Source organism: Ranitomeya variabilis, chromosome 4, assembly GCF_051348905.1.
Source record: "Ranitomeya variabilis isolate aRanVar5 chromosome 4, aRanVar5.hap1, whole genome shotgun sequence".
NCBI lineage: Eukaryota > Metazoa > Chordata > Amphibia > Anura > Dendrobatidae > Ranitomeya > Ranitomeya variabilis.
Window position 1 is genome coordinate 642674202 of NC_135235.1, and position 144179 is coordinate 642818380.

Sequence of the window (144179 nt, forward strand, 5' to 3'; positions counted from 1 at the left end):
CCCCATAGCTGTACCATAGAAAGCTGTGCCATATAGTGCTCTGCACCATTCATTATTGCTCCATAGCTGTGCCATATAGTGCTCTGCACCGTTCATTATTGTTGCCCCATAACTGGGCCATATAGTGCTCTGCACCATTCATTATTGCCCCATAGATGTACCATAGAAAGCTGTGCCATTGCTGCTGCTGCTGCTGCAATAAAAAATAAAAGACATACTCACCTCTCTTGCTTGCAGCTCCTCGGCGTCCCGTCCCGGCATCTCTCTGCACTGACTGATCACGCAGAGGGCGGAGCACACTATATGCGTCATCGCGCCCTCTGACCTGCACGGTCAGTGCGGAGAGACGCCGGGAAGATGGAGCGGCGCCCGGCGTGTGGAACGCGGACAGGTGAATATGTACTACTAACCTGCTCCCGGCGTCCTGCTCCTTCCCCTGGACAGCTGGTCTTCGGTGCCGCAGACTCTTCCTTTATCAGCGGTCACCGTTACCGCTCATTAGAGAAATGAATATGCGGCTCCACCCCTATGGGAGTGGAGTCCATATTCATTTCTCTAATGAGCGGTCCCATGTGACCGCTGAACAGGGGAAGAGCTGCGGCACCCGGAGACCGTGGGACGGGCAGGGACAGCGCCGGAAGCAGGTAAGTATGCCTCAGCGCCCTCTCCCCCTCACCCGCCGACCCTGCCGCAGACCGTGACTCGAGTATAAGCCGAGAGGGGCACTTTCAGCCCAAAAATTTGGGCTGAAAATACTATATGCTACATATACAGAAATAGCTTTTTGTAATGTCAGCAAGAAGCAATGTGATCTTTACTGAACACATAACAACAGAATAAGAATAATTTAATTAATAATTAATATTTAACAATTTTCATTTAACATGAAGTAGCCCCTTTACCCAGTACCCCACTCCCTCTCTCCTTCCCCACCTGCCCCCCAAACCCCATCCCAATATCCTTTATTGTCAAACTGGTACATCTCCTCTTGATAAATTTATACACCGCTTCACAAAAGCTCAGCCGCACAAGTACAATTTCTGCAGAGGTAATTAACCGACTCTCAACCTACTGTACAATAACTCAACAGATGCCACACCCAGACAATCCATCCATGTGCCCCACACATTTTAAAATTTTGTATGTTGACCTCTCTTAATGTAAATATTCTTTTCCATGAGGACAATAAAGTTTATTTTATTCACAAACTCTTTCCTGACTGGTGTTTTTATCATCTAACCATCGCATCGCAATAAGCTTCCTAGCAGCATATAGCAATCTTGCAATAGCCAGTTTCCCGCATTCATCCGTAGCAATATCAGCCAGTCATCCCAGGAGGCAAGTCAGCGGAGATGCTGCTAAACTAAATTAGAATGTTTGCAAAGGCACCATCCGCTGCCTAGCTTATCTTATCTAATTAAAGAAGTTGTCCACTACAAAAAATTTTTTTTTTCATAAATCTTGCTATTATGGGCCACTGAAAACATCCACTGTGTTTATTTTAGCAATATTACCTTTTATCATGCTGTAGCAGCACATCCTCAGTGCTGGATCCAGCTCTCATGGGGTTAATCGACAACTTCCTTTCTCCTGAGTTATTGTGCTCTAATACTACAAGTTCCATGATGCATTGCACTGGCCACTAAGCACGAACCTACCACACCCACTCCAAAACACAGCCAAACCCCTCCCTCCTCTAGCTTCAAAAAGATTTGTGATGTCATTTCTGTCCAACCTCCTCTTTACATTTGTCCAACCCTCACTCCATTACACACAGATAGATGGATAGATAGATATATAGATAGATAATAGATAGATGAATACATACAGATATATCTATATATCTATGTCTATTTCCATAGATATGTCCATATCCATGTTTCTAAACCCCTTCACCCCTGGAGCTTTTTTGTTTTCGTTTATCACTCCCCTTCTTTCCAGGGCCATAATTTTTCCGTCAATATGGCCATGTGGGGGCTTATCTTTTGCGGGACAAGTTCTACTTTTGCATGACACCATTGGTTTTACCATGTCGTGTAACAGAAAATGTGAAAAAATTCAAAGTGCAATGAAATTGCAAAAAAAGTGCAATCCCACACTTGTTTTTTTGCTTGGCTTTTTTGCTTTGTTCACTAAATGCTAAGGCTGTCTGCACACATTGCGGATTTGATTGCAGATCCGCAGGGTTTTTTGCTGCACAGAATTGCATCAAATCCGCAGTATACTGCAAAACCAATGTAAGTCTATGGGAGCCGCAGACTTGATGTGCACATGCTGCGGAAAAAGCCGCACTGAAACGCAGCTTTTTTTTTCCGCAGCATGTCACTTCTTTTGTGCTGAACTGCAGCGTTTCTGCACCCATAGACTTTCATTGAGTTGGGCACATCCACAGCAAAACCGCAGATGTAAAGATCTGCAGTTTTGCTGCGGATGTCGGACCGAGAAACGCTGCAGTTCGGGAGGAGGGAAGTGTGTGGGTGGTGACTGTGTGCGTGTATGTGTGTGCGGGCGGCGTCTGCGGGCTGTTCGGATGTGTGTGGGACTGTTCGGATGTGTGCAGGACTGTTCGGGTGTGTGCGGGTCTGCGGGTTGTTCGGATGTGTGCGGCGCTGTGTGGGACTGTTCGGGTGTGTGCGGGACTGTTCGGGTGTGTGTGGGGCTGTGCGGGTGTGTGCCTGGCCGTTCGAGTGTGTGCGGGGCTGTTCGGATGTGTGCGGGACTGTTCGGGTGTGTGCGGGTGGGGTCTGTGTGCTGTTCGGATGTGTGCGGCGCTGTGCAGGACTGTTCAGGTGTGTGCGGGGTCTGCGGGCTGTTCGGATGTGTGCGGGTGTGTGCGGGACTGTTCGGATGTGTGCAGCGCTATGCGGGACTGTTCGGTTGTGTGCGGGACTGTTCGGGTGTGTGTGTGGGGGGCTGTGCGGGTGTGTGCGGGACTGTTCGGGTGTGTGCGGGTGTGTGCCTGGCTGTACGGGTGTGTGCGGGACTGTTTGGATGTGTGCGGGACTGTTTGGATGTGTGCGGGGCTGTTTGGATGTGTGCGGGGCTGTTTGGATGTGTGCGGGGCTGTTTGGATGTGTGCGGGGCTGTTTGGATGTGTGCGGGGCTGTTTGGATGTGTGCGGGGCTGTTTGGATGTGTGCGGGGCTGTTTGGATGTGTGCGGGGCTGTTTGGATGTGTGCGGGACTGTTCGGGTGTGTGCGGGGGGTCTTTTGGGGTGTGTGTGCAGGCATCATCCGATGGGACTACAAGTACGCAGCATCCAATCTGCAGCTAATTCGGATGTAATCCAGACAGTGGACATGCACACTACACTATCCATACATCTATCAATAGATATATCTATCCAGATATATCTATAGATAGATATATGAATAGATAGATGTATGCATCTATAGATCTATCTATATGTAGATCTGTCTGTCCATTTCATCTATCATCTATCTGTCTATCTGTGTGTAATTCAGTGTGGGTTGGACAAATGTAAAAGAGGAGGTTGGACAATAATGACATCACAAATCTTTTTTTTTGTTCAATAATACATCTTTATTTAGCTTTCAAAAACGCATACAAAAAGGCACAAAAAACGCACCAAAAAATAAAATAAAAAATGCATCAAAGCAGCGCAAAAAATGCACCAAAAACTGCCTCAAAACTGCACCAAAAACTGCCTCAAAACTGCACCAAAAACTGCCTCAAAACTGCACCAAAAACTGCCTCAAAACTGCACCAAAAACTGCCTCAAAACCACACCAAAAACTACATCAAAACCGCACCAAAAACTGCATCAAAAAACGCACCAAACACCGCACCAAGAACTGCATCAAAACCACGCAAAAACTGTGAAAAAAACCTGAAAAAATGCATTGCGTTTTCTGCAAGGAGATGCAGATTTTGTGCAGAAAATTTTGCACCCAAATCTGCAAGTGTGCACACAGCCTAAAACTGACCTGCCATTATGATTATCCAGGTCATTACGAGTTCATAGACACCAAACATGTCTAGGTTATTTTTTATCTAAGTGGTGAAAAAAAATTCCAAACTTTGCTAAAAAGAAATAAAATAATTGCGCCATTTTCCAATACCCTTAGCGTCTATATTTTCTGAGATATCGGGTCGGGTGAGGGCTACTTTTGCATGCCGAGCTGACGTTTTTAATGATACCACTTTTGTGCAGATACGTTCTTTTGATCACCCGTTCTTGCATTTTAATGCAATGTCGCGGCGACCAAAAAAAACATAATTGTGGCTTTTGATTTTTTTTCTCGCTACGCCGATTAGCGATCATGTAAATTTTTTTGTTGTATTGAAAACAGCTGACATGTTGCGGCTTTGAAGTGGGCTCACCGCCGAAGCCCACCTCAAAGCGGGGGATACTGCCAGCTGACGTACTATTGCGTCAGCTGGCAGAAAGGGGTTAATGAACAATATGTTTGTTAAAAAAACGAAAAAAAAAATGGCGTGGGCTCCCGTGCAATTTGTCTGCGCCAGAGGGGGAAAGCCGACGGCCGGGGGCCAATATTTGTAGATTGCTATGAATATCAGCCCACAGCTGTCTGCCTTTACTGGCTATTAAAATAGGGGGACCCCCCAAAAAATGACGTGGGGTCCCCCTATATTTTATAGCCAGAAAGGCTACGCAGACAGCTGCGGGCTGATATTCATAGCCTAGAGAGGGGCCATGGATATTGCCTCCCCCCCGGCTACAAATACCAGTCCGCAGCCGCCCCAGAAATAGCGCATCTGTAAGATGCGCCAAATCCAGCACTTAGCCCCTCTCTTCCCACTCCCGTGTAGCGGTGAGATATGGGGTAATAAGGGGTTAATGTCACCTTGCTATTGTAAGGTGACATTAAGCCGGGTTAATAATGGAGAGGCATCAATAAGACGCCTATCCATTGTTAATCCAATACCAGTAAAGGGTTAATAAAACACGCACATTAGGAAAAAAGTATTTTAATATTCTTCATTTAACCATACTTGCCATACTTCAGCGCCTGCAAAAAAACGTAAAATAATAAACCGTATACTACCTGTCCGCCGTAGTCCAATTAATAACGATCTCCCCTATAGAAGAGTGACATCGGGTGATGTCACTGCTCTATAAGACCCTCAGTGACACACTGACAGGAGACAATGGCTCCTGCAGTGCATCACTGAGGTTACTATAGTTCAAAGTCTCACTTTATGGCAATTGCTGCGTGGGAAAATTTCTCACACAGCAATGCCAAAAGTGAGACTAGGGACTATTTTCTCACAGGGGTGTAGGTATACATTGTGAGGAATACATTGTGGAAGGATACCTTCCATCATTGTATTCCTGGATCCCCTGGAGAGTGGTCGCATCAGCTGATGCTGCTGTTCTCCACGGGAGATCGTCGAGGGACACTCATTTTAATTGGATTTCTGCGGATCAGGGAGTATAGTGTTTCTTTATTATTTTAATATTTTTTACAGATGACACTGGCTTCGGAGAACAAAGTGACAAGTGATGGTAAGTATGTACTCTGTTATATATACTGTATGTCTGTTGTATGTATGTACTGTATGTAGCATGTTGTCACATGTTGCTTGATGTCACATGTCGCATGCTGCATGTCGTCGCATGTTGTCACATGTCGCATGTTGTCATGTAGCATGTCGCATGTTCTCATATGTTGCATGTTTTCACATGTCACATGTTGCATGTCTCATGCTGCATGTTGCTGCATGTTGCATGCTGCATGTCATCGCATGGTGCATGTCAAATGTCGCATGTTGTCGCATGGTGCATGTTGCATGCTGCATGTTGTCGCATGGTGCATGTTGTTGCATGCTGCATGTTGTTGCATGTCGCATGCAGTCGCATGGTGCATGTCACATGGTGCATGTCGCATGTTCTCGCATGGTGCATGTCGCATGGTGCATGTCGCATGTTCTCGCATGGTGCATGTCGCATGGTGCATGTCGCCGCATGGTGCATGTTACATGCTGCATGATGTCGCATGGTGCATGTCGTATGCTGCATGTCATCACATGTTGCATGGTGCATGTCGCATGGTGCATGGTGCATGTCGCATGGTGCATGTCGCATGTTGCTGCATGGTGCATGTCGCATGTTGTCGCATGTCACATGCTGTCGCATGTTGCATGCCACATGTTGCATGTCTCATGCTGCATGTCGCATGCTGTTGCATGGTGCATGTCGCATGCTGCATGTCCTCGCATGGTGCATGTCGCATGCTGTATGTCGCATGTTCTCGCATGCTGCATGTCGCATGCTGCATGTCGCATGTTGCTGCATGTCGCATGTTGCTGCATGTCGCATGTCACATGTTGTCGCATGGTGCATTTTGCATGTCGCATGTTGTCGCATGGTGCATGTCACATGCTGCATGTCGCATGTTGTCACATGTTGCATATCACATGGTGCATGACGCATGGTGCATGTTGTATGTTCTGTATGTATGTTGTATGTATGTATGTATTATATATGTGTGTATGTGTTTATGTTTTTTTTTACATTCAACACATTAGCCGGATGATGGGACTACTACTGTCCCATCATTGGCTAATGTGTCACTCACTGTCACTAGCAGGCAGAGCCCGATGGGACTTATAGTCCCATCGGACGATGCCTGCACACAGAGACACACAGCAATGATGCCCGCCGCACAGCCCCGCAGACCCCCCGCCCGCACACTCCAGCACCTTCTGCAGATTCACCGCGCAGACCTCCACCCGCCGCCACCGCATATACCGACGCCACCGGCCGCACATCTCAGCCCCGCCTGCCCCAAGCACAGCCCCGCCCCCAGCACAGCCCTGCCCACCCCCAGCACAGCCCCGCAGGAAGCCCCGCCCACAGCCCAGTCACTCTTGAGTGACTGCTGTCTGTGGAGGCTGGGTCACGCCTGTTGCTGACGTCACGTCAATTTCTGGAAACTGACGTGACGTCGGCGGAAATAAGCGGCGGCTGCAGCCTGGCGGTCATGTGACCTGGACTCAGCCGCCGCCATAGCGCCGCTCACAGGTGAAAACAACAACAGAAGGTATTTACAAAATTCATTAGGGGCCCCCGGGGGATACATTGGGGGGTTAACTGAAAGTAGTGGAAAACCCCTTTAAAGCAGTTGTCCTGTCTTAGTTGGATCTCTGTTGCTTTATTCTCTAGATCAGGAGTCTCAAGACTCGGCTGGGTATATGATTTGCACATAGAAAAAATTTGAATTTTGGGCCCCACATTCTTTTCAGAAACAAGAGACTTTTTTAGTGATACCATCTTTTTTTCTACAGTATGCACCTTTTGAAAATTTTTGCCATGTTAATTTAATTTACATTTTTTTAAATAGCTTGGGTTGTTATGGATGTGGCGATAACAAACTTGCGCTTCTTTTTTGTTTACTTTTTATGTTTAAAACATCATTTTTAGAGGCAAAATATTTGTTCATGTTTTATTTTTACAATTTTATTTCCCACAATTAGCCACATACATTAACCCCTTTCCCACCTTACATGTATCCATACATCCCTGTGACCTGGGTCTCATTGACCTGGGACGTATGGCTACATCCCTGCAATTTTGCGCACACACGGGCTGTGCGCGAGCGATCGCTGCTGGGTGTCAGCTGATTCTGACAGCTGACACCTGGCTCGAAGTACCAGGAGCAGTTCCGCACTGATTCCGACACTTTAACCCTATGAATGCTGCCCATCTGCCCTAGGATTGGAGATCCTGCGCCGTCATGTGGGGTCCTGGTCATTGACATGGTGAGCTGATGTCATCATGACGACATCCGGGTCACGAGCTAGCAAAGCTTGCAAAGAGCATGATCAGCAACTTTGTCTGTCAGTGTAGCGCTGACAGTTTGCATAGCATAGGGATGCTGCTGCAACCCCATGCTGTACAAGCGATCAACCTGCAAAGAAAGGTAGCCCCATAGTGGGACAGAGTAAAAAAGTAAATAAAAAAAAAACAAACTGAAAAAAGCGTATAAAAAAAATTAAAAAAATCAAAATATATTGTATCTATAAATAAATATGTATGTATGAAAAAAAATATATGTAAACAATAAAAGTACGCATATTTGGTATCACCACGTCCGCAGCGACCCAACCTATGAAACTGTCCTACTAGTTAACCCGTTTTAGTGAACACCATAAAAAATAAATAAAAACAAGGCAAAATGGAATAAAATGTGATCAAAAAGACGGATATAAATAAATATGGTACCACTGAAAACGTCATCTTGTCTCGCAAAAAAACAAGCCATGACACAGCTCTCAGTGGCAAAATTAAAAAGTTATGTCTCAGAATAAAGCAATGCAAAAATAATTCGTTTCTCTATGTCACGATATGGTATGAAATATAAGTTTAGTTTCCCTGCCTGTTAGCACCAGCTGAGGGATTTTTGCACTTCTGACCATGGTGCCCAAGAACACATGGCAGACACTGGGCTCAAAACCCCCCCTTCCCATTACTTCAGGATTTAGCTTTCCCTCTCAGAGAGTGTGGGGGGTTTTATGAAAGCCAAGGTATTTACGACCGGCATTTCCTGCCGTGTAAGCTCTTGTCCAGCTATAACTGGACTAGAAACTTCTAGAATCCATGAAAGTTCTTTGTTTGGTTTTTGTAAGATATTAGGCAAACCATTTAAGTTAAGAACACGACAATATATATTCTTACTTCCCCTCAGTGGAGCTATCCATCACTCTAAAGACGAATTTCTACCTCCATCTGGTAAAGAAGTAGGGATTTCTCTGTAAATATACATCCCAAATAGGACATATTTGATCTCCCTAGAATGCTAGCGATAATACGAGATGAATGCTGGGTGGGGTATGATGATGACATGTTCGGTAGAGAAGTTACGGGCATCAGATATATTTAATGCACAGTTAGTAAAACTGAAAAGGTAGGAGGGTCTGGGATAGCCAGCCCTTTCTGGTGATGTCACCAAGCTGAGCTATAACTGTTTTGGCCGGACTCCAGCAGTCAGTCTGTTGCTGGGAGAACATGTGAGTCTGATCTGAAGAGCTGTACCTCATGCATTGGGATTTTTGGGAGCTCCGCCCACCAGCATGGTTTTTGCCTGAACTGATATGAACTAAGAACATGTGAGTGTTATCTTTTCTCCTTTAATCCTCTTTATGTTATAATTACCTTGTACATAATTGCAATTGTCTCATATTGTAACCTCTTTATAGAACTTTTTATAAACACTGCATAAACTTTATGAGTATAATATTTCATACTAGTTCATTCTCCATGCTTTAAACGTACCCTGTCTCTTGAAGGGAATTTACGCTACTGTTTTGGGTTAGCTTCGGACCCGTTTAATCGAAGCTGGTGGCGGCACTACCGTGTGCAGGCCTTTGGGTGACTTTGCAGCGACTGCGGCATTGATAATTATTGTTCCTGCCTGATTGGGAGTAGTTTATCGCGTCGCTGCAGCGTGCCCAATAGCCAGTACATAGCAGGCAGCCTTTCTGGCGACCAATTACCCTAGGTGCAGTACCTAATCTGACCTGACAGTAAGGGGGGCGCCAGAGAGCTGCAAGGTTTAAGTGGAACTGTAAGCGGGATATACACAAATCCCTGCAGTTCATGGTATATGGAAGAGCAGTGGGATACCTAAAATAAGCCCCTGCTGTAAACTAAGAGGTCACTAGCCTTGTGTGTGTTTTTTTTTATCACATTGTGGCAGTGGAGGGATAACTAAGATAAGCCCCCCCCCTGCACATGTGATAGCCGTCTGTTGGTCTAAAGTCACCCAAATCCGTGACATATTGGTGGCAGTGGTCAGGAATCCCTGGGGATCTTGTGACAAACTGCTGGCCGCGGAGAAGGGATCGTGACACTCTATAAAATAGTTTTTGTGTAAAAGTGCCAAAACATGAAAAAAACTATAACTGTGGTATCGCGGTAATCGTACTGACCCGAAGAATAAAACTGCCTTATCAATTTTACCACACGCAGAACGACATACAAAAAAAATCCTGAATTGCTGTTTCATGTTCATTCTGCCTCTCAAAAAGGAACAAAAAACGATCAAAAAATGTCATGTATCTGAAAATGGTACCAATAAAAACGCAGCACGCAAAAGACAAGCCCTTACATGGCTCTGTCGGCCAAAATATGGAAAAATAATCTTTCAAAATATGGTGATGCACAATAAAAAGCATTTTTTAGTGTGTGACAGCAGCCAAACATAAAAACCCGATATAAATCTGGTATCCCTATAATTGCACGGACCCCAAGAATAAAGCCACCTAATCACTTATACCGCACGAGAAGGGAAACAAATGGAGAGAAGGGATATAAGTATAAGATAGGAAGACATGAACAACATTTTCTTTTCTGTTCTCACGTGTCGATCAAACTTGATCAACATTGAGAACATGAATCTAATAAGAGAGAATGCCAGATTTGGTCATTTTCATTTAAGGAAACTTCAAGGGTTTTGGTTATAGTGATTCTGATTCCGCCAGAAGAAAAGCTTGTTTTTTTTTGCTGAATGTCTGATGTCTTTAAGTGTATGTATATACATATACATGTGTCGAAATGTATGTACATGTGTACTTCCCTCATCACGGTAAGAAAGTTGAATTCTTGTAGCTAGTCCCATTGCCTTTTGTCCTAGCTTATATTCCTGTAAATATGGTTCTTCCGGGAACCTACCGCCAAAACTTTGTATGTTTTCTTTTCAGAGATTTTCTCTTTTTAAAGTGAACTGTTCTCCCTGCTTCTTGATCACCTTCTGAGTTTTTTTTTGCAAAATATCACGTGGTTTCTCAGTTATTTTTGTTGAGAAAATTATCACAAGCTCTTGTCCTTTCAGTGTTTCTCTGGTAATCTCTCACTGGGACTGTCAGGGTTGAAGGGAAAAAGGGTTATTTTACAGAAACTATAACTGCACGCTTCCAATTCCGTACCTCTGGCGTGTAGTATGATTGTGATTTCTGTCTTTCCTGTTGTCTTTAGATATAGCTGAAAACATTTATCATTTCTTTTTTTTAAGCAATAATTTGTATTGATTTTTAACATACACTGTGTTCCAAATTATTATGCAAATTGGATTTAAGTGTCATAAAGATTTAATCGTTTTGTTTTTCAAATAAACTCATGGATGGTATTGTGTCTCAGGGCTCAATGGATCACTGAAATCAATCTTAAATACATGTGATAATTAGTTTTCCAGGTGATTCTAATTAAAGGAAAACTACTTAAAAATGATGTTCCACATTATTAAGCAGGCCACAGGTTTCAAGCAATATGGGAAATAAAAAGGATCTCTCTGCTGCTGAAATGTGTTAAAAAGTGCAATGCCTTGGACAAGGTTTGAAAACATTAGATATTTCACGAAAACTTAGGAGTGATCATCATACTATGAAGAGATTTATGAATGAAACAGAGTTCATGCAGATACAGGCATATTGAGGAAGGTTTCTGCCAGACAAATTCATTGAATTAAGAGAGCAGCTGCCAAAATACCATTACAAAGCAGCAAAAAGTTATTTGAAGTTGCTGGTGCCTCTGGAGTCCCTCAAACCTCAAGGTGTAGGATCCTTCAAAGGCTTGCTTTGGTGCATAAACCTACTACTCGGCCACCCCTAAAGTGATCACAAGCAGAAATGGTTGCAGTGGGCCCAGACATACATGAAGACTATTTTTCAAGCAGTATTGTTTACTGATGAGTGTCGAGCAACCCCGGATGGTCCAGATGGATGGAGTAGTGGATGGTTGGTGGATGGCCACCATGTCCCAACAAGGCTGCGACATCAGCAAGGAGGTTGAGGAGTCATGTTTTGGTCCAGAACAGCTGGTAGGGCCCTTTAAGGTTCCTGAAGGTGTGAAAATGACCTCTGCAAAGTGTATAGAGTTTGTGACTGACAACTTTCTTCCATGGTATAAAAAGCAGAAACATGCCTTCAGGAGCAGAAGCATCTTCACGCATGACAATGCACCATCTCATGCTGCAAAGAATACATCTGAGTCATTGGCTGCTATGGGCATAAAAGGAGATAAACTCATGGTGTGGCCACCATCTTCCCCTGACCTCAACCCTATAGAGAACCATTGGAGTATCATCAATCAAAAGATCTATGAGGGTGGGAGGCAGTTCACATCAAAACAGCAGCTCTGGGAGGCTATTCTTACTTCATGCAAAGAAATACAAGCAGAAACTCTCCAAAAACTTACAAGTTTAATGGATGCAAGAATTGTGAGGATGACATCAAAGAAGGGTTCCTATGTTAACATGTAACTTGGCCTGTTAGTTTGTTTTGGAGTTAAGTAGCTTTTTTGTTCAGTGAATGTGACCTCCTAATGCTGCAAATTCTTCAAATGAGCATTTAAAGTTCTTTAAAACATATCAAATGTTTAGAAACTCTACTGTGCCTAATAATTTAGAACAGTGCATTTTGAGTTTTTATTAATTTTAGAGATTATACTGTTATCATTGGGAGGTTTCTTCAATAAAATTCGATGTATACTCTATTGGGTGATGACTTTTATTAGACTGACTGTCATTTGCACCGACCATTTAGGAAAATCCGAGAAAAATGTCATTTGCATAATAATTTGGAACATAGTGTATATATGGAAATGTACATTCAAAAGCATTTTCTTAGCTTACAATTACAATTTGTAAGGTCAAAATACAGAATAAACAACACAAACTCCCCCTACCCTCTCTCTTCCCAGACATGCAGGAACTAGTTGAATTTTTCTTGTGTGCACCTCTCCTTTCTTTTCGTACATCTTCTTAATCCCAAACTGTTATAGAATATTTAGTTTGTGTCCATAATTTACATTACTTCTTAACCAGTGTCCCTGTAACACCCCAGGTAACTGGTTGTTACAGTGATGTTGCCTTCCTTTCGGGGAGGGCGATATCATGCTTGAAGGCAAGGAGGATTCTCTTTACCAAATATCGCCCCTACATACAACACATTCTGAATCCAGGCCAGAAGGGGGAGCTCAGAACCCAGACTCAGAGGAGCTTCCCCAGCTTTAAGTGTTCTGGTCTGGAGGAGGAGTTAGTCAGTTGGTCCAGGGAGACCAAACAGTACAGTCTGGAGCAGACAGTGAAGGGAAAAGAAGTGGGGAGCAGACAGCGGAGCCGTGCAGCCAGGACTGAGCTGCAGCTCCAGGAAAGGAAGTGAACCCGAGGGGTTGAATGTAGTGAAGCATCAGAGGAAAGAAGCACAGGAGAAGGAAAGGGGCTCAGAGGGGAACTGTGACCGGGCACCCTCAGAGCCGAAGGGCAGGAACCGGGAGCCCGAGGCTGTGTTGTACTCCAGGTCACAGAGCAGAACCGGAGGGCATAGGACTTTATTTGCCCAAACCCACACCTAAAGGTGCAGCAGTACACGAGGAGCCCGGGTCGTGATAGAGACCCTAGAAAAAGGCTCACACTGTCCATCATACAGGTAACTGTTCCAGGACAGGAGAGAGAGGACTTTGCCAGCAAGCTACAGGCAGCAGGGACCTCGCATACGAGCGTGAGTAGGAAGGCTTACGGACCTCACCTGGGAGAGGGATCTACCTTTGCCTCCAGGCCAGCCGGACCACATCACCACTAGTGATGAGAGAATATACTCATTACTCGAGATTTCCTGAGCACGTTTGGGTGTCCTCCAAGTATTTTTTAGTGCTCGGAGATTTAGTTTTCAGCGCCGCAGCTGAATGATTTACATCTCTTAGCCAGCTTGATTACAGGTGGGGATTCTCTAGCAACCAGGCAACCCTCACATGTACATATGCTGGCTAGCAGGTGTAAATCATTCAGCTGCGGTGCTGAAAACTAAATCTCCAAGCACTAAAAAATACTTGGAGGACACCCGAACGTGCTCGGGAAATCTCGAGTAATGAGTATATTCGCTCATCACTAATCACCACCTGTTCCTGGTACCCTGGATTGTGGACTGCTACCATCAGTAAACCAGGTAAAGACATTACAACTCTGTGTCCTCCATTTATTTGCCGGCATACACCATCTCTGCCCAGCACACCGGGAGCCCTGGGGACCCCGCTTCACCTGTGGGTAGCGTCATCATCTATACTGCAGTAACAACACCCCAGAGGAACCCTTTAAGCAGCGTTGGTCTCCTCTGACCAAGAACCACAGGTGGCGTCATGAACACAAACTTTACAAATCCCCTTAAAAGATATTTCCCCTTTTATTGGGTGCCCAATAAATGTCTCGGGATATAATAAATTATCCACTTCTTCTTACTACAAAGTTGAGTGCCGGGTTTTTGTATTATTTGTTATTACGGTTTGGGAACCTACCCGTGCACCTTCCCAGGTTGTGGACACGTTTATTTGCTATAGTCTATCCCCTTTAAGTGTGACCGGACCCGGTACCCAGTGCCCCATGCCCTGGCGGGTGACTCATCCCTACCACCTACACCATCAACATTCAGATCAGCAATTTTCAACTTCTCCAATTTTCCACCCATGTCCTCCATTATGTAACAACTGGTCTGTTCAAAGGGTTTCACAATTCCCTGAAGTTCTTTGTTGTATGATGTTTAAGTAAAAAGCTTTTCCACTTTGTCATGAGTAATACTCTTTTCCTTCTTACGTTCTGCTTCCAGACATTCTAAATGAAATAAAGTCTTCATTTGACCTATTATAGCTTTGCGATTTGGAAAGGAATCATTCAACCAATCCTTTAATAAGCTTATTTTGGCTATCAGACAGTGGAATGTTTCCTTCCCTTTTTGTTGTGTGGCTCCATCTCCTTTCCAGTAATGGGTTCAATGATATACAGCTCTGGCAAAAATTAACAGACCACCACATCAAAACAGTGTCATGGGCAGCCCAATCTCCAGACCTGAATCCCATTGAAAACCTCTGGAATGTAATCAAGAGGATGATGGATAGTCACAAGCCATCAAACAAAGAAGAACTGCTTACATTTTTGCACCAGGAGCAGTGTGAAAGACTGGCGGAAAGCATGCCAAGACACATGAAAGCTGTGATTAAAAATCATGGTTATTCCACAAAATATTAATTTCTGAACTCTTCCAGAGTTAAAACATTAGTATTGTTGTTTCTAAAGGATTATGATGAACTTGTTTTCTTTGTATTAATTGAGGGCTGAAAGCACTGTTTGTTTTTTTTAATTTTGACCATTTCTCCTTTTCAGAAAAAAAATACAAAATGTATTGCTTGCAACTTCGGAGACATGTTGTCAGAAGTTTATAGAATAAAAGAACAATTTACATTTTACTCAAAAATATACCTATAAAGAGAAAGATCAGACAAACTGAACAATTTGCAGTGGTCTCTTAATTTTTGCCAGAGCTGTATTCCCAATGCCCATAATTTCCATCATATGCTTTGACTTTCCAGAATTCTTGTACTTTAGGGCAGCCCCAGAATCTGTGTAGTAAATCAGACTCTAAGTTTACATTTTGGACAATGTACCAGGCGATCCCTCATTGTTCTAGATACTGGTATGTTGAAGGCCAGTATAGCTCTATGCATAATCCTACATTGTGCATCTCTCCAAACTTCACTCAAAATATTTTTCCGCACTGCCTGCCATCCTGCTAATATTTTTTCCCCAATTTCCTCACCCTCTATTTGTTTAGCACAGGATCTGAATGTTTGCTCTACGTCCATTTTCCCAAGGATGTCTTTTAAACCTCTGTATTTTGTGGATATATTGTGTGTGCCTGCTCGGTCAAATAATAGATTACACATTGCATTCCTTCTTGTTTCTTCCCTCTCATTTATCAAATGTCATAATCCTTTTATTTGTCCAAATTGTAGGAATTGTTGTTCACTTGGCTTGAATTTTGATATTATCTCCTCCCTACTTAGCCACCTATTTTCTTCTTCGTGCAGTAGATTAGTAATTTTATGGATCCCTTTCACCCTCCATTTCTGAAATAGTTTGTTCTCTGCTATTTGTTGCAATGCTGGATTTCCCCATATGGGTAAATCTGTCGAGATTTTCCATGATAATTTGAATTTTCTCCCAAGTTCCTTCCATGTGGCTATTGTGTCTCGGTACACTATTTAATTTTTATTTTTTCAGGCATTAGGCTTTGTGGCGTGTGTAATAAGGCGACTAAGTTCCTCGTATATGCATACGATTTTTCCAGGGCCGTATCAGAAAACCCAATAGTGTCTTTAACCAATCTAGTATGTGACTGGAAAAACATGAGAGATTATATCCTCTTATGTCTAGCAAGTCTCCCCCCCCCCCCCTTTTCCTTGTGGACTTGGGCATAGGAGCTCCAGTCCTTCATGTACGGGGCTTATCTTGCACGGTAGAGAGCAGTTGCCATTTCCTCTTCCTTTCACCTCTTTCGGTTTCTTGGACGTAGGTTTTTCTGCTTGCCTTTCGGCTCGCCTTAGCTTTCCTCCTTAAAATTTATGAGCATGTTTTCATTTTCTCACCTGGGTATTGTATTTTCCTGCTCACTTTCCTCTCTTCTTGTTGGCTCTGCTCCGTACACGTCATACACATGGGGCTCCTCTCCGTACACCTCGTACACACACGGCTCTGCTCCGTACACCTCGTACACACACGGCTCTGCTCCGTACACCTCATACACACGTGGCTCTGCTCCGTACACCTCATACACACACGGCTCTGCTCCGTACACCTCGTACACACATGGCTCTGCTCCGTACACCTCATACACACACGGCTCCGCTCCGTACACCTCGTACACACACGGCTCCGCTCCGTACACCTCGTACACACACGGCTCTGCTCCGTACACCTCGTACACACACGGCTCTGCTCCGTACACCTCGTACACATACGGCTCTGCTCCGTACACACGGCTCTGCTCCGTACACCTCGTACACACACGGCTCTGCTACATTCACACTGTAAACACCTCCTGTCCTGACCTCACACACAAACTTCCCCTCATCCAGCACCATGACAACCAGCACAGCAGAGTCCTGCATACACTGAGGCCCCTGATCATGTGACCCCTGACTCCTCCCCTCCTGTGACCTCATCCCAGGTCCTGTGTGCACAGAACAGCCATATATGTGGTGTGCGGCTCTGCAGGTGGAGGTAGGTGCTGGAGATTCCCCATTACTGATGACAGAACTTCTATATTGTGTAACTATAAACAATGTCGGACCCCGCCAGTAAATAATAAGAGGACAGACCCAGGATTCCCAGTTACTCTGAGCCCTGCTGGCAGGTAGTGAGGGGAGTCACTGGCGGGGGGCCCCTTGTCCTGGTGGGATGGCTCTTATGCTTTTTATGAATAGTCCCCCATGTCTTCCATTGTTATTACCTCCTGTCGGTTTCCGGACCTTGTTTATTCTCAGCTCTATTGTCAGTTAGTGGCCGCAGTGTGTACGTGCACCGACACATTACACGCTCACTTTCCGGTGTGCTGGCCGAGCTTTCGGTGTAAGCCTATGTGCCCACGTTGCAGAAGTGCTGTGCAAATGTCCGCAGCATTTCCGCAACTCCCTGCCACAGGTAAAACACAAGCGTTTTTAGCGCAGCAGAATGCTTGCGTTTTCCCAAGCGATTTGAAGCTTAGTTCGGAAAAGTGATTGACAGGTGTAACCAACTTTTTATTATTATTTATTTATTTATTTATTTATATAGCACCATTAATGCCATGGTGCATGAGAAGGGGTTACATCAAAATACAAATATCACTTACAGTAAACTAACAATGACAGACTGATACAGAAGGGAGAGGACCCTGCCCTTGCGGACTTACATTCTACAGGATTAGGTCGGGGGTTGCAGGAGCTCCGATGGTGTTGAAGTGGCCGTGTGATCATTACAGACTGTAAGGTTCATTGAAGAGGTGGGTTTTCAGGTTTCTTTTGAAGGATCCAAATGTGGTGGATAACCGGATGTGTTGGGGCACAGAATTCCAGATGATGATAATAATAATAAATAATCTTATTTTTATATAGCGCTAACATATTCCACAGCGCTTTACAGGTTGCACACATTATCATCACTGTCCCTGATGGGGCTCACATTCTAAATTCCCCATCAGTATGTCTTTGGAATGTGGGAGGAAACCAGAGTGCCCGGAGGAAACCCACGCAAACACGGGGAGAACATACAAACTCCTTGCAGCTGTTGTCCAAGGTGGGATTAGAACCCAGGACTCCAGCGCTGCAAGGCTGCAGTGCTATCCACTGAGCCACCGTGCTGCCCCATGATGGGGTATATTTGGGAGAAGTCTTGGAGGCGATTGGGTGAGGAGGGAATAAGCGCGGGGGAGAGAAGGAGGTCTTGGGAGGACCAGAGATTACGTGAGGGAAGATATAGCGAGATTAGTATGGAAATATATGGAGGAGAAAGGTTATGGATGGCTTTGTAGGTCAGTGTTAGTAGTGTGAACTGGATATGCTGGAAAATTGGGAGCCAGAGAAGGGATTTGCAAAGAGGGGAAGCAGGAGTGTAGCGAGGGGAGAGATTAATTAGTCGGGCAGCAGAGTTAAGGATGGACTGGAGGGGTGCGAGAGTGTTAGAAGGTAGGCCACAGAGGAGGATGTTGCAGTAGTCGAGGCGGGAAATGATTAAGGCATGCACAAGCATTTTGGTAGAGTGAGGGTTGAGGAAAGGAGCTGGAGACAACAGAAGGTGGCGAGAGCTTGGATGTGCGGTTTGAAGGACAGAGCAGAGTCAAGGGTTACTCCGAGGCAGCGGATTTTGGGGACAGGGGAAAGTGTGATTTCATTTATTTTGATAGATAGATCAGGTAGGGAAGATGTGCGAGATGGAGGAAAGATAATTAGTTCAGATTTGTCCACATTGAGCTTGAGGGAGCGAGAGGAGAAGGAGGATATGGCTGATAGATACACTGGTATTCTGAAGAGCAGAGGAGTGACATCTGGGCCAGAGAGGTAGATCTGCGTGTCATCGGCATATAGATGGTACTGGAAGCCATAGGACCTTATGAGTTGTCCCAGGCTGAGTGTATAGTTTGAGAAGAGTAAGGGCCCAAGGACAGAGTCTTGAGGGACACCAACAGAGGGGGCGAAATGAAGAGGTAGTATGGGAGTAGGAAACTCTAAATGTGCGGTTGGAAAGGTATGAGGAGATCCAAGATAGGGCAAGGTCTTTGACACCAAAGGAAGAGAGGACCTGTAGTAGGAGGCAGTAGTCAACTGTCTCGAAGGCAGAGGACAGGTCTAGAAGGAGGACTATAGAAAATTGTCTGTTATCTTTGGCTGTAAGTAAGTCGTTAGTAATTTTGGACAAGGCAGGCTCAGTGGAATGGTAGGAACAGAAACCAGATTGTAGGTTGTCGAAGAGAGAGTTAGATGCCTATGCAGCATCAGTAGTAAAAGATAGAATGTTAAAAATAATTTAAAAAAAATATATATCTATAATATAACGCTGGGAGCGTCACTCTGTCCGAAGCCTTTATAGACTGCGCAAGCACCGGCGCAGTCTGGACCCCACAGAGTGACCCTCCCAGGAGATCGCGGTATGCGTAAGCACTGAACGCACACCGCGATCTCCAACGGAGAAGCAGGGACGAGCCAGGAGGGTGAGTATGTTATAGTTACCTGTCCTCCGTTCCACTGCTGCGCGATGCTCCATTCTCCTCTGCCTGCGACGTTCAGTTCAGAGGGCGCGATGACGCGCTTAATGTGCGCCGCCCTCTGACTGAACAGTCACAGGCAGAGGACCCCGGAAGACAGAGAGGCGCGCATCAATGGAACGGGGGACAGGTAAATATAGCAAGTGCCGGGGGCCTGAGCTAGCGGCGACTCCGGCACCTGACCCCCACAGCGCGCCGGTGTCCCCGCTTGCTCAGGCCCCCAGCACTCGGCGCCCAGCACCACCACGCACAGCCGCCCGCACTCACCACAGCCACGCACAGCCGCCCGCACTCACCACAGCCACGCACAGCCGCCCGCACTCACCACAGCCACGCACAGCCGCCCGCACTCACCACAGCGGCCCGCACTCAGCACCGCCACGCACAGCCGCCCGCACTCAGCACCGCCACGCACAGCCGCCCGCACTCAGCACCGCCCGCACTCTCAGCACCGCCACGCACAGCCGCCCGCACTCTCACCACCACCACGCACAGCCGCCCGCACTCTCAGCACCGCCACGCACAGCCGCCCGCACTCTCAGCACCGCCACGCACAGCCGCCCGCACTCAGCACCGCCACGCACAGCCGCCCGCACTCAGCACCGCCACGCACAGCCGCCCGCACTCAGCACCGCCACGCACAGCCGCCCGCACTCAGCACCGCCACGCACAGCCGCCCGCACTCAGCACCGCCACGCACAGCCGCCCGCACTCAGCAACGCCACGCACAGCCGCCCGCACTCAGCACCGCCACGCACAACCGCCCGGACTCAGCACCGCCACACTAAGCACCGCCACGCACAGCCGCCCGCACTCAGCACCACCACGCACAGCCGCCCGCACTCAGCATCGCCGCCCTCACTCAGCACCGCCACCCACACTCAGCACAGCCACTCACAGCCTCCCGCACTCAGCACAGCTGCCGGCACTCAGCACAGCTGCCGGCACTCGGCACAGCCGCCCGCACTCGGCACAGCCGCCCGCACTCGGCACAGCCGCCCGCTCTCGGCACAGCCGCCCGCTCTCGGCACAGCCGCACCGCTCTCAGCACAGCCGCCCGCATTCAGCACAGCCGCACTCGGGCAGTAGAGCCGGAGAGAGAAAGATGAGAGCAACATATGGCAGAATGGAAACAGGAACAGGCAGAATGGGTGCAGCACATTACAACAGAATGGGGGCACAGAATGGGAGCAGCACATGACAGAATGGGGGCGCAGGATGGGAGCAGCACATGACAGAATGATTGCGCACGATGGCAGCAGCACATGACAGAATGGGGGAGCATACATGACAGGATGGGGGTGCAGGATGGGAGCACATGACTGGATGGGGTGCAGGATGGGAGCACATGACAGAATGGGAGCAGCACATGACAGAATGGGGGAACAGGATGGGAGCAGCACATGACAGAATGGGGGCGCAGGATGGGAGCAGCACATGACAGAATGGGGGCGCACACACATGACAGGATGGGGGTGTAGGATGGAGCAGCATATCACAGGATGGGGGCGCAGGATGGGAGCACATGACAGGATGGGGGCGCAGGATGGAACAGCACATGACAGGATGGGGATGCAGGATGGAGCAGCACATGACAGGATGGGGGCGCAGTATGGGAGCACATGACAGGATGCAGGATGGAGCAGCACATGACAGGATGGGGGCGCAGGATGGAGCAGCACATGACAGGATGGGAGAGCAAGATGGGAGCAGCACATACCAGGATGGAGACCATATACCAATATAAATGCTCGCCACCCGGGCGTAGAACGGGTTCAATAGCTAGTATATATATATGGTTATTCTCGCCCCCGATTTCCTCAGCGGTTCTTTCGGTACGTTCCGTTCCCAGGGATGCTTTGCACCAAGGACCTTTGTGACGTCACGGTCGAAGGTGATTCGCGCAATGCATCCCTAAGAACAGAAGCGGCTGCGTGCACCGCTGAGATGCGGGAGGACTCCGGGGGCCATCAGGTGGTAAATATATCCCTATTTTTTATTTTAATTCTTTTTTTTACTGGAATATGGTTCCCAATGGCCTGAAGGAGAGTCTCCTCTCCTCCAGATCCTGGGTACCATCCGCACATGAAGCGCTCACTTTACGCATGGTGGGCATAGCCACATGCTTAAAGTGAGCTTTTCAATGCAATTCTATGGCGGAGGAATCGCCTCGATTTCGCAGAAAAAATGAACATGCTGCAGATTTTACCACTATGCGATTCCGCAGCGGGAAAATCCGCAGCATGGGCACAGCAACTGCGGAATCCCATGGGATTGCAGTTTTTTAAGCGTTTTTTTAAGCGTTTCCGCTGCGGCGGAAACGCATAGAAGACGCAACATGGGCACAAAGACTAACTGATCTATTCATCCCTGTGTCTGTATAATAACCGAGTGAGTTCGGCATCCTGAAAAAATATGTTTGAGTCCCCTCTCCTGCATGTCTCGCGGCTGTTTGACGGCCACAACAAATGCAGGGATTGCCTGTTTGTTAGGTAATCCCTGCATGTGTTGCGGCTGTCGAACAGCCGCGAGACATGCAGGAGCGGGGACTCGAACAGATTATTCAAACACGCCAAAGACACTCGGTTAGCATATGAGCATGCTCGGATAATGCTTTATATGACCACATTCGCTCATCACTAGTTATTACCCCAGATTTGGTAGTGTGCCATCCATAGACCATTCTATTGAAATCTTAAATTAATGAACCCGAACACTAAATGCTGTAATTAGAAAAACATTAAAACACCAGAAGTGCTTTTTTTTTAACACACGTTCCTAAAAAAAAATAAATGCAGATCAAAATATCTCAGTGGTTAGCACTTTTGCTTTACAGTTTTTGGTTTATGGGGTTCAAATCCCACCAAGGACAACGTCTGCAAGGAGTTTTTGTTCTCCCCTTGTTTGCATGGGCCGCTGCCTCGTTAACCGTTTTTTTCCCCACACTCTAAAGACCTAATGATAGGTACTCTAGATTGTGAGCCCCAATGGGAACAGTGATGATGATAATGTCTGTAAAGTGCTGCGGAATAAGATAGCCCTATATACAGTCATGGCCAAAAGTATTGACATCCCTGCAATTCTGTCAGATAATGCTCAGTTTCTTCCTGAAAATGATTGCAAACACAAATTCTTTGGTATTATTATCTTCATTTAATTTGTCTTAAATGAAAAAACACAAAAGAGAATGAAGCAAAAAGCAAAACATTGATCATTTCACACAAAACTCCAAAAATGGGCCAAAAGTATTGGCACCCTCAGCCTAATACTTGGTTGCACAACCTTTAGCCAAAATAACTGCGACCAACCTCTTCCGGTAACCATCAATGAGTTTCTTACAATGCTCTGCTGGAATTTTAGACCATTCTTCTTTGGCAAACTGCTCCAGGACCCTGATATTTGAAGGGTGCCTTCTCCAAACTGCCATTTTTAGATCTCTCCACAGGTGTTCTATGGGATTCAGGTCTGGACTCATTGCTGGCCACCTTAGAAGTCTCCAGTGCTTTCTCTCAAACCACTTTCTAGTGCTTTTTGAAGTTTGTTTTGGGTCATTGTCCTGCTGGAAGACCCATTACCTCTGAAGGAGACGCAGCTTTCTCACACTGGGCCCTACATTATGCTGCAAAATTTGTTGGTAGTCTTCAGACTTCATAATGCCATGCACACGGTCAAGCAGTCCAGAGGCAGCAAAGCAACCCCAAAACATCAGGGAACCTCTGCCATGTTTGACTGTAGGGACCGTGTTCCTTTCTTTGAATGCCTCTTTTTTTCTCCTGTAAACTCTATTTTGATGCCTTTGCCCAAAAAGCTCTACTTTTGTCTCTTCTGATCAGAGAACATTCTTCCAAAACGTTTTAGGCTTTTTCAGGTAAGTTTTGGCAAACTCCGGCCTGGCTTTTTTATGTCTCGGGGTAAGAAGTGGGGTCTTCCTGGGTCTCCTACCATACAGTCCCTTTTCATTCAGACACCGACGGATAGTACGGGTTGACACTGTTGTACCCTCGGACTGCAGGGCAGCTTGAACTTGTTTGGATGTTAGTTGAGGTTCTTTATCCAACATCCGCACAATCTTGCGTTGAAATCTCTAGTCAATTTTTCTTTTCCATCCACATCTAGGGAGGTTAGCCACAGTGCCATGGGCTTTAAACTTCTTGATAACACTGCGCACGGTAGACACAGGAACATTCAGGTCTTTGGAGATGGACTTGTAGCCTTGAGATTGCTCATGCTTCCTCACAATTTGGTTTCTCAAGTCCTCAGACAGTTCTTTGGTCTTCTTTCTTTTCTCCATCCTCAATGTGGTACACACAAGCACACAGGACAGAGGTTGAGTCAACTTTAATCCATGTCAACTGGGTGCAAGTGTGATTTAGTTATTGCCAACACCTGTTAGGTGCCACAGGTAAGTTACAGGTGCTGTTAATTACACAAATTAGAGAAGCATCACATGATTTTTCGAACAGTGACAATACTGTTGTCCACCCCTTTTTTTATGTTTGGTGTGGAATTATATCCAATTTGGCTTTAGGACAATTCTTTTTGTGTTTTTTCATATAAGACAAATTAAATGAAGATAATAATAACAAAGAATTTGTGTTTGCAATCATTTTCAGGAAGAAACTGAGTATTGTCTGACAGAATTGCAGGGGTGTGAATACTTTTGGCCATGACTGTAAGTGTGTAAAATAACTCCACTCGGCACAGAAAATTAATCCCTGTCATAGCTTCATCCACAGTAAAAAAAAAAAAAAAAGTGTGCGTGTGTATATATATATAACATAGTAACATAGTTAGTAAGGCCGAAAAAAGACATTTGTCCATCCAGTTCAGCCTATATTCCTATATTCCATCATAATAAATCCCCAGATCTACATCCTTCTACAGAACCTAATAATTGTATGATACAATATTGTTCTGCTCCAGGAAGACATCCAGGCCTCTCTTGAACCCCTCGACTGAGTTCGCCATCACCACCTCCTCAGGCAAGCAATTCCAGATTCTCACTGCCCTAACAGTAAAGAATCCTCTTCTATGAGTAAAGAATCCTCTTCTATATATATAATTTTTTTTTTTTTTTTTTTTTTTTACAGAGTTCTAGGAAACATGTTACCACATAAAGGGGTTGTACGATCCAAACTGATAAGCCTGCAGTCATTCTGTGTGACTGCAGACTTATACATTTCCACATTGAGTTATACATACTCCCAGACTCACTCTCCAGCGTTCGCTGGGGGATTCATAAGTCTGAGGTCACACAGAGTGACTGCAGACTTATCGGTTTGGACCAGACAATGCATTTAAATAAAAATGAAAAAAAAGTTTGATATCACCATATTTGTACTGCAATAGAGAATCAAGGAACTGTTAATCATTTAGGATTTCACATTGGATCTTTATGATGTTACATCGTCATCTTCTCCCCATTCAGGTCCCTACAATATCGGATCCTCTCAGTGGAGATCTTCTATATGAGAATTCTCCTGAGTGACCCTACAAGGATGGAGAGGGACAGGGACAAGATGGCGGAGAGGATATTACACCTCACCCTAGAGATCCTCTTCCGGCTTACTGGAGAGGTGAGAGATTCTGATGACGTCACATTACATCATTCTTATCTATGGGAATAACAGATGGACAGAACTGGAGAGGTGAGGACTCTGGAAATGTCTGTAGTGAGATTTATTAATGTGTCTCTCCATAACCAGGATTACACAGTAGTGAAGAAGACCTCTAGTGAGCGCTGTCAGGCCCCTGTGTCTGAGGGATGGGGAAGACTCCTGAGCCCAATCACTGGGCCTCCACCACACCCCCTGATACATGAGGACATCAATGACCAGAAGATCCTAGAACTCACCTACAAGATGATTGAGCTGCTGACTGGAGAGGTGACACTGCTGGGAATGCTGGGACATTATACATTATATAACGCTATGGAGGGATTGGCGGGATGATGGTATCACTGTATGTGTCAGGTTCCTATAAGGTGTCAGGATGTCACCGTCCATTTCTCCATGGAGGAGTGGGAGTATTTAGAAGGACACAAAGATCTGTACAAGGACATCATGATGGAGGTTCCCCAGCCCCTCACATCACCAGGTAATAGACAGGACTAAATACACACGGCCTATAATTATCTGTATGTAAATGAGTTCAGTCCCTGTATGTGTTTCCTCCAGTTCTATCCAGTAAGAGGGCAACACCAGAGAGATGTCTCCGTCCTCTTCTTCAACAGGACTGTAAACAAGAAGATCTCGATGTTCCTCAGGATCATCAGGTAGATGGAGAGAAGGTGTCATGAGATCTGTGAAGGTCTTGTTTTTAATCTTGTTTTATCCACCAGTATTATACACTGAATTGCATATTTATTATTTATTATTTATTAACCCCGGGCATTTCCTGATTTAAACTGTTACGATTCCACCACGCTGTGAGTGACAGCTTATCCGCTATATAGGATAGGAGCGTGCTGAGCTGTCAGTATTGTGAGTGATAGCCAAATCTGAGGCAGGGGCATGCTGGGCCACTGGTATTGTGATTGACATCCCAGCTGTCCAATCTGGCCGGTCCTGTAGGATCTCCCAGGTGCCACCTGTTCTGGGAGATTACCTGGCTATTTTGCTGGCTAACTAATATCAGACCTTGCCAGTTGTAGCTTTTAGCTAAGCGGTGTGTTTGCTCTTTACTCTTGTCTTTATTGCCAGACCTTGAATTTGACTTTTTGCTTACCCGTTTGTATTATCCCTTTTGCCTTTACGCACTTTGACCTTGGTTTCCTGACCTAAGACTTTGCCTTTGACTATCCATTGGTAATATTCCTTTGTCTATGAAGTACCCTTCTTGCATATGACATCCCCACCTTACGGCTTGTTCATGAGAAGTCACGTAGCATTCTAAAATTCTATAGCAAGCAATCATGAAATATCTGAAATTTGAATTGAATTACTGTACTAGAAAATATGAAAAATTTAGAATACTTGGCTCATAAATTGGGCAATTCATGTGTATCTGGCAGCCTCTCTCGGGCTGATAGCCTACATTTATATGGGAATTAATGGAACGCCTCAAAGGCAGAGTACACATAAAATTAACGGCCATAAAAGGTTATTCTAGACAATATACCATCGCCATGGACAAGATATAGGACATATCTGCAATATGAACAGTAAGAACAGAGAAAACGCCAAAAACAAAAGTCCAAATTGTCTGAAAGTAATATATTTTTAGTTATTTTATGGACATGAACAAGTGAGGTAGGGTGGGGGGGACAATAAAACAGGAAGAAAGAGGACACACAAGGGTCAAGGCAAAGAGATTGAAAAATCTCTATATATAATTGTCTAAGGGGTACTTCCGTCTTTCTGTCGGCAACTTCCATCACGGATATTCAAACGCTGATTGGTCTCGCCAGCTGCCTGTCATGGCTGCCGCGACCAATCAGCGACGGGCACAGTCCGATTAGTCCCTCCATACTCCCCGCAGTCACGGCTCACACAGGGTTAATGCCAGCAGCAATGGACCCCGTTATGCCGCGGGTAACTCACTCCGTTACCGCTGCTATTAACCCTGTGTGACCAAGTTTTTACTATTGAGGCTGCCTATGCAGCGTCAATAGTAAAAACATCTAATGTTAAAAATAATAAAAAAACAAAAAACAAATCATTATATACAGGGCTGTGGAGTCGGGGTCGTGGAGTTGGAGTCGGAGTTAGTTTTGGTTGGAGTAGGAGTCGGTAGAAATGTACCGACTCCGACTCCAGCTTTTAAAAAAAGTATTAATATTTCATAATTGAACTTTCATATGAATTTTATAAATGTTACTCAAATATATATGTTCTATCAAACTATGATAAGCAGTTCTGCTGGAGATAGAGACATTTATTACTTCTTGTGTGTCACTGTTCTCCACTGCCCTTATCTAATCTTATACTTGGTTAACCTCATGCTGCCCCAACCCCCCTACTTACAATGTATGAAACTGAAAGTGAAAATGTGTTGCAAATTCTTAGTAGTAAAGCTCCTCCTCTAGACAAGCTGTTTACTAGGTGTGCATCTTCCAAGCATCTCACAGCTGCTACTCAGAAGAGGAAGACTGTAAGAAGTATTATCCTTTCAACAAACTTTGCATCAGTTAACTGTGAGTACATGAGGAATAACAGTATTACTGACCACTATATCAGTTGTACGACCTGGCAATAATTTTGTACAATTGTTTTTAGGAAAAACAATTGTCATTTGGATTGTGAATGCAGAATTAAAAACCTGAGAATGTCAAAGAAGCGTCACATTAAATCAGCTGTATTTGAACATTTCACCATCACTCAAGATAGAAAACATTATGTCTGTCAGTGTATGACAAATGATCCAGACGAAAACAAATGCTGTGAAGCCAAGATCAGTGCATATTCAGGCAAAGATAAAAATGCTCCTACCAGAGCTTCTAATCTAAAGAGACATTTACAGCGCTTTCATCCAGAAGTACTGAAAGCAGTGGATGAGAAAGAATGCATCCAAACCAATGAACCAGTGCCCAGCTCTTCCAGCCAAACAAAGGAGCAGAGAACTTTGCAGCCATCAGTTGCAAGATATTTTGATAGTGACAAAGTTACTGTGACAATGACAGTAGATACATTTAAAAAACAGATCATAGAGCTTGTTGTAAAGGATAGTGTGCCTATTTCTTTATTTTCACGACCAGCTTTTATGTGTCTGAATGGGGAAATGGCCCACAAGCTTGGTGTTTCTGGAGAGAGAGAGTATTAGAAAATTAGTAATCGAAGAAGCTTTTAAACAAAAGGAAGAACTTAAAAAAAACTCTCAAGGGACGGTTTCTGTTTCTTAAAATGGATGCCTGCACACGTCACAGAGTGAACTATTTTGCCATCAATGTCCGATTTGTTTGTGACAAAAATGAAATAGTTACCAAGACATTGGCAGTAAAAGACACCAAAGCTCATCACACCAGTGAGTTTCTCCAGGTCTTGGTGGAAAAGGTTCTGCAAGACTATGAACTTAAAAAAGAGCAAGTTCTTTCTGTCGTAACTGACAATGCTTCAAATATGATAAGTACTATTAAGCTAATGAATGAGAGTAATGATGGTGACCAGCAACTAGAAGAACATTCTGGGTCCACAGACACAGAACTGTTTGAAATAGAGGAACACAGTATTGTAACTGAGGAGCAAACTGAAGTTGCTTCAGATGAACAGCAACATGATAGTTTAGATGATCTTGTTGAAACTGTGTCAATACGTTCTTTCATTCATCACATGCGCTGTGTTGTGCATACGCTACAGCTGGCTATAAGAGACAGTCTGCAAGAAGGACATGCTGCTGCACTGACTGGCAAGGTGAGAAAATTGGCTACTGTTGACAGAACCCCTAAAGTTGACTCAATTTTGAAGAGACTTGCTGGAAAAGGGGCAATTATTGATCAAGCCACACGATGGGGCAGTACTTAATGATTCAGCGCTTGGTTGAACTGAAAACCTTTCTTGTAGACATGGCTAACCCTCAACTGACGCTAAATGAAAGTCAGTGGAATCAGGTGACTGAGCTGGAAAAATTGCTAGAGCACCCATTTACAGTGACTAAAAAATTACAAGCAGAGGACTTAACTCCAGGTATTTTCTTAAAGGAGTGGAAGAACCTGATGTTTCGCCTGTCCCAAAGAGGAGGGTTAATTGCAAGTGGCATTGCTACATCAATGAAACGGAGAGAGGAGCTACTATTACAAAATAACATTCTTTTGGCAGCTGTTTATGTAGACCCAATGCATTGGATTCTTCTAGATGATCAACAGCTAACTAAAGGAAAAGAAGCTCTGTTTGAAATAGCAGTAAGGATGAAAGGGTTGCAGAACAGTCAGGAGGAACAAGAAGAATTTGGTCGTCCTGCCACATGTTCACCCTCATCAACTGATGAAGAATTTAATTTCGAAAAATATTTGGATCACAAGGACCGTGCAAAGCGTTCCCGCATAGAAGAAGAGTCATCCCCATCAAAGAACACAGCCAGTACATTTCAGCAGAATTTTTCATGTGCACTAAAAGAAATTGAGAAATTTGACCGTTCATCAAAAATAACAGTGCAACAAGCGATTCCTCTTTATCCTGACATTGTCAGAGATGTTGCCCGAGTGGTTACTGCTTTGCCACCAACCCAAGTTAGTGTAGAGAGGTTGTTCTCTGCTCTCAAAATAATTAGATCAGATTTGAGGGCATCCATGAAGGAGGATCTGACAGAGGCAATACTTTTTCTGAGGACAAATTTATAGATTTCTACTTATTAACTGCATAACAGTGTTTATTGCATATTTACTTACAAGAGTTTATAAAAGTTATTTGCTATATTCTAATTGTATTCTAATAAATATAGTTTTTGCTCTAAGTGGCCTGATTACTTATATGATGGTGAGAAACTGAATAAGCACAATGTTAATATTTTACAACAGTAAATTTATTGTTACGAATTGGCCATTTATTAAGGAGTCGGAACCTGATAAAATACAGGAGTTTGAGTCGGAGTCGCAACTGTGGCTTACCGACTCCACAGCCCTGATTATATACTCACCTTCCGCCTCCTTTCTGACGCTCCGGAGACCGGTCCATGCAAGCGGCAGGTTCCGGTGCTAAGGGTGTGTGACAAGGACCTGCCATGACGTCATGGTCATGTGACCGCGACGTCATCGGAGGCCCTGCCGTTATGTCACGGTCATGTGACCGCGACTTCATCACACCCTCGGACCGGAAGCTGCCGCCTGAACCGAACACAGGCGACAGAACTACAAGGGGCCCCTCGGAAGGTGAGTATGTTTATTTTTTAACCTGTGACATACGTGGCTGGGCAATATACTACGTGGCTGGGCAATATACTACGTGGCTCTGTGCTATATACTACTTGGCTCTGTGCTGTATACTACGTCACTGGGCAATATACTACGTGGCTCTGTGCTCTATACTACGTCACTGGGCAATATACTACGTCACTGGGCAATATACTACGTCACTGGGCAATATACTACGTAACTGGGCAATATACTATGTGGCTGGGCAATATACTACGTAACTGGGCAATATACTACGTAACTGGGCAATATACTACGTAACTGGGCAATATACTACGTGGCTCTGTGCTGTATACTACGTCACTGTGCAATATATTACGTGGCTCTGTGCTGTATACTACGTAACAGGCCAATATACTACGTGGCTCTGTGCTGTATACTACGTCACTGGGCAATATACTACGTCACTGGGCAATATACTACGTAACTGGGCAATATAGTACGTCACTGGGCAATATAGTACGTGGCTGGGCAATATACTACGTCACTGGGCAATATACTACGTCACTGGGCAATATACTACGTGGACATGCATATTATAGAATACCCGATGCGTTAGAATAGGGCCACCATCTAGTTGTATAAATAAGAGCAGCAAGGTTTAAATGTAATTCATTAAAAAAAGTAAAGTGCTTATATGCAAAATTGCAGTCATAAGGCCTAATAATATCAGTTTACTTATATAGGTAATGTCTTGATGCTGCAAAATATAATGCAATGAAGTAAAGTGAGTACGTGCTGGTATGTGAGGAAGAGACAAGAGTAGAGGGTAAAGTGCCTGTGCCAAAAATACCAGGGGCTAAATAGCCACAACTGTCTGGAGTATGTCCCTTGGATGCGCCAACTTCGACGCGAGATTCGGCGTCTCCCTTTGTCAGGGGGCATATGGGAATGTAGGGTACTGCTGTAATTAAAACCGCCAGAGGTTGAGGAGTGGAGTAATCAGTCAGAGAGCCTACAGGTGCTTCTCACAAAATTAGAATATCATCAAGATGTTAATTTATTTCAGTTCTTCAATACAAAAAGTTAAACTCATATGTTATATAGAGTCATTACAAACAGAGTGATCTACTTTATTTCTCCTTCGCCTCATTGGGGGACACAGACCGTGGGTGTATACTTCTGCCACTAGGAGGCTGACACTAAGTGATACAAAGAAAGTTAGCTCCTCCCCTGCAGTATACACCCTCCTGCTGACTCTCAGCTAACCAGTTCTTGCTTAGTGTCTGTAGTAGGCACATGGGTCTGTTTCAGACCCCAACGTTTTTATTTTATTTTTTACTTTTCTGTAAATTTTTAATTAACGGAGTTAAGGGGGCGACTGATCCTTTCAAGGTTCCGATCTTCCCCGAACCATCAACAGGCGAGCACGGCGAGTATACCTCCCCGTACCCACTCCTGCGACGTGTGAAGCCATGCCTGAGCTCACTTCGGGGGCGACAGTTCCTTCACGGTCCCAATCTCCCCACACCAGCAGCAGGCGACCACATGGAGTGTCGCCTCCATGTATCCTCTCCTGGAGCCAGGCCTAATGCCGGACAACTGACCCTGTCCACCCGAGGGCTGAACTCCGTGGATGTACAGAGGACCCTCTCTATGGCGTCCGAGCAGCCCCCACTGTCCCACCACTGTGAAAGAGGAAGGCACAAGGAGGTGGACAGTTCCTCTCCACCTCCCTAACAAAGAGATGTTCGATTGAGGTTTATACCTGCACCGTCTACGTGCTCGCAGGACCCATATGCTGTACATGGTCCCTATCCTACATGGGAGCCGTCGGCTAGCAGGGGCCGCAAGTATTCTAGAAACGTACAGGCATCTAGAAACGTACAGGCATCTAGAAACATACAGGCATCTAGAAAACGGAAGTTTTTCGTTTCCTGCTCCCTCACCAATAATTTGTTGACAACAAAACTCTGAATATGGATCGGATATTGCCTGGACTTGCCATAGCTTCAGAGAAGGATGGACTCGCCTATTTATACCATCAACCAATCTCGATACATTGACGAGGACTCCAGTTCTGCTCTACACTACGCAGTGTCCCTCATAAGGAGACCAAACTCTCTCGTAGAGCATTTGCCATTCTGTCTGGATAAGCGATTCACTGGACAGAAGCCTCTACGTGGGATGCCATGCCTGGTCTGATTTTTAAGGGCGACAGGTCCTTTAAAGGGCACCGATCTCCCCACACCATCAACAGACGAGCACACGGAGTGTCGCCTCCATGTATCCTGTTCGGCATCCAGGCCTAACACCAGACAACCTGTTCTGTCCACCCGGGGACCTGAACTCTGGGGATGTACAGAGGTACCCTTTTTGGCATACGAGCACTCCCCTCTGCATCACCACTATTTAGCGGATGATGCAAGAAGGCAGACAATTCCTCTCCACTTCCCTGTTAAGAGGTTGGTGGATCAAGGGTTCCTAATTTTTATCTCTGCACCTCCAAAAGAGAGCGGCGATGGTAAGAGACTATGACCTGCTGGATGCAGCCACGCATTCTGCCACTTGGCAGTTTAACCGGGTAGAATCTCCTGTGGTATACCTACCAGTATCCCTGCCTGATGTATCATCAGTTAAAAATACCACGGACTGTCAGATAGCAAATCTGGTTCGTTCCGCCTTGCGGCTTCGGGTTCAGCGCTCTATCCTCCCTAGCCACCACATGGATTGCTAGAGCAATGGTCTCCTGGCTGGAGACCTTAACTACCTTGATTCACACTAGTAACCTTTTCCCAATACAACTGGCCAATCAAATCTTTTGAGAGGGAGACTGACAAAGGATTGTATAAGGGTTGTCCAGGACAGTCTAGATCTAAGGGATCTTGGTTCCAAAAAGGGGAACGAAAAGTAAGACCGATCCTGGACCTCAAATTTCTAACATCCTTTGACAAGGTCCTCCTTCTTCAGATGGAGTTCCTCTGCTCAGCCATTACTTCAACAGAAAAAGGTGCAGTTTCTGGCATCCATCGACTTTCGGGATGCTTACCCTCTTCAAAAATTCCTTTGCTTTTCCATTCGTGAACAGCATTTTCAAGTCACGACCTTGTCCTTCGGCCTTGCTACCGCACCCAGAGTGTTCGCAAGGGTCATGGCGGATGTCATGTTTCTCTTGCACCCTAGAGGCGTGCTCGTCCTGCCCTGTCTGGTTGACTGCCTAACCGCCCTTCCAGAACTATGCTGAGTCGTCTATATCACTTGCGATACCCGCTAACCTGGGCTGGCAGCTAAACTTAGACAAGTTCTCCTGATTTCCAGCCCAGCAGATATCCTTTTTGAGGATGATCCTGCACACTTCCAGAAGGATGGTAATTCTCCCTCGAGACAGGGTCATGGCTGTTGTGAATTCTGCTCTTGGGCTCCCTCCGGTGGTTGTAAGTGGTAGTGCTGCTGTCTCTGGATCGCAGCATTTATCAGGTGTGTTCACTTTTTGTAATTCTGACTGGGCTATTTAGCCTTGCTTCACCCTTTAGTCAGTGCCAGTTGTCCATTGTTCCTGGAGGATTCACATCCCTGCCTGGTCTCTTCTGCTTTGCTGTTCATTTCTACCAAGATAAGTTCAGGCCTTGATTTTTTGCTGTCCACATGCTGTGGGCCTTATTGTTCAGTTCTTTTCCATGTTTTTGTCTAGTCCAGCTTGGTCTGTATAAGGATTTGTTTAGCCAAGCTGGTATCTCTGGAGATGCAGATATACCCTCCATATCTTTAGTTAGATGTGGAGATTTTGTATTTTCTGTGGTGGAGATTTTCTAGTGTTTTAATACTGACCGCATAATACTCTGTCCTATCCTTTCTATTTAGCTAGAAGTGGCCTCCTTTGCTAAATTCTGATTTCAGTCTGTGTATGTCTTTTCCCTCTCCTCTCACAGTCAATATTTGTGGGGGGCTGTCTATCCTTTGGGGATTTTCTCTGAGGCAAGATAGTTTTCCCGTTTCCATCTCTAGGGGTAATTAGTCCTCCGGCTGTGTCGAGATGTCTAGGGAGCGCTAGGTACATTCCACGGCTACTTCTAGTTGCGGTGTTAAGTTCAGGGTCTGCGGTCAGTACAGGTACCACCTTCTCCAGAGTACGTCCCATGCTGCTCTTAGGCCACCAGATCATAACAGTACAACTGGCCAACAATGAGTTAACCGCATCTCAGAAGAAGGGAAGGAAAGTGCTGAGCCATTTTTTTTTCTGTAGTCTGTTGTGTTTTTTTTCTTTCCCTCTTTACCTCTGGGTGACTCAGGAGTTTGGCACTGGCATGGATGTTCAGGGATTGGCTTCTCGTGTGGATCAACTTGCTGCTAGAGTACAGGGTATTTCCGATTATATCATTCAGACTCCGGTTTTAGAACCTAGAATTCCAACTCCTGATTTGTTTTTTGGGGACAGGTCCAAATTTTTGAGCTTTAAAAATAACTGTAAACTGTTTTTTGCTCTGAAACCCCGTTCCTCTGGTGATTCCATCCAGCAGGTTAAAATTGTTATATCTCTGCTGCGTGGTGACCCCAGGATTGGGCATTTGCCCTGGAACCTGGGAATCCAGCTTTGCTTAATATAGACACCTTTTTTCAGGCGCTTGGGTTATTGTATGATGAACCTAATTCAGTGGATCATGCTGAGAAGACCTTGTTGGCCCTGTGTCAGGGTCAAGAAGCGGCAGAATCATATTGCCAGAAATTTAGAAAATGGCCTGTGCTGACTAAATGGAATGAGGATGCCTTGGCGGCAATTTTCAGAAAGGGTCTTTCTGAATCCGTTAAGGATGTTATGGTGGGGTTCCCCACGCCTGCTGGTTTGAGTGATTCTATGTCTCTGGCCATTCAGATTGATCGGCGCTTGCGCGAGCGCAGAGTTGTGCACACTATTTCATTGTCTTCCGAGCGGAGTCCTGAGCCTATGCAGTATGATAGGATTGTGTCTAGAGCTAAACGACAAGGATTCAGACGTCAGAATAGGTTGTGTTTTTACTGCGGCGATTCTGCTCATGTTATTTCTGATTGCCCTAAGCGTACCAAGAGAATCGCTCGTTCTGTTACCATCAGTACTGTACAACCTAAATTTCTGTTATCTGTGACCCTGATCTGCTCATTATCGTCATTTTCTGTCATGGCATTTGTGGATTCAGGCGCCGCTCTAAACTTAATGGACTTAGAATTTGACAGACGTTGTGGTTTCCCCTTGCAGCCTTTGCAGAGTCCTATTCCTTTGAGGGGCATTGATGCTACACCGTTGGCTAAAGATAAACCTCAGTTTTGGACACAGCTGACCATGTGCATGGCGCCAGACCATCAGGAAGATTGTCGTTTTCTGGTGTTGCATAATTTGCATGATGCTATTGTGCTGGGTTTCCCATGGTTACAGGTGCATAATCCGGTATTAGATTGGAAATCTATGTCTGTGACTAGTTGGGGTTGTCAGGGGGTTCATGGTGACGTTCCTTTGATGTCAATTGCCTCCTCCCCCTCTTCTGAAATTCCTGAGTTTCTGTCAGATTTCCAGGATGTATTCAATGAGCCCAAGTCCAGTTCCCTTCCACCGCATAGGGACTGTGATTGTGCTATTGACTTGATTCCAGGCTGTAAGTTTCCCAAGGGCCGACTTTTCAACCTGTCTGTGCCAGAACATACCGCCATGCGGAGCTATGTAAAGGAGTCTTTGGAGAAGGGGCATATTCGGCCATCTTCTTCACCATTGGGAGCAGGTTTTTTTTTTTTTTGTTGCCAAGAAGGATGGCTCCTTGAGACCCTGTATTGATTATCGCCTCTTGAATAAGATCACGGTCAAATTCCAATACCCTTTGCCTTTGCTTTCTGATCTGTTTGCTAGGATTAAGGGGGCTAGTTGGTTTACTAAGATTGACCTTCGAGGGGCATATAATCTTGTTCGTATAAAGCAGGGTGACGAATGGAAAACTGCGTTTAATACGCCCGAAGGCCATTTTGAATACCTTGTGATGCCATTCGGACTCTCTAATGCTCCATCTGTGTTTCAGTCCTTCATGCATGATATATTTTGAAATTATCTTGATAAATTCATGATTGTATATTTGGATGATATTTTGATTTTTTCAGATGATTGGGAGTCTCATGTGAAACAAGTCAGGATGGTATTTCAGATCCTTCGTGATAATGCCTTGTTTGTGAAGGGGTCTAAGTGCCTCTTTGGAGTACAGAAGATTTCTTTTTTGGGCTTCATTTTTTCTCCCTCATCTATAGAAATGGATCCGGTTAAGGTTCAGGCCATTCATGATTGGATCCAGCCCACATCCGTGAAGAGCCTTCAGAAATTTTTGGGCTTTGCTAATTTTTATCGCCGTTTCATTGCCAACTTCTCCAGTGTGGTTAAACCCCTGACCGATTTGACGAAGAAAGGCGCTGATGTGACGAATTGGTCCTCTGCGGCTGTTTCTGCCTTTCAGGAGCTTAAACGCCGATTTACTTCTGCCCCTGTGTTGCGTCAGCCGGATGTCTCCCTTCCATTTCAGGTTGAGGTTGACGCTTCTGAGATTGGGGCAGGGGCTGTTTTGTCTCAGAGGAATTCTGATGGTTCCTTGATGAAACCGTGTGCCTTCTTTTCTCGAAAATTTTCGCCTGCGGAACGCAATTATGATGTCGGCAATCGTGAGTTGTTGGCTATGAAGTGGGCATTTGAGGAGTGGCGACATTGGCTTGAGGGGGCCAAGCATCGTATTGTGGTCTTGACCGATCATAAGAATCTGATTTACCTCGAGTCCGCCAAACGGCTGAATCCTAGACAGGCCCGATGGTCCCTGTTTTTCTCCCGTTTTGATTTTGTGATCTCGTATCTTCCGGGTTCTAAGAATGTTATGGCTGATGCCCTCTCTAGGAGCTTTTTGCCTGATTCTCCTGGGGTCCTGGAGCCGGTCGGCATTCTGAAGGAAGGGGTGATTCTTTCTGCCATCTCCCCTGATTTACGACGGGTTCTTCAGGAATTTCAGGCTGATAAACCTGACCGCTGTCCAGTGGGGAAACTGTTTGTTCCTGACAGATGGACTAGTAAAGTGATTTCTGAGGTTCATTGTTCTGTGTTGGCTGGTCATCCTGGGATCTTTGGGACCAGAGAATTGGTTGGTAGGTCCTTTTGGTGGCCTTCTTTGTCACGGGATGTGCGTTCTTTTGTGCAGTCCTGTGGGACTTGTGCGCGGGCCAAGCCTTGCTGTTCCCGCGCTAGTGGGTTGCTTTTGCCTTTGCCGGTCCCTGAGAGGCCTTGGACGCATATTTCTATGGATTTTATTTCGAATCTTCCGGTTTCCCAGAGGATGTCGGTTATCTGGGTGGTTTGTGACCGGTTTTCTAAGATGGTTCATTTGGTACCTTTGCCTAAATTGCCTTCCTCTTCTGATTTGGTTCCGTTGTTTTTTCAGCATGTGGTTCGTTTGCATGGCATTCCGGAGAATATTGTGTCCGATAGAGGTTCCCAGTAGGGTTGAGCGACTTTTATTTTTATAGGATCGGGTCGGGTTTCACGAAACCCGACTTTCTCAAAAGTCGGGTCTAGCGAAATCGGCCGATCCTATAAAAAAGTCGGGGTCGGCCGAAACACGAAACCCAATGCAGTGCAATGGGATACTATGGTTCCCAGGGTCTGAAGGAGAGGAAACTCTCCTTCAGGCCCTGGGATCCATATTAATGTGTAAAATAAAGAATTAAAATAAAAAATATTGATATACTCACCCGTCCGGAGGCCCCTGGACATCACCGCTGGTAACCGGCAGCCTTCTTTGCTTAAAATGAGCGCGTTCAGGGCCTTCCATGACGTCACGGCTTCTGATTGGTCGCGTGCCGCTCATGTGACCGCCACGCGACCAATCACAAGCCGTGACTTAATTCTCAGGTCCTAAATTTCTAATTCTAGGAATTTAGGACCTGAGAATTACGTCACGGCTTGTGATTGGTCGCGTGGCGGTCACATGGGCGGCCGCGACCAATCACAAGCCGTGACGTCATCTAAGGCCCTGAACGCGCTCATTCTTAGGAAGGAAGGCTGCCGGAAAGAAGCCGAGGGTGAGTATATTCCTATTAGGTATATACTCACCCTCGGACGCGCCCTGCTTCTTTCCGGCAGCCTTCCTTCTTAAGAATGAGCGCGTGAAGGGCCTTAGATGACGTCACGGCTTGTGATTGGTCGTGGCCGCCCATGTGACCGCTCACGCGACCAATCACAAGCCGTGACGTAATTCTCAGGTCCTAAATTCCTAGAATGAGGAATTTAGGACCTGAGAATTACGTCACGGCTTGTGATTGGTCGCGTGGCGGTCACATGAGCGGCACGCGACCAATCAGAAGCCGTGATGTCATGGAAGGCCGTAAACGCTCTCATTTTAAGCAAAGAAGGCTGCCGGTTACCAGCGGCGATGTCCAGGGGCCTCCGGAGAGGTGAGTATATCAATATTTTTATTTTAATTCTTTATTTTACACTTAAATGTGGATTCCGATACCGATTTCCGATATCGCAAACATATCGGAACTCGGTATCGGAATTCCGATACCAGATTCAGAAGATCGCCGACCTCATGGCCGACCCCACACAGGGGTCGGGTCGGGTTTCATGAAACCCGACTTTGCCAAAAGTCGGCGACTTCTGAAAATGGCCGACCCGTTTCGCTCAACCCTAGTTCCCAGTTTTTCTAGGTTTTGGCGGGCCTTTTGTGCTAGGCTGGGCATTGATTTGTCTTTTTCTTCCGCATTTCATCCTCAGACAAATGGCCAAACCGAGCGAACTAATCAGACTTTGGAAACTTATTTGAGATGCTTTGTGTCTGCTGATCAGGATGATTGGGTGGCTTTCTTGCCATTAGCCGAGTTTGCCCTTAATAATCGGGCTAGTTCTGCTACCTTGGTTTCACCCTTCTTTTGTATCTCTGGTTTTCATCCTCGTTTTTCTTCAGGGCAGGTTGAGCCTTCTGATTGTCCTGGGGTGGACTCTGTGGTTGACAGGTTGCAGCAAATTTGGGCTCATGTTGTTGACAATTTGGTGTTGTCTCAGGAGGGGGCTCAGCGTTTTGCTAACCATCGTCGGTGTGTTGGTTTCCGGCTTCAGATTGGGGATTTGGTCTGGTTGTCTTCCCGTCATGTTCCTATGAAGGTTTCTTCCCCTAAGTTTAAGCCTCGGTTTATTCGCCCTTATAGGATTTCTGAGATTATCAATCCAGTGTCTTTTCGTTTGGCCCTTCCAGCCTCTTTTTCCATCCATAATGTTTTTCATAGATCTTTGTTGCGGAAATATGTGGTGCCCGTTGTTCCCTCTGTTGATCCTCCTGCCCCGGTGCTGATTGATGGGGAGTTGGAGTATGTGGTTGAGAAGATTTTGGATTCTCGTTTTTCATGGCGGAAGCTTCAGTATCTTGTCAAATGGAAGGGTTATGGCCAGGAGCATAATTCTTGGGTTGTTGCCTCCGATGTTCATGCTGATGATTTGTTCGTGCCTTTCATTTGGCTCGTCCGGATCGGCCTGGGGGCTCTGGTGAGGGTTCGGTGACCCCTCCTCAAGGGGGGGGTACTGTTGTGAATTCTGCTCTTGGGCTGCCTCCGGTGGTTGTAAGTGGTAATGCTGCTGTCTCTGGATCGCAGCATTTATCAGGTGTGTTAACTTTTTGTAATTCTGACTGGGCTATTTAGCCTTGCTTCACCCTTTAGTCAGTGCCAGTTGTCCATTGTTCCTGGAGGATTCACATCCCTGCCTGGTCTCTTCTGCTTTGCTGTTCATTTCTACCAAGATAAGTTCTGGCCTTGATTTTTTGCTGTCCACATGCTGTGGGCCTTATTGTTTAGTTCTTTTCCATGTTTTTGTCTAGTCCAGCTTGGTCTGTATAAGGATTTGTTTAGCCAAGCTGGTATCTCTGGAGATGCAGATATACCCTCCATATCTTTAGTTAGATGTGGAGATTTTGTATTTTCTGTGGTGGAGATTTTCTAGTGTTTTAATACTGACCGCATAGTACTCTGTCCTATCCTTTCTATTTAGCTAGAAGTGGCCTCCTTTGCTAAATTCTGATTTCAGTCTGTGTATGTCTTTTCCCTCTCCTCTCACAGTCAATATTTGTGGGGGGCTGTCTATCCTTTGGGGATTTTCTCTGAGGCAAGATAGTTTTCCCGTTTCCATCTCTAGGGGTAATTAGTAGGGTTGAGCGACTTTTGCTTTTTTAGGATCGAGTTGGGTTTTGTGAAACCCGACCTTCTCAAAAGTCGGATCGTGTGAAATCGGCCGATTCTACTGTAAAGTCGGGTTCCGGTCCCGGAATACGAAACCCAATGCAACGCAACTTCTCTCTCTCTCTCTCTTTCTCTCTCTCTCTCTCTCTCTCTCTCTCTCTCTCTCTCCCTCTCTCTCCCTCTCTCTCTCTCTCTCTCTCTCTCTCTCTCTCTCTCTCTCTCTCTTTCCCTCTCTCTCCCCCTCTCTCTCTCTCTCTCTCTCTCTCTCTCTCTCTCTCCCTCCCCCAAACGGTAATATGGCTCTATGACGCCGCAGAAACCGGGCCGGAACCTATGTCATCACGCTGCCCACAATTAATTGGCTGAAAAAATGGCGGGGAAGGCGTCATTCAAAACGCGACTTTGGCGCCAAGATCGCGTACCGCATGGCCGACCCCACGCTGGGATCGGGTCGGGTTTCATGAGACGCCGACTTTGCCAAAAGTCGGCGACTTATGAAAATGACCGATCCGTTTCACTCAACCCTAGTAATTAGTCCTCCGGCTGTGTCGAGATGTCTAGGGTGTGAAAGGTACATTCCACGGCTACTTCTAGTTGCGGTGTTAAGTTCAGGGTCTGCGGTCAGTACAGGTACCACCTTCTCCAGAGTACGTCCCATGCTGCTCTTAGGCCACCAGATTATAACACATGGCCCTTCAACAGGGAGCTTGCGCACTTGATTACTCGTCCCCTCATTTCATTCGATTTGCTAGGAAGGTTCTGAGGAAAAATGGTGACGACAAAGGAAGCGGTTTCCTTCGCTCCGCTCATTTTCAGCAAGTCAAACAGACGATGGTCTCTGAGCTCCTTCTTCACCCAAGGCCTTTCTCCCGGTTCAATGGTTATTGGTAACTACCAGTGCCAGTCTTCTCCCTATCATTGCTCTGGAGATCCGAACGGTTGTCCTACAACAGGTCCACTGCCTTCTGGCAGGTCACCCCATCTGAATTCAACTGGGTAATGCCACGGCGGTGCCATAAGTCAATCATCTAGCAGGTACCCACGGTCAGGCGCCATGACCGAGGTACCTCACATTCTCTGATGGGCCGAGATCTATCATTCGGTGATCTCGGCAGTATATATCCCAGGAGTACAACTCTGGACGGCAAACAAATTCAGCCGTCAGGGTTCCGCATCTAGTCAGTGGGAACTTCACCCTGAAGTCTTCCATCAGATCTGCCCTTACTGGAGCTCTCCAGTTGTAGATCGGATGGCATCCAGACTGAATGCCAATATACTCGAGTTCGTGGTTCGGCCTCGAGATCCAAGAGCCTTCGCACTGCATGCTCTGGTTTTTCCGTGGTACCAGTTTCCATAACTGCCCTTCCACTACTTCCGAAAGCCTTTCGGAAGCAGAAAGGGCCCCAGTGATCCTCCGAGATCCGCACTGACCATGTCAGTTTTTGTTGGCGGAGCTAGTATCTTTCCGCCTTATTGCATCAAAACTGCAAGTAGGGACTTTCTCTCAGGGAGTCTTCACACGTAGTTCTTCCCTATCGCATACTGTTAGATCATTGGAACCTTAATGGTCCTAGGAATCTTACTGTAGACTCCATTTCATCCGGGCAGACTTTACTATCAGGGAAGGTCGCCCTCTTTTCTCTGCGATATTCTCACACTGATGAGTCTTTGGAGCTAGCTGCTCTGTTTTTTTTTCAGATTTTTTTCCTTATTACCTTCAAGGCAAGGTTGCCCTCAGGCCATCCCCGTCCCTTGTTACCAAGGTGGTATTATATTACCACTGTTATGAGGGCATAGTTCTTCCCTCATCTCTTTAGGCACCAGTCCACAAAATGGAATGAGTTCCCCATATTCTGGACGAAGGGAGTGCTCTGAGTAGATACGTCTCCAGGACTGTGTCCTTCCGTGGGTTGGACGCTTGATTTGGGCTTCCTGACGGTAAGAGGAAGGCTTCCTGATGGTCACAGGAAGGGTTTAGCCGTTTCATCGGCCATGTTAGCCTAGTGGATTCGTTTCACCATCCAGGAGTCCAGCCTATCTCCCTGTCTATCGAGGGTTCTAGGCACCAGGCATTAGCAAGGCACGCCTGCAAGCTTGCGGATTCGTCCAATCCGCATGCATTCTTGAAGCACTATAATGACCACACTTTAACAGATGTGAGTCTGGGTAGGCGGACTCTGCAGGCCGCGGTGGCACACTTTTAAGTAGCGGTTACACAGAGCCTGATCTGATGTTGTCCCCACACAGGGACTGCTTTGGGACGTCCCACGGTCTGTGTCCCCCAATGAGGCGAAAGAAATAGGGATTTTTGTGTACTCACCGTAATATCCTTTTCTCCGAGCCAATCATTCGGGGACACAGCTCCCACCCTGGTATTAGCTTATGCTTGTTTTATAATCTGATATGCTATACTCTCATATATAATATGACAGGCTGTAAGATCAATCTGAAATGCTATACTCTCATATATAAAATGACATGCTGTAAGCTCATTTGTTGTTATTGATCTCCTACTGCTTTTGCACCGAACTGGTTAGCTGAGAGCCAGCAGGAGGGTGTATACTGCAGGGGAGGAGCTAACTTTCTGTGTATCACTTAGTGTCAGTCTCCTAGTGGCAGCAGTATACACCCACGGTCTGTGTCCCCCAATGATTGGCTCGGAGAAAAGGATTTTACGGTGAGTACACAAAAATCCCTATTTCTGTTAATGTTGATGGTTATGGCTTACAGCCAATGAAAACCAAAAAAGTAATTATCTCCGTAAATTAGAATACTTTGTGACACCATCTTGAAAAATGATTTTAAAATCTGAGATGATGGCCCACTGAAATGTACGTTCAGTAAATACATCAATACTTGGTTGGGGCTCCTTTTGCATAAGTTACTCCCCCAAAATTTTGAATGGCCTTTTCTTAATCCTGTGGCTGCGGTTATCTCGGTTGCTTGTGCACTTTTTTCGACCACACTTTTCCCTTCCACTCAGCTTTTTATTACCCCCTTCATAACTGGAGGTATATTTGTTTTTTGCTCCTCTTCTTCCCAGAGCCATAATTTTTTTATTTTTCTGTCAATATGACCATGCGAGGGCTTGTTTTTTTGCAGGACAAGTTGTACTTTTGAGTGACACTATTGATTTTAACATATCGTGTACTGGAAAACGGGAGGAAAAAATTCCAAGTGCAGTGTTTACTAAATACTAAGTGACCTGCCATTATGATTCTCCAGGTCATTACGAGTTCATAGACACCAAACATTTCTAGGTTCTTTTTTGTTTAAGTGGTGAAAAAAACTTTGGTAAAAAAAAGACTCAATTTTTCGAGACCTGTAGCATCTCTATTTTTCATAATCTGGGGCTGAGTGATGGCTAATAGTGATGAGCTCGGTTTTCCCGAGCACGTTCAGGTGATCTCCGAGTATTTATAGTGTTCGGAGATTAAGTTTTAATCGCGGCAGCTGAATGATTTACATCTATGAGCCTGGCTGAGAACATGTGGGGGTTGCCTGGTTGCTAGGGAATCTCCACATGTAATCAAGCTGGCTAATAGCTGTAAATCATTCAGCTGCCGCAATGAAAACTTAGTCTCCGAACACTAACAAATACTCGGAGATCACCCGAGCGTGCTTGGGAAAACCCGAGTAATGAGTATACTCGCTCATCACTAATGGCTAATTTTTTGCATGCCAAGCTGACGTTTTTATTGATACCTTTTTGGTGTAGCTACGATCTTTTGATCGCCTGTTATTGCATATTATTAAAATGCAGCAGTGACCGAAAAAACGTACCGTATTTTACGGATCATAAGACTCACTTTTTTCCCCAAAATTTTTGGGGAAAATGGGGGTGCGTCTTATAATTCGAATATACCTTACCTGCCACTGTGGAGCAAGGTCCCAGGGTCGCTGCTGGAGGAGGCAAGAGTGGAGCGTTGCTGCAGGCAGCAGGCTGGGATGAGGGGGTGTTCGGGTTTGTGACTCTGCAGGTGTTCAGTGGTGCGGGGCTCCGCCGACATTTTGTGAAAGCCTGGAGCCCCCGCACTTCCATGGTTTACTATCTGGTGAACTCCATGAAAATGACTGCTGGGGGCGGCGCGTATGCAGATAGAGATCTTGGCGCTGAGATCTCATCTCCCGAGATCTTGATGCTGAGATCTCCATCTGCGCATGCGCCACCCCAGGTAGCCATTTTCCCAGGGTCCACCGCATGGAAGTGCAGGGTCTATGGGCTTTCACAAAATGTCGAACCACCGAACACCCGTAGCGTCGTATATCCGAACACCCCAGTCTGGGGTCCGCAGCATCCCCCACTCCTTCCTCCGTCAGCAGCGACCCTGAGACCCCGCTTCACCGCAGCCCCCACCCTTGGTAAGCAATAAGGAGCATAAATTGTAAGAAGCACCACCGTTTTATTAAAAAAAAGTTTTGTTTCCTATTTTTCTCCTCAAAATTTGGGGTGCGTCTTATAAACCGCAACATACGGTAATTCTGACGTTTTGATTTTTTTTTCTTGTTATGCCGTTTAGCAATCAGGTTAATTCTTTCTTTATATCGATAGATCGAGCGATTCTGAACTCGGCGATGCCAAATATGTGTATATTTGTTTTTTTTTATTGTCTTATTTTGAATGGGGCGAAAGGGGGGTGATTTGAACTTTTATATTTTTAAAATGTAATATTTTTAAAAACTTTTTTTTTTACTTTTTGCATGCTTCGATAGTCTCTATGGGAGACTAGAATCTGCAGTTGTCTGATCGGCTATGCTACACACAGGCGATGATCAGATCTCCTGTGTGTAGCAGAAATGCTCACTTGCTATGAGCGTAGACCACCTGGCAGCTCTCATAGCAATCTATGACAAGCATAGAGGTCTGGTTGTCATGCCAACCCATCGGTGACCCGCGATCACGTGACGTGGTTACCGATGGGCGGGATTTCAGGCACACTTCCGGTAAACGCAAGTTACATGCTGCTGTCAGAGATTGGTTAATAGCCGCGGGTGGATTGCGATTCAAAACAGCTGACTTGTGCCGGGAAAGATGTGGGCTCAGCGCCGGAGCCCACATCAAAGGGAGGGATTCCGACGTGGGCGTATTATTACGCTCAACATTGGATAGGGGTTAATATGCTTGGATACAGTACTCTGAACAGCCAGCTTCTTTAGCAATGACCTTTTGTGGCTTACCCTCCTTGTGGAGCGTGTTAATGACTGCCTTCTGGACATCTGTCAAGTCAGCAGTCTTCCCCATGATTGTGGAGCCTACTGAAACAGACTAAGGCTTTAGTCACACATCAGTATTTTTGTCCAGTGTTTTCATACCAAAACCAGGAACTTCTCCAAAACACAGAGCAGGTATTAATCTTTCAATTATAGTTTTTCCCTGTAAGTTCCACTCCTGGTTTTGGCATACAAACACTGATGCAAAATACTGACCAAATACTGATGTGTGAATAAGCCCTAAGGAACCTTTTTAAACACAGGAAGCCTTTTCAGATGTTTTTTGTTAAGCATTCTAATTTACTGAGATTACCGTATATACTCGAGTATAAGCCGACCCGAGTATAAGCCGACCCCCCTAATTTTGCCACAAAAAACTGGGAAAACTTATTGACTCGAGTATAAGCCTAGGGTGGAAAATGCAGCAGCTACTGGTGAATTTCAAAAATAAAAATAGATGCTCCATACCGTTCATTATGGCCCCATAGCTGTGCCATATAGTGCTCTGCACCGTTCATAATTGCCCCATAGCTGTGCCATATAGTGCTCTGCACCATTATTGTCCCATAGCTGTGCCATATAGTGATCTGCACCATTATTGCCCCATAGCTGTGCCATATAGTGCTCTGCACCATTCATTATTGCCCCATAGCTGTGCCATATAGTGCTCTGCACCATTATTGCCCCATAGCTGTGCCATACAGTGCTCTGCACCATTATTGCCCCATAGCTGTGCCATATAGTGCTCTGCACCGTCCATTATTGCCCCATAGCTGTGCCATACAGTGCTCTGCACCATTATTGCCCCATAGCTGTGCCATACAGTGCTCTGCACCATTATTGCCCCATAGCTGTGCCATATAGTGCTCTGCACCATTATTGCCCCATAGCTGTGCCATATAGTGCTCTGCACCATTATTGCCCCATAGCTGTGCCATATAGTGCTCTGCATTGTCCATTATTGCCCCATAGCTGTGCCATATAGTGCTCTGCATTGTCCATTATTGCCCCATAGCTGTGCCATATAGTGCTCTGCACCATTATTGCCCCATAGCTGTGCCATATAGTGCTCTGCACCATTATTGCCCCATAGCTGTGCCATATAGTGCTCTGCATTGTCCATTATTGCCCCATAGCTGTGCCATATAGTGCTCTGCACCATTATTGCCCCATAGCTGTGCCATATAGTGCTCTGCACCATTATTGCCCCATAGCTGTGCCATATAGTGCTCTGCACCATTATTGCCCCATAGCTGTGCCATATAGTGCTCTGCACCATTATTGCCCCATAGCTGTGCCATATAGTGCTCTGCATTGTCCATTATTGCCCCATAGCTGTGCCATATAGTGCTCTGCATTGTCCATTATTGCCCCATAGCTGTGCCATATAGTGCTCTGCACCATTATTGCCCCATAGCTGTGCCATATAGTGCTCTGCACCATTATTGCCCCATAGCTGTGCCATACAGTGCTCTGCACCATTATTGCCCCATAGCTGTGCCATATAGTGCTCTGCACCATTATTGCCCCATACCTGTGCCATATAGTGCTCTGCATTGTCCATTATTGCCCCATAGCTGTGCCATATAGTGCTCTGCACCATTATTGCCCCATAGCTGTGCCATACAGTGCTCTGCACCATTATTGCCCCATAGCTGTGCCATACAGTGCTCTGCACCATTATTGCCCCATAGCTGTGCCATATAGTGCTCTGCACCATTATTGCCCCATAGCTGTGCCATATAGTGCTCTGCACCGTTCATTATTGCCCCATAGCTGTGCCATATAGTGCTCTGCATTGTCCATTATTGCCCCATAGCTGTGCCATATAGTGCTCTGCACCATTATTGCCCCATAGCTGTGCCATACAGTGCTCTGCACCATTATTTCCCCATAGCTGTGCCATATAGTGCTCTGCACCATTATTGCCCCATAGCTGTGCCATATAGTGCTCTGCACCATTATTGCCCCGTAGCTGTGCCATACAGTGCTCTGCACCATTATTTCCCCATAGCTGTGCCATATAGTGCTCTGCACCATTATTGCCCCATAGCTGTGCCATATAGTGCTCTGCACCATTATTGCCCCATAGCTGTGCCATATAGTGCTCTGCACCATTATTGCCCCGTAGCTGTGCCATACAGTGCTCTGCACCATTATTGCCCCATAGCTGTGCCATATAGTGCTCTGCACCGTCCATTATTGCCCCATAGCTGCTGCTGCAATAAAAATAATAAAACACATACTCACCTCTCTTGCTTGCAGCTCCTCGGCGCCATCTTCCCGGCGTCTCTCTCTCCGCACTGACTGATCAGGCAGAGGGCGGCGCGCACACTATATGCATCATCGCGCCCTCTGACCTGTACAGTCAGTGCGGAGAGAGAGACGCCGGGAAGATGGAGACAGCGCCCGGCGTGTGGAACGAGGACAGGTGAATATGAGATACTTACCTGCTCCCGGCGTCCCGCTCCTTCCCCCGGACAGCTGGTCTTCGGTGCCGCAGCCTCTTCCTCTATCAGCGGTCACCGGCACCGCTGATTAGAGAAATGAATTATGCGGCTCCGCCCCTATAGGAGGTGGAGCAGCCTATTCATTTCTCTAATGAGCGGTCCCACGTGACCGCTGAACAGGGGAAGAGGCTGCTGCACCCGGAGACCGTGGGATGGGCAGGGGGAGCGTCAGGATCGCCGGGACTAGGTAAGTATGCCTCGGGCGCCCTCTCCCCCTCACCCGCCGACCGTGACTCGAGTATAAGCCGAGGGGGCACTTTCAGCCCAAAAATTTGGGCTGAAAATCTCGGCTTATACTCGAGTATATACGGTACTTATGGGTTTTCATTGGCTGTAAGCCATAATCATCAACATTAACAAATAAACACTTGAATTCACTCTGTTGGTAATAACTCTACATAAAATATGAGTTTCACTTTTTGTATTGAAGAACTAAAATTAACTTTTTTGTGATTAGCATCTGTATGTATAGAAATATCAAAAGACTGACCTTCACTTCCAAACAGAAATCAGGTGTGTACAGATTCTTTCCTGTCTCCTGCGGAACGATAAACATTTACTGGAACTTGTGACCTAACAAATTTCTGGAATTCTGAAAGCCAAAGGAGGTCTAACCTTCTACTACGCGGGTGTCTCTAATAATGTGGCCATTCAGTGTATGTTTTGTACTTGGTGGAGATGACAGGATAAAGCTGATCATAGATATTAGACTGCTGGTTAGAGTTAGGAACCAACAGGTTGGATTTATACAGGAGAACTGCAGCTGTGGGATATCTACTGCTGTCATTGTGGTCATCATGTTAATTTATGATTTTTTTTTTCTGTTCTTCAAAATCATTTCATGCAACTTTTCCATCTGTCTGTGACTTTTACAATATTTGTTTCAGGCTGAAGATCTGACCTTTATTAATACTGCAGGGACATATGGGAGGGGAGATGAGTGGCTCAAAGTGGAGATATCTGCAGACAGCAATTCAGGTGAGTGGTGACCACTAAATGAAGAGAAGTCACAGACTGCTCAGTCACTGGCTGGTGCTGCCATTATGTATTGAATTTTCGTTAGGGATTCTTACACACAATATTACTGTGTGATTGGATTGGTACAAAAAAATTGATACATATGAAGTAAGGCTTTAAAGTGTCATATTAAAATGGGGGGGTCCAAACAAAAAAAAAAAAAAGCAGGGTTTTTTAGTAGACCATCATTTTCCCTACATCAGTTGACCGTAGGTTCAAGTCCCCTAAGTTGCGAACAAAATTCGCTGTAACTCCTGAAAAAATGGGAAAAAAACTATCAAAACATTAAATATTCTTTAAAATGGTATAAATTAAATGTCAGTTCCTATAGCTCTAGCGATAGAAAATAAATAAGTTATTGGTCTCAGAAAACTGAAACATGACCTATGTTTTCCCCAATTTTTCAGATTTTGTATTAAATTTCTTAAATATATAAAAAAAACTTTAAAAGTTGTAATCGTTTTGCCATGAAAATTCATGTTGTTGGTTAATTTTTGTCAGCACAATGAACTCTGTAAAAATTAACTCTCAAAATCAATGGCGGAATTCCATTTTTTTTTGCATTTTAACACAATTTTAATTATATTAACTGTTTTCAGTTTGTTGTATGGTTTAAATTAATAGTGTCATTCAAAATAAGAAATCATCCTTTAAGCCCTTTCTGACATCAGACGTACTATCCCGTCGAGGTGCCCTGGGCTCGTATGACCTTCGACGGGATAGTACTGTATGTCATATGCGATCAGCCACGCTCACGGGGGGAGCGCGGCCGGGTGTCAGCTGATCATCACAGCTGACATCTGGCACTATGTGCCAGGAGCGGTCCGGGACCGCTCCCGGCACTTTCACCCCCGGAACACTGCAATCAAACAAGATCGCAGTGTTTCGGTGGAATAGGGGAAGCATTGCGCAGCGAGGGGGCTCCCTGTGTGCTTCCCTGAGACCCTCAGAACAACGTGATGTGATCGCGTTGTTCTGAGGATCTCCTCCCTGCAGGCCCCCAGATCCAAGATGGCCGTGGGGGCCTTCCGGGTCCTGCAGGGAGGTGGCTTCCCGATGCCTGCTGAAAGCAGGCGACAGCAAGCCTTCGGCACTGACTGTCAGATCGCTGATCTGATACAGTGCTCTGCAAAGAGTCAGATCAGTGATCTGTCTTTATATAGTTATGTCCCACCCTGGGACAAAATAAAAAAGTGAAAAAAAAAATTACACTGTGTAAAAATATTTTTTACAAAATTCCTAAATAAAGAAAAATAAATATTATTCAAATAAATACATTTCTTTATGTAAATAAAAAAAACAAACAATAAAAGTACACATATTTAGTATCGCCGCATCTGTAACGACCCAACCTATAAAACTGTCCCCCTAGTTAACCCCTTCAGTGAACACCGTAAAAAAAGAGGCAAAAAACAACGCTTTATTATCATACCGCTGAACAAAAAGTGGAATAACACGCGATCAAAAAGACATACAGCATCAACAAAAAAATAAAAAAGTTAGCCCTCAGAATAAAGCGATGCAAAAATAATTATTTTTTATATGAAATAGTTTTTATTGTATAAAAGTGCCAAAACATAAAAAAATGATATAAATGAGGTATCGCTGTAATCGTACTGACCCGTAGAATAAAACTGCTTCATCAGTTTTACCAAACGCAGAACGGTATAAAACACCCCCCCACCCCAAAAAAAAAAAAAAGAAATTCATGAATTGCTGGTTTTTGTTCATTCTGCCTAACAAAAATCGGAATAAAAAGCGATCAAAAAATGTCATGTGCTCGAAAATGGTACCAATAAAAACATCAACTCGTCCCACAAAAAACAAGACCTCACATGACCGAAATATGGAAAAATTATAGCTCAGCTCTCAAAATGTGGTGACACAAAAACTATTTTTTGCAATGAAAAGCGTTTTTTAGTGTGTGACAGCTGCCAAACAAAAACCTGCTATAAATAGTAAATCTAACCCCCCTTTATCACCCCCTTAGTTAGGGAAAAATAATAAAATTTAAAAAATGTATTTCTTTCCATTTTCCCATTAGGGCTAGGGTTGGGGCTAAAGTTAGAGTTGGGGCTAGAATTGGGGTTAGGGTTTGGATTACGTTTACAGTTGGGTTAGGGGTGTGGTTAGGGTTATAGTTAGGGTTGGGATTAGGGTTAGAGGTGCGTTGGGATTAGGGTTAGGGGTGTGTTCGGGTTAGGGGTGTGGTTAGGGTTATGGTTAGGGTTCGGATTAGGGTTAGTGTGTTGGGGTTAGGGGTGTGTTGGGGTTAGGGCAGGGATTAGGGTTAGGGGTGTGTTGGGGTTAGGGTTGGAGTTAGAATTAGGAGGTTTCCACTGTTTAGGCACATCAGGGACTCTGCAAGCGCAACATGACGTCCAATCTCAATTCCATCCAATTTTGCGTTAAAAAGTAAAACGGTGCTCCTTCCTTTCCGAGCTCTGCCGTGCGCCCAAACAGTGGTTTAGCCCCACATATGGGGTATCAGCGTACTCGGGACAAATTGGACAACAAGTTTTGAGGTCCAATTTCTTCTGTTACCCTTGGGAAAATAAAAATTTGGGGGCTAAATAATCATTTTTGTGAGAAAAAAAAAAAGATTTTTTATTTTCACGGCTTTGCGTTATAAGTGAAATACTTGGGGGTTCAAAGTTCTCACAACACATCTAGATATGTTCCTTGGGGGGTCTAGTTTCCAATATGGGGACACTTGTGGGGGTTTCTACTGTTTAGGTACATCAGGGGCTCTGCAAACGCAACGTGACGCTCGGAGACTATTCCATCAAAGTCTGCATTCCTAAACGCCACTTCTTCCCTTCCGAGTCCCGACGTGTGCCCAAACAGTAGTTTTCTCCCACATATGGGGTATCAGCGTACTCAGGACAAATTGCACAACAACTTTTGGGGTCCAATTTCTCCAGATACCCTTGGGAAAATACAAAATTGGGGGCTAAAAGATCATTTTTGTGAAAAAACGGCTCTACATTATAAACTTCTCTGAAGCACTTAGGGGTTCAAAGTGCTCACCACGCATCTAGATAAGTTCCTTAGGGGGTCTACTTTCCAAAATGGTGTCACTTGTGGGGGTTTTCCACTGTTTATGCAAATCAGGGGCTCTCCAAACGCGACATGGCGTCCGATCTCAATTCCAGCCAATATTACATTGAAAAGTCAAACGGTGCTCCTTCCCTTCCGAGCTCTACCATTCACCGAAACAGTGGTTTACCCCCACATATGGGGTATCGGCGTACTCAGGAGAAATTGGACAACAACTTTTGGGGTCCAATTTCTCCTGTTACCCTTGGTAAAATAAAACAAATTGGATCTGAAGTAATTCTTTTGTGAAAAAAAGTTAAATGTTCATTTTTTTTTTTTAAACATTTCAAAAATTCCTGTGAAGCACCTTATGGGTTAATAAACTTCTTAAATGTGATTTTGAGCACCTTGAGGGGGGCAGTTTTTAGAATGGTGTCACTTCTTGGTATTTTCTATCATATAGACCCCTCAAAGTGACTTCAAATGTGATGTGGTCCCTAAAAATAAATTGGTGTTGTAAAAATGAGAAATCGCTGGTCAACTTTTAACCCTTATAACTCCCTAATAGTGATGAGCAAGTGTACTCGTTGCTCGGGTGGTCTCCGAGTATTTGTAACTGCTCGGAGATTAAGTTTTCTTCTCCTCAGCAGCATGATTTGCGGCTGCTGGACAGCTTGAACACATGTGGGGATTCCCTAGCAACCAGGCAACCCCCATATGTACTCAGGCTGGGTAGTAGCTGTAAAACATTCAGCTGCAGCGATGAAAACTAAATCTCCGAACACTAACAAATACTCGGAGACCACCCGAGTGTGCTAGGGAAAATCCGAGCAACGAGTATACTAGCTCCTCACTACTCCCTAACAACAAAAAAGTGTTGGTTCCAAAATTGTGCTGATGTAAAGTAGACATGTAGGAAATGTTACTTATTAAGTATTTTGTGTAAAATATCTGTGATTTAAGGGCATGAAAATTCAAAGTTGGAAAAATGTGAAATTTTCAAAATTTTCGCCAAATTTCCGTTTTTTTTCACAAATAAACGCAAGTAATATCAAAGAAATTTTACCACTATCATGAAGTACAATATGTCACGAGAAAACAATGTCAGAATCACCGGGATCTGTTGAAGCGTTCCAGAGTTATAACCTCATAAAGGGACAGTGGTCAGAATTCTAAAAATTGGCCTGGTCATTAATGTGCAAACCACCCTTGAGGTAAAGGGGTTAAAAATTACAAAGCTCCCAAATATGGCAATTGTAAGAAAAACGAAAATACAAATGAGAAAATTGTCACAAAAGGGTTATACAAGCAAGCATGCATAAAATACCGTAATGAACTTGTTTTTTGTGCTAGCATCGCATTATAAAAACCTTTCAAACATACAGTAGTGGATGAGTACAAGAAAGAGTGGTGAGCATATATGGGGGCTGTCATAGTTTGAGGAAACAAAATTACAAGTACGGTATGTGCAGTCACAGATTATCCCCATTTTCCCGCACTTGGCTTTTGTGTTTCCCATAGAATGATATGGTAAAGGGAATTATGTCATTCAAAGCTACAACTCATCCCGCAAAAAAAAAAAAGAAAACAACCCTCCAACCCTCCTATGTTGACAGGAAAGTAAAGAGTATATGAATTTGGCAGAAAAAAAAGAGAAAATTCAAAAACAATTGTTTTTGTTGTTCTTGGCAGATGACTGTTCCAGCAAATCAGATGCACGTCTGATCTTTTCAGATTTTTCAGCATTTGATAATAGTATTACACCAGATATACATGAAGAACATGACCGTGTCCCAGATACATCTCCAACCCAAGATCTACTATCTGAACCTTTTCAACAGCTCTTATCTTCTGATTCATCACAGATTGTTAAGCAAAACAAAAATGATGATGAACATCAAGTTGCTGAGACCAGAAATAATCCATTTTCCTGTTCAGAATGTGGTAAATATTTTACGCGAAAATCAAGTCTTGTTACACATTGGAAAATTCACACAGGGGAGAAACCATTTTCATGTCCAGAATGTGGGAAATGTTTTTCATCGAAATTAAGTCTTGTTAAACATCAGAGAACTCACACAGGTGAAAAGCCATTTTTATGTCAAGAATGTGGAAAATGTTTTACAGTCAAAAATCAACTTGTTATACATCAGATAACTCACACAGGCGAGAAGCCATTTTCGTGTTCTGTATGTAAAAAATGCTTTGCACACAGATCAAATCTTGTTGCACATATGAGAAGTCACACAGGGGAAAGGCCATATTCGTGTTCAGAATGTGGAAATTGCTATCTATACAAATCAAATCTTGTTACACATATGAGAAGTCACACAGGGGAGAAGCCTTTTTCATGTTCGGAATGTGGGCAATGTTTTACACGGAAGCCAAATTTTATTGCACATCAGAAAATTCACAAAGGGAAGTAGCCTTTCTATTTTTAAAACCATTTTATTGTCAAATCGTAGAAGAAAAAAAACATTGACAGCCTAAAAGAAAAAGGGAATGCTGTTTACAGCACTAACTGGTTAATAGTAAATGTATGGAACTACCAATGGGGGCAGGTTTGATGGCTGTGTGAGGAAGATGTATGGTGCTTGAGCTCCCTGGGATTTTCCTTGTATCCTGAGTTATTGCTTACTTAGAAGTCATGGACTAAAGGTACCTTCACACGAAACGACATCGCTAGCGATCCGTGATGTTGCAGCGTCCTCGCTAGCGATATCGTTTCGTTTGACACGCAGCAGCGATCAGGATCCTGCTGTGATGTCGCTGGTCGCTGAATAAAGTCCAGAACTTTATTTGGTCGTCCGATCGCCGTGTATCGTTGTGTTTGAAAGCAAAAGCAACGATACCAGCGATATTTTACACTGGTAACCAGGGTAAACATCGGGTTACCAAGCGCAGGGCCGCGCTTAGTAACCCGATGTTTACCCTGGTTACCAGCGTAAAAGTAAAAAAAACAAACAGTACATGCTCACCTGCGCGTCCCCCAGCGTCTGCTTCCTGACACTGACTGAGCGCCGGCCCTAAAGTGAAAGTGAAAGCACAGCGGTGACGTCACCGCTGTGCTGTTAGGGCCGGAGCTCAGTCAGTTTCAGGAAGCAGACGCTGGGGGACGCGCAGGTGAGCATGTACTGTTTGTTTTTTTTACTTTTACGCTGGTAACCAGGGTAAACATCGGGTTACTAAGCGCGGCCCTGCGCTTAGTAACCCGATGTTTACCCTGGTTACCCGGGGACCTCGGCATCGTTGGTCGCTGGAGAGCGGTCTGTGTGACAGCTCCCCAGCGATCAAACAGCGACGCTGCAGCGATCGGCATTGTTGTCGCTATCGCTGCAGCGTCGCTTCGTGTGAAGGTACCTTAACTCTTTCTGCAGCCAGTGGAGATACTGGTACTTATCAGTTACTAACTGTTGATGCCTATGTGATCTCCTTGGGTCTCTTCCTACTCTCTGCTGTGCTTGTTGAGTAGGATTGAGATAAAATCTATGGGACTGGATTTGTAGACTCTTAGGCTACGTTCACATTAGCGTTAAGCTAATGTGCGTCGGGTTTGCATCGGCGACGCATGCGTCATGCGCCCCCTATACTTAACATGGGGGACGCATGCGTTTTTTTTTGTTGCGTTGTGCCACACATGCGTCTTTTTTGCCGCAAGCGTCGGACCAAGAAAACGCAACAAGTTGCATTTTTCTTGCGTCCGATTTTCGGCAAAAACCGACGCATGCGTCGCAAAACGCAGCGTTTTTGCGTGCGTTTTGCCGCGTTTTTGCGTGCGTTGTGCGTTGCGTCGCCGACGCAGCGGCGCACAACGCTAGTGTGAACGTAGCCTTACTCTGTCACAGTGTTCCTGAGTAGTTTGCCCTTAATTTTGCTGCGCACTCATTTCCATTATCCTTCTTTTGGATTGTGTGATGGCTATTAGATGTGGGGAGCAGCGACCATGTGTTTTCTTTCTGGTGCTCCTGTATTGCTGATGGGAAGTGAGGTGCATTACTGCTCTAAGAGGAAGCCTAATCCTCCTCTCCACTGCAGAAACTTCTCTCTGGACTCTTAAAGTAGCAGACTACTGCCTTAACGCGTAGTGGTTTATTAAAAGGTTTGTTTACCACTAATCCATTGCAGTGTGCTCTATAGTCATAGCGCTCCTTAAAGTGACCATATACATATTTTCAAAAGAAAAACCGCTGGTATAGAAGTAAGGCTCACTGGCCTGTAATTTCCTGGCTCCATCTACTTTCCTTTTTTGAAGATAGGGACAATGTTTGCCCTTCCCTAATCTTCTGGGTCTTCTCTCGTTTTCCAAGATTTTTCATAGATTATGGCTGGTGGTTCTGCAATTTTCTCTAACTCTTTCAGTACCCTAGGATGTAATTCTTTTACACCAGGAGATTTAAATTTATTTAAATTCTTTAAGTGTTCCCTCACCATCTCTCTGTTCATGGATAGTGTGTATTCTTTTATTTGATCGAAGGCACCATGAAGATCAGTTGATGTTACAATTGCTTTCTTAGAGAGCACAGATGCAAAATAGGAATTTAAAAGTTTGGCCTTCTCAACATTATTTTTGACCACATCATCCTTTTCGTCCTGTAAAAATCCTATAGCATCTTTGACTTTTCTTTTGCTTTTGACAGCCCTCCCCCCCCCCAAATCCTTTTTAACTGCTTTTGCTCTCCCTTGCAAGTTTTACTTTGTTACTGGCTTTAGCTCTTCTAACGCTTGCCCTGCATTCCCTGCAAATAGCATTATATTCTCCTTTAGATATGCTCGCCTCTTTCCATTTGTTATACATCTCTTTTTTCTTTTTTAACAAGTGATTAAGCTCAGTCTTCATCCACCTTGGTCTCTTTAAATACTTTCAATTCTTCCTTCTTTTCGGGGCTGTTACCGATTGTGCGATTAAAATTTAGTTTAGCAAAATCTCCACAATCTGCTTCTTGGACATTTCTGTCCTTTACAATATCCAGATATCCAGCCATTGGACATTTCCTACCCACTTTCTGAGTCCATTAAAATTTGTTTTTCTCAAGTCCAACTTTAAAGTCTGTGTCCTCGCTGGTCTTCCTCCTCTTGTAATCCAAAATTTGAGGATAGCATTATCGCTGCCTCCTAAATTCCCAGCCAACTTCCTCAATCATTTCATCCCTGTTGGTATCCAAGAAGTATCGTTTCTCCTTGTGGAGAGTGACATGGTAAGCATGTCGAGGTGAAGAGACTTAAGGCCGCAATGCTCCTCTGGGAAATATGCAAATTGTCTCTTCAGAGAGGAAGAGAACTAGAACTCTAGTGCCACCTATTGGAAGTAGCAATCCTAACAGTCAATGTCGACCCTTTAACGAGCCTTGTCACATAACTTAGGATAATAGCCAAACCAGAATCTCAAAGAATTGAGATTCTGGTTTGGCTATTATCCTAAGTCATGTGACAAGGCTCGTTAAAGGGTCAACATTGACTGTTAGGATTGCTACTTCCAATAGGTGGCACTAGAGTTCTAGTTCTCTTCCTCTCTGAAGAGGCAATTTGCATCCCTGTTGGTAAGAATTAGGTCCAAGATTGCAGATCCTCTTGTTCTCTCTTCTACCTTTTGAAAGATAAAATTGTCAGCAAAAGAATTTAAGAATTTTCTGGACCCTGTACTTTTGCCTGAGAGATTCCCAACAAATATCTGGATAGTTATAATCTTCCATGATCGTCTACATGGAGGACATGGCAAAAGCTACGTCGGCATTTCCAGCTCTCTCCCTGGGTGTCTCTCCTCCTCTAACTCATTGGTAACCCCCACTTTCAGGATGGACGCTCTCACCCCATCTTCTACTAATGGCACTCTCAGGGTATAACATCTCCACCTAGAGCAACGACGGATGTACTCAATAGAGGAGTTGCAATGTAAATATCTCACCGCCATATTCCCTTCCTTCCAAAACTTGCAAGGTAAGAGTTATGTAGCAAAAATTCTAACATGTCTTTCTGAACACGAATGGAGACCATCCGTGCTTAGATGGTTCGCCAAAACCCAATTTTCCATCTGGCCAAATAGCCACTAACTACAAATTCATCCACGTAGCCCTGGATTATGAACAATCCCAATTTCCGCTAACAAAATGGCAGATCGAAGACACCAGCTTGTCCTGCAACACCATCTTGAAAACTTTAGACCAAGCCTATAAATTTCTCCCTTCAGATCAATTTCCTAGAAATGAGACTGAAAATCTGCCATGGATCCTACCGAACTCCACAGAAGGGTCATAGAATGGGCCTGTACTAGTGATGAACGAATATACTCGTTACTCGAGGTCCTCTGAGTATTTTTTAATTCTCGGCGTTTTAGATTTTCTTGCTGCAGCTGAATGATTTACATCTGATAGCCAGCATAAGTACATGTGGTCATTGCCTGGTTGATAGGGAATCCCCACATGTACTTAAGCTGACTAACAGATGTAAATCATTCAGCTGCGGCAAGAAAAACTAAAACTCCGAGCACTAAAAAATACTCGGAGGACCCCTGAGCATTCTTGAGAAACCTCGACTAACGAGTATATTCGCTCATCACTAGCCTGTACACAACTTCCAAATGTTTTAAATGTCATTCCCCAGAGGCCAACCTGTTTCATTGCCTGTGGGCATGCTCAGTCATTAGGCCATTTTGGGAGAGAGTATGGTGATTTACCACTACACATCTGACAAATTTTGCTCCTGACGAACCCTTATGGGCCATATTTGTATATTTAAAGCCAGATACATACACCTGCTCTCCAGGGGCTCGTAAACTACTGTATTTGGTGGCCGCAGCTGGTACTAAGGCCATTTTGCAGACCTCAATCCACGACCATGCCCTTCCTTTCAAAATCTTTCTAGAAAAACTTGTTTTCTGCTTCAGATGGATTGGGTTGTGGCCTCTTTGCATAAGAAGGGAAGGGTACAGCCCTTTTTTGAAACTGGGGAAAGCTTCATCTCTATGCTTCCACAACATATCCAGAGTGACATTAAGGCCGGGGTCACACTTGCGAGTGCAAGTCTCTCGCCTCAATTTCCGGCACTGCCGCCAGCACTCGGGACCGGAGCGTTCAGCTGCATAGAAATACATGCAGCCGCACACTCCGGTCCCGAGTGTCGGCGGGATTGCCGGGTACTGAGGCGAGAGACTCGTGCGAGTCTCTCGCATTGCACTCGCAAGTGTGACCCCGGCCTAAGACTTGTTTTCAGCCGATGGTCTGGTATCAAGAGCAGCTAATACTGGTGGAGACACCTGTACAGTGATGTCCCTGGGTGAACCGCTATGAAGATGCACTTCTAGGTGTTGGGCATGTACTTTGGTGTCGGTTGGTCCTGAGCTTAAAGTTGGGCACATATGCTGAGAGTCTAATAAGTAAAAACTATATTTTGTTTCTGACATGCTTTCCTCTCCCCTTCTTTCCCCTCCCTCTTTTCCCTCCCCCCGGTTTTGTGTTTGTTTTGACCTATTGTCCTGTGTACCAATGCAATCTCCAACATAGAGGTTTTGATATATATGCCTTAAATAATGCCTGCATTGATATATGTATGTAAGACAAAATTTTTGTATTCAATAAAAACAAAGTTTAAAAAAAAAAAAAATCTCCCATGATCGCTATGTCATAGTTTTTTGAGAACAGAGACATCTGATGTAAAAAAAAAAAAAGTTCATCAACCTCTTCAGTCTGTCCAGGTGGCCTATAGTAAACCCCTACAATAGTGTCCTTTCTGTTTTTCTCTCCTTGAATTCTTACCCAAACAGTTTCTACAGAGTTGCTAGTCTCTGAAGCTTGGATCTCTGTGGAGAAATATACGCTTCTCTAACATACAATGCAACACCTCCTCCCTTCTTGTTAATCCTGTTTCTAATAAATAAGTTGTAGACTTCAAGGTTAGTATTCCAAGCATGTGTATCATCTCACCAGATTTCAGTGATGCATGTGATTTAGTTGTTTAGGGTTTAGATCTTCACATTTCTGTGATAGATAAGGGTTTTCTTACTTAATTTTTTCTTTTTTCCCCCGCCTGGTCTCACTCCTCTTCATTACTAGTTTTCACTTTTCCTTTTTAACGTTGTTTTATTCTCCTCTCTTCTCTTCTCTTTTCTTGCATTTCCCTTCCTCTCCACCCTCCATTTTTCTGGTTTAATCTGTCCCATAGTACTGAGCACTTGATCATCTTATCTCACTTGTTGGTATATTATTTCAGGAAATGTGTGCTAGGATTGTATGTCTGTATGTATGGTTCCTCTGCCTCCTACCCACTTCTCCTTTTGTGGTCATGACTGCCTGACTCCCTCTTAGCTCATGAATAGCAATGATGACGATTTTGTCCTGAAATATAGAAGGCCTAAATTCTAAGTTTAAAAAAAGCCATTGTATTTGACTTCCTGAAACAATACTTCCCTAATTTGATATGCCCACAATAGAGATGGGTGAACACGAACAGTAAAGTTCAGCGTCCGTACCGAATAAGACACCGCTCCATTACTAATCCTATAGTTAGTAAATAAAAACATAGCCAGAATAAAGTTTTTTATTAGAAATCAAACAAAACACTTTTATATTTAAATGTAACAAACACAGTAGTGCTCACCTAAAAGCCCATTCCACCGAAGCCCTCGTTGCCTGTAATAAAGCAAAAATAAAACAGTATCCCTCACCTTTCCGTCATCCTGTCCCACGCCTTAATCCATGTCTTTGGGATAAACCGTTTTTAACTTGGATGGTGCCAAGATGTGACCGTCCAGGCTGAGAACCACTGGGGAATGAGCTGCTGCGAGCGCAGCCTCACTGACCAGTGGTGACGTCATCGAAGTTACTGCCAGTCACCTCGGTGAGATCTCTGCTTGCACAGTGAGAAAAAGTCTCACGGTGAAGAGGCGAGTTCAATGCAGTTCAAATTCACTGCACTGAAATTCTCCCGGTGAACTCGCCTCTCCACCATGAGACTTTATCTCACTGTGCTAGCAAGTATGTCATTGAGGTCACTGCATTTCATTGGCTCGGCTGGGAACTTGGCCTCAGTGCCCTGCGGTAACCTTGATGACGTTACTGCTAGTGACATATAGTGCAAAGTGCTGCCTAATAGCGTGCATTCATAATGTTAAATAATGATAAAGGGACTTATATTGGAAGACAGGGTATAGTGATGGCCATCACTTTGCACTATATGCACTTTTATCTACATTAATTATAATTACGATTCATACTTATTAGTGGACATGTAATAGGGTAAAATACATGTGATTTGGTCTCCTGTGACTAATATACGGCATTTGTAGCTTCTGGTACTATATTTGCCTATTCTATATGGTTATTTTAATTACCTATTTAATAAAAGGATTTTTTAACGGTACTTATACTCTATCTTCTTTTGGTGTTTTCAAAATCAGGAGTGGTACAATCAGAGGAAAAGTATAATAGAAACACGTCATGACTTCTGCATTTTTCACCCACTTCTGGTTTTTGCTTATAAATACTAATGTAAAATACTGCGCAAATACTGAACATGTGAATGTGGCCTACGTAGTTAAATTTCTCCCACTGGAGTTGATCCAGGTGGTTTGCGACCATTTCGATAGTTTTGTGATCATTCACTGCTCAATAGCTTTTTTTTGTGTGTGTATGTGTATGTATATATATATATATATATATATATATATATATATATATATACATACATACATACATACATACATACATACATACATACAGTGGGGCAAAAAAGTATTTAGTCAGTCAGCAATAGTGCAAGTTCCACCACTTAAAAAGATGAGAGGCGTCTGTAATTTACATCATAGGTAGACCTCAACAATGGGAGACAAACTGAGAAACAAAAATCCAGAAAATCACATTGTCTGTTTTTTTATCATTTTATTTGCATATTATGGTGGGAAATAAGTATTTGGTCAGAAACAAAATTTCATCTCAATACTTTGTAATACATCCTTTGTTGGCAATGACAGAGGTCAAACGTTTTCTGTAAGTCTTCACAAGGTTGCCACACACTGTTGTTGGTATGTTGGCCCATTCCTCCATGCAGATCTCCTCTAGAGCAGTGATGTTTTTGGCTTTTCGCTTGGCAACACGGACTTTCAACTCCCTCCAAAGGTTTTCTATAGGGTTGAGATCTGGAGACTGGCTAGGCCACTCCAGGACCTTGAAATGCTTTTTACGAAGCCACTCCTTCCTTGCCCTGGCGGTGTGCTTTGGATCATTGTCATGTTGAAAGACCCAGCCACGTTTCATCTTCAATGCCCTTGCTGATGGAAGGAGGTTTGCACTCAAAATCTCACGATACATGGCCCCATTCATTCTTTCATGTACCCGGATCAGTCGTCCTGGCCCCTTTGCAGAGAAACAGCCCCAAAGCATGATGTTTCCACCACCATGCTTTACAGTAGGTATGGTGTTTGATGGGTGCAACTCAGTATTCTTTTTCCTCCAAACACGACAAGTTGTGTTTCTACCAAATCGTTCCAGTTTGGTTTCATCAGACCATAGGACATTCTCCCAAAACTCCTCTGGATCATCCAAATGCTCTCTAGCAAACTTCAGACGGGCCCGGACATGTACTGGCTTAAGCAGTGGGACACGTCTGGCACTGCAGGATCTGAGTCCATGGTGGCGTAGTGTGTTACTTATGGTAGGCCTTGTTACATTGGTCCCATCTCTCTGCAGTTCATTCACTAGGTCCACCCGCGTGGTTCTGGGATTTTTGTTCACCGTTCTTGTGATCATTCTGACCCCACGGGGTGGGATTTTGCGTGGAGCCCCAGATCGAGGGAGATTATCAGTGGTCTTGAATGTCTTCCATTTTCTAATTATTGCTCCCACTGTTGATTTCTTCACTCCAAGCTGGTTGGCTATTGCAGATTCAGTCTTCCCAGCCTGGTGCAGGGCTACAATTTTGTTTCTGGTGTCCTTTGACAGCTCTTTGGTCTTCACCATAGTGGAGTTTGGAGTCAGACTGTTTGAGGGTGTGCACAGGTGTCTTTTTATACTGATAACAAGTTTAAACAGGTGCCATTACTACAGGTAATGAGTGGAGGAAAGAGGAGACTCTTAAAGAAGAAGTTACAGGTCTGTGAGAGCCAGAAATCTTGATTGTTTGTTTCTGACCAAATACTTATTTTCCACCATAATATGCAAATAAAATGATAAAAAAACAGACAATGTGATTTTCTGGATTTTTGTTTCTCAGTTTGTCTCCCATAGTTGAGGTCTACCTATGATGTAAATTACAGACGCCTCTCATCTTTTTAAGTGGTGGAACTTGCACTATTGCTGACTGACTAAATACTTTTTTGCCCCACTGTACATACATACATACGTGTATTTATATCTAGGAAAATTACAGTCTGTTTAGCTGCAATCGTCCTGAGTTTTAGAGAAATTTTAGGGGCACCTCTATTAATGCGGTGGGTGCACATAGAGAAGATTTAATATGGCGGGATATGGCTAAACAAATAGAATCTGCTGAGCAGATGTATATAGCTGATCCTACCTGACTTAAGTCAGTGTCTGACTCTTTGGGCACCCACCCAAAGAGAATTGCTGGTATTAAATAAGGAAAGGACTAGGGAATCTTTGCTATATAAGGATGCCGGCATGTTTGAAGTGGGGGGATAAAAATGCGAGTCTTCTATCTTTTCAAGCTCATTCAGAACATCCCTCTTCCTCTACCCCAAGTGTGCTAAATTCTGAGGGTCTGTTCTGTTGTGATCAGTTATTGATTATTAAAGTATTTCATGACTATTCTACTAATTTGTATACCTCCAGATGTAACGCTGCCTCCAGTGAGGCAGGCCCTTTCTGAGCGGATTTGCCCCTTTTGAGGTCGTCTAAGGAACAGTCAGCATTGCTTGACTCCCTCATTGCTAAAAATTAGCTGTGGATGGCCCACCTAAGGACCTGTATAAATTCTATATGAAGGATTTGTCGTCATTACGTGTTAAAACTTAACTCTATGCAGAAGCAATTCTAGCCTCACTGAGGACGACCCTGTTGGTGGTTATGCTAAAGCTTGGAAAGGAGCCGCGTTACCATGATCATCGTACTGTCTTATTTCTTTGTTGAATGCTGATATTTACATTTTTGCCAAAACAGTGTCCACAAGACTAAGGGAAGTGATTCACCCATTGTTTGCTGCAAATCATTACTAAACATTGGCTTTTAAAACTTATAGTTTGGATTTTTATTAATATTCTTTAGATGTTAAAGGGAACCTGTCACCCCAAAATTTGCCTATAAGCTAAGGCCACCGCCATCAGGGGCTTATCTATAGCATTCTATAATGCTACAGATAAGCCCCCGATGTAACCTGAAAGATAAGAAAAACAGGTTATATTATACTCACCCAGGGGCGGTCCCGATCCGTTGGGCGTCGTGGTCCGGGTCCGGCGCCTCCTATCTTCATACGATGACATCCTCTTCTTTCCTTCCTGCCACGGCTCCTTCGCAGACGTACATTGTCTGCCCTATTGAGGGCAGAGCAAAGTACTGCAGTGCGCAGGCGCCAAGGAAAGGTCAGAGAGGCCGGCACCTGCGCACTGCAGTACTTTACGCTGCCCTCAACAGGGCAAATCAGTACGCCTGTGCAGGAGCTGCAACAGAAGCAAGGAAGAGGACATCATCGTATGAAGATGGGAGGCGCCGAACCAGGACCGCGAAGCCCATCGGACCGTATCGGACCGCCCCTGTGTGAGTAAAATCTAACTTGTTTTTCTTATCTTTTGGGTTACATCGGGGGCTTATCTACAGCATTCTGTAATGCTGTCCATAAGCCCCTGATGCCGGTGGCCTTAGCTTATAGGTGAATTTTGGGGTGACAGATTCCCTTTAAGGCATTTCCTCTGAAACTGGAGTTGAGAGAGAACTAGTATTCTGCATCTAAATTGTAAAGAATAACATAGCTACTTAGTATGGTTAAAAAAGACAAGATATACAGCTCTGGCAAAAATTAAGAGACCACTGCAAAATGTTCAGTTTGTCTGATTTTTCTCTTTATAGGTATATTTTTAAGTAAAATGTAAGTTGTTTTTTTATTCTATAAACCTCTGACAACATGTCTCCGAATTTCCAAGCAATAAATTTTGTATTTTTTTTCTGACAAAGAAATAAGGTCAAAATTAAAAAAAAAAAAAAAGAAAGAAAAAGTGCTTTCAGACCTCAAATAATGCATGGAAAAGAAGTTCATAATAATTTAGAAACAACAATACTAATGTTTTAATTCAGGAAGAGTTCAGAAATCAATACTTTGTGGAATAGCCATGATATTTAATCACAGCTTTCATGCGTCTTGGCATGCTTTCCACCAGTCTTTCATACGGCTTCTTGCACAAAAATGTAAGCAGTTCTTCCTTGATGGCTTGTGACTATCCATCATCCTCTTGATTCCATTCCAGAGGTTTTCAATGGGATTCAGGTCAGGAGATTGGGCTGCCCATGACAGGGTTTTGATGTGGTGGTCTCTTAATTTTTGCCAGAGCTGTATATCCTTTCCAAACATTGCAGTGAGTTGTAGGAAAATAAACTATATGTGAAGCATTTGCCAGTGGTTAATTCTAAATGTGATTTGGCTTAAGTGTGATTTGAGACTCGGTGACTTTGAAATCAGAGCGGTTAGAAGGAATGACAGCAGTAGCATAGCTGCCTGAGGGGCCCACTTTGAACTACGCTACTGTTAACTGTATCAGCGTGCGCAGCGCGCCCATACAGTTACACTATGCGGCAGAGCTGGGAGACGCCACTATGGGGCCCGTGAGTGGAGGAAGGGAGGCCCGGTCATCCCAAGTTCAACTGTATGTGTTGAATGCCGATACAGTTGAAAGAAATGATGGGAGAGAGAGCATCATGCTCCCTCTACCATCATTCCCACTCTGCGTCTGACTTCACTGATGAACTGACAGTGGGCACGATGACGTCAATATATGGTGCCTGCTGTGCTGAGATGTGCATGCACTCGGAGCAGCGGGGGACAATGAGGAGAGGTGAGTATTATATTTCTTTTTCTTTTTTATGGTGTGAATTATACTATATGGAGGCCTATGGAAGCCATTTAGGGGGCAGTCATACAGAGCAGGGGCTAATGTGGGGGCCATCATACAGTATTGGAGCCATCAAATAGTTTGGGGGCTACGAAGGGGTCGGTATACTGTCGGGGGGACTATACAGTGTGGGGCAGTATACTGTGTATAAGATACTATGTAGAGGGGAGCTGTGTTGTGGGAGGTGGTGAGGCTTGGGACATTATTCAATGCTAAGTGGGAACTTATTGTTTTTGGGTAACTCAGATTATTGAGACTGTTAAAGGGGCACACACAGGGCATTATTAATTTCTAGGGTGCTCAATGTGGGCTCTGTTTTCTAGGGCACTTGAACGGGGCATTAATATATTCTAGAGGGTTGTATAACCATCTAGAGGGCACACAGTAACACACAATAGGTGCAGTAATGGAGACGCATACGGCAGCAGCAGCTCAGCATTGGGGTATCAGTAGAATGAGTTTGTGTAGGTTAGGGATAGGGCCGGTGTTAGAAATGTGAGAAATCAAATGTGTCTTTGTTGTAATCTTTGCAGCTGAGTCCTGGTTGGAGAAGTCATCATGTTGGTCTGGGCCAGATAGAAAAGATGGGAAAAGTGAACGATTCCATAAGAAAGGACGTCACCTGTAAGTCACTATCTATAACTGTAATATTACATGACCTGCAGCAGTGGTATCTACCACTATATGGTCACCATATGGCATTATTGTGGTCTTTGTATAGAGATAATTTTCAGTAACAGCCCTGAATTCTGCTGAGTCTCTCCTACATCCACTATTAGGGTACGCCACCATAGGTGTAATCAGGCTTACCTGGTTATGGGCCCACTCAAAAGTTGCTCCACCCCGAAGCAAAACCCAAGCTACGCCTCCTAGTGAGAACTATTGATTGCATATTTTATTTTTGTTTATATTCCTGTGTTTGTGCCATCCCCACTAGGAAAATGTACTCCATTTTTCCAGCGCATCCGCTGCCCCATTGTGAGGTGCGGGGAGGTGGGGGCGGAGTTCCGGCTGCGAATGCGCGGTCGGAAAAGACGTTTACGACGGAGCAAAAAACGTTGCAAGCAACGTTTTTTGCTCCCGACGGTCCGCCACTGCACGACGCATCCGTCGCACGACGGGTGCGACGTGTGGCAATCCGTCACAATGCGTCGCTTAATGTTAATCAATGGTGAAAAAACGCATCCTGCAAACACTTTTGCAGGATGCGTTTTTTCGGCAAAACGACGCATTGTGACGGAATGCAGTTAACGCTAGTGTGAAAGTAGCCTAAGTGTTTCATCTGGGCTATTATCATCACCATCGATGGAATGCTTGGTTTAAGCCATTCGCCAAATTGACCACGTAAGGCTACAACTAAGAATGTATGGATGTTTTTAGGGATCTTTGCTTTAACTCCTGTGGGTTGTGTCGCCGGGGGTCTTAACTGGTGCAATAGAATAGTTTGTGGCGTTTATGGAAGATGGATTCCCCAGCACGATCGAACCTGTTCCCCTACCTGTTTCCAGTACTCTTTAGCTGCCCTGCATTCCCACACCCCGTGCCAGAGATTCGTTGAAGGCTTTCCGCACTTAGGGCTTGCTGTAATTCTGTTGGGGAATCTAGGAGAGGATGGAATATTGAAACCATATAATGCTGTATACATGAGCATAAAATAGGTTTCCCTCCATCTTTCACATAAAATGGATTTTTTTTACCTGTTCCCACCCCTGTAGAATTGTCTCTGCGATATCCTTATCCCTGGTCCATTTCTCCCAAATCTTAAAAGGCTTACTCTGCTTTAGCTTCAGGAATTTGTCGTACAGTATTCTATATTGAGGATATGCTCTCATTCTGAGTGTTCAGACCCACTCTATTATCTAGAATATGTAGTTCCACTTCATTAACCCCTTAATCCCATATGACGTACTATACCGTCGAGGTGGGGTGGGCCTTAATTCCCGGTGACGGTATAGTACGTCATACGCGATCGGCCGCGCTCACGGGGGGAGCGCGGCCGATCGCGGCCGGGTGTCGGCTGCATATCGCAGCTGACATCCGGCACTATGTGCCAGGAGCGGTCACGGACCGCCCCCGGCACATTAACCCCCGGCACACCGCGATCAAACATGATCGCGGTGTACCGGCGGTACAGGGAAGCATCGCGCAGGGAGGGGGCTCCCTGCGGGCTTCCCTGAGACGATCGGTACAAGGTGATGTACTCACCTCGTACCGAACGTCTTCTCCCTGCAGGCCCCGGATCCAAAATGGCCGAGGGGCTGTATCCGGGTCCTGCAGGGAGCACTTCCGGGTCGGAGCAGGCTGCAGATGAAAGCTGCAGCCTGCTCCGATGAAAGTATGATCGCAGATCTGATAGAGTGCTGTGCACACTATCAGATCTGCGATCTGTGATGTCCCCCCCTGGGACAAAGTAAAAAAGTAAAAAAAAAATTTCCACATGTGTAAAAAAAAAAAATAATAATTCCTAAATAAATAATAATAAAAAAAAAATATTATTCCCATAAATACATTTCTTTATCTAAAAAAAACAAACAAAAACAATAAAAGTACACATATTTAGTATCGCCGCGTCCGTAACGACCCAACCTATAAAACTGGCCCACTAGTTAACCCCTTCAGTAAACACCGTAAGAAAAAAAAAAAAAACGAGGCAAAAAACAACGCTTTATTACCATACCGCCGAACAAAAAGTGGAATAACACGCGATCAAAAAGACGGATATAAATAACCATGTTACCGCTGAAAACGTCATCTTGTCCCGCAAAAAACGAGCCGCCATACAGCATCATCAGCAAAAAAATAAAAAAGTTATAGTCCTCAGAATAAAGCGATGCCAAAATAATTATTTTTTCTATAAAATAGTTTTTATCGTATAAAAGCGTCAAAACATAAAAAAATGATATAAATGAGGTATCGCTGTAATCGTACTGACTCGACGAATAAAACTGCTTTATCAATTTTACCAAGCGCAGAACGGTATAAACGCCTCTCCCAAAAGAAATTCATGAATAGCTGGTTTTTGGTTATTCTGCCTCACAAAAATCGGAATAAAAAGTGATAAAAAATGGTCACGTGTCCGAAAATGTTACCAATAAAAACGTCAACTCGTCCCGCAAAAAACAAGACCTCACATGACTCTGTGGACCAAAATGTGGAAAAATTATAGGTCTCAAAATGTGGAGACGCAAAAACTTTTTTGCTATAAAAAGCGTCTTTTAGTCTGGTTTCACACTTGCGTTTTTATCTGCATGCGTTTTTTTTAAAAACCGCATGTGTGAAAAAATGCATGTAAACGCGGTAAAACGCATGCGTTTTTATAGAAAAACACAAGAAAACAAGAAAAAAACAAAAAACCCTAACCCTACCCCTAACCCTACCCCTAACCTGAAATACGTGGCACTGAAATACGTGGCACTGAAATATACGTTTATATACGTATATAAGTGCCACGATATTTCAGTGGCCACGTATATAAGTGCCACGTATTTAAGTGCCACGTATTTAAGTGCCACGTATTTAAGTGCCACGTATTTAAGTGCCACGTATTTAAGTGCCACGTATTTACGTGCCACGTATTTACGTGCCACGTATTTTTCAGTGCCTGAAATACGTGGCACTGAAATACGTGGCACTGAAATATCGTGGCACTGAAATATCGTGGCACTGAAGTATTTACGTGCCACGTATTTTTCAGTGCCTGAAATACGTGGCACTGAAATACGTGGCACTGAAATACGTGGCACTGAAATATTGTGGCACTGAAATATCGTGGCACTTAAATACGTGGCACTTAAATACGTGGCACTTATATACGTGGCACTTATATACGTGGCACTTATATACGTGGCACTTATATACGTGGCACTTATATACGTGGCACTTATGACTGTCAGAAAATGTTCAGTAAACGGTTAGGGGTAGGGTTTCAGGTAGAATTGGGGAGTTTCCACTGTTCAGGCACATCAGGGGCTCTCCAAACGCGACATGGCGTCCAATCTCAATTCCAGCCAATTCTGCGTTGAAAAAGTAAAACAGTGCTCCTTCCCTTCCGAGCTCTCCCGTGCGTCCAAAAAGGGGTTTACCCCAACATATGGGGTATCAGCGTACTAGGGACAAATTGAACAACAACTTCTGGGGTCCAAGTTCTCTTGTTATCCTTGGGAAAATAAAAATTTGGGGGGCTAAAAATCATTTTTGTGGGAAAAAAAAAATGTTTTATTTTCACGGCTCTGCGTTGTAAACTGTAGTGAAACACTTGGGGGTTCAAAGTTCTCACAACACATCTAGATAAGTTCCTTGGGAGGTCTAGTTTCCAATATGGGGTCACTTGTGGGGGGTTTGTACTATTTGGGTACATCAGGGGCTCTGCAAATGCAACGTGACGCCTGCAGACCAATCCATTTAAGTCTGCATTCCAAATGGCGCTCCTTCCCTTCCGAGCTCTGTCATGCGCCCAAACAGTGGTTCCCCCCCACATAGGGGGTATCAGCGTACTCAGGACAAATTGGACAACAACTTTTAGGGTCCAATTTATCCTGATACCCTTGTGAAAATACAAAACTGGGGGCTAAAAAAATCATTTTTGTGAAAAAGAAAAATAATTTTTATTTTCACGGCTCTGCGTTATAAACTGTAGTGAAACACTTGGGGGTTCAAAGTTCTCACAACACATCTAGATAAGTTCCTTGGGGGGTCTAGTTTCCAATATGGGGTCACTTGTGGGGGGTTTGTACTGTTTGGGTACATCAGGGGCTCTGCAAATGCAACGTGACGCCTGCAGACCAATCCATTTAAGTCTGAATTCCAAATGGCGCTCCTTCCCTTCCGAGCTCTGTTATGCGCCCAAACAGTGGTTCCCCCCCCACATAGGGGGTATCAGCGTACTCAGGACAAATTGGACAACAACTTTTAGGGTGCAATTTATCCTGATACCCTTGTGAAAATACAAAACTGGGGGCTAAATTTCATTTTTGTGAAAAAAAAAAAAAAATTATTTTCACGGCTCTGCGTTATAAACTGTAGTGAAACACTTGGGGGTTCAAAGTTCTCACAACACATCTAGATAAGTTCCTTGGGGGGTCTAGTTTCCAATATGGGGTCACTTGTGGGGGGTTTGTACTGTTTGGGTACATCAGGGGCTCTGCAAATGCAACGTGACGCCTGCAGACCAATCCATTTAAGTCTGCATTCCAAATGGCGCTCCTTCCCTTCCGAGCTCTGTCATGCGCCCAAACAGTGGTCCCTCCCCACAAATGGGGTATCAGCGTACTCCAGACAAATTGGACAACAACTTTTGGGGTCCAATTTATCCTGATACCCTTGTGAAAATACAAAACTGGGGGCTAAAAAATCATTTTTGTGAAAAAAAAAAATAATTTTTATTTTCACGGCTCTGCGTTATAAACTGTAGTGAAACACTTGGGGGTTCAAAGCTCTCAAAACACATCTAGATAAGTTCCTTAGGGGGTCTACTTTCCAAAATGGTGTCACTTGTGGGGGGGTTTAATGTTTAGGCACATCAGGGGCTCTCCAAACGCAACATGGCATCCCATCTTAATTCCAGTCAATTTTGCATTGAAAAGTAAAATAGCGCTTCTTCCCTTCTGAGCTCTGCTATGCGCCCAAACAATGGTTTACACCCACATATGGGGTATCGTCGTACTCAGGACAAATTGCACAACAACTTTTGTGGTCTAATTTCTTCTCTTACCCTTGGGGAAATAAAAAAATGGGGGTGAAAAGATCATTTTTGTGAAAAAATATGATTTTTTATTTTTACGGCTCTGCATTATAAACTTCTGTGAAGCACTTGTTGGGTCAAAGTGCTCAACACACATCTAGATAAGTTCCTTAAGGGGTCTACTTTCCAAAATGGTGTCACTCGTGGGGGGTTTCAATGTTTAGGCACATTAGGGGCTCTCCAAACGCAACATGGCGTCCCATCTCAATTCCAGTCAATTTTGCATTGAAAAGTCAAATGGCGCTCCTTCCCTTCTGAGCTCTGCCCTGCGCCCAAACAATGGTTTACACCCACATATGGGGTATCAGTGTACTCAGGACAAATTGCACAACAATTTTTGGGGTCCAATTTCTTCTCTTACCCTTGGGAAAATAAAAAATTGGGGGTGAAAAGATCATTTTTGTGAAAAAATATGATTTTTTATTTTTACGGCTCTGCATTATAAACTTCTGTAAAGCACTTGTTGGGTCAAAGTGCTCACCACACATCTAGATAAGTTCCTTAGGGGGTCTACTTTCCAAAATGGTGTCACTTGTTAGGGGTTTCAATGTTTAGGCACATCAAGGGCTCTCTAAATGCAACATGGCGTCCCATCTCAATTCCAGTCAATTTTGCATTGAAAAGTCAAATGGCGCTCCTTCCCTTCCGAGCTCTGCCCTGCGCCCAAACAATGGTTTACACCCACATATGGGGTATCAGCGTACTCAGGACAAATTGCACAACAATTTTTGGGGTCCAATTTCTTCTCTCACCCTTGGGAAAATAAAAAATTGGGGGTGAAAAGATAATTTTTGTGAAAAAATATGATTTTTTATTTTTACGGCTCTGCATTATAAACTTCTGTAAAGCACTTGTTGGGTCAAAGTGCTCACCACACATCTAGATAAGTTCCTTAGGGGGTCTACTTTCCAAAATGGTGTCACTTGTGGGGGGTTTCAATGTTTAGGCACATCAGGGGCTCTCCAAATGCAACATGGCGTCCCATCTCAATTCCAGTCAATTTTGCATTGAAAAGTCAAATGGCGCTCCTTTGCTTCCAAGCTCTGCCATGCGCCCAAACTGTGGTTTACCCCCACATATGGGGTATCAGCGTACTCAGGACAAATTGTACAACAACTTTTGGGGTCTATTTTCTCCTGTTACCCTTGGTAAAATAAAACAAATTGGAGCTGAAATAAATTTTGTGTGAAAAAAAGTTAAATGTTCATTTTTATTTAAACATTCCAAAAATTCCTGTGAAACACCTGAAGGGTTAATAAACTTCTTGAAAGTGGTTTTGAGTACCTTGAGGGGTGCAGTTTTTAGAATGGTGTCACACTTGGGTATTTTCTATCATATAGACCCGTCAAAATGACTTCAAATGAGATGTGGTCCCTAAAAAAAAATGGTGTTGTAAAAATGAGAAATTGCTGGTCAACTTTTAACCCTTATAACTCCGTCACAAAAAAAAATTTTGGTTCCAAAATTGTGCTGATGTAAAGTAGACATGTGGGAAATGTTATTTATTAAGTATTTTGTGTGACATATGTCTGTGATTTAAGGGCATAAAAATTCAAAGTTGGAAAATTGCGAAATTTTCAAAATTTTCGCCAAATATTCGTTTTTTTCACAAATAAACGCAAGTTATATCGAAGAAATTTTACCACTAACATGAAGTACAATATGTCACGAGAAAACAATGTCAGAATCGCCAAGATCCGTTGAAGCGTTCCAGAGTTATAACCTCATAAAGGGACAGTGGTCAGAATTGTAAAAATTGGCCCGGTCATTAACGTGCAAACCACCCTCGGGGCTTAAGGGGTTAAACAGCCTAGGAAGTCTAGATAAGTAAAAAGAATGGACCTGCATGACCTGTAGGAAGTGTCTGCTTTCTATATGGAACTTGTCCATGATTTCTTGTGGGCTCAGCCATCGTTTAACCTCTGTATGCATAATATCCCCTGCTTTCTTCATGTTATCGCCTGCTTGTCCTATCGCTCTTTTAATTTCTGTTCCCTGGGGAAATTCCGGGTGCCCAATAGTGGCATATGTTTAGAGATCTGGAAGGGAAGGCCGAATGCCTTCCTTACTATCTTCCAGAATACAATCGTATCCCGAAGCAATAGGGAGGATTTTACATTTTGCGGGAGTTTGGCCTGTTTTGTATGTAAGAGGGCATTTAATTCCGACGGCGCCGCCAGCTGTCTTTCCAATTAGGTTTTAGAGTAGCAGTTAGTCTCCTATAGCCAATCAATCACTTGTCTAAAAAGACTTGCTATGTTATAGGCTCTGACATTCAGAAAATTGATCACACCTTCACTTCTTTTTAGCACCAGTTTTCCCAATGCGATTCTGGGCCTTTTTACCCGCCCATATAAAATGGGTGAAAGCTCTATTTATTTTGTTTATATCTAACGATGCTGAAGTTGGTTTCTTATTCGTTCAGTTTCTTATTCGGGCTGAAGTTGGTTTCTTATTCAGCAGTTTCTTATTCGGCTATTTTTTATTTTCTGTTTTTTTAAGTTTTTTGTATAAAAATAAACCATTCTGAGTATATAATAATATGCGGTCATGTGTCCTTTTGTGAATACACTTAAAAACAGATACAAAATTTAGAAGGCTGGCACAAAAATGGGCATCAAAGTGGGCACTGAGGTATGGTATTAAAGGTGTTAAATGGCTTTGTGCCACTGATCTGACACCTGACTTGCATACCTTGTGATGCCACACATCAAGTTCCTGTCAATCCAGCCTGGCACAAATGGGTTCTGGGCATTAGAACTGGCATCAAAGTGGGCAGAGAACCAATTTTCACACATGCGAATAAGTAACAGCTATTTTTAAGGGGTTAAATGCCTTTGTGCCACTAATCTAACACCTGATTTACATACCTACTGATGCCCCACATGAAATCCATGTCACTCCAGCCTGGCACAAATGTGTTCTGGGCATCAAAACTGGCATCAAATGGGGCAAATCGCCCATTTTCACTGATTTGAATAAGTAACAGCTATTTTTAAGGGGTTAAATGCCTTTGTGCCACTGATCTAACACCTGATTTACATACCTACTGATGCCCCACATGAAATCCATGTCACTGCAGCCTGGCACAAATGGGTTCTGGGCATCAGAACTGGCATCAAAGGGGGCAAATTGCACATTTTCACAGATTTGAATAAGTAACAGCTATTTTGAGGGGGTTAGATGCCTTTGTGCCACTGATTTAACACCTGATTTACATACCTACTGATGCCCCACATGAAATCCATGTCACTCCAGCCTGGCACAAATGGGTTCTGGGCATCAGAACTGGCATCAAAGTGGGCAAATCGTACATTTTCACAGATTTGAATAAGTAACAGCTATTTTTAAGGGGTTAAATGCCTTTGTGCCACTGATTTAACACCTGATTTACATACCTACTGATGCCCCACATGAAATCCATGTCACACCAGCCTGGCACAAATGGGTTCTGGGCATCAGAACTGGCATCATAGGGAGCAAATTGCCCATTTTCACAGATTTGAATAAGTAACAGCTATTTTTGAGGGGTTAAATGCCTTTGTGCCACTGATTTAACACCTGATTTACATACCTACTGATGCCCCACATGAAATCCATGTCACACCAGCCTGGCACAAATGGGTTCTGGGCATCAGAACTGGCATCATAGGGGGCAAATTGCACATTTTCACAGATTTGAATAAGTAACAGCTATTTTTAAGGGGTTAAATGCCTTTGTGCCACTGATTTAACACCTGATTTACATACTTACTGATGCCCCACATGAAATCCATGTCACACCAGCCTGGCACAAATGGGTTCTGGGCATCAGAACTGGCATCATAGGGGGCAAATTGCCCATTTTCACAGATTTGAATAAGTAACAGCTATTTTTAAGGGGTTAAATGGCTTTGTGCCACTGATTTAACACCTGATTTACATACCTACTGATGCCCCACATGAAATCCATGTCACTCCAGCCTGGCACAAATGGGTTCTGGGCATCAGAACTGGCATCATAGGGGGCAAATTGCCCATTTTCACAGATTTGAATAAGTAACAGCTATTTTTGAGGGGTTAAATGCCTTTGTACCACTGATTTAACACCTGATTTACATACCTACTGATGCCCCACATGAAATCCATGTCACTCCAGCCTGGCACAAATGGGTTCTGGGCATCAGAACTGGCATCAAAGGGGGCAAATTGCACATTTTCACAGATTTGAATAAGTAACAGCTATTTTGAGGGGGTTAGATGCCTTTGTGCCACTGATCTAACACCTGATTTACATACCTACTGATGCCCCACATGAAATCCATGTCACTCCAGCTTGGCACAAATGGGTTCTGGGCATCAGAACTGGCATCATAGGGGGCAAATTGCCCATTTTCACAGATTTGAATAAGTAACAGCTATTTTTAAGGGGTTAAATGCCTTTGTGCCACTAATCTAACACCTGATTTACATACCTACTGATGCCCCACATGAAATCCATGTCACTCCAGCCTGGCACAAATGGGTTCTGGGCATCAGAACTGGCATCATAGGGGGCAAATTGCCCATTTTCACACATGCGAATAAGTAACAGCTATTTTTAAGGGGTTAAATGCCTTTGTGCCACTGATTTAACACCTGATTTACATACCTACTGATGCCCCACATGAAATCCATGTCACTCCAGCCTGGCACAAATGTGTTCTGGGCATCAAAACTGGCATCAAATGGGGCAAATCGCCCATTTTCACTGATTTGAATAAGTAACAGCTATTTTTAAGGGGTTAAATGCCTTTGTGCCACTGATTTAACACCTGATTTACATACCTACTGATGCCCCACATGAAATCCATGTCACACCAGCCTGGCACAAATGGGTTCTGGGCATCAGAACTGGCATCATAGGGAGCAAATTGCCCATTTTCACAGATTTGAATAAGTAACAGCTATTTTTGAGGGGTTAAATGCCTTTGTGCCACTGATTTAACACCTGATTTACATACCTACTGATGCCCCACATGAAATCCATGTCACACCAGCCTGGCACAAATGGGTTCTGGGCATCAGAACTGGCATCATAGGGGGCAAATTGCACATTTTCACAGATTTGAATAAGTAACAGCTATTTTTAAGGGGTTAAATGCCTTTGTGCCACTGATTTAACACCTGATTTACATACCTACTGATGCCCCACATGAAATCCATGTCACTCCAGCCTGGCACAAATGGGTTCTGGGCATCAGAACTGGCATCATAGGGGGCAAATTGCCCATTTTCACAGATTTGAATAAGTAACAGCTATTTTTAAGGGGTTAAATGGCTTTGTGCCACTGATTTAACACCTGATTTACATACCTACTGATGCCCCACATGAAATCCATGTCACTCCAGCCTGGCACAAATGGGTTCTGGGCATCAGAACTGGCATCATAGGGGGCAAATTGCCCATTTTCACAGATTTGAATAAGTAACAGCTATTTTTGAGGGGTTAAATGCCTTTGTACCACTGATTTAACACCTGATTTACATACCTACTGATGCCCCACATGAAATCCATGTCACTCCAGCCTGGCACAAATGGGTTCTGGGCATCAGAACTGGCATCAAAGGGGGCAAATTGCACATTTTCACAGATTTGAATAAGTAACAGCTATTTTGAGGGGGTTAGATGCCTTTGTGCCACTGATCTAACACCTGATTTACATACCTACTGATGCCCCACATGAAATCCATGTCACTCCAGCTTGGCACAAATGGGTTCTGGGCATCAGAACTGGCATCATAGGGGGCAAATTGCCCATTTTCACAGATTTGAATAAGTAACAGCTATTTTTAAGGGGTTAAATGCCTTTGTGCCACTAATCTAACACCTGATTTACATACCTACTGATGCCCCACATGAAATCCATGTCACTCCAGCCTGGCACAAATGGGTTCTGGGCATCAGAACTGGCATCATAGGGGGCAAATTGCCCATTTTCACAGATTTGAATAAGTAACAGCTATTTTTGAGGGGTTAAATGCCTTTGTGCCACTGATTTAACACCTGATTTACATACCTACTGATGCCCCACATGAAATCCATGTCACACCAGCCTGGCACAAATGGGTTCTGGGCATCAGAACTGGCATCATAGGGGGCAAATTGCACATTTTCACAGATTTGAATAAGTAACAGCTATTTTTAAGGGGTTAAATGCCTTTGTGCCACTGATTTAACACCTGATTTACATACCTACTGATGCCCCACATGAAATCCATGTCACTCCAGCCTGGCACAAATGGGTTCTGGGCATCAGAACTGGCATCATAGGGGGCAAATTGCCCATTTTCACAGATTTGAATAAGTAACAGCTATTTTTAAGGGGTTAAATGGCTTTGTGCCACTGATTTAACACCTGATTTACATACCTACTGATGCCCCACATGAAATCCATGTCACTCCAGCCTGGCACAAATGGGTTCTGGGCATCAGAACTGGCATCATAGGGGGCAAATTGCCCATTTTCACAGATTTGAATAAGTAACAGCTATTTTTGAGGGGTTAAATGCCTTTGTACCACTGATTTAACACCTGATTTACATACCTACTGATGCCCCACATGAAATCCATGTCACTCCAGCCTGGCACAAATGGGTTCTGGGCATCAGAACTGGCATCAAAGGGGGCAAATTGCACATTTTCACAGATTTGAATAAGTAACAGCTATTTTGAGGGGGTTAGATGCCTTTGTGCCACTGATCTAACACCTGATTTACATACCTACTGATGCCCCACATGAAATCCATGTCACTCCAGCTTGGCACAAATGGGTTCTGGGCATCAGAACTGGCATCATAGGGGGCAAATTGCCCATTTTCACAGATTTGAATAAGTAACAGCTATTTTTAAGGGGTTAAATGCCTTTGTGCCACTAATCTAACACCTGATTTACATACCTACTGATGCCCCACATGAAATCCATGTCACTCCAGCCTGGCACAAATGGGTTCTGGGCATCAGAACTGGCATCATAGGGGGCAAATTGCCCATTTTCACAGATTTGAATAAGTAACAGCTATTTTTAAGGGGTTAAATGCCTTTGTGCCACTGATTTAACACCTGATTTACATACCTACTGATGCCCCACATGAAATCCATGTCACTCCAGCCTGGCACAAATGGGTTCTGGGCATCAGAACTGGCATCATAGGGGGCAAATTGCCCATTTTCACAGATTTGAATAAGTGTCAGCTATTTTTAAGGGGTTAAATGCCTTTGTGCCACTAATCTAACACCTGATTTACATACCTACTGATGCCCCACATGAAATCCATGTCACTGCAGCCTGGCACAAATGGGTTCTGGGCATCAGAACTGGCATCAAAGTGGGCAAATCGTACATTTTCACAGATTTGAATAAGTAACAGCTATTTTAAAGGGGTTAAATGCCTTTGTGCCACTAATCTAACACCTGATTAACATACCTAATGATGCCCCACATGAAATGCATGTCAATACAGCCTGGCACAAATGGGTTCTGGGCATCAAAACTGGCATCAAAGTACTCAAATCACCAATTTTCACAGATTTGAATAAGTAACAGCTATTCTTGAGGGGTTAAATGCCTTTGTGCCACTGATCTAACACCTGATTTACATACCTACTGATGCCCCACATGAAATCCATGTCACTCCAGCCTGGCACAAATGGGTTCTGGGCATCAAAACTGGCATCAAAGTGGACAAATCACCCATTTTCACAGATTTGAATAAGTAACAGCTATTTTTAAGAGGTTAAATGCCTTTGTGCCACTGATTTAACACCTGATTAACATACCTAATGATGCCCCACATGAAATGCATGTCAATACAGCCTGGCACAAATGGGTTCTGGGCATCAAAACTGGCATCAAAGTACTCAAATCACCAATTTTCATAGATTTGAATAAGTAACAGCTATTTTTGAGGGGTTAAATGCCTTTGTGCCACTAATCTAACACCTGATTTACATACCTACTGATGCCCCACATGAAATCCATGTCACTCCAGCCTGGCACAAATGGGTTCTGGGCATCAAAACTGGCATCAAAGGGGGCAAATAGCACATTTTCACAGATTTGAATAAGTAACAGCAATTTTTAAGGGGTTAAATGCCTTTGTGCCACTAATCTAACACCTGATTAACATACCTAATGATGCCCTACATGAAATGCATGTCAATACAGCCTGGCACAAATGGGTTCTGGGCATCAAAACTGGCATCAAAGTACTCAAATCACCAATTTTCACAGATTTGAATAAGTAACTGATGTTTTTAAGGGGTTAAATGCCTTTGGGCCACTGATCTGACACTTAAAATACACAGAAAGTGATGCCCTGCATCAAACCCAGGTCCCTTCAGCCTGGCCCAAATGGGTTCTGGGCACCAGAACTGGCATCAAAGTGGGCAAACAGCCCATTTTCACAGATTTGAATAAGTAACTGATGTTTTTAAGGGCTAAATGACTTTGGGCCACTGATGTCACTCCACCCTTACATCCCAATGGCTTTGTGGTCCATCGCCATTGGCATTATGCCACTTTTATTAGTGTTAAAATGTAGCAGCAATTTTTCATAAATAAGGAAATTTGCAAAACCTACTTTTTACAGACTTATACCCTTTTTAACGGTCTTTGAAGGGTTGAGATATTTGGAAAGCGGTAGAATTATACCTTTTTAACTGCACCACCTGTCAGGAAATAGGAAGAAGTTCTGATTACTTCAATTACATATACAGTGCTCTCAGCTGCAGTTTCCTCTGCCTGCCTGCACAAGGATGGAATTCAAAGCCTCTCTTCCTCCCTCCCCCCGCTATATGGCTGTAATGTAAGACCAGCATGCAAGCTCCACTGAGAAATTTTTATGGCTTTGTGCTGTGAAAGCCAGTCCTCTCCCTAAACCCCTCATCCCGCCTCCCGCCTGATACTAGCTATAACTGGTACAGTTACTTTCAAACCACATGGGACTCTTTTGTTCTTGAAAATTTTTGTACAAGGACACAGATCAGGGATAGGGATATAAGGGTTACATATTTCGAATGTCCACCCGAGAAATTTATAACTCACTGAAATCGCTATTATCTACACCCAAAAAAATGCAAGGCACTGAGTTGTCATTAAGCGGGTCAAATATCTACACCGTGTTTATACTTAAAAGAACTCCTATGGCATGGTGAGCATCATGATCATTGTCGTTCGTCTCCGAGGTTCAGACAGCGAGTTATGTATAGAAATGGCTTGTCATAACTCGAAGAAAGGGGAGTATTCAGCCTCTGAGTGAGGTCACCACAGAGGGAGTGCCTTGGTTTTGGGCGCGGAGATAAGTGAGTTAGACATCAGTCTTCACTAGTCCTTTGTCTACGGTCCAACTGCGAGACCCATCTGTAATGCATCTTGATGTATGCCCATCCCCCACAGCACATGGTCTGCCATGAGATGAAATGACATAATGAACTGTAAGGTTTTTTTCAACTTTAATCCCATTTTAGATGTAATTATACTGTACATACGATACTTGTCTACTTTTATAATATCTTTTTATAATTCTGTTAACACTGCCTACCTTTTTGGAGTTAAATATATAAAATTACTACCTTTGTTCCTCCTTGCTCTACAACGTACTGTCCTGTCCTCTGAAGTGAATTACTTTACTAATTTGGGTTGCCTCCTGACACATTATGAGTTAAAAAATCGGAGCTGGTGGCAGCGGATATGTCCTGTGTGTTTAGGAGACTTTGTGTCAGGACTCTGAACATTTTTTACCTTTGTGCATTACTGCCCTTTTCCAAGATGGCGTCTTTGGTCTCATGTGCACTGTGTCTTCCTGCTATAAAACTCCACCCCAGCCTTCAGTCTGTGCTAGAGTTCTGCTTTGCATCCAGCTCCTGATTACTCCCTGGCCTTGCACCTGCACCTGCTCCTGTGAACCTGAGTTGGAGATCCTGCCACTCTGCTCTGAGTTCCTGCTGCATACACCAGTGTTCAGTAATCCTCCTTCATCTGCTGCTCGTGTTACTTCCATCTGCATTTGCTGGACATGTAAGCTGTTTGCTGCTCTGCAAAACCTGAGACTATTAACCGGGCCTCCCTGGTTGAGCTAAGATATGATTTGAACTGCCTAATAGCATATCTATCTGTGTCTGGACTAAGTCAAGGATCTATTCGTGTAAAGTTTCCTCAAGAATAACTGTGCTTCGTAGACTGTTTGTTTGCATCTACCTCTGAAGTTTCCTATTGACTGCTAAGCTGCGTTTATTATTTGCACCAAGTGTTGTGGACTTGAGATTCTCTCTGCACCTGCTTGAATCACCGTGTGATAATATAGACTTTACCACTTATAAAACTGTGTCCTGTTGTCTTGTTCCATGCAAAGAGTCTCCTGAGTTATCCCCTATAATTATTACAGCCAGACCTCATGTGGCTGGAGTGTGTCAGCAGTTCCTGAAAGATGAAGGCATTGAAGCTATGAACTGGCCCACCCTTTTCCCGAGACCTGAATCCGATTGATCACATCTGGGACATCATGTCTCTCACCATCCACCAATGTCAGGTTGCACCAGACTGTCCAGGAGTTGGCGGATGATTTAGTACAGGTCTGGGAGGAGATCCCTCAGGAGACCATCCACCACCTCATCAGGAGCATGCCCAGGTGTTGTAGGGAGTTCATACAGGCACATGGAGGCCACACACACTACTGAGCATCATTTCCTTGTCATGAGGCATTTCCACAGAAGTTGGATCAGCCTTTAATTTGATTTTCGAGTTTGATTTAGAGCATCATTCCAAATCCAGACCTCTGTGGGACATTAGTTGTGATTTACGTAGATCATTTTTAGGTTTTATTGTTCTGAACACATTCCACTATGAAATGAATAAAGATTTACAACTGGAATATTTCATTCAGTGATATCTTGGATGTGGGATTTTAGTGATCCCTTTATTCTCTATTCTATCTATTGTAATCTAATCTGTCACTCTGTGATTAAAATGTACGCGGCTGATCATTTGCCGGCTTTTACTCTATCTCTCTATCTAGAATACATATATGTTTTAAAGAATATTTTGTTTTAAAACTTTGTATAAATGATATAGAACATTTCTCTATGTAAAATCTCATCTTAAAATCGCATTGCAGTCTCAAGCCAATCGCAAAGCATTTGGATGTAAATCGGATGATAGGTGTGAAAACTGGGATTGTACTCACACAAAAAATGCATGACACTCACAAGACAGTGGTATTACACTCGACCGACTCTCCAAAATCAAAATGAGACCGATTTTTAATTCACTAGTGTGTGTATAGCCTTACTGTGTATGAAAAAGTGGTGTGAGATCAGTGGCCCAAGCTCATTTAACCCCTTAAAAACATCTGTTACTTATTTAAATCTGTGAAAATGGGCTGTTTGCCCACTTTGATGCCAGTTCTGGTGCCCAGAACCCATTTGGGCCAGGCTGGAGTGACCTGGGTTTGATGCAGGGCATCACTGTCTGTGTATTTTAATTGTCGTATAAGTGGCCCAAAGGCATTTAACCCTTTAAAAACATCAGTTACTTATTCAAATCTGTGAAAATGGGCTGTTTGCCCACTTTGATGCCAGTTCTGGTGCCCAGAACCCATTTGGGCCAGGCTGGAGAGACCTGGGTTTGATGCAGGGCATCACTGTCTGTGTATTTTAATTGTCGTATCAGTGGCCCAAAGGCATTTAACCCCTTAAAAACATCAGTTACTTATTCAAATCTGTGAAAATGGGCTGTTTGCCCACTTTGATGCCAGTTCTGGTGCCCAGAACCCATTTTGGCCAGGCTGGAGAGACCTGGGTTTGATGCAGCGCATCACTGTACGTGTATTTTAAGTGTCAGATCAGTGGCCCAAAGGCATTTAACCCCTTAAAAACATCAGTTACTTATTCAAATCTGTGAAAATGGGCTGTTTGCCCACTTTGATGCCAGTTCTGGTGCCCAGAACCCATTTGGGCCAGGCTGGAGAGACCTGGGTTTGATGCAGGGCATCACTGTCTGTGTATTTTAATTGTCGTATCAGTGGCCCAAAGGCATTTAACCCCTTAAAAACATCAGTTACTTATTCAAATCTGTGAAAATGGGCTGTTTGCCCACTTTGATGCCAGTTCTGGTGCCCAGAACCCATTTTGGCCAGGCTGGAGAGACCTGGGTTTGATGCAGCGCATCACTGTACGTGTATTTTAAGTGTCAGATCAGTGGCCCAAAGGCATTTAACCCCTTAAAAACATCAGTTACTTATTCAAATCTGTGAAAATGTACGATTTGCCCACTTTGATGCCAGTTCTGATGCCCAGAACCCATTTGTGCCAGGCTGGAGTGACATGGATTTCATGTGGGGCATCAGTAGGTATGTAAATCAGGTGTTAAATCAGTGGCACAAAGGCATTTAACCCCTTAAAAATAGCTGTTACTTATTCAAATCTGTGAAAATGTACGATTTGCCCACTTTGATGCCAGTTCTGATGCCCAGAACCCATTTGTGCCAGGCTGGAGTGACATGGATTTCATGTGGGGCATCAGTAGGTATGTAAATCAGGTGTTAGATCAGTGGCACAAAGGCATCTAACCCCCTCAAAATAGCTGTTACTTATTCAAATCTGTGAAAATGTGCAATTTGCCCCCTTTGATGCCAGTTCTGATGCCCAGAACCCATTTGTGCCAGGCTGCAGTGACATGGATTTCATGTGGGGCATCAGTAGGTATGTAAATCAGGTGTTAGATCAGTGGCACAAAGGCATTTAACCCCTTAAAAATAGCTGTTACTTATTCAAATCAGTGAAAATGGGCGATTTGCCAGTTTTGATGCCCAGAACACATTTGTGCCAGGCTGGAGTGACATGGATTTCATGTGGGGCATCAGTAGGTATGTAAATCAGGTGTTTAATAAGTGGCACAAAGGCATTTAACCCCTTAAAAATAGCTGTTACTTATTCGCATGTGTGAAAATTGGTTCTCTGCCCACTTTGATGCCAGTTCTGATGCCCAGAACCCATTTGTGCCAGGCTGGATTGACAGGAACTTGATGTGTGGCATCACAAGGTATGCAAGTCAGGTGTCAGATCAGTGGCACAAAGCCATTTAACACCTTCAATACCATACCAGTGCCCACTTTGATGCCCAGTTTTGTGCCAGCCTTCTAAATTTTGTGTCTGTTTTTAAGTGTATTCACAAAAGGACACATGACCGCATATTATTATATACTCAGAATGGTTTATTTTTATACAAAAAACTTAAAAAAACAGAAAATAACAAATAGCCGAATAAGAAACTGAACGAATAAGAAACCAACTTCAGCATCGTTTATATCTAGATGTTTGAGTATCAGGGGCAGCGACGCCATCTTGCTAGAGAAGAAAAAAATGTCCTCCAAACAGCTATCGGCGATCGGTGGCGGCACTATATTGGAGGAGGTACTTTTTTTTTTTTTCTTCTCTAGCAAGATGGCGCATCATGTGATCACCCTCACCTTGCACTGCAAAACTGTTTGGGCAAATTTACATGTGGGCATTGTTCATGGACCCACACATAGTACACACACAGCTCCGCTCCGTTCACATTTTACACACTGCTCCGCTGTGTACACCTCCTACACACACGACTTCACTCCATACACCTCATATATACACAGCTCTGCTCCATACACATGCGACTCTGCTCCGCACACCTCATACACAGACGGCTCCGCTCCGTACACCTTGTACAGATGGCTCCGCTCCGTACACCTCGTACACACACGGCTCCGCTCCGTACACCTCGTACACACACGGCTCCGCTCCGTACACCTCGTACACACACGGCTCTGCTCCGTACACCTCGTACACACACGGCTCCGCTCCGTACACCTCGTACACACACGGCTCTGCTCCGTACACCTCGTACACACACGGCTCTGCTCCGTACACCTCGTACACACACGGCTCCGCTCCGTACACCTCGTACACACACGGCTCTGCTCCGTACACCTCGTACACACACGGCTCCGCTCCGTACACCTCGTACACACACGGCTCTGCTCCGTACACCTCGTACACACACGGCTCCGCTCCGTACACCTCGTACACACACGGCTCCGCTCCGTACACCTCGTACACACACGGCTCCGCTCCGTACACTTTGTACACACACGGCTCCGCTCCGTACACCTCATACACGTACCACTCTGCTCCGTACACCTCGTACACACACGGCTCTGCTACATCCACCCTGTAAACCCCTCCTGACCCCACACATAAACTTCCCCTCATCCAGCACCATGACAACCAGCACAGCAGAATCCTGCACACACTGAGGCCCCTGATCATGTGACCCCTGACTCCTCCCCTCCTGTGACCTCATCCCAGGTCCTGTGCGCACAGAGCAGCCATATATGTGGAGTGCGGCTCTGCAGGTGGAGGTAGGTGCTGGAGATTCCCCATTACTGATGACAGAACTTCTATATTGTGTAACTATAAACAATGTCGGACCCCGCCAGTAAATAATAAGAGGACAGACCCAGGATTCCCAGTTACTCTGAGCCCTGCTGGCAGGTAGTGAGGGGAGTCACTGGCGGGGGGCCCCTTGTCCTGGTGGGATGGCTCTTACGCCTTTTATGAATAGTCCCCCATGTCTTCCATTGTTATTACCTCCTGTCGGTTTCCGGACATTGTTTATTCTCGGCCCTATTGTCGGTTAGTGGCCGCAGTGTGTACGTGCACCGACACATTACACGCTCACTAGCCGGTGTGCTGGCCGAGCTTTCGGTGTAACTGATTTATTTATCCCTGTGTCTGTATAATAACTTGTTTTATGCTTCTTGAGTCATAATCACCTATGGCAACAAAGTGGACAAATATTAAATTAAGAAATATAAAGCGTGTACGTACCCCAGATTTGGTAGAGTGCCATCCGTAGTCCATTATACTGAAATCTAAAAGTAATGAACCTGAACAGTAAATGCTGAAAAAAACATTAAAACACCAGAAGTGCATTCCTAAAAAAAAATCATAGAGACCAGAATATCATTTGTGTCACAAGTAGGCTCAAGAAAAACAGTGGCTCAGTGGATAGCACTGCAGCCTTGCAGCGCTGGAGTCCTGGGTTCAAATCCCACCAAGGACAACATCTGCAAAGAGTTTGTATGTTCTCTCCGTGTTTGCGTGGGTTTCCTCCGGGCACTCCGGTTTCCTCCCACATTCCAAAGACATACTGATAGGAAAACTATTTACCAAAGAAATAATAAGATAATATACAAGTTTGATATTGCCATAATTGTATTCGAGCAGAGGTGGAGAACCGCCGGCCCTCAATGACCTTTTTTCCGGCCCCCGTGCAGATTTCCAGGAGCCGTAGTGCTTGGGCCGGCAGCTGTATTTTGAAGGCCCATTAATTTCTTCTTGCTCTCTGAGCACAAGCATTCATTGTTAACTACTGAGCGCTGAGGTGCGTGCAGTGTAAGATTCTCCTAACCCCAGTTTCAGCTTCAGATTGTACTTTGTAGGAGGATTTAGCGTGTGATTTGTACGGGTCCTGAAGGATGGTATAAATATCCAGGGGTGCACACTGACAGCTTGGTGCCCCTGTGCAAGAAATGTGTCTGGGCCCCGTCTTTATTACATACCGTCCCGCCTTGTTAGATGTATAATGCAATTACGGCTGATGGAGCATGGGAAAACTTCTTTTCTAATGGAGGACATGATGGACTGGTAGTCTGGTCACCGGCTCTTCCATCAGCAATCATTTTATATCTAACAAGATAGAGGACTATGTAATAAAAGAGGGCGCTGTAAATAACAAAAATACACTATGTAAGAGACAGCACTGTACATAACAGCAGAGGAAGCTATATAATAAGGGGCAGCACCATATATAACTAAAGAGGATGGCATGTAATAAGGCACGGTGTTCTACATAACAAAAGAGGAACCTATGTAACTAAGGACAGTGTTATACATAATAAGTGAGTACTGTATACTAAGGGACTGTGTTATGCATAATAAATGAGCACCATATATTAAGGGACTGTGCTGTACATAAGTGAGTACACTATATACCAAGGGACTGTACAATACATAATAAGTGAGTACACTATATACTAAGGGACTGTATTATACATACTAAGACTACATTCCTGTATCCATGTGCAGTGTCGGTGTGCATGTCCTATTCTATTCCTCAAAATAGGATCAGAACAGAACATTCTCTGACCCTCTCAGATCTCATTCTCAGATCTGTGATTTTCATGTTGTGTGAATGGACCTGTGTGCCATCCGATAAAAAAACCTGGAGGCACACGGACATTTCTCACAAATGTGAGAATGTAGAATAAGGGATTTTACATAAAACATTATCACCCCACTTCACACAGTGCAGATACAGAATAATATCTACATCCAGGCACTTACCACTGGCGTCTCGTCTGATTAGAGCCGCTTTCTCCTGTTTGTTCTCCATCTGGTCAGACCTTCATGTCGACATCTCCCAGCCACGACTCGTCACGATGATCTTCACAGCCCTAAAGGGTCCTATGCACCTTATCGTCTCCTCTACCGCTCTGCAATAAATTTTTAGTCCCCCGATGGCATGACAATGAATTGTGAGAAGGAGGATGATGCTATCAGGGGCTTAGCACCCTCCTCCACCACCCAATTCATTTTACATCCATATCTAACTTCTTGCTCCATCTCCCCCTGTTCGTAAGTCCTCCCATCCCAATCCCCCACATCCTTCATTGCCCTCTCCATCAATGCTTTCTCCACCACCCCCATCATTGCCCTCTCCACCACCCCAAGAATTGCCCTCCTCCATCATTGCCCTCTCTACCACCTCCATCATTGTTCTCCCTCTCCACCCCATCATTGTCCTCATCACCACCTCCATCATTGCCTTCTCCCCCACTACCTCCATCATTGCCCTTTCCACCACCTACATCATTTCCTACTCCCCCACCACCCACATCATTGCCCTCCCCACAACCCCAATAAATGCTTTCTTCCCCACCATCACTGCCCATTCCATTACCCACATCATTGCCCTCTCCACTACCTACACGCACACCCGAACACCACTCACCTCTCATGTACACACACCTCTATATGTTCCCCCGCAGAGAGACAGACCTACACACACACAGCACCACTCGCCTCTCCGCACGTTCCCTGCAGCCGCAGCATCTTTGTTGCAGGCTGCTTTCTCGCTGAAACAGACGCGCGCTGAATGTGGACATCATCCAGCCACACTGACAGGAAGCAGGATGGATCCTTGCAGCTCCGTTGGCGTTTTTTCTTGTAGGCACCGGAGCTGCAGGCATCGCTTCCTCCCTGCCTGCCATAAATGAGGGCAATCTGGCCAGAGACACCTGGAGCCTCGGGGCCTGATAAACAAGCCAGATTGCCCTCAGTGTTAGTCTCCCTGCAGGGGCCCCCTCCACCTCCGGGCCCCGGTGCAGCCACACCAGCTGCACATATGGTATATCCACCCCTATAAATATCCAAATGGCCCTTGGCAGAAAAAAGGTTACCCATCCCTGCCCTAGAGAATAAAGGAACAGTAAATTGGATAGTATTTAACATGCGTTCTTTATTATGTAACATTGGCTCATCTTCTCCCCATCCAGGTCCCTACAATATCAGATACTCTCAGTGGAGAACTTCTATATAAGAGAATTCTCCTGAGTGACCCTACAAGGATGGATAGGGACAGGGACAAGATGGCGGAGAGGATATTACACCTCACCCTAGAGATCCTCTTCCGGCTTACTGGAGAGGTGAGAGATTCTGATGACGTCACATTACATCATTCTTATCTATGGGAATAACAGATGGACAGAACTGGAGAGGTGAGGACTCTGGAAATGTCTGTAGTGAGGTTTATTAATGTGTCTCTCCATAACCAGGATTACACAGTAGTGAAGAAGACCTCTAGTGAGCGCTGTCAGGCCCCTGTGTCTGAGGGATGGGGAAGACCCCTGAGCCCGATCACGGGGCCTCCACCTCACCCCCTGATACATGAGGACATCAATGACCAGAAGATTCTAGAACTCACCTACAAGATGATTGAGCTGCTGACTGGAGAGGTGACAATGGTGGGAATGCTGGGACATTACACAGTAACGCTAAGGAAGAATCGGGGGATGACGGTATCATTGTGTGTGTCAGGTTCCTCTAAGGTGTCAGGATGTCACCATCTATTTCTCCATGGAGGAGTGGGAGTATTTAGAAGGACACAAAGATCTGTACAAGGACGTCATGATGGAGGTTCCCCAGCCCCTCACATCACCAGGTAATAGACAGCACTAAATACACACGACCTATAATTATCTGTATGTAGAGAATGAATTCAGTCCCTGTATGTGTTTCCTCCAGTTCTATCCAGTAAGAGGACAACACCAGAGAGATGTCCCCGTCCTCTTCTTCCACAAGACTGTAAACAAGAAGATCTCGATGTTCCTCAGGATCATCAGGTAGATGGAGAGAAGGTGTCATGAGATCTCCCCTATGATGTGTAGATGGCTGTGAAGGTCTTGTGATCAGTCTTGTTTTATCCACCAGTATTATACACTGAATGGCCAATTTATTAGGGACACCGGCCATATCCTGATTGAGATTTTCCTAAATGTAAATTTGATTATTCCCCCTGGAGTGAATTCACCGAATAGTACTCAAATTATAAATAGTCATATAAAATGTAGCTTTTAATATAAATATGAAAAACTAAATATAACACATTACACAACAAAATTTATTATCACCCCATACGACAAGGGTCTGTAAATTTATGAGGGACGGAAGAAACGGAAGAGATATCACCCAAATAGGTTACTATATACTCCCTATCTACCAGCAGAGGTTGGAACCCTTAATCCTGCTCAGTGATGCCCTCATTCAACGCCGGCTCTCCCTCCCTTTCCCTAAATGACCCTGTAAGAAATAGGGTGCACAGAAAAATAGCTGTAAGGTACCATATGTAGATAATCAGGTAAAAGTGGTACCCTGCTTCTGATATACCATATGGAACATGTAATATACAGGTCCTTCTCAAAAAATTAGCATATAGTGTTAAATTTCATTATTTACCATAATGTAATGATTACAATTAAACTTTCATATATTATAGATTCATTATCCACCAACTGAAATTTGTCAGGTCTTTTATTGTTTTAATACTGATGATTTTGGCATACAACTCCTGAAAACCCAAAAAACCTGTCTCAAATTAGCATATCAAGAAAAGGTTCTCTAAACGACCTATTACCCTAATCTTCTGAATCAACTAATTAACTCTAAACACATGCAAAAGATACCTGAGGCTTTTAAAAACTCCCTGCCTGGTTCATTACTCAAAACCCCCATCATGGGTAAGACTAGCGACCTGACAGATGTCAAGAAGGCCATCATTGACACCCTCAAGCAAGAGGGTAAGACCCAGAAAGAAATTTCTCAACAAATAGGCTGTTCCCAGAGTGCTGTATCAAGGCACCTCAATGGTAAGTCTGTTGGAAGGAAACAATGTGGCAGAAAACGCTGTACAACGAGAAGAGGTGACCGGACCCTGAGGAAGATTGTGGAGAAGGACCGATTCCAGACCTTGGGGAACCTGAGGAAGCAGTGGACTGAGTCTGGTGTGGAAACATCCAGAGCCACCGTGCACAGGCATGTGCAGGAAATGGGCTACAGGTGCCGCATTCCCCAGGTAAAGCCACTTTTGAACCATAAACAGCGGCAGAAGCGCCTGACCTGGGCTACAGAGAAGCAGCACTGGACTGTTGCTAAGTGGTCCCAAGTACTTTTTTCTGATGAAAGCAAATTTTGCATGTCATTCGGAAATCAAGGTGCCAGAGTCTGGAGGAAGACTGGGGAGAAGGAAATGCCAAAATGCCTGAAGTCCAGTGTCAAGTACCCACAGTCAGTGATGGTGTGGGGTGCCATGTCAGCTGCTGGTGTTGGTCCACTGTGTTTCATCAAGGGCAGGGTCAATGCAGCTAGCTATCAGGAGATTTTGGAGCACTTCATGCTTCCATCGGCTGAAATGCTTTATGGAGATGAAGATTTCATTTTTCAGCACGACCTGGCACCTGCTCACAGTGCCAAAACCACTGGTAAATGGTTTACTGACCATGGTATTACTGTGCTCAATTGGCCTGCCAACTCTCCTGACCTGAACCCCATAGAGAATCTGTAGGATATTGTGAAGAGAAAGTTGAGAGACGCAAGACCCAACACTCTGGATGAGCTTAAGGCCGCTATTGAAGCATCCTGGGCCTCCATAACATCTCAGCAGTGTCACAGGCTGATTGCCTCCATGCCACGCCGCATTGAAGCAGTCATTTCTGCCAAAGGATTCCCGACCAAGTATTGAGTGCATAACTGAACATTATTATTTGATGGTTTTTTTGTTTGTTATTAAAAAACACTTTTATTTGATTGGACGGGTGAAATATGCTAATTTATTGAGACAGGTTTTTTGGGTTTTCAGGAGTTGTATGCCAAAATCATCAGTATTAAAACAATAAAAGACCTGACAAATTTCAGTTGGTGGATAATGAATCTATAATATATGAAAGTTTAATTGTAATCATTACATTATGGTAAATAATGAAATTTAACACTATATGCTAATTTTTTGAGAAGGACCTGTATTAGAAAGGAAGGTATTAGAGGCCCTAAACAGCCACCAAAATAATAATATAAGAGAACTGGAGGGTACAGGCAAATACCTATATTGCACATATTCACAGATTCTATATATAAACTGATGCAGATACGATACTTTGGTATATGCATCATAGGGGTTCATTATGCAGTTTATAGCAAAGTTGCATATTGCACATTACCCAACAGATCTAGGATTTTCTTATAACTCTTGTATAAGTCAAAAAGCCCAGTAACACAGGAGTTGGGGTATAGAAATTCCCAGTAAAAAGGTATAGTATAATGGGTGCTTTAATATATGCACTCCACAGAGAGAGGGATTTGATAGCCAAGTTGCATACTCTGTTTTTTCACATACCCCAAACAGTCATTGAAGGAATTCTATATTCCCATATTGATCACATACATCATACATAGAAAAAGTGGGGTCAGTATGCATATTTCTCGGAGTGTTTCCCCGTAGGTTGGTTCTTCAGGAGAACATACTGGTATACATCCCTTAGAAGGGAGGACTTATCTTAAAAAAAGAGATCATCAAAGAGACAGAGTGGAAGTGGTGCCTGTCCGCATGTGTCAGGGAGTCTGTATACGCCATGTCTACAACCTCCATTGAAAGCGTCTAAAATAATTACCATATTTTTCGGACTAGAAGATGCAGCGGACCATAAGACGCACCCCAAATTTTGGGGTGGAAAATAGCAGAAAAAAGATTTTTGTGAGATTGGGGTACGTCTTATTGTCCGAATTTAAGGTATCTTACCTGAGGGCCGGCGGTGGTAGAGCGGGGTCACAGGAGGCATGGTCCCTTCCTCACGAAGCTGGTGGCTGCAGAAGTTGGGCAATGCTGCTGTCCCGGGTGCGATGCTGCTGGTCCGGTGTCGACAGTGAGGCAGAGCAGATAGCAAGGAGGAGACCCTGGAGTAATTTAGCAGATACTACAGCATCTTCACGTTATTACTGGCTCAGGATGCTGGTGCCAGAAATGTGGCGACGCCACGGCCCAGTGTCCACCGCGAGCAGAGCCGAATGCATCACCGGTTTCTCGGTGGCCATCTTCCTTAAGCCACATGTGCGCAGATTGAGATCTCGGCGGCCCTCGGCTTCTGGAATATGGCTGCCGAGATCTCAATCTGCGCACACTCTGCCTTTGGCGGCCATTTTCCTGAAGCCGAGGGCTGCCGAGATCTCACGCCCGCAGCCTCATGAAAATGGAGTGCGAGAGGTCAGTCAAGATCTCAATCGGCACACGTGCCGCCTCTGGCGGTCCACAGCTTCAGGAAGATGGCTGCAGGGAAACCACAACAATGCACTCTGCACCGCCCACTGCCGACCCCGAGCCTCTTCATCGCCACACCTCTGCCACTGCCGGTTCCCTGAGGAAGGGACGCTGCTACACCACTGCCACAACCCCCCGGTATGCCTGCGTTTGGAAAATAAGACACACCCCCCATTTTCCTCCCAAAGTTTTTTTGGAAAAAGTGCGTCTTATAGTCCGAAATATACAGTACTTCCGAGTAATCCGGATGTTTCCCTCCTGCATCGATGGAGCGCAAGTGTGGTCCACCTTGCGCATGCACACAAAGAGCATTCTGTGCGGATGCCGGCAAATACAGATATCCGCTACCTGTATAGGTGGAGCGCAGAGTGCGGTCGACCACGCTCATGCGTCAGATTTCCTTAAAGACAGCCGGAGGCTCTGCACTGAACGAGAAGTGAATATTAAATGCATATAGCGTACCCATCTATTCTGTGCAAATATTAACTGCATATACCATACCCATCTATTTTGGGCGTATTGGATTCCTATCTATCCTTATATCCAGGGTATATGCCCCAGATTGTCCCCATATCGAGCTCTTATTTTTATCTTATATGGGCCACAGATATTTTAATCTCTTACATGGGCCATAAATCTTATAGGGCCAGGGAGGAGGGCAGTACATCCTTCTGTCCAGGTTATAGGCTCTCTTCATCTCTATTCCCCCCGGAGTACAGTGGAAAGTGAATTGCTCAGTTTTCTGTGGCTCGCTTACATTGTGAATCTCCTTTAAAACGGAAAATCAAATAATTTCATTGACTTTGAACATTGTGTACATTTAATGGTTTTGAGATTGTTGTCGTTGACAACAAATATTTAGCAAAAGAGGACTCCTTTGAGAATAAGTAAGGGCTCTTTGAGATGTCCATAATCATTGGTCTGATCTTGGTGATTCTTCACTAAAAATTTACATTTGGTATCTTTATGTTTGAAGCATGATATGTGGGAAAAGGTTGAAAAGTTCCAGGGGGCCGAATACTTTCGCAAGGCACTGCATGTGACAACTATGGCTGTCATGTTTGGTCATCGTGTTAACTTAAGATTTTTTTATTCTGTTCTTTAAAATCCTTTCATGAGAAGTCTCCATCTGTCTGTGACTTTTCCATTATTTGTTTCAGGCTGAAGATCAGACCTTTATTAATACTGCTGGGACATATGAGGGGAATGATGAGTGGTTTAAAGTGGAGATATCTACAGACGACAATTCAGGTGAGTGGTGACCACAGAGAAGTCACAGATTCTACCTTGTCACAGTCTGGTGCAATTATGTTTTTAGGGGTTCTTACAAAAAATATTGTGTAATTGGATTGGTAGAAAAGTTAGATACATATATAGTAAAGTTTTAAATTGCAAAATAAAATTGGAGGCTTTTTTCTTTTTCCAAACAAAAATTTAGGGCTTTTTAGACCATAATTTTCTCTACATGAGTTGATCGTATGTTCATGTTCCCTAAGTTGCAAACAAAAATCGCTGCCACTCCTGAAAAAAAATGTGAAAACACTTTCAAAGTATTTTGTGTTCTCTAAAATGGTATAAATAAAAATGTAAGTTTATACGGCTCTAGCGACGGGAAAAAAAAAGAAGTTAAGGGTCCCAGAAATGGGCAACATACCGTAAACTATTTTGTCTTTCAATTTTCAGACTTTTTTTTTAATCTCTAAAATATAAAAAATGGTTTGGCACTGTTAGAAGTTTTCTGCCCTGAAGAATTTTGCTGTTTGGACATTTTACAGCACATTAAATGCCGTAAAAACAAAACCCCCCAAAACAGTGGTGGAATTCAAATTTTTTTTTCATTTCAACTCAATTTTGCTGTATGGCAAAGTGAATGTATAAATCGTATAATAATTAATACATAAGCAAGGTTATTGAAAAATAAAATGTTGTTTTATTCTTGACAGATGACTGTTCCAGCAAATCAGAGGCGCATCTGATATTTTCAGATTTTACAGCACATACTCCTAGTGTAACACCGCGTTCATATGAAGAGCATGACAGTGTCCCAGATACAACTCAAACTGAAGATCAGGTATCTGATCCTTTTCAACAGCTCCTATCTTCTGATTCATCCCAGATTAAGCAAACCAAAAATAACAAAAGGGATGATGAACATCAAGTAGCTGAGACAAGAAAGAAGCCATATTCATGTTCAGAATGTGGGAAATGTTTTGCAGTGAAAAACTCTCTTATTAATCATCAGAGAATACACACAGGGGAAAAGCCATTTTCTTGTTCTGAATGCGGAAAATGTTTTAAAGAGCAATCAAATCTTATTCACCATCAGAAAACTCACACAACTGAGAAGCCATATTCATGTTCAGAATGTGGGAAATGTTTGTCAACTAAATTAAGTCTTGATAAACATCTCAAAATTCATACAGGGGAGAAGCCATTTTCATGTCTAGAATGTGGGAAATGTTTTTTAGTGAAAGACCATCTTGTTACTCATCAGAGAACTCACACAGGTGAAAAGCCATTTTCATGTCAAGAATGTGGAAAATGTTTTACAGTCAAAAATCAGCTTGTTATTCATCAGAGAACTCATACAGGGAGTAAGCCATATTCGTGTTCAATATGTAAAAAATGCTTTGCACATAAATCAAATCTTGTTGCACATATGAGAAGTCACACAGGGGAAAGGCCATATTCATGTTCAGAATGTGAGAAAAGCTTTCTATACAAATCAAATCTTGTCGCACACATGAGAAGTCACACAGGAGAGAAGCCATTTTCATGTGAAGAATGTGGACAATGTTTTACAAGGAAACCAAATTTTATTGCACATCAAAAAATTCACAAAGAGAAGTAGTCTTTCTATTTTGAAAACCATTTTATTGTCAAATGATAGAAGAAAAAAATACAACATTGTCTGTCTAAAAGAGTGAGTAAATGCAATTTACAGTACTATCTGGTTAATAGTAAATATATGCAACTACCAATGGGGTGTGGTTGATGGCTATCTGAGGAAGATGTGTAGTGCTTGATTTCCCAGGGATTTGCCTTGTATCCTAGGCTATTGCTCACTCTGTCTCTTACAATCTGTACAGGAAACCCTGTAGAAGTCAGGGGACTAAGTCTTTCTGAAACCAGTGGATATACCCATGACTTGCCAACTGCTGAGGCCAATGTGATCTGTAGCCTCCCTTGGTCTCTCCTACTCTCTGTAGTCCTCAGCTGCGACCGTTGAGTAAGGTTGAGATATCATCTGTGGCACAGGTTTTGTAGGTCAGGCGTGGTCTTCCATCACAGCTTGCCCTGTGTCTTGCTAGGCACTCAGTTATCCTTTTGGATGGTGTGCCAGGTGGAGAGCAACGGCCATGTGTCTCCTTTATTGTGCTCCTGTATTGCTGAGGGGGAGCGAGGTGCATTTCTGCGCTGAGAGGAAGCTTAGTCCAGCTCTTCACTGCAGAGACTTCTCTCTGGACTCTCAAAGTTCATTGGACAGGCAATACCAAATCCCCCTGTATCTTGGTGGGCTGTTTCAACTTATGGCTGCTATATATATATATATATATATATATATATAGATAGATAGAGAGAGAGAGAGAGATTACAGCCTGCTTGAAACTTAAAGAGGTTGTCCACTACTTCCACTGATGATCTATCTGTAGGATAGGTCATCGATGTTTGATCGGTCGGGGTCTGACCCAGTCATCCCTTCCGATTAGCTGTTATCTGTGTCGGCTACCGCCGGCAGGAAGTACTCCCTTGCCAAGCTGTACTGTCTACTTGTAGTGGCCCCTACAGGGTATTACACATCCGCCTCCTATTATTTGAATTGGAGGCGGATGTGCAGTATGAAGCTTCAGGCACTACATGTAGTCGGAGCAGGTCGGTAAGTGAGTTCTTACGGCCATCAGCCTCCGCCAAAACCAATATCAGCGGGGGTGCCGAGTATTGGACCTCGGCTGATCAGACATTGGTGACCTGTCCTAGATCGTCAATGTAAAAGTAGTGGACAATCTCCTAATTGTACTCAGGTGGAATAGTTCAAGGGATTATTATACATGCCGTCTGGTCCTGTCCTAAGCTCTCGTCATTCTAGCCTGAGAAAGTCCTTTTTTTTCCCTCATTTTTCTCTTCTGTGCCAGGAAAGTGGTCGTATTGGTGTGGAAGTCAGTAAATAGCCATCCCTTGTCTCATTGGTTTAATCTAGTTAACAGATGTTTTCCCCTCTACGGAATATTTTATATGTTCAAACAAATTTCATAGTGTCTGGTTACTTGAGTGTGAGGCTACAATTGCTGTTGAGACATCCCCGTAGATTATTAGCTAATGGGGTTTATTACAGTTGGTATCTTATTTTACTATTTCTCTCAGGGTTGGAAGTGGAGGCCTGAGTGTATTAGTATGTCTATGCATGGATATGTTTGTTTCTTGGATGTTTTGAATTTCCATGACTTCCTTTAGAAGTGTGTGGTCTGGAATTGACCTAGTATGGTAACTGTGAATTCCACTTTATGCCTGGATTATTTGATAACATCCCCAGAATGATGGCCTTTGTGTTGTCGGGAAGTACAGTATATTTATTAATTTTGTCTAAATCTTGGTGAAAAGGTTGGGTTCTCATTACCATACAGTAACAATGACAACTGCGATTTTTGTAGGATTTTTATATGTTTCACTTTTTTCCTCAGTATAACACTTAGGCTACGTTCACATTTCCGGCTAGCGCCGCAGCGTCGGGCGCCGCAGCGGCGCTGCATGCATCATGCGCCCCTATATTTAACATGGGGGCGCATGGACATGCGGTGCACTTGCTTTTTGCGCCGCATGCGTCCCTGCGGCGCCCGCGTCGGGGCGCAGAGGACGCAGCAAGTTGCATTTTTGCTGCGTCCAAAATCAATGGAAAAAAGGACGCATGCGGCGCAAAAAGCAGCGTTGTGCATGTGTTCACATTTGCGCTGTGCGTTGCGGCGGCGACGCTGCGGCGCACACCGCAAATGTGAACGTAGCCTTACATATATATACACTGCTCAAAAAAAATAAAGGGAACACTTAAACAACAGAATATAACTCCAAATAAATCAAACCTCTTTGAAATCAAACTGTGAACTTAGGAAGCAACACTGATTGGCAATCAATTTCACATGCTGTTGTGCAAATGGAATAGACAACAGATGGAAATTATTGGCAATTATCAAGACACACTCAATAAAGGAGTGGTCCTGTAGGTGGGACCGCAGACCACATCTAAGTACCAATGCTTTCTGGTTGATGTTTTTGTCACTTTTGAATGTTGGTTGTGCTTTCACACTCGTGGTAGCATGAGACGGACTCTACAACCCACACAAGTGGCTCAGGTAGTGCAGCTCATCCAGGATAGCACATCAATGCGAGATGTGGCAAGAAGGTTTGCTGTGTCTGTCAGTGTAGTCAGGGTAGTGTCCAGAGGCTGGAGGCGCTACCAGGAGACAGGCCAGTACACCAGAAGACGTGGAGGGGGCCGTAGGAGGGCAACAACCCAGCAGCAGGACCGCTACCTCAGCCTTTGTGCAAGGAGGAACAGGATGAGCACTGCCAGAGCCCTGCAAAATGACCTCCAGCAGGCCTCAGATGTGCATGTGTCTGCACAAACTGTTAGAAACCGACTCCATGAGGATTGTCTGAGTGTCCAACGTCCACAGATGGGGGTTGTGCTCACAGCCCAACACCGTGCAGGATGCTTGGCATTTGCCACAGAACACCAGGATTGACAAATTCGCCACTGGAACCCTGTGCTTTCACAGATGAAGGCAGGTTCACATTGAGCACATGTGACAAACGTGACAGAGTCTGGAGACGCCGTGGAGAGTGATCTGCTGCCTGCAACATCCTTCAGCATGACCGGTTTGGCAGTGGGTCAGCAATGGTGTGGGGTGGCATTTCTTTGGAGGGCCACACAGCCCTCCATGTGCTCGCCAGAGGTAGCCTGTCTGCCATTAGGTACCGAGATGAGATCCTCAGACCCCTTGTGAGACCATATGCTGGTGCAGTTGGCCCTGGGTTTCTCCTAATGCAGGACATTTGTGGCTGGAGTGTGTCAGCAGTTCCTGCAAGATGAAGGCATTGAAGCTATGGACTGGCCCGCCCATTCTCCAGACCTGAATCCGATTGAACACATCTGGGACATCATGTCTTGCACCATCCACCAACGTCACGTTGCACCACAGACTGTCCAGGAGTTGGTGGATGCTTTAGTCCAAGTCTGGGAGGAGATCCCTCAGGAGACCATCCGCCGCCTCATCAGGAGCATGCCCAGCCTTTGTAGGAAGGTCATATAGGCACGTGGAGGCCGCACACACTACTGAGCATCATTTCCTTGTCTTCAGGCATTTCCACTGAAGTTGGATCAGCCTGTAACTTCATTTTCCACTTTGATTTTGAGCATCATTCCAACTCCAGACCTCCGTGGGATATTAGTTGTGATTTACGTTGATCATTCTTAGGTTTTATTGTTCTCAACACATTCCACTATGTAATGAATAAAGATTTACAACTGGAATATTTCATTCAGTGATATCTAGGATGTGGGATTTTAGTGTTCCCTTTATTTTTCTGAGCAGTGTATATATGTATATTATAATAAATAGACTTAAAAGGGTATACAACTACCAGTAAACTTTTATTGAAAATCAGAAACTTCTTATCATGCCTGCCGAAAATACTACACATTTATAAATACAGAATAGCTTAATTTTAAAGTGCTTATTAGATATCACTCTATTCTGTCCGAAATGACATCGGTCATGGAGCGATGTGGCTATATATGACCATTCCCCAGTAAACCACCAGCTATTGTCCTAATCACATGCAGCCTCGTCTACTTAGTGCAATTATCAAATCATGTGGGAGAGGTATTTGGGTAACCCTCTTAAAACTTTTTTCAAATAGTTATTAAATATGTTTTTAAAACTTACATCCTTGTGTTTGGACCTTTTATTTTTATATTCTTTATAGCTTAAGGTATTTCCTCTGAAACTGAAGTTGAGGGAATACTGGTATTGCGCATCTAAATAGGGAAGAATTACATAGCTACGTAGCCTGTTAAAAAGATATATGACCTTTGCAAACATTTCTGTGAGTTGCAGGAAAATCATCTATATGTAAAGAATCCGAAATGGGGAGTGAACGTGCTTACAAGTGTTTTGTTTGAAATGTGGTTTGGCTTAAGCGTGATTTGTGATTCAATGACTTTGGATTCCTTTAGAAGTAGTGACTTGTATTAATTCACTTAAATTTTCTTGTTTACGTTCCTGTGTTTTAGCAATCCCTATTAGGAAAATGTGTTTCAATGTTGACAATCAAAAAATTCACAGCAAAAGGGGAAGGAGGACTAAACGGTGTACTGCAATTTTGTTTTGTAGTTTCTTTACGTTATTATATTATATAAAATGAAAGTACACTGGCGCTACACTAGTATAGGGAACAAGAAAGGGAGAAAGGAGGGGTTAATCTAAAAACAAAGCTGCTGCTGGTGATATAACAGGGTCTGAGTAAAGCCCTGCCAATAATAAAACAACGAGGTATATATAAAAACTATCACCTGCGCTAAAGAAGTGCGTTGGTAAATGGAATAAATGCAAGTGGACACAGGGAAAATAGTTGCTTGCACCGGGAGGAGAGACACAGGTATGCAAATCCATACAGCCGGAGAAGTTGTTTGCACACATGCACTTACTGCATTAGTCTGTAGTGGCGCCGTAGCGTAGCTAGGTCTTCTCCCAGGAGGTGTCCAGTATTCGGTCCCGCAGTACAGTGGAGCAGGGAGGTAGGGTGGGGGCTTTCGCCCGCTAGGTTCTTCCTCGCTGGTCTCCGGGAGTTAGACTAGGCAGTCTAGTCTAACTCCCTGTGACCAGCGAGGAGGAACCTAGCGGGCGAAAGCCCCCACCCTACCTCCCTGCTCCACTGTACTGCGGGACAGAATACTGGACACCTCCTGGGAGAAGACCTAGCTACGTTATTATATGCGTTGAAATGTTTTTGAAAATTTTTAAGAAATTCTGTTTTTTTACTGTAGCGGGAGGCGGGTGGTGAGGGTAAATCGAGGTAGAGTGTCTGCAATGGGCAGAGGAGCCCCACTCTTGATGAGAGGAATAATCTGTAGCACTGGGAGGGTTAGGGGGGGGAAGTTGGGTTTTGAAAGGGTGGGGGGGGCTAGACAGCTTACACTTGGGAGTGAGGATAATTTGAAGAATGATGAGTGGCATGATGGGAGGCCATATTAAAATACTGAGTTGGAATGTAAGAGGCCTAGCGGATAATACCAGACGAGCGGCGAGCCTACAGTATGCTCGAGATCAAAGAGTCTCAATGATATGTCTGCTGGGGAGACACTTGGTGCGGGAAAGGGTGGATGTGCTATGTAGGCGCTGGATACAGAGGTCATATCATTCTACTTTCTCTACGTATTCAAGGGGAGTGTCAGTATTGATTCCCACGGGTGTGCATTATGAGGAGGTGGAGGTGTATGTTGATGCGAATGGACAATACGTGGTGGTGAAATGTAAAATGTATGGAGTGCTTCTGTGTGTAGCGGCGCTGTATATTCCGCCTCCCTATTCCAGCAAGAAAATTAGAGAAGTGCTGGAGCTGGTGGGACGTTGGGGCCTGATACCGTTTTTAATTATTGGTGACCTTAATAATATATGTGATAATTTTTGGTACAAAAATTAAAAATTTTCTGAATAGGTCTGATGGGCACACTACTACGTTTGGTACCTATGTCCGAGAAATTGGTATGATTGATCTATGGAGAGTAAGACATGTTGGGGAGAGGGGGACGTGAGGTACTTACCAAGGGCTCTCTCAGACCATAGTCCAATTGAGGTGGAGTTTTGATTGATGGGGACACAGGCCGCGAGCAGGAGAGAGTGGAAGATTCACCCTAACTGGCTGCAAAGTATAGATTTAGACAATATAAAGCGGGAGGTGATGGAATTCTTTGTGCTTAATGATGGGAGTGCAGATGTTCTCACTGTATGGGAAGCTATGAAGGCGTATTTAAGAGGGCTGTTGTTTAGAGATATTAGTAGATGTAAGCGGAGGGCGAGGATGGCAGAGAAGGCAGCGATTGATGGGCTGAGGGCAGCGGAAGACAAGATAGTAATACTGGGAACTCCTGAGGTCGGGAAAAGATTAAAAGCAGCTCAAAATCATATGGACTGCTCCTAATAGCCAGTTTCCTACTCCACACTGATGAGGGGCAAATACCCCGAAACAGCTGTCTGTGGATGGATACCATGTTTTGGCATAGGTGGTTTTCCTTTATTGGATGCTGCCCTTCCCGTGGTTGTTCCTTCCCGGTGAAAGACCTGGCTATTCATTGCTTGCGTTGAGAAACACGTGATGGTGTCTCCGTGGCTTTTCTACATGCATTTGCATATTTCCCATTAGGGATGGGGGCAGTGTTCTGGATCACTGCGTTGAGAAACATGTGATGGTGTCTCCGCGGTGTTGGATGTTTTGATCTCCCTGAGGTCATTCACCCTTATGTTTATATGTAAGTTATTCTCAGACTTGTGGGAGGAGGGCGTTCCTCTATAGCAGGAGGGTGGAAGTCTCTCTGTTGTTGCAGGGGCATACATTAAGACAGGAATGCATCCCAAAATTGACGGGTCAGACATCGGGGTGACCAGTGTGAAGGGTTCGTCTGCCCAACTTACCGACATGATATCACCTGACGTGTCCTCCAAAATGACTGACAGTGATGTGGTAAATAAAACCTGTGAAGCTGACACCCTGTTAGAAAGGAACTTGAGGGTTCACCATACTGTGGGGTGTGACAGACTCCGGGGGTGACTGTGACGTGTCATTTTCATTAGCAACTGCTAGGACTGAGTACAATGGTGTGCTGACAGAAACACTGACACAGGGGAACGACTGTGCTCCACAAGGTGACGTCAGGATAGCGCGGGGGCAGCCATACCAGAAAATACGACCTGTGTAAGTGGCGACTGCTGGTTCCAGGATAACCAACTGGGTGGTGGTGACTCCCATTCAGATGAGGACGCCAGCGGGAAAGAGTGCAGTATAGCTGACTCAAGTACAAGTGGCAAGTCTTCCTCCCGTCGCCGGAGACGTAAAAGAGGAAAAGGGGCTGAACAAATTGCACCCTGTGAGAAGATTGTTAAAGAGAAGGTCCAGGATCTTGCTTATGAGTTGTCTCATGAGAAGCAAAAGGTAACAGATTTACAGGCCGAGTTAAGGCATCTGAGACAAGCAGCTGAGCACAGGGTAGATGAGCTGGAGAAGGAAGTCTCTGAGCTCAAACATCACCTGTCAACATGGCTAAGTGTGAATAAAACCTTAAGGGAAGATGTGGAAGGGCTCAGAGAAGCATTAAGTGGTCTTCTGCAAGAGAAGGAGATGCTGGTCGAAGACTCACAGCTGCGGTACCAGAGTGGTAACGGGGTGAAGATGCCAGTGCCCATCCTGGCCAGGGGTCTGGAAGAGTGTAAAGCGGAGGAAGAATTGGCACTAAAAGCAGAACAAGACGGTCACCTGGTCGTGGCAGATGTCTTAATGGAAAGGTCCGAGGCGAAAAGGAGCCGTACATCCATGAAGAGAGTGAGACCTTGCTCTTCAAGACCGTGATAGATGTACCCGAAGAGGTGCAAGAAGCCTGTACCAGTGAAGGTGTGCATGAGGCCTTTAAGAAGGGGGTCGAAGCGCATAGTGTGAACTGGGCACCAGAGACGAAACAGTTGGTGATACTGTCCGCTAAGGAAGTCACAGTAAAGCGGGTGGCTATCCTGAAGGATATGCACCTACAATGTCTTCGCACAAAACAGATGATCCTGATGAGGAACAAGGAAATAGCTCGACGTTTGGAGCATGCCAGGAAAGCTCAAACTCGGCTGGGCTTTGTGGAAGATATCATTCAAGTACCCAGAAATTTGGTGGGGAAAGTCATTGGAAGATTTGGAAAAGTAATGCAGGACCTGGTGAATAGATCCCGTGTGGCAAGAGTGAGGATTCCAGATGTTGGCGAAGTCCAGGTAGCTGGTGAAGATGGGATGGTTCCATTTGTTGTAATTGGCTCAGTAAATAGCCTCAGGAACATTTGAATGCTTCTGGAATACCGGTTGACATATCTGAAGGAGATAGAGCAGCTAAGACTGGATCGTCGGAAAATTAGTAAACAGCTGCAGAATATAAGATGGCAACCGCTTCCGACCCAGGGTATGGAGGTACGAAAAGGTACCCTAAATAATAGAAGAGTTCAAAGTAGTGACTCCTCTGTTAGCTCGAGACTGAGTGACCCAGGTGGGAGACCTGGTAGCAGATGTAGTAGCGAAGGGTCAGACTCAAACCAGACAGTCAGCTCGACTGTAAGTGGGTTGACCAAAAAGGGTCTGCTGACACAGACGGATGGTGACTCAAGGGTTGAAGCCCAAGGCCGACAAACTGACCGCTGGGGGCGGGGGAGGAGTATCAAAGGTGACGTGGGTTCCCGGTATCGGAACCCTGGGTTTATGTCATGTGTCCACCCCAATAGGGTTGAACAAAGGGGGAGGTATGTGGTGCAGTGACCAATCTTACAGCCAGGGGGCGCTGAGTGTGGGCTGCAGGATGCGCTTGGACGTATAACTGTGGTGGTGAGAGAAAGTACGGCAGGATTATAAATGGCCGGTATGTGTGTCGCAGAGGAGGACACTCTGTGCTGTCAGTCTAAAGTTATGTTGTGTTCTGGGACCTGTAGTCCCACAAGTAATTGTAGTTCTAATGGAAGACTGGCAGGGCTAGTTGTGAGAGATGGGAGGGTCAATCTAGCCACACACACCCACACTCTCACCCAGGGGAGTGGTTACAGGTATGTAATGTGGCCAGGGTGTGGGTCACATGGCTCCTGTGTTTGGATCTGAATGGTCCAAGTGCAAGGCCCTGGAAGCCTGTGTTGGAAATCCTGTGATTTCCTGAATAGCACATGGTTGGGCTTTGGCACTGAGTGGCCTGTGTGCTGTAGGTCCTTGAGGGTCAGTGTTGGAGTCTCCTGTGGGTGGAGACATCCTGGAAGCACTGAGAGACCGTGGACCTGGAGGGTCAGTGTTGGAGTCTCCCGGGAGTGGAGAATTCCTGGAAGCACTGTGAGACCGTCGACCTGGACAGTCCGTGTTGAGGACCTGGGACTGACGTGGAGTCAACCTGTGGAGCAGGAGCTCCTGAAAGGTTACCCCGGACGAGGGGATTGTAATATATGGCAGAGCAGTTTATCTGCTGCATGAACAGACTGGTGGTCGTGATAAGTTCATGGATATAATGAAATAGACTGTATGTCATGTGGTTTATGAAGTTTAATAAACCAGATTAGACTGTATTGTAAGAAAACCGAGCCTGTATGCGTTATTCCCGTGCCAAGCGAGTGTCCCCCAAGACCCGAAGTAAGGGAAACGCTACTATATATATATATATATATATATATATATATATATATATATATATATATATATATATATATATATATATATATATATATATATATATATATATATATATATATATATATATATATATATATTAGTGTAGAAACAAAAAAAAAGTACACATATTTGGTATGGCTGCGTCCGGAATGAGCCACCCTGTGAAACGGTCACACTTGTTCACTCCTTCAGTGCAAACCGTAAAAAAAGGAGCAAAAACCTTTGCTTTTTCCTGATGCCGCTAAACAAAAAGTAGAATAAAACGTGATCAAAATGTCATATCAAAATAAAAATAGTACCGCTGAAAACGTCACCCGCAAAACACAAGCTGCCACACAGCTCCAACAGCAGAAAAATAATAAAGTTATAGCTTTCAGAATAAAGCGATGCAAAAACAATTAGCAATTTTAAAAAAAGCTGCAAAACGTAAAAAAAAATATAAATGTAGCATCGCTGTAATCGTACTGACCCGAAGAATAATGCTGCCTTATTAATTTTACTACACACGGAACGTCAATTAAAAAGAAAACAATTCCTGGTGTTTGATCATTCTGTCTCCCAAAAATCAGAATAGAAAGTGATCAAAAAATGTCATGTGCCCGAAAATGGTACCAATAAAAATGTCAGCTCGTCCGGCAAAAAACAAGCCATCACATGACTCTGTCTGCCGAAATATGAAAAAATTATAACTCTCAAAATATGGTGATGCAAAAACTTGTTTTTGCAATAAAAAGCATCTTTTAGTGTGTGACAGCAGCCAATCATAAAAATCCGATATAAATCTGGTATCTCTGTAATCACACCATACCGAAGAATAATGTCGCCTAATTACTTATACCGCATGACAAACGTCGTAAAAAATAAATAAGCAGGATTACTTACCGGTAATGCCCTTTTAATGAGCCACGACAGCACCCACAATGAGAGAGGGACCCGCCCATAGGAACAGGAAACCTACAGAGATAAAAGGGCGGTCCCCCTCTCCTCAGTTGTTTTTCAGAGTACAAGAGGAACCGCCGTTGTTAAATTAGTATATATGTCTGTAATTTGTTTGTACATTTTATGTTATCTATATTCACCCATGAGAATATTTTGTATAATAACTATACATAACTAACTACGGTGGGAAGTGACAGGGTGCTGTCGTGGCTCATTAAAAGGGCATTACCGGTAAGTAATCCGGCTTTTTACCCTTCGCCACGACAGCACCCACAATGAGAGATTTACAGAGAACCTTCACCTGGATGGGATCACCGTGCTGAGGACAGCTCTCCCGAATGCCAAGTCAGATGCAGAAGATAGATTAAGCCTATAATGTTTATAAAAAGTCAAAGGTGACGACCAGGTTGCGGCCTTACATATGAGCTCGATAGAGATGTCTTTATTCTCCGCCCAAGAGGATGAAAGGGCCCGAGCTGAATGTGCTTTTACTCCTTCTGGAGGATCTTTGCCTTTGTAATAGTTATAGGGGATAACTCAGGAGACACTTTGCATGGAACAAGACAACTACAGGACACAGTTTTATAAGTGGTAAAGTCTATATTATCACACGGTGATTCAAACAGGGGCAGAGAGAAACTCAAGTCCACAACACTTGGTGTAAATATTAAACGCAGCTTAGCAGTCTATAGGAAACTTCAGAGGAAAATGCAATCATGCAGAAAGTCTATGAAGCACAATTATTCTTGAGGATACTTGACACGAATAAGTCCTTGTTTTAGTCCAAACACAGATAGATATGCTTATAAGGCAGTTCAAATAATATCTTAGCTCTACCAGGGAGGCCTGGGTAAAAGTCTCAGGTTTTTGCAGAGCAGCAACAGCTTACATGTCCAGCAAATGCAGATGGAAGTAAACATGAGCGGCAGATGAAGGAGGATTACTGGAAACTGGTGTATGCAGCAGGAACTCAGAGCAGAGTAGCAGGATCACCACACAGGTTCACAGGAGCAGGTATATAGCCAGGGAGTCACCAGAGTCAGGAGCTGGATGCAAGGCAGAATACTCTAGCACAGACTGAAGGCTGAGGTGGAGTTTTATAGCAGAAAGACACAGTGCACATGAGACCAAAGACGCCATGTTGGAAAAGGGCAGTAATGCACAAAAGGTAATAAAAAATGTTCAGAGTCCTGACATTACTCCCTCCTTAGAAGCGGCCTCAGGACGATCCTGGACCTGGTTTCTCAGGGAATCTCTGATGAAAACGAGAGATCTTCTGTTGGGCATTGATGTTTTCCACAGGTTCCCAAGAGTCTTCCTCAGGGGGATATCCCTGCCATCTTATCAGATATTGGAGCCGATTCCTGCGAATCCTGGAATCAATAATTTCCTCCACCACAAATTGTTCTTGCCCATCAATCACCACAGGCTGCGGAGGTGGCACAACATGTCCCTGGAAGGTATTAGGAGATACAGGCTTTAGTAAAGATACATGAAAAACTGGATGTGCCTTCATAGTCCTAGGCAGCTTCAGCAGACAGGCCACAGAGCTCACAATACCGTTGATCTTGAAAGGGCCAATGAATTTCTGTCCAAGTTTTTGTGAAGGAACATTTAACTTCAGATTCTTAGTTGCTAACCACACGGAATCTCCTACCTTGAACATGGGTGCAGGGTTACGGAATCTATCAGCTGATCTCTTATAACGTTCTTGAGCTGTGGTCAGGGATTCCTTCAGAACTCTCCAGATTTTGCCTCATCGCAGTCAGCCTTTCCTTTACTGCCGGAATCGGAGAATTAATTGGAGACCTAGGTAAGATACACAGATGATAACCCAGATTGGCAAAGAAAGGTGTAAATTTAGTGGAGGCGCTCTGAAAATTGTTATATGAAAATTCGGCTAACGGCAGCAACTCCAACCAATCATCCTGGAGATGGCTGACATAGCATCTTAGATATTGTTCCAGCGTCTGGTTGGTACGCTCAGTCTGACCATTTGGCTGGGGATGGTAAGCGGAAGAGAGACAGACATTAATATTGAGTGCAGAGCAAAGCCCCTTCCAGAATCTTGAAGTGAACTGTACTCCACAGTCAGAGATGATCTCATCCGAAACCCCATGCAACCGAAAGACATTCTGTATAACCAAGTTCACTGTATCTTTAGCTGAGGGGAGGCCGGTGCACAGAACAAAATGAGCAGCTTTAGTCAGGTGATCAACTACCACCATGATTGTATTCATGCCCCCCGATGTAGGCAGCTCCACAATAAAGTCCATTGATATAGACCCCCAAGGGCGGGACGGAACAGGTAATGGTTGTAGAAGACCCGTAGGTGCCACATGAGTCTTGTAACGAGCACATACCTCGCAAGAGAGAACATAGTCCTTGGTATCCTTCAGGCAAGTTGGCCACCAGAAGAATCGGCTCAGGAACTCTTGTGTCTTCTGTACCCCCCTGTGACCAGCCAACTTGGGAGTCATGTACCAACTTGAGGATCTGCAGACGGACGACCTCAGGGACATAGATTCGTCGATTTCTGAACCACATGCCACCCTTAAAGACAAGATTAATATCCACAGGTGGGTTGGCCAGAAATACTTCACCCTTATAGGCCTCCCTGCACTCCTTCCACAAGCCCTGATCGTGGATAACTCAAATGAAATTGGCATCAGATAGAATGGTCTTGGACGGGACTCCAGGTACGGAATCCGCAGCATGGATTCGGGATAAAGCATCAGCCTTCCCATTAAGAGAACCTGGATGGTACGAGATAACAAAGTTAAATTGATTTAAAAATAAGTTCCAAGGAGCCTGACGAGGAGAAAGACATCTAGCGGATCTAAGGAAGTCTAAATTGCGATGGACAGTTAGCACTATGATCTGTTGTGCAGCTCCTTGCAGATGATGCCTCCATTCTTTGAAAGCCGCAATAATAGCCAGCAATTCCTTGTCTCCCACGTCGTAATTCTTCTCTGCTGAGGTTAGTCTACGGGAAAAGAAAGCACAAGGATGTAACATGACCTCTCCAGTTCTTTGAGAGAGAATAGCCCCCAAAGCATTATCAGAAGCATCCACCTCCACAATGAAAGAAAGTGTTGGATCTGGGTGTATCAACAGCGGTGCTGATGTGAAACAGCTCTTAAGCCGATCAAAAGCTTCTTGAGCCTGTGATGACCACTTAAAGGGCTTTTCCTTCTTTGTCAAGGAAGTAATGGGACGGACAATATCAGAAAAATTTTGAATGAAGCGTCTGTAGAAATTTGCAAAACCAATAAAACGTTGGACCTCCTTAACGTTCTTGGGTACCGGCCAGTCAAGGATAGCCTGAATCTTACCAGATTCCATGTTCAGCCCCTGGGGAGAGATTATATAACCTAAGAACTGTATCTCAGAACGATGGAACTCGCATTTCTCCGGCTTAATATACAGATGGTTCTCTTTCAGGCGTCTTAAAACAGTTTTGACATGTTCTTCATGTTCCTGTAAAGAGTCAGAAAAGATTAGTATATCGTCCAAATAGATCACCACAAACTGGTCCAGCAAATCTCTGAAAATGTCATTAGCAAAATTTTGAAACGTTGCATGGGCGTCACAAAGCCTGAAGGGCATCACAAGAGATTCAAAGTGTCCATACCGGCATCTGAATGCTGTCTTCCACTCATCCCCTGGACGAATATGCACCAAATTATAAGCCCCACGAAGATCCAGTTTAGAGAACACCTTAGCATGGCAGACTCTTTCCAGTAATTCGGGAATCAGAGGCAAAGGGTAACGGTTTCGTACGGTTACCTTATTGAGTTCCCAATAGTCAACACAGCGTCTCAGGGTCCCATCCTTCTTTTTTTTACAAAAAATATAGGTGCCCCTGCTGGTGAGGAAGAAGGATGTATGAAGCTTTTGGCCAGATTTTCATCAATATACTCCTTTAAGGCTTGAAGCTCAGGTGCCGCCAAAGGGTATACGTTACCAAAAGGAATAGCTGCCCCAGTAAGCAGCTCAATGGGACAGTCATAATGCCTGTGTGGAGGAAGCTGATCTGCATTCTTCTTGTCACAGATGTCAGAGAACTCTTTATATGCTGGAGGTATAAAAAATACCTGTACATGTGGTTCCGTAGCATTGGACTCAGGGACAGCTTCTGTTAACGCTGAGTTGCTCCTTGTTGAAAAGATAACCTCCTTGGTCTCCCAGTTGATAATTGGGTTCTGAGAACGCAACCAAGGAATGCCTAAAATCACAGGAAAATGAGAAGAAATTATCAAGAAAGAAAGTTGCTCCTGATGATTAGGCTCCAACAAAATTTCAAGGGGTACGGTCTCCTGATCCACAGGCCCAGAGATTAAAGGTGACCCATCCACTGTTTCCATGGTAATTGGAGAGGTTCTTTGCTGAATTTCAATACCATGTTCCTTGGCAAATGCGATATCCATGAAATTGTCACCTGCACCAGAATCAATCATAGCTGCACTGGAAATCAACTATACTGAACACAGGATCTTAATAGGGAGAGAACAGTGAGAGTTCTTTTCCTTAAGCTCCTTGGGGGGTGAAGTCATAGAAAGTGAATTGAATACAGCGTTTAAAGGCAGGCTAGATTCAGAGATGTCAGATTCATCATCACAGTTGTCATACTCCCCTACTGCTGCTAGCACCTTGTTACGCCGTCTAGGACACTTAGGACAATTGATCAAGAAGTGGTCAGACTGGCCGCAGTAGAAACATAGACTTTCACGAAAGCGATGCTCCCGGCGCTCATTGATCTCGCTAGCGCTGAACGGAATCAATTTGCATGGGCACCGCCTCCCGAGATGTTTTACCTGCAGGCTCTTTGGAAGGAAGGAAAAAGTTAGAAATACGGTTATATGCAGCAAACTTCTCCTGCCTACGCTCAGTAAAGCGAATGTCTATGCAAACACAATGCTGTATAAACGTTTCTAGCTCTTATGGTGACTCAGATCGAGCTAATTCATCTTTTACAATACTAGACAGACCCTTTTAAAGATAGGCAATTGTGAATAACTGTCCCAATTGGTATCTACTGCTAATCTCCTGAATTCAGTAGCATACTCAATAACAGAACATTTAGCCTGGCGTAAAGACAATAAAGCAGATTCAGCGGTAGCACGGCGATTAGGGTCATCAAACATTAATGCCATAGCAGCCAAGAAATCATTCAAGTTATTTAACCGTGGGTCACGAGACTCAATCATCGGATTCGCCCAGGCGAGCGCTCGTGCGGTCAGCAGCATTATTATACACAATACTTTGGATCTATCATTAGGAAAATGTTCAGCATGCACATCAAAATATAGCATACATTGATTCACAAAGCCACGAAATTTGTCGCGATCACCATTAAATCTGAATGTGGGCAACTTAGGTGGGCTAGCTGGTGGCGGTTGCCCAGAGGGTAAAGTCGCTTGTGCAGCTATTGGCGTGCTTATGTCCTGAACAGCCCGTCCATACTGGGACTCTATGCCAGCAAGTTTGTTTTCCTGGGCTGCCATGCGGGTGCTTAAGTCCTGCAAAGTCTGTCCAAACACTTGATTGTGTTCAAAGCTTCCAAACTTCTTTTGCAGACCTTCCACGTCTTTCTGCAGTGATCTAATTATGGAAAACACCTGCACTAATCTGCTCTCTGCAGTCATTGTTCCAGCAGTCTCCTCTTTTCTGGCTAGAGTATCCTGTAATAGTTATAGGGGATAACTCAGGAGACTCTTTGCATGGAACAAGACAACTACAGGACACAGTTTTATAAGTGGTAAAGTCTATATTATCACACGGTGATTCAAACAGGTGCAGAGAGAAACTCAGTCCACAACACTTGGTGTAAGTATTAAACGCAGCTTAGCAGTCTATAGGAAACTTCAGAGGAAAATGCAATCACGCAGAAAGTCTATGAAGCACAATTATTCTTGAGGATACTTGACACGAATAAGTCCTTGTTTTAGTCCAAACACAGATAGATATGCTTATAAGGCAGTTCAAATAATATCTTAGCTCTACCAGGGAGGTCTGGGTAAAAGTCTCAGGTTTTTGCAGAGCAGCAACAGCTTACATGTCCAGCAAATGCAGTTGGAAGTAAACACGAGCAGCAGATAAAGGAGGATTACTGGAAACTGGTGTATGCAGCAGGAACTCAGAGCAGAGTAGCAGGATCACCACACAGGTTCACAGGACCAGGTATATAGCCAGGGAGACACCAGAGTCAGGAGCTGGATGCAAGGCAGAATACTCTAGCACAGACTGAAGGCTGGGGTGGAGTTTTATAGCAGGAAGACACAGTGCACATGAGACCAAAGACGCCATCTTGGAAAAGGGCAGTAATGCACAAAAGGTAATAAAAAATGTTCAGAGTCCTGACAGCCTTTTGATAAGTATGCAAGATGGATGGCATCTCTGATCCAGCGGGACAAAGTAGCTTTTGTGACCCCGTGGCCTTTTCGGTGACCCTGAAAAGATACAAACAGAACCCTACTCTGTCTGCAGGACTGGGTTCTCTCTATATAATTTAAGACGGCTCTTTTCACATCCAACATATGTAGCTTCTCTTCCTCTGGATTGGATGGATTGTCATAAAAGGAAGGCAGAAAAATCTCCTGAGATCTATGGCAGTTTGTTGCTACTTTGGGGAGATATGATAGTTACATATAGTTACATAGTTATTAAGGTTGAAGGAAGACTTTAAGGCCATGTGCACACGTTCAGGAATGTGTGCAGATTTTTCATTCAATTTTCCTGAAGAAAACCTGATATTTTCTCCCAGAAATCCGCATGCGTTTGTGGTGCGTTTTTGGTGCGTTTTTGATGCGTTTTTTCTAGCGTTTTTTGAGCGTTTTTTAAGCGTTTTTATGAACAAATAAAGTTGGTAAAAAAAAAATAAAAAAAAGAGACTCTCAATAGGTCATTTCCTGTTCCAACCCCTCTTCTCCATTTTGCCTTTTTGTTGCATTCAACATGCCGCACGTTCAGCCCCATTGGCGTCTTTCGCCACAACAAAACCATCTTTTGTTGCTGACGGCACTGCTTTTGCTGCACCACCACAGTGAGCAGGTAATATAATGTCATTAGATGTGCACACTATGCGGACTATGCTGTGGATATGCAGTGTTTCTGTTGCTGCGGATAAGCTACTTCCCACTTCCGTAACGCTCCCTCGCAATCTGTCGTTTTTGGATAAAACGGATCCTGCATATGTGCTTGCAGGATTTTTTTTTTCCCATACACTTGTATTTGCAATGGTTTGCGACGTTTTGCCGCACGTTGCATCCATTGTGCGATGTGTCTTTTTTTGGCAGACCGTCAACACGAAAAATCCTTACCTACATGTTACTTTCTTGGTGCATCGCATCCGCCATTTTTGACTGCTCATGTGTGGCAGAAAATACACCCCCTCCTCCTCCCCAGACTGCAGAATGGGCAGCAGATGTGTAGAAAAGCTGCATCTGCTTATTTCACAATGTCCATTGGTATGTTGGCACCAGTGTATTGCGACGGAACAGTACTGATGGAAGTGAAAGTAGCCTTAGCAGCGATTGTCCATGCGTTGTCCAGTACCATCTATATATATAATTGTCGAAGGGTTTTTCCGTCTGTCTGTCTGTCTTTCTGTCTGTCTGTCCTGGAAATCCCGCGTCCCTTATTGGTCGATGCCGCCAGGCCTCGACCAATAAGCGACGGGCACAGTATCGAAGTAGAAATCCCGCGTCTCTGATTGGTCGAGGCCGCCAGGCCTCGACCAATCAGAAACGGGCACAGCGACGATGATGTCATGATGGTTGCCATGGCGACGATGATGTCATAAAGGTTGCCTCGATCAATCAGCGACGGACACAGTCTGCCGCGAATTGTGGAATCATCATTGTCCATATACTACGGGGACATGCATATTCTAGAATACCCGATGCATTAGAATCGGGGCACAATCTAGTGTAAATAATAAAGACTATATTCTCCTCTAGGAGCAATCTCGGAGAAGGAGTAGAAGACGTCCCAAACGGATGTGGGTTCATCCCATTATTAATGAGCGTGAGGAAAAGGGACACTTCCATGTCCTTTACCAAGATTTAAGGAGGTAAGATATAGGTAGAAAAGATATATTGTCATCTGTGTTCACTTTTTTTTTTTTATTGATGTTATACACTGTTGTGTTATATATCTGTGGTTTTTAAATTTTTTATTTTTTTTACATTCAGTTTTCCTGAGAAATTTATCCAGTTTTGCCGGCTTACGATTCTGGCATTTGATCGCCGTCTGACAATTCTGGCTCCACATCTCAGCTACGAAGACACATGCATGCGAAGATCAATCTCTGCTGAGGAAAGGCTGCTCATCACCTTGCGGTAAGGCCCTTTTTTTAAAAAAAAAAAAAAAACACAAACTCCACACATTGGCCCCATAGTTAATGCTACCACAGTGCCGCCATAATGCTGCCACTGCGCCACAATGTTTGCAGATCTAGTGCCCATGAATCGTACTATTTATGTTGTCATGCATATTTTCATCGTTATTAAAAAAATTCTAATTTTATAACTTTTTTTTTGCAGGTTTTTGGCCACAGGAGAGAGCTACACATCCCTGCACCTCCAATTTCGGGTTGGCAAATCCACCATCTCTCAAATTGTGAGGTGCACATGTGCCGTCATCTGGCAGAAGTTGCAGCCCATCGTGATGCCTTGCCCAACCGAGGAGACTTGGCTGCAGGTAGCAGCAGGCTTTCAGTCTGTGGCCAATTTCCCCAACTGCGTAGGTGCTGTCGATGGCAAACATGTGAGAGTGCTGAAGCCACCAAGATCAGGATCACGCTTCTTTAATTATAAGAAGTATTTTTCTGTGGTCCTGATGGCGGTGGCTGATGCCCATTACAAGTTTGTTGCCATCGACGTTGGTGCTTATGGCAGTTCTGGGGACTCTCAGGTGCTGCAATCATCACAGATTGGACTTCAAATTCTTCGAGATGGCGGAACGCTCCCAGCCCCAAGACCTTTGCCTGGTTCCACACATCCTGTACCCTTTGTGATGGTATCGGATGAGGCATTTCCCTTAAAAACTAACCTGCTGCGCCCATACCCACGAAGGGCACTGGATGACCGGCGGAGGATTTTCAACTATCGGCTGAGCCATGCACGAAAATATGTGGAATGCACCTTTGGGATCATGTGTAGTCAGTGGAGGATCTTTCACACTGCTATCCAGCTAGATACGGAGACCGTGGACACTGTGATCAAGGCATGCTGTGTTCTCCACAACTACGTTCGTGACTACAGCACAGAGGTAGTTGATGAGTCACAGCTGTCTGAATTAATTGCAGTGGACAACTTGGGTCAAGGCAGGCAATCCATCTCGGGGGTGCGTGTGCGAGAAACCTTCACTGACTACTTCATGAGTCCTGAAGGTGCCGTGCACTGGCAATACTCCTGTGCTGGTGTTGAGCAGCCTGAACAGCAGAGAAGATCGAACACTTAATCCCCATCAAGATGTCAGGCTGTTCAGAAGAGCAAATCGGATGGCTAACCCCAAAGCAATCACAGCCCTTGTGTTCTTCATCAGTACAGCTGAGCAGATTGGATGGCTAACCCCATGCATTCAATGTCCTTTTGATATTTATCATTTAAAAAACAAAAGGAATTAATAAATAAGAATTTTGTTTGAAAAATCAAACCTTGTGTCCGCAACTTACTCTTTAGTCACTGACAGTTATTATCCCATTACTCACAGTTTATAATCTGCAAATTGAAATAACCTTTTTTTAGAATAAGAAATTACCAGACATTTTTGCAAATACAAATTTAGTTTTTATTCATAAATAACACTGTGTACTACACATAAAAACAAAATGTCTTTAAATGACGTTGGTATTATAACACAAGGACAAACATTGTCCAGAACAGTCCATCAAAAATGGACAATATAACAACCTGTCAACAGGACAAAATAGTGCATCAACAATGGATTTGTGAACAACCTGTCAACAGAACAGTTGGGTTGGGGACAGAAATCCAAACAAATTCACCTTTCTCCGGACACACATATTTCCCAAAAATATATGTATTATTTTTTTCCCAAACAAAATATGTGTACTACACATAAAAATGTTACGTCGGTAACAGACGTAGCTTGTAGAAAACAAGGACAAACATTGTCCAAAACAGTCCATCAAGAATGGACGCTATCAAAACCTGTCAACAGGACAAAAGTGCATCAACAATGGATTTGTGAACAACCTGTCAACAGGACAGGGGGGTTTAGGAACTAAATCTTCAAAATTGCTGGTACTCTGGCTGGTACCCATACCCCGGAAACATATCTTGCGACAAAATACTCGTGTTTTGGGAAACATTCTGCCCAGAACTTTGACGAGTTGGACAGTGGCTTGAATTATAGGCTTCAGCAGCGTCGGGCCTGTGTGCTGCATGGAAAAACCGTTGAGAAGCAGCTGCTGGTGGTGGTGGTGGCGGCCCACTTGGGATAGTAAATGCTTTCATAATTCCCACAACTACATCTTGTGGTGGGGGGATTGGTGATGGGACAGCAGCAGACATTAGAATTGCATTAACTGCTGTCATGCACAGGCTCTGCCTGTCCCATGTCATGGACCTTAGGCGGCTAGCTACCACAGATCCAAATTTATCCATTTCATCTTGTGGAGATGAATGGTCTATTATGTTGAGGGTTCGACTTGTGAGTGCTTCAATGGCACTAGCCGAACCATCCTTTTTTTTCCCCTTTTTGGGTGCTGCCCTAACCATTGGCACAGGACGGGCAGAACCAGACCCCAACCCAGTGGGCCTTGAACCCCCAACAAAGGAGCTGGACGCAGCGGAAGAGGCAGCAACAACAGCGGAAGACAACACCGCCGCATCCACCACAGAGGAGGAACTTGCCACAGTACAGGTGGGGGACATAACTGCAGCATGCATGGAGGATGACTGCCTAGGCAAGGGTGGATTTGGTGAGGAGCAAATAGGATAGTCCTCCACCTCCTCTCCATCACCCAGCTCCAGGCTGTTGTCTTCCTGGACCGGTGGGGTTTCAGCCCTTACATTGCCTTCAGTTCTGTACAAGGAATAAAAAAAGACTTTGTCAATACAAGAGTACTGTGAAACGTGGAAAATTCCAATAAATATATATATATATATAACTTACCGCCGCAAATTTCTGCTTGTTAAAATGAATTGCAGCTGGTCTGCAAACGGCACCCTCTTTTTTGAGGGCGAGCTGCCACTTTCTACCTTCTGTGCCTTCATCAGTCTGTCGGTCACAGATCTCCAACGGTTTTTCACATCTTCCACTGAAATTGAACAATTTATAAAAATTAGTAAGGAAATAGATGGTGGCCCAGTTCTAACGCATCGGCTACTACAGAATATGCCTGAACACGTAGTATATTGCACAGGACAAGTACTATATTGCCCAGCCACGTATGTCCACAAGTTTCACCAATCCCAAGTGGCACTGGACAGAGGGGTTTTATGACCAGGTTGTGGAGTGATTTCACAGAGACCGCTGACACGACAGGTACTGCTGCATCGAACTTGCCGCTTGCACTGTCAAGGACAGGGCGGGAGGTCGGAGGGTGAGAATAACGTTATTTTCATTATTTTTTACTTTCAATCTTTGTACTATTGATGCTGCATACGCAGAATCTATAGTAAAAACATTGTCAAACAGGGTTAGGTGTATAACCAGGGTGCGTAACACCTCGCTTTGTTAACGATGTCATTAACCCTGTGTGAGGCATGACTAGAGGGGAGTATGGAACGGGAATTTACCTGGGTTGAGGAAAGAGCGGCCATATTGACGCCAGTATTAGCCCGTCGCACATTGGTTGTGGCAATGTTTGTGTGCTTTTTGCCACAACAAACCAGCCACTTGGATTACATGAAAGACAAAACCCCCAAACAATGAATATCCGTGACAGACAGAAGGACAGACAGAAAGAGGGAAGTGACACAAATAGACAATTATATAGTACATACGTAATAAAAATAACACGAATTTAACATACTTACAAATAAGTTTTTGGCCCGCTTTTGGTAGATGAGGCCACTACGGATAAATTTCTGTTACAATGGCTGGCCAGGCATCACGTTTAGAAGCGGAGGCTTTGTACTCCTCACTCGCACGGTCCCAGACCTCCGGGTGTTTTTCTACCTACAATTTTGATAGAGAACCAGTCACTACATTTGATAAAATTATTATTTTGATAAGAAATATAAAAAAATCTGTACACTAAATGGTGTCACCATTCAAACGCAGCAGTTATTATACATATGTATTTCTGTATATAGCAGCCACATAATATGTAGTACAGTCCACGACATTTTGTAGAATACCCGATGTGTGAATACAGGCCACGCAGTACATAACATTGTACACGCAGTATATGCATAAGACAATACGGTCCGTATTTTACGGCCGTAAATTGGTGACAATTCCCCAAAATATTGGTCCATATCTCCTCCGTAGGCAGGGTGTGTCAGCGTATTTAGCGCATGGCATCCTACGTATGTCATCCGTATGGCATCCGTACTGCGAGATTTTCTCGCAGGCTTGCAAAACCGACATACGGACATACAATGGATCCATGTGCTCCAAAAATAATAAAAACATATTCTCTCTCTCTCTCTCTCTCTCTCTCTCTCTCTCTCTCTCTCTCTCTCTCTCTCTCTCTCTCTCTCTCTCTCTCTCTCTCTCTCTCTCTCTCTCTCTCTATATATATATATATCTATCTATATATATATATATATATATGTGTGTTAGTGAGACACATACATATATATATATATATATATATATATATTTATATATATATTTCATACAGCGGTAGTTAGCTTAAAAGCCGGTAATTCAATTCCAGACTTTTGCTATCTCCTTCCTAGACCCGACATGATATGTGACATGGTTACATACAGTAAACCATCTCATATCACCATTTTTTGGCATATTCCACACTAATATTGTTAGTAGTGTGTATGTACAATATTTGTGCTGTCTATCTACTAAATGAAAGGGTTAATGCCGGAAAAAAATGGCGTGGGCTCCCGCACAATTTTCTCCGCCAGAGTAGTAAAGCCAGTGACTGAGGGCAGATATTAATAGCCTGGAGAGGGTCCACGGTTATTGGCCCCCCCCTGGCTAAAAACATCTGCCCCCAGCCACCCCAGAAAAGGCACATCTGGAAGATTCGCCTATTCTGGCACTTGGCCACTCTCTTCCCATTCCCGTGTAGCGGTGGGATATGGGGTAATGAAGGGTTAATGCCACCTTGCTATTGTAAGTTGACATTAAGCCAGATTAATAATGGAGAGGCGTCAATAAGACGCCTATCCATTATTAATTCAATTTTAGTAAAGGGTTAAATAAAACACAAACAAATTATTTTACATTATTTTAATGAAATAAAAACAAAGGTTGTTGGAGTATTTTATTCTACGCCCAATCCAGTCACTGAAGACCCTTGTTCTGTAAGAAAAAAAAAATAATAAACCAACAATATCCTTACCCTCCGCAGATCTGTTACGTCCAACGATGTAAATCCATCTGAAGGGGTTAAAATATTTTGCAGCCACGAGCTTTGCTAATGCAGTGATGCTCATGGCTGCAAAAACCCCGGAGAATGTAGTTGTAAAGTTGGTCAATGACCTATATTTACCTGCATTTGTGGTGAGGCGCCCTCTGCTGGCTGTTTCTAGATCGTGGGAACTTTCCTAGAAAGCTCCCAGGCTCGAGTTCATAAGAGGGCGCCCTCTGCTGGTTGTCCTCATATGAACTCGAGCCTGGGAGCTTTCTATGAAAGTTCCCACGATCTAGAAACAGCCAGCAGAGGGCGCCTCACCACAAATGCAGGTAAATATAGGTCATTGAACAAATTTACAACTACATTCTCCGGGGTTTTTGCAGCCATGAGCATCACTGCATTAGCAAAGCTCGTGGCTGCAAAATATTTTAACCCCTTCAGATGGATTTACATCGTTGGACGTAACAGATCTGCGGAGGGTAAGGATATTGTTGGTTTATTATTTTTCTTTGTCACAGGGCGAGGGTCTTCAGATGGATTGAGGGTTCAATAAATTATTACAACAACCTTCGTTTTTATTTCATTAAAATAATTTTACATAATGTGTGTGTGTATTTTTTAACCCTTTACTAAAATTGGATTAGTAATGGATAGGCGTCTTATTGACGCCTCTCCATTATTAATCTGGCTTAATGTCACCTTACAATAGCAAGGTCACATTAACCCTTCATTACCCCATATCCCACCGCTACACGGGAATGGGAAGAGAGTGGCCAAGTGCCAGAATAGGCGCATCTTCCAGATGTGCCTTTTCTGGGGTGGCTGGGGGCAGGTGTTTTTAGCCGGGGGGGGGACAAAAACCGTGGACCCTCTCCTGGCTATTAATATCTGCCCTCGGTCACTGGCTTTACCACTCTGGCGGAGAAAATTGCGCGGGAGCCCACGCCATTTTTTTCCGCCATTAACCCTTTAATTGCCTGTAGCTATTAAATTTTAAGGGTTAAAGGCAAATTAAGGGTTAAATGGCAGAAAAAAATGGCGTGGGCTCCCGCGCAATTTTCTCCGCCAGAGTAGTAAAGCCAGTGACTGAGGGCAGATATTAATAGCCAGGAGAGGGTCCATGGTTATTGGCCCCCCCGTGGCTAAAAACATCTGCCCCCAGCCACCCCAGAAAAGGCACATCTGGAAGATGCGCCTATTCTGGCACTTGGCCACTCTCTTCCCACTCCCTGTAGCGGTGGGATATGGGGTAATGAAGGGTTAATGCCACCTTGCTATTGTAAGGTGACATTAAGCCAGATTAATAATGGAGAGGCGTCAATTATGACACCTATCCATTATTAATCCAATACTAGTTAAATGGTTAAAAAGAAACACACAATCTGGAAAAAGTATTTTAATTAATTGATCACAACAGGTTTTTGACAATTTTTTTATTTGACGGCAAAGGGTTAACTATTCTGGCTGACCGGAGATGTTCATCTCCGGTCAGCCGGTGAGTCCGCGCAGCCGCAGTGACCACCAAACGAGCTGCCTTCGGGAGAACTCGGTATACAATGAACGGGATCGCTTTACGATCCCGTTCATTGTATCGGCGGCCGCGGTTTAGAGCAGCCGCATGTTATGTGGCTGCTCTAAACTGTAGATCATCGTGGGACACTCGTTTATTTGGATGCTGCGGAGGGTAGGTATATGTTGTGGTTTGTTTTTTTACTATTTTTTCTGACGAGGGATTCGTGGAATTGGGCGTATAGGTGAGTATGGGTTTTTTATTTTTTTATTTATTTGAGGTGGCGATCGGCGGGGACAGGTATGTATATTTTATTTTCACAGGTAACCACTGGCCACCAATGAATGTTTATAGGGGTGTGGTGGGGGGGTTAATACGGGCCACTGGCCACCAATGAAACTTTATAGGGGTGGGTAGGGGGGTTAATACGGGCCACTGGCCACCAATGAAAGTTTATAGGGAGGGGGGGGGCATCGTGGATATAAAAAAAAGTGTTTTTTTGCACGCAGGAACAGTTCGATGGGAAATACTGCTCCCATCGAGCTGAGCCTGCTGCTACTATAGGGAATAGACATAGGCCGACGGGAGTAGTAGTAGTCTCATCGGCCTATGTCTGACAACACACATACACCACATACACCACACACACGAACACACACAAAACACACACATAGACACTTACCACACTAATCATGAAAGGCACATCCAGCGCCATCCGGTCATACCAGTCCATGCTGGCAGCCATCATCCAGGAAGACGGATATTATCTTCCTGGATTATGGGATGCTCCTGGCATGATGGGATGGCCATGTGACTTCCGGTAGGCCGCACTGTGTACCTCTGCAAATCTGCTTGAATTCCGCAAATTTTTTATAGATTTGCGGAATTCAAGCGGTACAATACAAGTCTATGGGCACGGAATCGCCGCGATTTCGCAAATTAATGAACATGCTGCGTATTTTACTGCGAATCTTTTCCGCTGCGGAAAAATACTCAGTATGTGCACATAATTTGCGGTTTCCATTATAATTGATAGGATGCTTAATGTTAGCGTTTTATAGCGTTTTTATAGCTAAAAACCGCGAGAAAACCGCGATAAAAACGCTACGTGTGCACACAGCCTAAGTCCATCTAGTTCAACCCATAGCCTAACATGCCCTAACATGTTGATCCAGGGGAAGGCAAAAAAAACCCATGTGGTAAGAGTAAGCTCCACCATGGGGAAAAAAAATTCCTTCCCGACCCCACATACGGCAATCAGACTAGTTCCCTGGATCGACGCCTTATCAAGGAATCTAATATATATACCCTGTAACATTATACTTTTCCAGAAAGGTATCCAGTCCCCTCTTAAATTTAAGTAATGAATCACTCATTACAACATCATACGGCAGAGAGTTCCATAGTCTCACTGCTCTTACTGTAAAGAATCCGCGTCTGTTATTATGCTTAAACCTTTATTCCTCCAGACGTAGAGGATGCCCCCTTGTCCCTGTCACCGGTCTATGATTAAAAAGATCATCAGAAAGGTCTTTGTACTGTCCCCTCATATATTTATACATTAACATAAGATCACCCCTTAGCCTTCGTTTTTCCAAACTAAATAGCCCCAAGTGTAATAGCCTATCTTGGTATTTCAGACCCCCCAGTCTAATAACCTTGGTCGCTCTTCTCTGCACCCGCTCCAATTCAGCTATGTCTTTCTTATACACCGGAGACCAGAACTGTGCACAGTATTCTAAGTGTGGTCGAACTAGTGACTTGTATAGAGGTAAAATTATGTTCTCCTCATGAGCATCTATGCCTCTTTTAATGCATCCCATTATTTTATTTGCCTTTGTAGCAGCTGCCTGACACTGGCCACTGAATATGAGTTTGTCATCCAGCCATACACCCAGGTCTTTTTCATTGACGGTTTTGCCCAGAGTTTTAGAATTAAGCACATAGTTATACATCTTATTACTTCTACCCAAGTGCATGACCTTACATTTATCCCCATTAAAGCTCATTTGCCATTTATCAGCCCAAGCTTCTAGTTTACATAAATCATCCTGTAATATAAAATTGTCCTCCTCTGTATAGATTACCCTGCAGAGTTTGGTGTCATCTGCAAATATTGAAATTCTACTCTGAATGCCCCCTACAAGGTCATTAATAAATATGTTAAAAAGAAGAGGGCCCAATACTGACCCCTGTGGTACCCCACTACTAACCACGACCCAGTCCGAGTGTGCTCCATTAATAACCACCCTTTGTTTCCTATCCCTGAGCCAGCTCTCAACCCACTTGCACATATTTTCCCCTATCCCCATTATTCTCATTTTATGTATCAACCTTTTGTGTGGCACCGTATCAAAAGCTTTTGAAAAGTCCATATACACTACATCTACTGGGTTCCCTTGGTCCAGTCCGGAACTTACCTCTTCTTAGAAGCTGATCAAATTAGTCTGACATGAACGGTCCCTAGTAAACCCATGCTGATACTGGGTCATGAGGTTATTCCTCTTCAGATACTCCAGTATAGCATCCCTTAGAATGCCCTCCAGGATTTTACCCACAGTAGAGGTTAAGCTTACTGGCCTATAATTTCCGAGTTCAGTTTTTGTCCCCTTTTTGAATATTGGCACCACATTTGCTATACGCCAGTCCTGTGGTACAGACCCTGTTATTATGGACTCTTTAAAGATTAAAAATAATGGTCTATCAATGACTGTACTTAATTCCTGCAGTACTCGGGGGTGTATCCCATCCGGGCCCGGAGATTTGTCAATTTTTGTGATTTTTAGACGCCGCCGTACTTCCTGCTGGGTTAAGCAGGTAACATTTAATTGGGAATTTTTATCACTAGTCATATTGGCTGCCATGGGATTTTCTTTTGTAAATACTGATGAAAAAAAGTCATTTAGCATATTGGCTTTTTTCTCATCCTCATCCACCATTTCACCCAGACTATTTTTAAGGGGGCCAACACTATCATTTTTTAGTTTCTTACTATTTATGTAGTTAAAGAATATTTTGGGGTTATTTTTGCTCTCTCTGGCAATGAGTCTCTCTGTTTCAATCTTTGCTGCCTTGATTTGCTTTTTACAGAATTTATTAAATTTTTTGTATTTATTTAATGCCTCCTCACTACCTACTTCCTTTAATTCTCTAAATGCTTTCTTTTTGTCACTTATTGCGCCCCTTACAGCTCTATTTAGCCATAGTGGTTTCCTCCTATTTCTAGTATGTTTATTCCCATACGGTATATACTGTGCACAGGTCCTATCCAGGATGCTAATAAACGTCTCCCATTTTCTTTGTGTACTTTTATGTCTCAGGATATCGTCCCAGTTAATTGCACCAAGATCCTCTCTCATCCGTTGGAAATTTGCCCTCCTGAAGTTTAGTGTCCTTGTCACCCCTCTACTACACATCTTATTAAAGGAGACATGAAAACTTATTATTTTGTGATCACTATTCCCCAAGTGACCCCCAACCCTTATATTTGATATGCGGTCTGGCCTGTTGGTTAATATTAGGTCTAGCAGTGCCCCCCTTCTTGTTGGATCCTGAACCAGTTGTGAAAGGTAATTGTCTCTCATAGTTGTCAAAAACCGATTACCTTTACTGGAACTGCAGGTTTCTGTTCCCCAATCTATTTCAGGGTAGTTGAAGTCCCCCATAATAATGAATTCTCCTTGAGTCGCAGCTTCATCTATTTGCTTTACGAGGATATTCTCCATTGCTTCCATTATTTTTGGAGATTATGGATCTGGTTTGAGAACTACCCGGTCCTGGTACATCATTAAGAATGGAGGGTCTATGGAAAGAGCCTGGATGTCTCCCACTCTTCTGGCCGAAGTTAAAGCTATCAACAAGGCTACTTTATATGTGATATTTTTTAGAGAAATAGAATGTAAGGGCTCAAAAGGAGGTTCAGTCAAAGCATCAAGGACTAGATTCAAGTCCCAGGGCGGCAAACGTGGGATATTTACTGGTGTACATCTTTCGCATGCTCTAATGAATCTTGCTATCCACCTGTCACCAGCTATGTTAGCACTATAAAGAGCTCCTAAGGCAGACACCTGAACTCTCAAGGTATTGACTGATAAGCCCATGGCCTTTTTGTAGAAATTCTAGGATGGCTTTAATAGGAACCTTATTAGAGAAGGATTTTTTATAGAAATTGAGGAATTTTCTCCATACTCTGCTATATATTAAAGTTGTAGACTTTTTCCTACTTAGCAGTAATGTGTTAATTAGCTCTTGAGAAAGCCCTCTTAATGTGAGTATTTGACTCTCAAGTTCCACGCCGTTAGGTGGAGACCCTTTACTTGTGGATGGTAGAATGGACCCTGAGACAGTAGGTCTGGGATCATTGGCAGAATCAAGGGATCGCAAACTGACATTGCTCGAAGACAGGAGAACCAAGGCCTTTTTGGCCAAAATGATGCTATTAATATTACTCTTGCTTTCTCTTCCCTTATCTTTTTAATGACCAACGGGATTATCATCATTGGTGGGAAAGCTTAGGCCAGATCGTAGTCCCACAGATACTAGAGCGAGTCTATTATTTCTGGATGATCTGCTACATTTATGGAGGCGAATGTCTGTACCTGTCTGTTGTTCCTGGTTGCAAACAAATCTATTTGTGGGAGACCCCATATGTCCACTATGCTACTGAATATTTGAGGATTGAGAGTCCATTCTCCCTGACAGAGCGTGTGGCGACTTAGGAAGTCGGCCTTTGAGTTTTCTACTGATATGGAGAGATGTGAGTGATGGAAAATTGAGTTCTGCTAAGTTGAAGATGTTTGCTGCTGAAGACATCAAACTTCCCGATCGCGTTCCACCTTGACGATTTAAATATGCGACGACTGTTGTGTTGTCTGACAGGATTCTGATATGAGATCCTCGGAGCTGGGTAAGGAAAAAATTCAAGGCATAATAAACCGCATTTAATTCTTTCCAGTTGGAGGACTGCTGAATCTCTAAAGAATTCCAGCGACCTTGACCTTGAGGAATGCAGGAGGAGAGTGAACCCAAGAGAGACATGGCATCTCTGAGGGACATTTGAGGATTAGACCTTGCCATAGTGACTTTTGAGATTATGGTTAACTTTTTGGATTCTGGTAAGAGACATCTTTGACTTACAGAGTCCAAAATTAGTCCTAGGAAGGACTGAAGGGTTTCCAGATGTAGTCTGGATTTTTTTGAAGTTCACAATCCAACCTAAAGCCTGTAACGATGAAATGGTATTAGTCAATCATTCTTTACATTGAGAGGCTGAATGTCCAATTATTAGGAAGTCATCTAGATAAGGCACAATTAGCGTATCCTGATGACGCAAATAAGCCATCACCTCGAGCATAACTTTTGTGAAAACCCGAGGAGCCATAGAAAGGCCGAATGGCATGGCTGTAAATTGGAAGTGACGGATCCGGCCTTGTAGGTCTACCGCCACTCTGAGGTACTGTTGGTGCTCTGTATAAATGGGAAGATGATAGTATGCATCCTTCAAATCTAGACCCGTCATAAAGCACCTAGGAAGCAAAAGTTTAATAGTAGACCTTATCGATTCCATTTTAAAGGTGTGTTCGTACAAAAAGGAACTTAGTCTTTTTAGATTTATTATAGTACGAAAAGTACCATCCGGTTTTGGAACCAGAAATAAAGGGGAATAAAATCCCCTCCCTTCCTGATTTCTTGGTACTTCTATGAGAACATTCTTAGCCAAAAGGCTTAGAATTTCTAACTGAAGCACTTTTTGTTGTTCCGGCGCTTTCAGTGATGATATAATTAAAGTATCCTGTGGTAGTTTAAAGAACTTTAATTTTAGTCCAGATTTTACTGGGAGAAGAATCCACTGATTTGAAGTTGTGTTCCCACTGATGATAAAAAAAAATTTCAGTCTTCCACCCACCGGGATTTCATTACTGATGGTATCTACCACGTCTAGATATTTCGGGGCTACTGAATAAGGCACCTTTCGGTTTTGTTTCTTTTGTTTCCCAACGCTCTCTTTGCGGCTCATACGACCTCCTTCTGTTAAATGGTCATCTTCTAAACGCTCTCCTATAAGAAGGAAGAAACTGTTTAGGAAATCCCTTCCTTCTTTCTCCTGCTTTATTGAGTAGGTCATCAAGAACCTTTCCAAACAGGAACTCACTCTGGCACGGGATTTTACATAATCTAGATTTAGACTGTGCATCCTCTTTCCATCCTTTCAGCCAGAGGGCTCGACGAGCTGCATTGACAAGGCCCGCTGATCTTGCTGCCAGCCGTAAAGAATCTGCTGAAGCATCAGCTAAAAATGCCGTATCACTTCTAGTAAATGGAAATGCTTGTAAGATCTTTTCTCTCGGCACTTTACCATTTACCTGTTGCTCCAGCTGGTCTATCCATGCTAATAATGACCTAGCGGTGCATGTACTCGATATGGCGGGCTTAAAGGCTCCTGTATTTGTCTCCCAAGATCTTTTAAGAAGAGGTTCGGTTTTACGGTCTAATGGGTCTAGTAAGATTCCTGCATCCTCCACAGGGCGAGATGACTGGTTTGAGGTGGAAGCCACCGCCGCTTCCACTTTTGGAACCTTGGACCAAACTGCTAACTCTTCATCATTGAAGGGGTAACGCCTTTTGGAAGAGGATGGAAGAAACCATTTTCCTTGTTTGTCCCATTCTTTTTTTACAAGATCTTTGATGACGGAGATGAGAGTGAAGGCTCGCCGTTTTTTGTGACCTAGGCCTGCGAACATGATATCCTGGGTTGATCTGACCCCTTTAGTGTCTGGACAACCCATAGTGTTTCTCACTGATTTTAATAAGATTGTCTATACTGTCAAGTGGAATGCATGCTCCGCCCTCAGAAGAACTGGATGATGATCCCGAGGTATTAGAGGACCAGATTAACCCTTCCTCCGATTCTGGACTAGAAACAAGGGAAAGGCTTTTACTTTCTTGCTTTTTTAGGCTTTTTGATCCCAGAGATTGGATCTCCTGCCTAATTATGGCCCTGATATTAGTGGTTGTAACCGCAGCCTCGTCCTGTAAGGTTTGATTTATGCAACTTGGACACAACCTTTTTGAATATGAATCGGGTAGAGGCTGTACACACAGGGCGCACTCCTTATCCTTCGATTTACTGGTTTTCTTAGCCTATGGGGAGAGGATAGAGAAGGAAGGGATCAGCTTATAGATAGAGGATTATATACACTCACCCAGTGAAGCATTCATCATACCGGTCTTGGAGGAGGATACGCTGTGCGGAGTCTGAGTAGATCTGTATCTCTACTTCTTCTAGTATGAGTGTGAGACCCATTAGCAAAGCGATCACTCTTTCTCACAGATCTTGCTGTGGACTTTGAGGCCTTAGCACTGCTGTCCTTGCCAGCGCTATCCTGCTCCACCGCTGGTGGATGCTCTTTCTGCGTCGGGGACGACATTCTGAGCATGCTTGCTCTTGCGCCAGGCTGCAAACCGGAAGTGTTCCCACTACTTCTGGTTCAGTGTGACAGAGCGCACTTACCCGGGAGATACCGCCGCCGCCTCCTAGAAGCGTCCTCTCTATAGGCCGGGCTTACTGCCCGGAACCTGCCGGGATTGTGATCAGACGGGGGGAGGCTGCATGCAGTGGCTCCCCCGCCACTGCTACTGGCGCCGCAGCCCCTGCTGTCCACACAGAGACCACACAGGCGGGTACACGGGCCAGGATTCATGAAGGTGCTCCAACCACCTCCGTTCATGCAGGTATTCCAGGGATTTCCGATAGGAACAGGAAACCAACTGAGGAGGAGAGGGGGACCGCCCTTTTATCTCTGTAAGTTTCCTGTTCCTATGGGTGGGTCCCTCTGTCATTGTGGGTGCTGTCGTGGTGTAGGGTAAAAAAAAACAATTCTTCACATGCTGTTGATTTTTTCATTCTGCCTCCCAAAGATCGCAGTAAGGCACGACGCACATTTAAACCGTGCACTGCACTGAGCGCTTACACCGGAGTTTCCGTGTAAATCTCTGAAATATGTGATTGAGATGGAACCCCCGGCAGAAGATTCCCCATAATAAGGCAGATGGAGGCACTGTGGGCGCCGTAAGACCTGTCATCCGGCCGTGTTTTTAGTCATACATAAAAGCGCAGTCAGCCAGTTTTGTGCACCTCTGAACAGAGGCCAGACCGAGCCTAGAGTAACTCTGCTGCCTCATCATAGTGAATGGATCAGGGGTTTCATCTGTCACGTCACTCAGAGATTTAGATAGAAACCCCAAAGTGCTCAGCGTAGAGCGCCGGACTAATGTGATCCCAAACGTTATGTAAAATGTTCCCAATAAAAGCTTCCACTCAATCCGAAAAAAAAGCTAGACCCCACTCAGGTCTGTCATCTGTTAACGAAAATATAGGGGGCTTCCACGTTAAGGCTAGTACAAAGACTCTGGAAAAGCGTTATGGCTACTCACCCCCCTAAAAGAAGTTCTGCGCTCCCAAATTCAAATGCCCCCTTCCCTTCTGAGACCCACAGTGTACCTAAATCACATATATCATCCACATGTTTGGCATTTCTGTAGTGATGAGAGCCTGCCTAATTTACAGGTGCATATCTCCAGAAGCACGGGCTGGGCATAACGTACTGGTTACTGCAATGTACTGGTCACTACAGTATACTGGTCACTACTATGGCTGTTGGCATTTTTCACTCAGCAACATCCACTGCTGCCTGTTTCTGGAAAACACCCATGCAGTCAAAATCATCACTACACTTGTACATAAATTCCAAAAGGGGTATAATTTCCAAACTGGGGTCACTTGCGGGGGGATTCTGCTTTAATGGCATTTAGAGGCTCTTTATATAGAGTCTGGAAACTATTCTATAATAATTTGTTCTCCAATAATTTTAGGTTAAAAATAATCACATAATTATAAAAAAAAAAAACATCCTGAGAAAGATGACTTAGCCGTAGCAGTTTTTTTAACTGGATTGCTTTGTCCGAGCACCATAATCAAAATTCTTTGATCTGCAGTGGAGTCAAGCATGAAGTAAGCTGAACACTATAATACACATTTTTTGGGTTGTGAATGGTGAATATATGAATACAGCATCAGAACCACAGTCAGTACATGAATGCAGCGTCAAAGACACCATCAGTACATGAATACATCACCAAGCTTAGTACATAAATATATATACTAGATGGTGGCCCGATTCTAACGCATCGGGTATTCTAGAATATGTATGCATAGTGTATAGCACAGCCCATGCAGTACATTGCGCAGCCCGCGCAGAACATTGCGCAGCCTACGCAGTACATTGCGCAGCCCACGCAGTACATTGCGCAGCCCACGCAGTACATGGCGCAGCCCACGCAGTACATTGCGCAGCCCACGCAGTACATTGCGCAGCCCACGCAGTACATTGCGCAGCCCACGCAGTACATTGCGCAGCCCACGCAGTACATTGTGCAGCCCACGCAGTACATTGCGCAGCCCACGCAGTACATTGCGCAGCCCACGCAGTACATTGCGCAGCCCACGCAGTACATTGCGCAGCCCACGCAGTACATTGCGCAGCCCACGCAGTACATTGCGCAGCCCACGCAGTACATTGCGCAGCCCACGCAGTACATTGCGCAGCCAATGCCGTACATTGCGCAGCCAACGCAGTACATTGCGCAGTCCACGTAGTACATTCCGCAGCCCACGTAGTACATTGCGCAGCCCACGTAGTACATTGCGCAGCCCACGTAGTATATTGCGCAGTCCACGTAGTATATTGCCCAACCATGTAGTATATTCCCCAGCCACGTAGTATATTGCCCAGCCACGTAGTATATTGCCCAGCCACGTAGTATATTGCGCAGCCCACGTTGTATAGTCACGTAGTATATTGCCCAGCTACGTAGTATATAGCACAGCCCATGTAGTATATTGCCCAGCCACGTAGTATATAGCACAGCCCATGTAGTATATTGCACAGCCCGTGCAGTATATTGCCCAGCCCACGCAGTATATAGCAATGTGGGCATGATATCCCTGTTAAAAAAAAATAAATAAATAAAAAAAAATAATTTTTTTTTAAATTATATACTCACCTTCTGGAGCGAAGCGGTTACTGACGCTGCTCGTGCGCTCCGGTCTTAAGAGTGCATTGTGGTCTTGCGAGATGATGACGTAGCGGTCTCGCGAGACCGCTACGTCATCATCTCGTAAGATCGCAGCATGGACCGGTTACCGGAGAGTCGTGAGCAGGAAAGGCCTGTTGTCGATCCGGGGGCCGACGGACGGTGAGTATATAACGATTTTTTAATTTTTTAAATTATTTTTAACATTAGATCGTTTTACTATTCATGCTGCATACGCAGCATGAATAGTAAAAAGTTGGTCACACAGGGTTAATGGCAGCGGTAACGGAGTGCATTACACCGTGGCATAACGCAGTCCGTTACCGTTGCCATTAATCCTGTGTGAGGGCAGACTGGAGGGGATTATGGAGCGGGCACTGACTGCGGGGAGGAAGGAGCAGCCATTTTGCCGCCGGACTGTGCCCGTCGCTGATTGGTCGTGGCTGTTTTGCCACGACCAATCAGCGACTTGGATTCCATGACAGACAGAGGCCGTGACCAATGAATATCTGTGACAGACAGACAGAAAGAAGATCAGACAGATGGAAGTGACCCTTAGACAATTATATAGTAGATATATATATATACTAGCTGTACTACCCGGCTTCGCCCGGGTTAATGACTGCTGTTAGCAAAATAGAATGTGTTAACAAAAATTTATTCTGCACACAAAAACCACAAAACAAATAGATAGAAATGTAATTATTAAAAGGCAAAAACTAAGCAAATAGAAGCATTTCACAACATATATTAGCTTTGTTATACTGAGAATGTCTTTGTTGCCTATATTAACCAATCAGAGCTCAGGTTAATTAACTGTAGCAAAATAGAAGCTGAGCTGTGATTGGTTGCTATTGGCAGCCTGATAAATCCCCAGCCAACAGGAAGCCCTCCCCCCTGGCAGTATATATTAGCTCACACATACACATAATAGACAGGTCATGTGACTGACAGCTGCCGTATTTCCTATATGGTACATTTGTTGCTCTTGTAGTTTGCTTATTAATCAGATTTTTATTTTTGAAGGACAATACCAGACTTGTGTGTGTTTTAGGGCGAGTTTTATGTGTCAAGTTGTGTGTGTTGAGTTGCGTGTGGCGACATGCATGTAGCGACTTTTGTGAGATGAGTTTTGTGTGGCGACATGCGTGTAGCAACATTTTGTGTGTTGAGTTGCATGTGACAGGTTAGTGTAGCAAGTTGTGTGCAGCAAGATTTGTGCATGGCGAGTTTTGCGCGTGGCGAGTTTTATGTGTGGTGCATTTTGAGTATGTGCAAGTTTTGTGTGAGGCAACTTTTGCATGTGGTGCAACTTTTGTACATGTGGCAATTTTTCTGTGTGTGCAAGTTTTGCATGAGGTGAGTTTTCCATGAGGTGAGTTTTGCACGTGTGGCGAGTTTTGCGTGAGCCTAGTTTTGCATATGTCGAGTTTTGCATGTAGCGAGTTTTGAGTGGTGACTTTTGTGTTTCGACTTTTATGTGGCGAGGTTGGTGTGTGTGTGTGGTGAAATGTGTGCTGAGGGTGGTATATGTGTTCAAGCACGTGGTAGTGTGTGGCGCATTTTGTGTTTGTGTTCATATCCCCGTGTGTGGTGAGTATCCCATGTCGGGGCCCCACCTTAGCAACTGTACGGTATATACTCTTTGTCGCCATCGCTCTCATTCTTTAAGTCCTCATTGTTCACATCTGGCAGCTGTCAATTTTCCTCCAACACTTTTCCCTTCACTTTTTCCCCATTATGTAGATAGGAGCAAAATTGTTTGGTGAATTGGAACGCGCGGGGTTAAAATTTCACCTCACAACATAGCCTATGACGCTCTCGGGGTCCAGACGTGTGACTGTGCAAAATTTTGTGGCTGTAGCTGCGACGGTACAGATGCCAATCCCGGACATACACACATACATACATACACACATTCAGCTTTATATATTAGATATACCTGTATGTAATCTCCTGTATATAGTATATACCTGTGTGTCATCTCACCTATATATAGTATATATCTGTGTGTCATCTCCTGTATATAGTATATACCTGTATGTCATCTCCTCCTATACATAGCATATACCTGTGTCATCTCCTCCTGTATATACTATATACCTGTAGGTAATCTGCTCCTGTATATAGTATATACCTGTGTGTCATCTCCTCCTGTATATAGTATATACCTGTATGTCATCTCCTCCTGTATGTAGTATGTACCTGTATGTCATCTCCTCCTCTATATAGTATATACCTGTGTGTCATCTCTCCTGTATATAGTATATATCTGTGTGTCATCTCCTCCTGTATATAGTATATACCTGTGTGTCATCTCCCCTGTAAATAGTATATACCTGTGTGTCATCTCCTGTATATAGTATATAGCTGTATGCCATCTCCTCCTGTATTAGCCCTCGTTCACACGTTATTTGGTCAGTATTTTTACCTCAGTATTTGTAAGCTAAAATGGCAGCCTGATAAATCCCCAGCCAACAGTAAGCCCACCCCCTGGCAGTATATATTAGCTCACACATACACCTAATAGACTGGTCATGTGACTGACAGCTGCCGGATTCCTATATGGTACATTTGTTGCTCTTGTAGTTTGTCTGCTTATTAATCAGATTTTTATTTTTGAAGGATACCAGACTTGTGTGTGTTTTAGGGCGAGTTTCGTGTGTCAAGTTGTGTGTGTTGAGTTGCGTGTGGCGACATGCATGTAGGGACTTTTGTGAGATGAGTTTTGTGTGGCGACATGCGTGTAGCAACTTTTTGTGTGTCGAGTTGCATGTGACAGGTTAGTGTAGCAAGTTGTGTGCAGCAAGTTTTGCGCATGGCGAGTTTTGCGCGTGGCGAGTTTTATGTGTGGTGCCTTTTGAGTATGTGCAAGTTTTGTGTGAGGCAACTTTTGCATGTGTTGCAACTTTTGTGCATGTGGCAATTTTTCTGCGTGTGGCAATTTTTCTGCGTGTGCAAGTTTTGCGTGTGGCGAGTTTTGCACGTGTGGCGAGTTTTGCATGTGGAGAGTTTTGCGCGTGGCGAGTTTTGAGCGGCGACTTTTGTGTTTCTACTTTTATGTGGCGAGGTTGGTGTATGTGTGGTGAAATGTGCACTGAGGGTGGTATATGTGTTCGAGCACGTGGTAGTGTGTGGCGCATTTTGTGTGTGTGTTCATATCCCCGTGGTGGTGTGATTATCCCATGTTGGGGCCCCACCTTAGCAACTGTACAGTATATACTCTTTGGTGCCATCGCTGTCATTCTTTAAGTCCCCCTTGTTCACATCTGGCAGCTGTTAATTTGCCTCCAACACTTTTCCTTTCATTTTTTCCCCATTATGTAGATAGGGGCAAAATTGTTTGGTGACTTGGAAAGCGCGGGGTTAAAATTTCACCTCACAATATAGCTTTGACGCTCTCAGGGTCCAGACGTGTGACTGTGCAAAATTTTGTGCCTGTAGCTGCGACGCCTCCAACACTTTTCCTTTCACTTTTTCCCCATTATGTAGATAGGGGCAAAATTGTTTGGTGAATTGGAAAGCGCGGGGTTAAAATTTCACCTCACAACATAGCCTATGACGCTCTCGGGGTCCAGACGTGTGACTGTGCAAAATTTTGTGGCTGTAGCTGCTACGGTTCAGATGCCAATCCCGGACATACATACATACATACATACATACACACACACACACATTCAGCTTTATATATTAGATATATATATATATATATATATATATATATATATATATATATATATATATATATACCAAAGAAAATTAATAGACCCGTTCTCATAGGTATGGCGCAGATCTTGTGAAGTGAGATTTTGCACTCTGCTTTTACCAGGTTACCAGCCATTCCCCTGGTGACTTCAGATGGGGGCTGATAAATGAGATACAAGCTCAGGTAGCAAAAATACTCAAGCTACTTACCGGTAGTAGTGTTTTTCAGGAGCCCATGACAGCACTAACGAGAGAGGGGATCTGCCCTTCAGGGACAGGAAACCTACTGACATAAAAGGGTGGTACGTCTCTCCTGCATCAGTTGGATTACAGAGCATGAGAGGACCTCCTTGGTTAGTAGTACATAAATAATTTATACATTCCACCCTGTGATTAAACTTAAAATTTTATGTAAACAAGTGGTGATAAGCCATACTAGCATAAAGGGAGGGAATATAAGGGTGCTGTCATGGGCTCCTGAAAAACACTGCTACCGGTAATTAGCTTGAGTATTCAGTCTCCATGACAGCACTAACGAGAGATTTACAGAGAAAAGAGTTAGGGAGGGACTACTGCTTCCAGCACACTTCTACCAAACGTGAGATTGGAGGAGGCACCCAGATCTAATCTATAATGCTTAAAGAAAGTAGATGGAGATGATCATGTGGCCGCCTTACATATGTCCTCAATCGACACCTCCGACCTTTCTGCCCACGATGTCGCCATGGCTCGAGTGGAATGAGCAATTATACCTTACAGGACTTCTAGGCCACCTGCTGAATAAGCCAAAGATATCCCTTCCCTAATCCATCTACCTAAGGTGTTTTGGACACCCTAAACCCTTTCCTGATTCCCTGAAAGGATATGAATAAAGAACTATCTTTTTTCCAAGGGTCTGTTAAAGTAATATATCTGAGCAGACATCTTTTAACATCTAATGAATGGAGTTTGAGTTCTTATTGATTTTTGGGATTAGGACAAAAAGTGGGGAGATTTATCTCCTGAAGTCTGTGGAACTTTGACGCTACCTTTGGAAGGTAAAGAGGATCAGTTCTTAATACTACCCTATCGTCTCTAATCTAAATGTATGGAGGCTGTCTAGAGAGGGCTTGTAGGTCACTAACTCTCCTTGCTGATGTGAGAGCGACCAAAAGAGCTGTTTTAAAGGACAGGACTTTTATAGGAACAGATTCAATAGGCTCAAAGGGGGCTTCAGTTAAAGCTGTAAGTACCAAGTTTAAGTCACACGGGGCTAGGTTTTTCTTAACAGTGGGTGTCGACCTAGCTGCTGCTTTGATAAATCCAGCAATCCAGTAATTGTTAGCTAAATTACAATTGTATAGTGCCCCTAAAGCTGACACATGGACTCTAAGGGTGCTAGTGGCTAGACCCATCTCTAGACCTCTCTGCAGGAATTCCAGAACCTTAGTAATACAGACTTTCTGACCAATCTCTGCACCTGAAACAGTCAAGAATTTTTCCCAGACTCTAACATAAATATTTGTTGTGGAAACCTTCCTGCTTTTAAGTAAAGTATTAATCAGACCTTGTGAAAACCCATTCTTTTTCAGTAATGTCCCTTCAAATTCCACGCCGCCAGATGTAAATTGGACACTCGTAGATGGAAAATTGTTCCTTGGGAGAGGAGGTCTGGGAGTTCTGGGAGAATCCAAGGCTGAGAAATGGACATTTTCCTCAGCCACGGAAACCACAGCTTCCTGGGCCAGAACAGCGCTATTAGGATTACCCAAGCTCTGTCCTCCCATATCTTCCTCAGAACAATCAGGATCAAGTTCAATGGTGGAAAGGCATAGGCTAGGTTGAAATGCCATGAAATTAGGAGGGCGTCCACCGCATACGGATTGTCTCGGGTTTAGGGAGCAAAACCGGTGACACTTTTTGTTCTCTTTGCTGGCGAAGAGGTCTATATCTGGGCACCCCCATAGAAGTCTGATCTGGTTGAAGACTGTCTGATTGAGAACCCAATCTCTTTGCCGGAGTTTTCTGCAACTTAGATAATCAGCCATGATGTTGTGTTTTCCCTTTATATGAAGAGATGTGAGCGACAATAGATGAGTATCTGAAAGATACGACCCGCTAATTCCATTAAAGATCTGGATCGGGTTCCCCCCTGATGATTAATATAGGCTACGGTTACCTGGTTGTCTGAAAATAGCCTGACGTGTCGGCCCTGTAAGGACATAAGGAAATAACTTAGAGCTCGTTCTACCGCCAATAACTCTGTAAGGTTGGAGGATAAGTTTTGCTCGGATTGTGACCAAACTCCCTGGACCCACATATCACCCATATGTGCTCCCCATTCCCTGGGGCTAGCATCTGTGGTCACCACTCAAGATATATGGTTTATCCAGGGAACACCTGTCCGCAGGTTTGGTGTGTGTAACCACCAACGTAAGGATTGTATAGAAGCATCTGACAAGGAAAAAGTACTATCAAGGTGGCCTTCTAACTGACGAGTATTGCACAGTATATCCCACTGTAGGACTCTGTTGTGGTACTGGGCCCAAAGAACCGCCGGGATACAAGACGTGAGTGAGCCTAACAGTGACATTGCCCATCTTAACGTGACTGATGGATTGTTAACGACGTTTAATGTTTGCTGTCGAATTTTGTCTACCTTTGTGTCTGGTAGGCGGCATTCTTGCAACCTGGAGTCTAAGATGAGACCCAGGAATTCTTGTACTCTTAAGGGCTGTAAAACGTGATTTTTTTTTTAAATTAATAATCCATCCCAAACCCTGTAAGGCTGCAATTACTTTTGCTAGTTGGGCCGAGCAGTGTGATTCTGAGTGTCCTATGATCAACAGGTCATCCAGATATGGAACCACTAGAATATCCTGTTCATGAAGATGTGCCATGACCTCCACCATTATCTTTGTGAAAACATGAGGGGCAACTGCAACTCCAAAGGGGGGTGCCCTGTATTGGAAGTATTTTACTGTCCCGCCTAGTGAGACTGCTACTCTTAAAAACTGTTGGTGGTCTGCGTGTATAGGGACATAATAGGCGTCTTTAAGATCTAAGACGACCATGAAACCCTTGTCAAGCAATAGCTTTATTGCTGTTTTTACAGACTCCATTTTGACCGATTGGACCCATAAGAACTTATTCAGGCCTTTAAGATTGATGATAGTGCGAAAAGAATTGTCTGGCTTTTTAATCAAGAAGAGGGGGGAATAAAACCCCTTACCTCTTTGTGCTTCAGGAACTTCCACCAATACACCCTTTCGTCGAAGTTCCTGGACCTCAGACTCTAATGCCAGCTGTTCTGCAGGTGAAGAATGAATGGGTGTTAACAGAAATCTATCCTGAGGAATTTTCTGAAAATCAAACTTTAGTCCTGATTTAATAATGTTTAGGACCCATGGGCTACTGGAAATATTTAGCCAAGCCGGATAGAAGGCCAAGAGCCTGCCTCCCACTCGGTCCGGCAGTCATTGTGGCTTTCTGTTGTCCCGAAAGGAGTTGAACATATAACCTCTACCTTTCTTCCTATTGGTGTCATATCTGGACCTTTCTCTATTAGTTCTTGTACGGTCAAACCATCTTCTATTAGTACCCCGTCTGTAGGAGGGTCTTCCTAAGTAAGGGAAACGTTTTTTACTATCACCTGCTTTCTCCAATAGTTCATCTAGAACTGACCCGAACAAATGCGCCCCCTCACACGGAATACTGCACTGTTTTGATCTGGCCTGCATGTCCCCTGGCCAACCTTTTAGCCAAATGGCTCTACAGGCAGCATTAGAAAGGGCCGCTGATCTGGCTGCCAGCTTCACAGAATCTGCAGCTGGATAGTCGATACTCTTGGCTCCTCCAAGGGCTGACACTGCTGCTCTGGAGAGTGCTGCAGTGCTCTATGCTCCTGAGACTCCATTTTCCAATATGGATAAGAAGCATGTAGTAGCCCATAAGGATCTCTTAAATAGCCGGGTCCCCCTCAGGTACCTCCCCTGGATGGGTCAGCAGGCCAATCTGAGTGAACTGCCTGGTACGTAGTATATGGGAGGCCCCTCCCCCACAATACCGCCCCCCATCGGTACTATCTTCCGCCTGCTGCGTCGCATGTCACCCCCTTATTCTACCCATTAGCTCCATCTGCCCCAAGGGCCACCAAGCGCCCGCGTTCCCCCGTGGTACTCTACAAGGCCCCACCATATTTACCACCGCGGCCTCAACTGCGCGTGTGCTGCGCGTCACTGATTCGCGCCAACAGACGCGCACCAGGGCCCATCCCTTCCTGCGCGTCATTCTCGCCGTGCCCCACTGTGCCCCGAACGCTGACCGCGCCACAACACCCGTGCTACACACCCGGTTCCAGCAGGAACGGAACACTAGCCCTGTCGCATAGTCCCGGAGAACAGGGCCTCCCACGCTATACACACCTGTACCTGCGGTGAAGGGACACCCAAAGTCAGCACTCCCCCTGAAGGCTGCTTTTTCCTACCGCTGCCTACCCCCACAGCCCTCTGTGGTGTGGCACCTCCAGGACTCCGATCAACACCAAGGAAGGGGAGCTCCCGCCTCCTGAACCGGTTTGCCGGGTCTGGGCACAGTCTTCTATCTTCACCTTTCTTCTTAAGGTATGTCCCCTATCAGGGACAGGAAACCAACTGATGCAGGAGAGAGGTACCGCCCTTTTATGTCTGTAGGTTTCCTGTCCCTGAAGGGCGGATCCCGTCTCTCCTTAGTGCTGTCATGGCGACTGAATAAATTATGAGATCCCCGAACTTAAGGATGTCTGCCCCCTGGAAGTCCCAGGCGGGAGATATTAACGTCATATTTCCTATTGTGAATTTAGCTTTCAATACATATGAGATGTCATATGCAATTTTATCCATCTGGCCAATATTATTCTAGGCTTATGTGCAGACCGCACAGCGAAGCAAGTGAATGTGTTATGTTCAGCACTGTACCACAATGCTGAAGATATGTCTCCCATAACTATAGGACCTACACCAGTTACGAAAAAAACAATATTCAAATCTGGTATCCAGCTCTGTCCTGGATAAGTTGTTTCTCTGTGTAGTTCTTTTAGGCCAGGAAGGATTTATTACCATTCCAGCCTGTTCATTACTATGCTACATATGGCTACATCACGGGGTTTGGTCATGGACCAAAAGGGTCAACTGGAATGTTAGCTATTTTTTTTTTAATTTACAATATATAATGAAGCCATGCTTTTATGCTCAATATGAGGGTGACATTATACATTTAACTATATACAAAATCTTATATTCAAATAATTTACATGGCATTTCTCAATAAACATCCTCATAACCCAGCATCAACATGGGTTTATGAAGGATCAGTCCTGTCATACTAATGTGAAGATTATCCAGCTGATTCTTAAAAATTTTTTATTCCATGTTGTAAAAATTGGCACTCAAAATGAATCCAAGCATATGATGTGGTATTCTTTTAATCAAGAATCAGCTGGAAAATGTTCTACTTGTTAAGCAGCCTTTGGCAACAAGTGGCATTCTGTGCTGAGACTCATTGAAAGCCTCAACTATGGTGAGCTGGATTACATCTGTTTGTATCAAACTAATCTGATCAGCTACTATCAAGAGGTAAGTTAGGGTACCGTCACACAGTGAAATTTCCATCGCTGCGATGGCACGATTCGTGACGTCGCAGCGTCGTATGAATATCGCTCCAGCGTCGTAGACTGCGGTCACACTTTGCAATCACGGCGCTGGAGCGATGCCGAAGTCCCCAGGTAACCAGGGTAAATATCGGGTTACTAAGCGCAGGGCCGCGCTTAGTAACCCGATGTTTACCCTGGTTACCAGCGTTAACGTAAAAAAAACAAACAGTACATACTTACATTCCGGTGTCTGTCCCCGGCGTTCTGCTTCTCTCCACTGTGTAAGCGCCATAGCCGGAAAGCAGAGCGGTGACGTCACCGCGTCACCGCTGTGCTCGCTTTCCGGCCGGCAGGCGCTCACACAGTACAGAGAAGCTGAGACGCCGGGGACAGACACCGGAATGTAAGTATGTACTGTTTGTTTTTTTTACTTTTACGCTGGTAACCACGGTAAACATCGGGTTACTAAGCGCGGCCCTGCGCTTAGTTACCCGATGTTTACCCTGGTTACAAGCGAACACATCGCTGGATCGCTGTCACACACAACGATCCAGCGATGTCAGCGGGTGATCAAGCGACGGAAGAAAGTTCCAAACGATGTGCTACGACGTACGATTCTCAGCAGGATCCCTGATCGCTGCTGCGTGTCTGACACTGCGATATCGTAACGATATCGCTAGAACGTCACGAATCGTACCGTCGTAGCGATGGAAATTTCACTGTGTGACGGTACCCTTACAGACTAGACATGGATAAGGCCTTAGATGTTGTCTTTCTGGACTTTTCAAAGGCATTCAACATAATACCTCTTAAATGGTTGGTACATAAAATGACTAGTGAGAGAAAATTGGCGCGCACTCGGTAAAATATAGGAGCGAGGTGCAGGTGTAACGGGCTGTAAAAAGCCCCAATATAATAGAAGATATAGAATACACTGCACACTCTACACAAATATAATGCAATAATAGTGTAAATTTATTAAGGCCATGAACATAAGGTGATGTATGTTGAAAGCGACCAGAAGTAAATTGACGTTTCAGCTCTGCCAGAGCCTTAATCATATAATCGCTAGAATAAAACAAAAAAATACATAAACATCAATGTGCAGTATATATAGTGTCACATATAACATTTACATATCAGATAATGAAACAGAAAAAATGAGTCCCATCAAAAATACATAATTACACATAGAATACGGCAAGCACTAACTGTATCCCAGTGAAGAGGATGGAAAAAAAGCGAGGTACATAAGAGTAGAAGGCTTAGGAGGTCAGAACATATGGCTACACATACGGAGGGCAAAAATTAGGTTTTACCTTTAATAGAGATAAGGTGGAGGATAAGGAAAATCCTTAGGTGTCGTAGAATAAACTGTAAAAGATGGTGACTATAAGTAAGATGTTATAGATAAGTGCATAGACAGTAAAGATAAATGACACATAGTGTACCTTTATAGTAGCGTTATGTCCCAGTGACAATGTTGTATGGACTCCCTGGTCTGGGGTCTTTAAGTAAGTAGGGACGTACATCAATGCAAGGCATCTGGTAGCGTGTCTAGTGGTAAAATGAGCTTGTGTGTGGGGGGGCATAAATACCTGGTTGATCTGCCTGATAAGCGGCGCTCCCGCGTCCTGCTGCAACAGTGTGGCGTGACCGGTAGTATGAGGAGTTATATGTGCACTGATGCCTATCAGCCCCGAAGGGCCATCTCCGGATGTTAGAGTAGCGACCGCGTATGCATGGTCTCCCGTACATATGAATCGCTGGTTGCTAAGATACAGGAGCGCTGTGTTGGGTGTTAGAGTAGCGACCGCGCATGCGCGGCCGCCGTACATATGAGTCCCTGGTTGCTAAGATATAACTCAGCTGGCGCTATCTTAGGGGGACAACAATGGGACCATGGGAAAATATGTGAATTGGATTACCAACTCTGGAAAACAGTATGTTTAGCAATTGATCACACTTTGATTGAGTCACAGGTAACGATTGTGTACTATGTGGGTCAGTATTGGGTCCTTTTTCTTCTTTTGAATATATCAGTGATCTTGTTAAAGGCATAGAGCTTAGAATATAATTATTTGCAGATACTAAACTGTGCAATGCAATAAACACAGGGGACAATCATTTCAAGGCTGCTGTTATCCCTGTTGCTTGTGCACCTTTTTCTACCACACTTTTTCCTTCCACTTAACTTTTAATTCAGATGCTTGGATACGGCACACTGCAAACAGCCAGCTTCTTTAGCAATGACCTTTTGTGGCTTCCCCTCCTTGTGGAGTGTGTCAATTGCCTTCTGGACATCTGCTTAGTCAGCAGTCTTCCCCATGATT

The 144179-nt window shown here is 44.3% G+C and overlaps 2 protein-coding genes and 1 long non-coding RNA gene across 3 annotated transcripts in view; 2 read left to right on the top strand and 1 right to left on the bottom strand.

Moving 5' to 3' along the window:
* Window positions 1-15926: 15926 nt before the first annotated feature.
* LOC143767038 (uncharacterized) lies at window positions 15927-55137 on the top strand. Its single transcript, XM_077255059.1, has 7 exons — window positions 15927-16003; window positions 24977-25124; window positions 25254-25433; window positions 25521-25644; window positions 25725-25822; window positions 49158-49248; window positions 54019-55137. Exons 1-7 carry the CDS (start codon window positions 15927-15929, stop codon window positions 54750-54752), a joined length of 1452 nt encoding a protein of 483 aa, XP_077111174.1. The 3' UTR covers window positions 54753-55137.
* A 34602-nt stretch (window positions 55138-89739) lies between these two features.
* LOC143767341 (uncharacterized) overlaps window positions 89740-144179 on the top strand; it is an 855449-nt gene continuing 801009 nt past the window's right edge. The window contains exons 1-4 of the mRNA XM_077255584.1: window positions 89740-89870; window positions 90000-90179; window positions 90262-90385; window positions 90469-90566. Of these exons, the coding sequence (XP_077111699.1) occupies window positions 89793-89870; window positions 90000-90179; window positions 90262-90385; window positions 90469-90566 (480 nt within the window). The 5' untranslated portion in view covers window positions 89740-89792. The remainder of the gene's footprint in view (window positions 89871-89999; window positions 90180-90261; window positions 90386-90468; window positions 90567-144179) is intronic.
* On the bottom strand, window positions 118120-119557 carry LOC143767423 (uncharacterized). The gene is made up of 3 exons (XR_013213710.1): window positions 119424-119557; window positions 118558-118702; window positions 118120-118467 (listed from the first exon to the last, which is right to left on the bottom strand). It is a non-coding gene; the product is annotated as an uncharacterized LOC143767423 (long non-coding RNA).

Coding starts and splice junctions, on each gene's coding strand:
- LOC143767038 (XM_077255059.1), top strand. CDS start 15,927: ATGGGTAAATCTGTCGAGATTTTCCATGATAATTTGAATTTTCTCCCA. Junction 25,434..25,520: donor TTGAGCTGCTGACTGGAGAG/GTGACACTGCTG, acceptor TGTATGTGTCAG/GTTCCTATAAGGTGTCAGGA. Junction 25,823..49,157: donor ATGTTCCTCAGGATCATCAG/GTAGATGGAGAG, acceptor TATTTGTTTCAG/GCTGAAGATCTGACCTTTAT.